The sequence below is a fragment of the Hemicordylus capensis genome, chromosome 6, assembly GCF_027244095.1.
Source record: "Hemicordylus capensis ecotype Gifberg chromosome 6, rHemCap1.1.pri, whole genome shotgun sequence".
NCBI lineage: Eukaryota > Metazoa > Chordata > Lepidosauria > Squamata > Cordylidae > Hemicordylus > Hemicordylus capensis.
The window spans coordinates 140,568,195-140,690,090 of NC_069662.1; the positions used below are offsets into that span (position 1 = coordinate 140,568,195).

Genomic DNA, 121,896 nt, shown 5'->3' on the forward strand with positions numbered 1-121,896 from the left:
ACTTCCCCTCTCGCATTTTTATGCTACCAATTCATAGGAACACAGAAAGCTGCCTTATACTGAGTCAGACCACTGGTCCACCTAGCTCAGTATTGTCTACACACAGACTGGCAGCGGCTTCTCCAGGGTTGCAGGCAGGACTCTCCCTCAGCCATAGAGGAAGCTGGAACCGTCGGCATGCAAGCATGCAATTGATCTTCCAAGAGCAGACTCTCTTACATGCTCACACATGTAGCGCCTCCCATTCAAATGCAAACCAGGGTGGATCCTGCTTAGCAAAGGGGACAATTCATGCTTGCTACCAAAATTCCTCCCTCCTTTATATTTCAAAAATACAAGGGCCGACATCCAGCCTAGTGTTGTACTGGTGTTGATGAGAGAAGATAGATGGTGGACAAAGCTACAGAACTGCTCACTAAAGTAGATCCCTTCATGTAACTGAGAGGTCATAGAACTTTGGCCCTCCTGCAGATGTTAGCCTACAACTCCCAGCATCCCTGACTATGGGCTGCTATGGCTGCGGAAGATGGGAACTGTAGATCAAAAAAAGCTGGAGGGGATAAAGTTGTGCAGCCCTGATGCAGAACATGATTTCAAACAGCAAACGGGTTCTCTGCTAGCCCCCAAATGTGATCTCAGTGTTCTGGATTACATGGGACATATATGGGATAGTACCAGCAGTTGCTCTGCACAGAGGAGGCAGTGTCCCGTGGTGCGCTGGTGTTGCAAATTTTCTGCCAGTGCATCACTGCTCTGGAACAGAGGTGCCTTTCTTTGCCCAGCTCCACTACATCAGGGCCATATGCAACAGCATTACACTAGCCCAGGGGTTCCCAAACTGTGGGCCTCAAGATGTTGCTGAACTACAGCTCCCATCATCCCCAGCTACAATTTATTGTGGCTGGGAATGATGGGAGTTGTAGTTCAGCAACATCTGGAAGATCACAGGTTGGGAACCCCTGGGCTAGCACAACAGTAGTCTGGATGTAGGCCAGGTGGAGAGTTGGTCTTGTGTTAGAGAGCATGAATTGTCCCCTTTGCTAAGCAGGGTTTGCCTTGGTTTGCATGTGGATGGGTGACTACATGTGAGCACTCTCTGCTTTAAGATGTTCTCTTCGAGGATGGGCCCATAGCTCAGTGGTAGAGCATCTACTTGCATACAGAAGGTCTCAGGTTCAATCCCTGGGATCTCCAAAAACCTTGGAGAGCCACCTGCTAGTTAGTGTGGACACTACTACTACTACTACTACTACTACTACTACTATTTATATACCGCTCTTCAACAGAATTCTCAAAGCGGTTTACATAGACAAATAAATAATACTATAAGATGGTATATACTATAAATAATACATAAGATGGTCCCCTGTCCCCAAAGGGCTCACAATCTAAAAAGAAACATAAGGCAGACACCAGCAACAGCCACTGGAGGGATGTTGTGCTGGGGCTGGATAGGGCTAGTTGCTCTCCCTCTGCTAAGTATAAGAGAATCACCACTTTAAAAGGTGTCTCTTTGCTCAGTTAGCAAGGGTTACTGAGCTAGATGGACCAATGTTCTGACTTGGTATAAGGCAGCTTCCAATGTTCCAAGATGTTGCGGCTCTAGTAAGCAACATGCACAGCTTGCTACAATACCAGCTATGTGGAAGAATTTTTCACAGAAAATGGGTGTAGCTAAGCTAGGCAGAACTTTTTTTCACTTGGGCTTCATAAACTGGTCCTCTTGCTAATGATGTTCCCAATAAAATGGTGTTTTGCCATTAAAACTCTATGCCAATTAAAACTCTTCAGTTCCAATTTTTATCATTATGGGGCAAAAGACTTTAGCTTGTTGTGGGTACAAAATGGGAAAGGATTAAATTGCCTCTCATTTGTTCTGATTAAAACCCGATCTGCTCAGTCAGTACACGATGGAGAATTGTTTTCTACACCTCAAAGAGCAATTCAAGTAAAGGAAAGCCACAAGACATGCTCTCTGGGGAAATCAAGTAAGATTGCTTATCTGCATTAAAACAGGCTTTCTTGGACAGAGAAAAAGAAGAGATAGTCATGTAACATGTAACTTATGTCTTTAACATGTTGGCCGACATGTTAAATTGCTGCAATGCTCTGTCCTGGGGCTGCGGTGGTCTTATAAGCAGCCCTGACGTTGCTCAGAACAAGGTAGGTAGGTAGGTAGATTTTATTTCAGGCATTGACCAGTAAAGTCAGAACGAGTGGTTGGACAAGAAATGCTACCGTAGTTTTCTCCGTTGTAGCAGATGAGAAAAACTGTGATGGTGCTGCTCGAGCAGCTGGTGGTTCTTTTTGTTTGTTTTTAAATTTTAATTTAAATAAACACAGTACAAAGGAAGAAATAACAGTTTTTCCTAAAAGTCTAAACTCAATGATTAATGAAATCTCTCAGTGAGTACAAGACAATTTATAGAAAACACATCTGAAGAACATACTGAGTGGGCAATGATTTTCCATAGTTTCTTTGATGGATAAACATTATAAAATCATGCCAATTTTTTAAAAAAAGAATACGGTTTTGATTGTCCCAAGTGAGGACACACGGAATGTGCTAATTTTTCTGTTGTGGTAATAAGCCAAAGTTTATTATACTATTCATTTAGGGACAATATTTTATATTGCCAGTTTTTCACGATCACCATCATCTGGCTACAATCAGTATAAAATATCAATTATTTTGAATACATTGCTTTGTTTTCTTTACAAAATATACTCAGCTCCTCTGGTTACAAGCTTGGGCTGCTTACAACTTCATAGCTGTCCCAGACAGAGCATTAAAGCAACAAAATGTGATGCCTCATGTCAACCAGCTGCTTTTATTCACCTCCAGACCAACCATACCATAAAACAAGTGTGATCCATGGATCCTTGATGCATTTGTGCAAAGATGCAGAGAATGCCACCCTGTACGAGACAGGGTACTAATGCTCATTTGCCCAGAGCCTTTGTATGGGGTGGTAAAGGTAACAAACAAACAAACAAACAATTTGCCTTCTCTTAAAGGAATTTCTTTGGATTTATGGTAGCAGAAGAAGTTGCAGGGCAGTTGGGAACTCCCATTCTGTTTAAACTGGTAGCTAAAAAGGTGGGCGAGCACATAGCACTTCTGACTGAAGCTTCTCTCTGTGAGATAGACTGCCGGCTCAGGGTTAAAAAAAAAGTAAATTACAGTCCAACGGTGGAACCATTATTTATTTATTTATTTATTTATTTATTTATTTATTTATTACACATATATCCCGCTGCTCTTCCTCTGAGGAGCTCAGAGCAGTGTACATGGTTACCTTTATCCTCACAACAACCCTGTGAGGTAGGTTAGGCTGAGAGATACATGAGTGGCCCAGAGTCCCCAGTGAGTTCCATGGCTGAATGGGGATTTGAACTCGAGTCTTCCTGGGCCTAGTCCAACACTCTAGCCACTATGCTATGTGGGGCTGCTCACCACCAGGGACCACTCGCCTGCCCTCTCTCCTCCGCTCCCCAGCCCTGCCACCACGTCAGTCTCTGCAGCAGCTCCTAAGCCTCCAGGACTGGCTGCAGCTTTGCTAAGGTTTTCCTAGCCACTACCTAGCATGGAGATGCCATGAGATAGGCACACCGGGCCATGACATCTTTATACTGCCCAGCGGCCAGGCAAACCTTAGCAAGCTGCTGAGGCTCTTGGAGGCTTAGGAGCTGCAGCAGAGGCAGAGAAAGTGACAGTGGAACTGGAGAGGTGCAGTGGAGGTGGCTGGTGAGGAGGTGGCCACAAGTCCTGGTGGTGGTGGTGGTGGGAGAAAGGTGGCAGGCGAGTTGGTGGGCGTGCTGCAGCCGTGGTTGTGATAGCAGCAGCCACGGAATTTTGAACACAGGCCACAGCCATCCCTTATGTTTGCCCGTTCTTTGCAAAGCATCTCCTTTTTTTCTTGCTTCCTCTCTGTCTTTACCGTCCTCATGTCCCCCTTCTTTCCTTTGCGATTCTCAGGGCTGTAGCTAGGGGAGAGGGGGAAATAATGAAGACGAAAGGGAGGGGTGGTTCTGGGAGGCCCTCGGGAGCTTGTGGGCCCGGGTTCTTTGACCTCATCTGCTCAATTATAGCAACACCCCTGATTCTCCTTTTCCTGGGCCTCTCTTCCTTGTCCTCTTCATTCTCATTCTCCCTTCCTTTTATTCTTGCTTTATTCCAGTTAGAAAACTCTGGAGCAAGGGGATGCTGGTGGGTGGAGGTGGGCTGCTCCTGCCACTTGTGCCGTAAGAAGCAAAGCTTAGAATAAAGCACCCCTTTTAGAACCTTCAATGCTGCTGCTGTGTGTGTGCACATTTCTTCTGTGCAAAATTGCCTTCATGGAGGCCCCTGGACCAAGGCCAAGTGTCTATATGTGTAGGATATTCCCTTTGGGGAATGGGTCTGCTCTGGGAAGAACACACAGAAGGCCCCAAGGTCACTCTCTGGCATCTCCAGGTAGGGCTAGAGAGAGACTCCTCTGGGGCTGAAGCTATAATTGAGCGGATGGGTTCAAAGAATCTGGACCCCCAAGCTCTGTCCTGAGCGCCCCCCAGCTCTACCCCTCCCTGTTTTCTTCATTATTTCCATCACTCTGAGAGGCAGCCAGCGAGAGGGGCAAATATGGGCCCCCCTCTTGTAACCATGGAGATACTGCTGCCAGTTTGTCTAGACAATACTGAGCTAGATGGACCAGTGCTTTGACTCTGTCTAAGGCAGCTTCCTATGTTCATACAGTATATGAACATAGCATTAGAGGTGCTTAAAGGTGAGGTTTATTCTAAGCTTATGGATTAAGACCATGGTGGGGGGGGGGAGAAAGGGGGCTTAAAACCAGCAAGAGAGCCAGCATGGTGTAGTGGTTAGAGTGCCGGACTAGGACTGGGGAGACCCGAGTTCAAATCCCCATTCAGCCATGATACTTGCTGGGTGACTCTGGGCCCGTCACTTCTCTCTCAGCCTAACCTACTTCACAGGGTTGCTGTGAGGAGAAAACTTAAGTATGTAGTACACCACTCTGGGCTCCTTGGAGGAAGAGCGGGATATAAAATGTAAAAATAAAATAAAAATAAACAAATAAAACCCTTTGCCCTTGTCAGAATGAAATCTGTCCCCCCCTCCCCCCTATAAATGTACTATTTGAACTGGAAAAACCACCTTCTGTTGGCACCCCTCTCTGGCCAAAGGCCTCCGTTTTGTAGAGTAAATTGCTGGGGAGGAAGGGGCTCTATTCTATTAGGCACATGCTGGATTCAACAGAAGTCTTTCCAGTCCACTGACTAATCGTTCTGGAGCGGGGCCCTCATTTGTTGTGATAGCTGTTGTTTTGGAAGTGAGCACAAGTTGAAGCATCCGTGTGTGCACCCCCTTTTCAAGCATATCCATGACTGAAAATGCCCCTGGGTCTCTTTGGCTCAGTGTGTGCCGTGCAGATATATGGTCCAGGCGAACAATGGATCAAAGGCTTGGCTTGAGCAGAACAGAGCGATCCAAGTTTTTATATCCCAGCTGACTGACAGCAGAGGATGTATAGCTTCAGGGAGAGTGCAGCAAAAGGCACTCCTCCTTGTAAAGTTAGGCTTCCCTTATTTCATGCAGTAGATGCTCCACCACAAAATGCCATAGATAAACGTAAAGGCTTCAGCTGCATATTAGAATAAATTTGTTCAGCAAGAGGCGGGAAAGCAAGCAGTTACCATGTACTTGTTCCTTCCTGTGAAGTACTACATATCGATCTGTCTGTACATTTTTTTCCTGGTATGTTGAGTCATATCCATGGAAATCCCTTCTTTTGGATTCTAGAAGGCAGGGCTGAAATGTCGACATCACTTAGGGAGCCAAGCAGGGATGGGAGTCCAGCATCAGAACTCAATTTAGGTTTTTCTTCTTTAGCTCTCCTCTCCTTTCCCACAACTTCTTAAGGCAGGGCTTCTCGAACTTGGGTCCTCAGATGTGAGTAGACTATAATTCCCATCTCCTACTGGCACAATAGCCATTGAGGATGATGGTAGATGTAGTCCAAGCTACAACATCTGGGATGCCAAGTTTGAAAACCCCTGTGATAGGGGCTGTGGCTAAGGGAGTCAGATTCGCAGATGACACCAAACTATTCAGGATTGTAACATCTCAAGGACATCTTTGAAGAGCTCCACAAATCTCTCTCCAGACTGAGTGGCAAAGAGGAAGGCAGAAGAGAGTATCACAGGGTTGTCAAAGTAAACTTGAGCCTTACATAGTTATGCACATCACACAATGAAAATTAAGATGTGCACAGTTCCATGGTCTCTATACTGTGATTTCTTTGTTACAGCCAATTTACATCCCATCAGTGCACAGATGCTTCAGACTGGGAGTGGTGTCTGTATGTGCACTTATATTTAATCCAGAGATTCTCAAATTTGGGTCCTCAGATATCGTTGGACTCCAGCTCCCATCATCCCCTGACACAAAGGCCTTCAGCTGATGGCGGTGATGGGAGCTGGAGTCCAAAAACATCTAGGAACCCAAGTTTGAGAACTTCTGGATTAAATGCAAGTGCACACAGGGGATGCTATTTCCTGTCCGAAATATCTACATAGGAACACTGGAAGCTGCCTTATACTGAGCCAGACCATTGGTCCATCCAATTCAGTATTGTCAACAGAGATTGGCAGTGGCTCCTCCACGGTAGCAGGCAGGAGTCTCTCCCAGCCCTCTCTGGAGATGCCAGGGAGGGAATTTGGAAACTTCTGCATGCAAACATGAAGCTGCTTTTCCCAGAGCGGCCCCATTCCTTAAGGAGAATCTCTTACAGTGCTCACATGAAGTCTACCATTCAAATGTAAACCAGGGCAGAACCTGCTTAGCAAAGGGGACAATTCATGTTTGTTTCTACAAGACCAGCTCTCCTCCCTGAGTGATCATCTGTTCACTGGTGGGATGTAAACTGGCTGTAGCAAAGAGATCACACTAGAGATCACGGAACTGCACAAATCATCATCTGTAACATGTAATGGTACATAAGACTACTGCTGCTGCTGCTGATAATAATAATAATAATAATAATAATAATAATAATAATAATAATAATAGGGGAATAATTACTGGGAAAACTAATCTCATAGTGAAAGACCAAGCAAAAGGTTCAGTTCCAAGTAATTATAGACCGATAACCTGCCTGCCAACCATGTTCAAATTATTAATTGTAATAATAGCAGATGAAGTAATGCAACACTTATTAACTAATAAGCAGCTTCCAGTTGAACAGAAAGGAAATTGCCCGAACACCAGAGGCATAAAAGACCAGCTGCTGACTGACAAAATGATTTTAGAAAATTGCAAAATCTAAGTGTTGCATGGATTGACTACAAGAAGGCCTTCGACTCATTGCCTCACATATGGATACTAAAATGTTTAGAAACAACTGGTGTCAGCAAAAACATTCAGATATTTATAAAAAGAAGCAATGAGCATGTGGAGTACACAGTTAACAATCAATGGTGAGACACTTGGACAGGTTAGCATTAGAAGAGGTATTTTCCAAGGGGACTCACTATTCCCCCTGATGTTTGTAATCGCCATAACTCCACTTTCACAAATACTAAACAAAATAGGCCTCGGATACCAAACATCTAAAACACCAAGGAAAAAAACCATCTGCTGTACATGGATGATCTGAAGTTGTATGGAAAGTCCCAGTCAGAAATCGAATCACTGCTAAACACTGTCCGTATATTCAGTAGCGATATTGCAATGGAGTTTGGACTAGACAAGTGTGCTGCATTAATAATGAACAGAGAGAAAATAAGAAAAACAGAAGGAATCGAACTGCCCAATGGAAGCAACATCAAGAACCTGGAAGAGGAAGAACCTTACAAATACTTGGGCATTCTCCAGGCTGATAACATCGCACACACTGAAGTTAAAAGAAAAATTGGAAGTGTATACATCAGGAGAGTTAGAAAAATCCTCAAGTCCAAACTCAATGGCGGGAACACCATACAAGCCATAAACACCTGGGCTATACTTATTATCAGATACAGTGCAGGAATAATAGACTGGACCCAGGCAGAGCTAGAGATGCTAGATCGTAAGACCAGGAAAATCATGACCATCAATCATGCTCTGCACCCCTGCAGTGATGTAGATAGGCTATACCTCCCTCGCAGCTCAGGTGGAAGAGGAATGCTACAAGTCCATCAAACAGTAGAGGAGGAGAAAAGAGGCCTTGAAGAATATATCAAGGACAGTGAAGAAGATGCACTTCAAATGGTCAATAACGAGAAACTATTCAACACCAATGAAACAAAGCAGGCCTACAAGAAAGAACAAGTCAAGAACTGAGCAGAAACATGGAGAAATAACCCCCTGCGTGGTCAATATTTGCACAATATAAGTGGAAAATCAGACATCACCAAGACCTGGCAATGGCTTAAGAATGGCAACTTGAAGAAAGAAACAGAGGGTCTAATATTGGCTGCACAAGAACAGGCACTAAGAACAAATGCAATAGGAGCAAAAGTCGAAAAATCAACAATAAACAGCAAGTGCCACCTTTGTAAAGAAGCAGATGAAACCGTGCATCACCTAATCAGCTGTTGTAAAAAGATCGCACAGACTGACTACAAACAAAGGCATGATAAGGTAGCAGGGATGATACACTGGAACATCTGTGAAAAATACAAGCTACCAGTAGCCAAAAATTGGTGGGACCATAAAACTGAAAAAGTTGTAGAAAATGAAGATGCAAAAATATTATGGGACTTCCGACTACAAACAGACAAACATCTGCCACACAATACACCAGATAGAACTGTAGTTGAGAAGAGAGAAAAACAAGTTAAAATAATCGACATAGCAGTGCCAGCGGATAGCAGACTAGAAGAAAAAGAAATAGAAAAAAATGACAAAATACAAAGATCTACAAATTGAAATTGAAAGACTGTGGCAGAAAAAGACCAAAATAATCCCAGTGGTAATTGGCGCCCTAGATGCAATTCCAAAACAACTTGAAGAGCACCTCAACACCATAGGGGCCACAGAAATCACCATCAGCCAATTACAAAAAGCAACTTAACTGGGAACAGCCTATATTCTGCGACGATATCTATAACAACAGCAACAACATTGACAATCAAATTCAGCCATCCCAGGTCCTTGGGAAGGACTTGATGTCTGGATAAAACAAACCAGTCAATAACACCTGTCTGACTGTGTAAACAACAACAACAACAACAACAACAACAACATTCCTGTTGGATCAGACCAGGGTCCATTTGGTTCATCATCCCATTTCCCAATTTGCCCCGATGAAGGCATGCCCTCTCTCCTGCCATTTCTCCCCTGCAATTGGTGTTCAGAAATCTACATACAGTGCTGTGAGCTTTGCATCCAAGAAGGATGTGTGAGTTCACTGGCTTATTGTCACTTACCAGTCTGTGCATGCGCTTAGTGATGTGTAAGAGATGCTGTGCGCATTGCTGCAGCACCCTACTCCCATCTCTGCCAATGGGAGTAGCGCACTGCAACAATGATGCACAGAGTTGCTCATGTGGAGCCTTCTCCATTGTTGTCAGGAGCATGCACAGGCCAGTAAGTGGTATGGAACCAAAACGTCTGCATCCTCCATGCATGCATGGCTCACCATGCTGTTTGTAACACGTATGTACGTACCTTTGAACCTGGAGGTACTCTATAGCCATTAGGACTACTAATCAGTGATAGACCTGTTCTCCATGAAGTTGTCTAATCCCCCTTTAAAGCCTCCTAAGCTAGTGATCAGCACCACATCTTGAGACAGTAAATTCCATAGGCTAATAATGCACTGTGTGAAGAAGTTCTTCCTTTTGTGTCTGCTAAATTTCCTGCCAATCCATTTCATGGGATGACCACAGGTTCTGGTATTGTGAGAGAGGGTGGGGAAAAACTCTGTCCAATTTATCCACATCATGCACCATTTTATAAGCCCCTTGGTGAACTCTGAGCTTTCTCCCTGTCTCTGTTCCAAATTGCCTAGGGGAAAGGTTTCACCTTCTCTAAGTTCTGATGGCTATTTGTTTTAAAACACGTAAGAGAGAGAGATATCTCTGGTTAGGAGACTATCTCCCAAACCAGGAGTTCTCAAATTTAGAGTTCCCTGATGATGTTGGACTGCAATTCTTATTAACCCTGGCTGGGGGATGATGGGAGTTGTAGTCAAATTCTGGGCAGAAACCCCTGTCCTGCTGTAAACCAGATTAAATTTTAAAACTTGGTGGTCTAGAAATGTAATAAATACAATTGAACCATCAACTGATCACCCTGAAACATAGGAAGCTGCCTTTTACCGAGTCAGTCCATAGGTCCCTCTTGCTCAGCACTGTCTGCACAGACTGGTAGCAGCTTCTCCAAGGTTTCAGACAGGAATCTCTCTCAGCCCTATCTTGGAGATTCCAGAGACGGAACTTGGAACCTTCTGCATGCAAGCATGCAGGTGCTCTTTCCACAGAGGCCCATCTCCTAAGAGGGGAATATCTTGTAGTGCTCACATGTAGTCTCCCATTTGAATGCAAACCAGGGTGGTGGACCCTGCTTAGCAAAGGGAAGAATTCATGCTTGCTTCCACAAGACCAGCCCTGAGCTTTTACCCAGTAACCTGTGTAACAAAGGAAGCTTGGAGATGAGAAGGCTAAGGGGAGATATGATATAGCCATCTTCGAATATCTGAAGGGCTATCTTATAGAAGAAGGAGGAATCGTCCTGTTCTCTGTTGCTCCTCAAATTCCTTGTAAATTTCAACCAATGAGTTTAAAATGGGGTTAAAAGCAGACTTCGGCTAAATGTTAGGCATTATTCTTAACTGTAAGAACTATTCAACAGTAGAACAGTTGCCATGTACAGTGGTAGGTTCTCCTTCACTGGAAGTTTCGAAATAGAGGCTGGAAGCCACCTCTTAGGGATGAAGTAGCAATTTCCTGCCCTGAGCAGGGGTGGACTAGAAGACCTCCAAGGTCCCTTGCAATTCTAACATTCTGTGATTCCATGTTTTTAAGAATCCTTGGTCAGAAAGCCCTGGAATATCTATCCAAGTGCTTGAGTCAAGATGATTAATAACAGGCAGGCAGGACACATACAGAACAGTGGTGGTCCATGATCTTTTGGTGTCCTCCTCCTCTTCTGCTTTCTTTGTCCTGTTTCCATGTCATCTTTTGCAATGACCATATGAAGCTCCATTGCCTGTTAGCTGGATTGTCTAGCTTTGTGCAGTCTACTGGCAGCAGTTCTCCAAGATCTGGGATATTTCCTAGCATTGCTACCTGAAGTCCGGAGCTAGAGAGGTCAAGAATTGAACATTTGGGCATTGAACATTTTGGACATGCAAAAAGTCGCCAATAACTATGTCCCTCTCCACCACCATAGCCCTGATCTGTCTACACAGCCTATGGATCTGAGGGCTTCTGTTGAGCGGGGAGAACATGGGGCATAACAGAGACATGAGCCCTGCCTGCTAATAGGAAGAAAAACTGTCTCTCAGAAACACACAAGCAGGCAGGAACGGCAATCTGTCTGCAATTTGTTGTTGTCCTGACAGGGTCTGTTTTATGTCATATCAGCCTGTTGGAGCATCTCATTTGTGTGGCAGAAACAAATGTGTTACCAAACCAACTCTGTGTTTCATCAAGTTCAGTATCCTGCTCCTGACAATGGTAGCTCTTCCCCAGGAGGAGCTGATATTTAACCCTTCTTGGCATCTGTGATAGCCCAGCTGAAGAAATCCAGTGCACTGTTCCAGCTCTGGATCCTTTCTGTGGAATCTCTCTGTGCTTTGGATCCAGTCACATCCAATACATATTGCCAAGGTATACATGTTAAGGTCCAGAAACATGAAAGCACTTAGGGATAAGGCTTGAATCTGGGGTCGTTCTAAAGCTCGGGGGCCAGTATTTACCTATTTGCTAACTGGACAAGAGGCACCTCTCAAAATATTGATTATTTTCTAGGGATGTGCGAATCAATTCAAACTTGAATCTGGCCGATTCGAGAAACTGGAATTGGAATTGAATCACTCCTAAAAGGGGTGATTAGATTCAAAATTGAATTGAATCAGCCTGATTCAAATCGAATTAATCCAAATCAATCCAACCTGTATGGGGGGGAAGGGAGGAGGTCCAGGAGAGACTCATTTCAGCTTTTTTTTTTTTTTTTTTAAAGAAAGGTTTGTTGGGAAATTACCTTTGATGTGCAGAGCCTGAAGTGGGGGGTGGGGGCAGGGTAAGGAGGCAGCGACCCAACCTGCCGGGTGCAACCCTGCACCCGGCCAGCCACTGCTTTTAAAAACAAGAGGCATGGAGGTGCCTTTGAACCACTCTTGGGAGGGGTAACTACAGAATGGGCAGCAGCAGGGAGGCAGCTGTGAGCTGACCTGCCATCACTCCCTGCGGCCCACTGGCCACTCACATAGGGCTACCCCTTTAAAGCACCTCCACGCATGCAGGGGGAGGCCATTGGAAGGGGCAGCCCAGTTTTCTTTTCTTTAGACCACTGGTGTTTTTGTGGCAACCCAAGCTCCAAGAAGGGATGCAGTTACCACTCCCAGGAGCAGTTCAAAGGTGCCTCTGCACCTCTTGTTTTGAAAAGCAGTGGCTGTCAGGCCACAGGGGGGTGGCGGGTTGGGTCACTGCTGCCTCCACCCCCCACTGCAGGCTTTGCACATCAAGGGTAATTTCCCAGCACCTCTTCCTTGTCTTTTCCCTTCAAGAAACCCTGAAATGAGTCTCTCCTCCCCGCTGCCCCCCATACAGGTCAGGACCAAGGGTCTGGCTCAGTATAAGGCAGCTGCTTCTCTTCCTATGAGCAAATCATTTCCAGCTTCCTTTTTGCAACTAACTGGCCAGCCAGATGCAAGCAGGGCACGGAGGCAAAAGCCCTCTCATGTGCCATGTCATGAGCAGCATCGGTGTTCAGAGTTATACTGTGTATGAATATGGAGGTTTGGTTGAACTATCATGGCCAATAGCCACGAATAGACCATGAAATTGTCCAACCCTTACTATCTAATGGGCACCATTGCACCTCTTGGCAGTAAATTATGTGAACTATGTATGCATTAAATGAAATGATATTCTGTTCTGTCTGTACTGAAGCTACTCATGATCAATATCACCGGGTGACCCTAAATTATAGTATGTTGAGAGAGAATCACCTCTCGCTATTCACTCCATACCATTCCTACTTCCCCTGCTCCCATCTTCTCTTTAAATGTCAGGGTTGTGAAGAGTCCTATTATGCCCAAAAGCCACCTAATGGCACAGTGGAGAAATAACTTGCCTAGGGAGCAAGAGGTTGTTCATTCGAAACCCCACTGGTATGTTTCCCAGACTGTGGGAATCCCCAAGGGCTGGAACCCAGCTGTAAAATGACATGCTTCTGTCTTTCGCAGTTTGGTCAGTGAGTGAGTCAGTGAGTCAGTGAGTGAGTCAGTGACTGAGGCCCAAGAAGCTTTATATACATGGTGCAGTGGGTAAATGACTTGACTAACAGAGGTTGCTGGTTTGAATCCCCACTGGTCTGTTTCCCAGACTGTGGGAAACACCTATATCGGGCAGCAGAGATATAGGAAGGTGCTGAAAGGCATCATCTCACACTGTGTGGGAAGAGGCAATGGAAAACCCCTCCTGTATTCTACCAAAGAAAACCACAGGGCTCTGTGGGCACCAGGAGTTGACACCGACTCGAGGGCACAACTTTACTTTTACTTATTATGCCAATCCATTTCCCCCGGCCTCCACTCTTCTTTTCTCCAGGGTAACAACCCACTTACTTCAACCCTTCTGCATGGGGCTTGTTTTCCAGACCCCTGGTTCATTTTTATTGAATGATCCTCTGAAATCCTTAAATTGTCTACATCCTTCTTAAAGTGTAGTGTTTGGAACCGGGCACAGTACTCCAGATTATGTCTGACAGGTTGGAATAAAGTGAAATTATTAGTTCTAAGGACTTGGAAACTATAGTTCTATTAGTGCAGCCTAAAATCACATTAGCCCTTTTTGTATCTGCATCACACAGTTGGCTCTCATTCAGTTTGTGATCAATGGCAATTCTGAGATCCTTTTCACAGGGGCTACTGCCAAATTGGGTATCTCACTTCCTATAACCTGTGCATTTAATTGTTTTTGCCTACTTGCAAAACTTTGCATTTCTCTTTGTCACATTTCACGTTGTTAGTTTCAGTCCAGTTTCCCATTCTATCAAGACAATTTTGAATTTTATTTCTGTCTTGTGAGGTGTTTGCAGAGGGCACAAAACTGGGAGGGATGGCAATTTGAAGATACTCTCCACCCTTTGGTAGCTTGTATGTCCAGGATAATGATACCCTACAGACTTCTGTCATTCTACCAGGTTTCGCATATCCCCATTGTATAGCAATAGCACTTACATTTATATAATGCTCTATAGCTGGAAGCTCTCTAAGAGGTTTACAATGATTTAGCATATTGCCCCCCAACATTCTGGGTACTCATTTTACCGACCTCGGAAGGATGGAACGCTGAGTCAACCTTGAGCCCCTGGTCAGGATCGAACTTGTAACCTTCTGGTTACAGGCAGTTTTACCACTGTGCCACCAGGGGCTCTTGTATCCGTGTTCTTTTCTAATACCAGGGACTCCTGCAACCCAATCCTATGCATGTTTACTCAGAAGCAAGTCCCACTGTGTTCAATAGAGTTTATTCCCAAGTAAGTATGCATATGATTAAAGTAAAGTGTGCCGTTGAGTCAGTTTTGACTCCTGGCGACCCAAGAGCCATGTGGTTTTCTTTGGTAAAATACAGGTGGGATTTACCATTGCCATCTCCTGCACAGTTTGAGATGATGCCTTTCAGCATCTTCCTATATTGCAGCTGTCTGATATAGGTGTTTCCCATAGTCTGGGAAACATACCTGCAGGGATTCGAACTGGCATCCTCTGGCTTGATAATCAAGTCATTTCCCTGCTGCCCCATTAGGTAGCTAATAGCTATGCATATGATTGGGTTACCCATTTTAGGCGAGAGCCTTCCAGCATTAGCCTACAAATATCTGTGTATTTTTGTCTCTTTTTACAGATTTTTTTGTGCATGATTCCAGTGACTATTTGATTTTATCTGCATTGCCTCATCCTGACCTCAGTCTGAGGGCATAGAACATTCAAATCATCCTTCCTAAGGGATGAATTATCCTGAACCAGATGGCTCACAGATCACATTGGCTTCTCCCCAAAAGTCAGTTTAAGAGTTGCTCTGTGACCTTTTTGATTTCAAGTATTAGCAGTCTGGTTTTGTTTTGTCTCTGGTGGCACCCTTATGTACACATAGGATTCTCCCCAAAGGGTAAGCAAGCTAAACCTTTTCTCTGGCCATCACTCTCATCCATCTATCACAGCCACCCAGCTCCGCCTATCTAGCTTGGTTCCATAGATGAAAATGCAACCTTGGATGACCTTGGACATCAACTGAACATAAACTTGGCGTCCCAGCTCTCACTACTGGGGATGAGGCCATAGCTCTGTGGTAGTGCATCTGCTCTGCATTCCGATGGTCCCACCTTTAATCCCTGGCTTTTTCAAATAGGACTGGGAAAGGAGAGGAGAGCTGGTCTTGTGGCAGCAAGCATGACGTGTCCCCTTAGCTAAGCAGGGTCTGCCCTGGTTCCTTATGAATGGGAGACTAGAAGTGTGAGCACTGCAAGATATTCCCCTCAGGGGATGGAGCCACTCTGGGAAGAGTAGAAGGTTTCAAGTTCCCTCCCTGGCTTCTCCAAGATAGGGCTGAGAAAGATTCCTGCTTGTAACCTTGGAGTAGGGATGTGCAAACTGGTTTGAATTAGAACCGGTTCGAATTCAAACCAGGGTGGTTCAAAGGTTCGAATTCGAACCGAACCAGCCATCAGGTTCGAGCTGCAGGTTCGAATTCGAACCGAACCAGGGGGTGGTTCGATTCAAACTGGTTTGAACCGGTTCAGACATCCAAAAAAATGGTAGGATGGTAGCTGGCACCCAGGAGTACCTGCCACCCAAACCCCAAAGCAATCGAACACTCGTACGATTTTTTATGAATTTTTGAAAATTATTTTTATTTTTTTCTCATAGGGTATAATGGGACTCGAACCAGCCTATTATACCTTATTGTGGAGCACCCATGGGTGCCAACAACCACCCAAACCCTGAAGCAATCGGACAGTCCTACGATTTTCACGTCGGGGGGGAAAGGGGTGTCTAAGAGCAGAGTGTGGTGGGTGGTAGTGCCCAAGGGGGGCCAGGTAGCTATCAGAATTATTTGAAAGGAATTGGGCAAAGGGATGATTTTTAAGTGATTTTTGAAGTTTATGTGTCTTTAAGGTTAGCAATGAGAGTGGATTCATGGTTTGTCATTGAAAATCTTATATGCTACCAAAGAATCTACACTCAGAACACTTCAGAAACAACAAAACCCAGTACCCCATGGGTTAGCAACCCATGGGGGTGGTTGGCACCCTCTTTGAACTAGACCACCACTCACTCTGGGCCACCCCGGCACCCCACAAGTGGCTTTAAGGTTTTTCTCCATAGGGAAGAATGGAGGTTTCAGCAGCCCCATAACTGCACTTGGGGGGTGCTGGGGTGGCCCAGAGCAAGGGTGCCAACCACCTCCATGGGTTGCTAACCCATGGGGTACTGGGTTTTGTTGTTTCTGTTCTGAGTGTAGATTCTTTGGTAGCATATAAGATTTTCAATGACAAACCATGAATCCACTCTCATTGCTAACCTTAAAGACACATAAACTTCAAAAATCACTTAAAAATCAGCCCTTTGCCCAATTCCTTTCAAATAATTCTGATAGCTACTTGGCCCCCCTTGGGAACTACCACCCACCACACTCCATTCTAGGACACCCCTTTCTCCCCGACGTGAAGCTATACATTTGCTGCAATCCTCATTATTCTCTATGAGGAATTCCAAAATAATTTTAAAATCTACCAATAATCAGAGGAGTGTCTGATTGCCTTGGAACTTTGTGGATAGTAGGCACCCCTGTCTGTCTACTACCCACCCCACTTTTGTGCCCCTAGGTGCTCCACAATAGGGGATATGGGCTGGTTCATGTCCCATTATACCCTATGAGAAAAATAATTAGAAATATTTCAAATATTTATAAAAAATCATAGGGGTGTCTGATTGCTTCAGGGTTTGCATGGTTGTTGGCACCCATGGGTGCTCCACAATAAGGAATAATGGGCTGGTTGGAGTCCCATTATATCCTATGAGGAAAAAATAAAAATAATTTTCAAAAATTCATAAAAAATTGTATGAGTGTCCGATTGCTTTGGGGTTTTGGTGACAGGTACCCCTGGGTGCCAGCTACCATCCTACCAATTTTGGGGTGTCCAAACTGGTTCAAACTGGTTTGAATTTGAACCGAACCAGGGGGAGGTTCGAGCAAAACCAAAACCGAACCACCCCTCCTGGTTTGAACCTGGTTCGAATTCGAACCGAACTGGGCAAACCGGTTTTGTGCACATCCCTACCTTGGAGAAGCTGCTGCTAGTCTATGAAGACAATACTGAGCTAGATAGACCAATGGTCTGACTCAGTATATCAGCTTCCTATGTTCCTAAAGACTCCTGCTGAAACCTTGGCGAACCGCTGCTTGTCAGTGTAAACAACACTGACCTGGCCAGGTGACTTGTGAACAAGCATGACTTGTCCCCTTAGCTAAGCAGGGTCCACCCTGGTTGCATATGAATGAGAGACTACACATGAGCACTGTAAGATATTCCCTTTAGGGGATGGGGCCACTTTGGGAAGAGCATCTGCATGCTTGCGTGCAGAAGGTCCCAAGTTCCTTGCCTGGTATTTCCAAGACAGGTCTGAGAGACTCCAGCCTGCAATTTTGGAGAAGCCACTGCCAGTCTGTGTAGATAATACTGAGCTAGATGGACCAATGGTCTGATGTGGCAGGTTCCTATGAGCTAGATGGACCAATGGTCTGACTCAGGATAACGCAGCTTCCAATGTTCCAATGCACTGTGTCCTCCAACATCACTCAACCTGGAGCATGACTACTGACTCCCCCTTTAGCACCATCTGCCATCCTATCGAGAAAGCATTTGATGTCCATGCCTTTTGCACCAGGCATGCAAGTCACTGTGCAGTTAACACCCCATCAGAAACCAATTGTTGTAAGTTCCTAGTGATCAAGTCTCCTTCATTGATAAATCTACTCATCCCATCCCACCCAAAGCATATCCTAAGCACAACAGCATCATACTCTGAGCGGTAGGTCTCTTCTGAGGGATCACTCCCCATTTCTCCAGAACGATGGTCCTCTGCCTAAAGACATTTGCCAAAGCCGAGGAGCTGTGATGTTCATATGGCAACACATGCACATGTAAACAACATATTTCTGTATGATCGTTCATCAACTGGTTTAAGTGTTATTTAGGATCCTCCTTTCATAATGTGAAATGAAAAAAAATTCATTTTAGATCCTGTTTTATAATATAATAAAACATACAGCAGCATACATTATCCAGCAGACTGGTACGTGGAATCTCTTAGCAGTGTACAAGCAGAAGGGGAAGAGGATTGACTACTTCTGAGTTCTGGGTCTCTGGAGAGCCAATGAAGTCATTCACACAACTAAAAACTGTATAGGACAAGCATCCTACTCCTACCCAGGTTTGGGAGCTGAGGGTGCTCCCAATTTCCAGTTTCAAGCTTTCATACCCAGCATTTGACCAAGGCAGGGGAAAAGCCGTCTCATCCAGCTTTCCCTCCTACCTTGCTTCCACACAATCACTTCTCCCTCCCAGTGGTTTGCTCCCACACAACCAAAAATTGGGAGCACACACAGCTCCCAAACCTCAGTTGGATACTTATCCTACCCAGTTTTCGGTTGTGTGAATGGCCTTGACAACTGGTAAAGTGGGATGGCTGCTGGTAGATTAGACAAGGCAAGGCATCAAACACTGACTTTGATTTACCCAGCGATTTACCTAGCGATGGTAAACCAGTCACAGGGCTGGAGAAAATAGTGCAAGCAGAAAAGCAGTCAAAGCAGCCCAGAGTCACAGAAATCCACACAAGGGTGGGGCTGGGAGGAGAAAGAAACTACATATAGAGTAGGTATTGAAGGGGGCATATCGGAATTTAATATACCCGAAGTTATTTTTCCCCTTCCCTGCTGCAATGAGCTAATGCTAGTTTTAACTGATGCTCATACAGCAAAATTACTTGCAGGTGTTTCCTGGATTTGTCTGGCACCTGGCTGGAAGTCAAGAAAAATGTAACCATTGATGTCTCTAGTTCTGATCTCATCTACATGGAACAGAAGGAAAGACACAGCTCTTCCTGCTATTAAATCCGGGACTCCTCTCTTCCTATTACATGTGTGCAAAGTCTAGGAGACACCACAGTCAGCAAGGGTGTCAATGCAATTGAACCAGGGGCGGGGGGAGGGATATCCCTGGACCCCTGAAGTGGCTGGCTGGGCTATAGCATTTTCTTTGCTCTCTCTCTCCCCTCTATGATGATGATGAAGGGGTGGGTGGGACCTTCAGTTCTAGTTCCAGGGCCCACTCCAACCTTGCTACGCCCCTGACAATCAGTGAAAGTAAGCAATGTGGGGGTGGGGAGGGGAAGCAATGGATTACACGTGACAGGAGGGTTGTGGGGAGGAAAAAGGATGAATCACTTGAGAAATATTACCCCCCCTCCTTTTCTCCCCCAAATGTGTTGCTTACTTGTGTAGTGATTGCTAGAGTGGAATGGGGGACTAAAGTCAAGGCAAATTCTGATATGTCACTGTTCTGATCAGTTCACTTGTGGTAGTAAGCATGAATTGCCCCCTTTGCTAGGTAGGGTCCACCTTGGTTTACATTTGAATGGGAGACTGCGTGTGTGAGCACTGTAAGATATCCGTCTTAGGGGATGGGAAGAGCATCTGCATTCTTGCAAGTTCCCTTCCTGGTGTCTTCAAGCTAGGGCTGAGAGAGATTCCTGCCTGCAACCTTGGAGAAGCCACTGCCAGTCTGTGTAGACAACACTGAACTAGATGGACCAATGGTGTGACTTGGTATAAGGCAGCTTCCTAGGTTCCTATAAAGGCAGAGTAAGAACTAGCAGGTGCTAAGGTCCATTTTACTGCTGTGTGAAAGCAGGCAGGCATATTTTGGAAAGGCCCAACATTAATATGGATAATATGCTGTCACCTTTATACAGAAGCAGTGCTACATGAAGTCAGCATGCTGTGCTAGAAGAGAACTGCCACACAGAAGGCACACCTGGATGCTGATCTTCCTAGTTTTGTGCTCCACACTCCCAATTTCACACATTTTTACTTATTGTAATATGCAATAGTGCACAGAAAGTATTTCCCCAAAACGTATTTTCCTAGATGCAAAGTGCAGTTTTCTGTTACTGAAAAAACTTTTCCCGCCTTGTAACTAGCTGCTCAGTAAAATTTAGCAGCAAAGTGGTTCAAGCAGCAGCAGCAGCAGCAGCAGAGCCATGCTTTTAAATCTGGATCTGCCCAGAGAAAGCAAAAGGAGGTGGGATTTAAAGAGCAAAATGGGCACCTGCTGCAAGTCTGGTTCCCAGGCAGTTCATGCTCCCAGTGGGCAAGTTGCCTAAACCCACCCAAGTCCAGTTCCTGAGTCAGATTGCTGACATTCACCCATTCTCCACCCAGCTTCAAAAGTCAGCATGGTTGGCTAGATTTAAAGAGCAAAATGGGCACCTGGGTGCCAAACCCCACCAATCTGAGGCGACTCTCTCGCGGTCAGGCTCAGACCCCACATCAGAGCCCGGCTAGGGGAAGAATCCCTTCAACACCCTGACTGAAGCTAGGTAAGCTGCTGGCAGTGGGAGGGCTCCACACTCTTGTGCCTTAATATCAGACAGCCTAACCCTTTTTGCTTTCTGGGGGCAGGTTCACAAAACCCACTGAAAGTCAAGTGAACCAGAGGTTCCCACAAGTGCATGCTCCCTGCGCAAGGAGCACGTTTGGTGCAGGGCTGGAGTAAGCTAGTGCAGGGCCTGTAGCCTATGTTATAAAGGGGCCCTAAATTTTTAAAAAATGGACATACATATTAAAACATAAATTATTTACGTGCATAGTAAAGTAATTCATTCCCCCCCCCCCATTTGCTATACAGCCAGAAAATACAACAAATGTCTGAGACTTCAGTAATACTGTTACTTACACCACTGTCTCACTTTCCTGGGATCCTGGGTTGGCTTTTACCATTTCAAACCGTCCCGTGTTGGATGGGTTGCGGCAGTGTGATGCTGTGCGGACTGGCAGCTACGCCTGATCAATGGGAAAGGCTGGCACGGCGTTACTTAGTGTTTGAGGGACAGGGCGGTGGGGAAGAGACCGGATTCAAGCCATCAGAAACGCAGGAGCCCTTATGCGGCTATTGGTCATGACTGTGACCATCATTAGGGGGAGAAACATTGTTTTAAAAAGATAATTTCCTTGCCACTTTTTAGCTCTTGGGCAGGCTGTTGCGGTGGCAGGGACGAAAAGGCACAATGAATGAGCAAAGGTTGGTGTGGTGAGGAAATGGGTGCAAGAGTGCTCATGCGGTCCCCATGAAAGCAGCAGCTGTCTATTGGCCCTGAAGTGGAATAGGTGGGCGCAGGGCAAAGAAGGGCTCCCTCCTCAGGTTGCAATGTTGTGAATTTGTAGGGTACGTCGCGCTGCATGGAAGTGGCGAGCTTTGCCAATACATACTGAGGAGCTTAGGAGTTCTGGGCTGAACTGGGGCGCGGGGGATGGAGGATCGCTACACTATTGAGTGCGGCCTGGGCGGAGAAAGGGAGCTTCTTTAATTGCCCTTTGATCGCCAAGCTGCTAATAGCAGTTAGGCTTGGGGTCATGGCAAAGCTTTTAATATGACAAAAACTGCAAGCCCAGCTGCTCTGTAGCCCAGTCCTGTGCTCACTTACTCAAAGGTGCATCTCATTTGTATCCAATGAGGTTCACTCCCTTCCTCTCAGGTAAGCGTGGAGTGGAGTGGACTACACTTTTGCCCGAGTTTTGATCTCCTCTGGCCTCCCGACACATGTGCACCACGGCAATGCTCACGACTCTAAATCAGCTCCAACTAAGAGGGTCCCTACACAGCACCGAGAAACAGAAGCGCAAAGCAACTTCTCCCCAACCCATGCTCCACTTCTGCGCGAAAGCAGAGCACAGCCTAGCTGCTGTCTCGAAGTGGCCAAGAGCGCCTCCCGCCCAGAAACAAAGGAAAGGAACTGCAATGGGTGGCCTGCTGGCCACGCCACATGCGTTGAGCGCACACTGTTCCCCATGGATTATATGGCAGCCTCCGCCATTGCTTAGCATTTTAAAAAACCCACCCAAAAAATGAGCAGAGGGAGGGGGGAAAGTGGCATCAAGGAAATCCACACTTTTAACACTTTCACCAGACAGCTTGCAAACATTTAGCGCGGGGCCCTCAAAAATGTGGGGCCTGTTGCATATGCTGCTTTTGCTACTAAGTCAATCCGGCACTGGTTTGGTGGATTTTGTGATGTGTGAACCTGTCGATGTCCAATTGCTGAGCTGGATTTCCCTCTGCCACCTGACATTCATGCTGATTTTTTAAGTGGGGTGGAGAAGGGGTGAATGTCAGCAATCTGACATTCTGAGTCAGACTTGATGTGCGAGCACTGTAAGATATTCCTCTCAGGGGATGGAGCCACTCTGGGAAGAGCAGAAGGTTCCAAGTTCCCTCTCTGGCTTCTCCAAGATAGGGCTGATGAGAGAGATTCCTTCCTGCAACCTTTGCGAGGCCGCTGCCAGTCTGTGTAGACAATACTGAGCTAGATGGACCAATGGTCTGACTCGGTATATGGCAGCTTTCTATGTTCCTAACTGGACTTGTGTGGATTTAGACAACATGCCCACTGGGAGCATGTGCTGCCCGGGAACCAGACTTGCAGCAGTTCCTGTGAACCTGCCTTAGGTGACTGGTGCAGACCTAGGTTTAGCCAGCCTAATATGCAGCCATCAGCCCAGGTTTGGGTCACAGATACCTACTGGATACCATGTGCCATCAATAGCAACCAGTGAAGTCACCCACCCCACCACACCACACACATTTTCCTTGGCGTTGTCTTGCAGACTTCAAACATCATAAACATATTCAAAATAAAATATAACCTGAACATTCAGCCACGGTGTACTCACTTAAACCTTTTCTTCTTCTTTGCACCATAACTCAAGGGACGGCAACTTTGGTTTTTCTGCTGTTGTTGGAATTACAACTTTCATCCTCCCCAGCCACAATCTACTGTGACTAAGGATGATGGCAGTTGGGGTTCAACAGCTGGAGAGCCAAGGTAGCCTACCCCTGCATAGCAGACCTTCCCTGTCGTTGCAGAAACACTCCACCATGTTTGCAGATCTTTTGATCTTTTTTTGGGGGGGAGGGTAGTAAAGATTTAATTATTTGAATGCTGTGTTCTCCCATCCGGCCAGTACGGCAGAAGCATCTTTGTAAATCCAAGTGTAGAATGCTCTGCATTGAATGCAGACTCCCAATCGGAGCAGCGAGCGGGCGTATATCCAGCACCCAACATTTTCTGCTTGCACCCACAGTAAAACACAAAAAGGGACAAAGGATGTTCCTAGCAAGTCAAAGTGCTTTATTTTATAAAGCCTCACTTGTGTCTGGAGTGTGTTTTTAGAACTAGGTGATACAATGCAGGTCTTTCTCATCCTCTCTAAACAGTTTATCAACCGTAATGAGTGACAAAGACTGTTACAGACAAAAAAGAAAGGCTTTGTTGTTAGCTCATAAAAAAGCATATGCTAATTGGCCACGATGGAATATTTACTCTTAACGCAACGTGTACCTCTTTGCTTCCCAGTGGTATCCTTGCAGTCTCATCCTACCTAAGAAGCCACTATGAATTTGTAAGAAAGATAACATTCACATGGTGCCAGAGACAAAGGTGTGCGTGTATGGGGAAAGGAACAAAACAATAAAAATCAAGCCACAGTTAACTTAAATACATAAAAATACAGAATTTTACACATACATTACAGTACTGTTAACATCACTAGAAGGGTAACATAACCATGTTAAAAAAAGAAGAAGAACCATACAGAGTAAGAAGGATGGTATTGCCTTTGGCTGAAGAAGATAGCGACATCAGCTGCTATTTTATCTCTGAAGTCAACACTACATACATGATGCACAGCTGCAGCCTTAACAGCACTGGCATTTAAGTCATTGGAGAAGGCAACCTGGCACTCCTTGGATAAGTTAGAAGTTGCAGTGGGAAAGTGTGATTTATTTTTTCTGAGTTGCCTATCAATGTCTGTGTCAAATATTATTTTGTTTTAAAGGCACAATTGTAGCACAGTGTATAAGTACTGAATATATAGTTTTAAACATACCTAATTCTGTCCTTTCTTAAGCTTGCAACCTTTTGCCTGCAACACAGACTTAATTTTTTTTTAATGGTTAAAGGTGACAACACCTTTTAGGCAATTTATTGCACAACATAATTTGGAGAAACATAAAGCAAATAGAAAAGCCCACCTAAAATACCTCAAAACAACCTGATTGTTGTTAAAAAAAAAATTCTGTCATGGAGGTGAATGAAACATCCACTTGGGTACATTACTGCATGGTACACCTCAAGAAATTACTTCATCTGTACTGCAAAATAACTTTACATGTAAACTTTAGATTCACATACTGTGCACAAACTCAAAAGCATCCCTGTTTTCCTAGTAATGTAAACAGTAAAATTTAGGGCTTAAAAAAAGAGGAATAATTTTAATAAAATATTAAAAACAGCACAACAAGCATTTAAATGTCTTGTTTTTGATCAGTTAAAGATGAATAGGCTTTCCTATTCCTTTGTTCATGTGCTGGAAAATCCTACCACTGCCCAAAGACTATGCATTATTTTTTTAAGGGTACTTGAATTTTTTGGTAGCATAATCAATTCCTGTATGATAAACACAGTGTGTAAAATCTTCATGTAATCAGACAAGTAGTCCATTCCTGTGACCTCCCCACCAGTGTACCCTGTAACAGGGATTTCCTGATGTGGTTGACTACAACACCCAGCATCCCCAGCTGCCACAGTCTTTGGCTGGGGATTATGGGTGTTGTAGTCAACCACATCTGGGAATCCCTGTTAAAGGGATTTAAAGACACTGCTCCCTCCACCCCTAGAAATACAAGTTTACCCTTGGCAAACACACACACAGCATGATTATGGTGTTAGATCTTGGTAAAACAAGAGACAAATCTCCAAATTGCTGGAAGCAAATTTCCTGTTGTGACACGTCAATTGAAAAAGAGAGAGAGGGAGTGAAAATAAGATGCCAACAGGAAAGCTTCCAGCACATGGAACTTATTATGTTACCATTATTCTTAAGGAGTGCCAACATGCAGGGGCGTTACATGTAACATTCGCAATAAGGTCACAGTCGTCATCACCACCAATACTGTCTTGCACCTTTCAGTTCAAAATATAAACTGGTCTACAGTTTACAGTTTGATGCCAGTATGAAATTAACATGCATATACTCCTTCCTTCTCCCCCCCCACCCACCGCCCCACTTCCTTTTGCCCATTCATTCCACCTTCAGCTAGAATCCACGGAGTGTTGCTGCAATGCACGCCGAGTAAAAAGCTGATCTATTTTAATTGGTGAATTTATATTTGTAATTTTGTTTTGCATACTCACACGCACACACACACACACGCGCGCACGCACACATCAGAAATAGCTAGAACTATGCTGGGCATAATCAGGCAGCTGTTAAAGCGAGAATTTCACCCCAGTTGGTCATCTTTGCCAGCAGATGTAAACAAGGGGGCTGCCGCCTTCTGCGAGAGAGCACTTGAGTTTTCCTTTTAAGAAGAAGCTTTTATCCCTTACACACTTGTAGCCATCGCTGCTATTCCAAGACCTTGTATCTGTCCAATAAACATGAGAGGTTACGTCAAGATGTTGGCAATAAAGTCCAAGAACCGCTTTGAATACTGTTCGGGGTTAACTGTTGAAATCTCTGCACCAGCCTGAAAGGCGAGAGGAGAAAGAGAAGCAGGTTAGATTCAAGCCTACAGAAAGTCTGTGATCACTTAGAGGAGGGGCACGCAACCCTTGGAAGTCCAGCTGTCGCTGCTGCCTACAACTCCTATCATTCCCAATCACAATTTATTTTGGCTGGGGATGGTGGGAGTTTTGGTTCAACAACAGCTGGCGTGCCAAAGTTGCCTACTCCTGCCTTAGAGTCTAATTGGCTTAAGCTCTCAAGCCAAGTTGTATGTCCACTGGATGCATGAAGTGGGCTGAGAATTTGTACTATATGTGTGTGTGTGTCAATGTAAATATTAACACAGTCAACAAGGTGGGGAGGAGAGCTGGTCTTGTGACAGTGAGCATAAATTGTGCCCTTTGCTAAGCAGGGTCTGCCTTGGTTTGCATTTGGATGGATGACTACAAGTGAGCACTGTAAGATATTCCCCTTAGGGAATAGAGCCATAATTCAGTGGAAGAGCATTTGCATGCTTGCATGCAGAAGGTCTCAGGTTCACCTTCTGGTATCTCCAGGTAGGGCTGGGGGAGACTCCTGCCCGAAACCTTGCAAAGCCACTGCTAATCAGTGTAGACAATAATCTAGAATAGTGATTTATCATAGCAATAGCAATAGCAATAGCAATAGCACTTACATTTATATACCGCTCTATAGCCGGAGCTCTCTAAGCGGTTTACAATGATTTAGCATATTGCCCCCAACATTCTGGGTACTCATTTTACCGACCTCGGAAGGATGGAAGGCTGAGTCAACCTTGAGCCCCTGGTCAGGATTGAACTTGTAACCTTCTGGTTACAGGGCGGCAGTTTTACCACTGCGCCACCAGGGGCTCTCTGAGGGGGAGGGCTTGAATGATGTATGCACAGAACTTCTGGCAACCAATTCTAACTTATTAGCACAGACAATGCATGTCCCATCTGATCTGGTCAAATTCCTACCTATGGACAATTGTCCCTCCCACAATGGATCCACATCTATACTCGAGGGTGATGACTTGAGCTCTGATTTGGGCAGAAATTCTGTTATGCAAGCTACAGTGGCCAATTATAGCCCTGAGGATCTTGCTTCGAATGCCTCTTACAATCCAAAAATGATGGCTGAACCATTACAGGCACTTTTACATCCTCCAGTAACAAATATGGGTACGTTTCAGAGCAAGGCATTATCCCTATAGTTGGATATTCCCAGTGAACTGCCTATTCAATCAGCCGACCCAACGGTTCTATCTGCGGGGGTAATACAGGATTATTTTTAAGGTGATCCATCAAATTGTTTCTATGGCAACTTTAAAGGCTGACTCTTCACTTGATATGGTCTCTGTAGTGGTCTGGGAGCTGGATTCAAGAGCCCACCACAGATCTTGTATGACTTGTGGAACTCTATACCTGTTAAGTCAATGGCCCAGGAGTTATATGAAGCTCACTTTATTGATGTTGCTAGTCCATTCTTTGGGAATCTAACAGGAGGCCGACTTATCAAATCATTACTCTTTTGAACATCTTAGACACATTTCTCATTCAATCCTGTCTGCAGAGATGGAGCTTGAGGCATCTTTATCCCACCCAACTGCTAATCAGGAAGACGGTGTTGGTGGTGCATTGCCCCACGATCCTGAGGCATGACATTATAATCATTATTTTAGTGTCACCCAAATTGACATGGAATATTGCAGGATGGTCTGACAAGAAGAATTCTTGTACCTTTACTACATATTTATCTGGGTTCGCTATTATATTGATCCAGGAGACTTGGATGGTAACTGATATTGAACTAGAAGGTTTTGGTTATTACAGGTTGAAGGCTAACCCCACAGAAACCAAGGACAGAGCTAAAGACGGCTTGGGTTTGCTTATCTTTACGAAACTGTGGAGGGAAGTGTTAGAACTTGAATATTACTTTTCTTCTTCTAAAAGCTATTAAGTTTGCTGGTTGTAATTCATTGATCATTAATGTTTATTCCCCCCACTGACCCCCCCCCCCACTGCAATCTGGAACCAAAGCTATATGGAGAGGTTTTGAGGCTGATGTTCATAATCTTCTTATGATGTTTCAAAATTCTTATGAATTCAAAGCTGGCAATTTGAATGCTAGACTCGGTCCGAATGATGTTACTTTATATATAATCTATCAGAGATATCCTCCAGAAAGGGACTGCCCCACCACCACTGCATGCCCTTCAAACATGTCAGTCCAAAGAGCAAGTTAGTAATCTTGAAGTCCTTTGTCTGACCAACCTAATGAGCTCTTTGGGTTCTTTGTGATGAGTGGGCAATGGAAGATTCAAGAGAGGGGGAGTTTACTCAGTGGGCAAGGACAAGGGCGAATGTTAGAGATTATATTATTGTTTCACATAATTTACTGAATTTGTTGCACCAATTTAAGACAGACAGTCAAGTAGATGGTGACCATCTTCCCTTGGTCCTTTCCTTGAAACCCTTTGGAGGATATATATCAGATTACCCTCAGAGACAGTGACAGGTTTACTAGAATGAAATGACCCAGCTAGACGAACAGTTTAGGGCGGAGTTGTTCTCAGATAATTTATTATAGCATCAATCTACCCTAACTGAGCACACTAGTGACAGAGTATTTGACCAGTTTTAGACCCTTATTCAGTCAATTCAACAGCCCCTTGCCCAATGTGCTATGAATAGGCCCAGTGGGTGTGGGTACAGTACCAATGGGTAGTTTGAACAAGATTGCCTTAACACAAAGAAGGCCTTTAAAAAGGTCTTATTATAGAACAACATATACTTGATCAGACAAAAACAATACAAAGTATTAATAAAAACAAGAGAGAGAGTTGCACTTAGGAAACCTGGGAGGGATTATGAGTCACCTCTAGGATTAATTACACAACTACCTTTTGGAATATAGTATCTTCTCATTCCTCTAGCAGGGGCCCTGGAATGGGATGTCACATCCCTGCAGAGGTGTGGGTAACCCACTTGAGGGCTTTGTATATGGCATCTGTTTTTGACAAAATGCCCTTATTGCCTCATCTGGAACCTCTACCAATTTGGCCTCCAGTTTCCATCAAGGTGGTCACTAATTTAGTAACCCAACTTAAATTGAGTATGACCCCAGATCTGGATCAGATCCCTCCTGAGAATACTGAATAGAATATTGAATGGTGGGCCCCTGTACTTGCAAGCCTTTTAACTCATATTGATCAATCTGCCTGTATCCCGGAGGAGTGGGGTACAACCATGATGGTTCCCATTTATAAGAAAGGCCAGTGTTCCAACCCTTCTGATTATCGACCAATCCATTTCCTGAGCATTATCAGCAAATTATATTCTAGACCCCTATATGGTAAACTTATGGATTAAGTTTAGAGAACATACTTAGGGAGCAATAGGCGGGGTTCAGGACCGGTCAGTTGACTCTTGATCAGGCTTTGGTATTACAAAATCTGGCCGAAAAGTATTCAGCCTTTATTGATTTTAAGGCAGCATTAGTTTCCATTCCTAGGGAGCGTCTGTGGAGTAAATTTGCTAACCCCTCTATTGATCATCGGTTGCTTCTTCTTATTCAATGCTGCATGAGAACACCTCGCTTAGAGTGAGAAGTAGCGCTCAAGGCACTTGACCGAGTCTTTACCCACACAGAAGGGAGTCAAGCAAGGATGCATTCTCCACATGGCTTTTCAATTTGTATATAAACTCCCTTACTGAATGTATGGTCTGTCCTGATTTCTATCCTCTCAAACTAGCCAGTAAATCTATTTTGATACTACTTTATGCCGATGTGCAGTTATTTTATCTAGAACACCTGTTGGTGTGAGAAGAGCTTTACACAGGCTAGCTCAATATGGTGAAGTAGAGCACCTATCCATAAATGTTCAAAAGTCTAAGATTATGGTCTTTGCGGGGGGGGACCCCTCAGCAGCATGTTTGGTAGATTAATGGGGTGGTAATTGATCAAGGAAGGACTTATAAATATTGGGGAGTGGTCTTCTATGAAAACAGTTCTTGGGGGGCTCATTGTGAGCATGTTGCAACTAATGCCCAGGAGAGTGCCTCTGCTATATTAAAGGTCCCCTCCCCCCACCCACAGAGGTGGTATACTGGCTATAATCAAGGTTTACAAGGCAAAAGTGCTTTCTCATCAGCTGTATGGTACTGCTATCCGTGCTGTTCGTAATTTTAAACAGATGAAGTCCAATCCAAATTTCTGCATGCTATGTTCTTGGTCCCTAGATGAGTGCCCAATACCATTTTACAGCTGGAGGCTGGCCTAACAAGAGTGGAGGGCCAAGGCTTGGCTGTCTGTATTTAACCTTTGGCTTAAAATTAGCTTTTGCCACAAAGGCCTAGCTCCTCTTGTTTTGGAAGATGGTTTCCAATCTAGCATTTATGATATGCTGGCCAAGCACAGGTTTTCATTCCAATTTTTATTGCCATTGGGATGTGGTGCTGCTAAAGGACTTATAAAACAACGCACAGTGGACATTGAAAAGCAGAGTGGTTTGGGACTGATCTCTGCAATACATTTTCCTGGTAGCTTCCCAAATTATCCTGCACCAGCTCATTATGTAATGAGACTAACTATTCCATCTCAAAGAAGGGTCTTTTCCCTTGCATGATTTAATGCACTTACATCTGAGGTGTTGGAGGCCAGGTATCAAAAAATTCTCTTTATATTTATAGCCAAATATTCCCTTGTGGGCAGGCTATTGAGTCTGTGACCCATGTTCTTTTATATTAGTCACTTTATAGACACATTTGTATTTCTCTTCTTTCCCCTCTCTTATTAAATATGCCTTATAGAACAGATGATGAATACACCTCTTTCTTTTGATTGCTTTAATAACATATGAATAGTCCTGCTGGATCAGGCCCAAGACCCATCTAGTCCAGCGCCCTGTTTCACACAGTGGCCCACTAGGTGCTGTTGGGAAGCCCACAGGCAAATGCTGAGAGCATGCCCTCTCTCCTGCAATTACTCTCTGCAAATGGCATTCAGAGGCATCCCGCCTGAGGCTGGAGGTGGCCTATAGCCCTCCAACTAATAGCCATTGATAGACCTCTCCTCCACGACCCCTGCTAACCTGGCAAAGAGGCACCTTTTAAACGTGGTGATTCTCTTTATTTAGCAGGGGGAGAGTAACTGGCCCTCTCCACCCCCAGCACAGTACTTTCGGTGACTGTTGCTGGTGTCTATCTTGTGTTTCTTTTTAGATTGTGAGCCCTTTGGGGACAGGGATCCATCTTATTTATTGATTATTTATCTGTGTAAACTGCCCTGAGCCATTTTTGGAAGGGCGGTATAGAAATCGAATGAATGAATGAAGTAATCCAAAGCCCTCTTAAAACCATCCAGGTAGTTGGCTGCCACCACATCCTGTGGCAGAGAATTCCACAAGTTGATTATGCATTGTGTGGAAAAGTACTTCCTTTTGTCAGTCCTAAATTTCTTGGCAATTAGTTTCATGGGATGACTCCTGGTTTTAGCGTTATGCAAGAAGGAGAAAAATTTCTATCCACTTTCTCCACACCATACATTATTTTATAGACCTCTGTCATGTCTCCCCTCAGTCTTTTTTCTACACTAAAAAGCACCAGATGCTGTAGCCTTGCCTTGTAAGGAAGGTGCTCTAGCCCCTGATCACCTTGGTTGCCCTCCTCTGCACCTTTTCTAGTTCTGCAATGTCCTCCTTAAGGTATGGTGACTAGAACTGTGTGCAGTACTCCAAGTGTAGCCACACAATAGTTTTGTATGAGGGCATTATAATATTAGCAGTTTTGTTTTCAATCCCCTTCCTAATGATCCCTAGAATGCAACTGGCCTTTTTCACAGCTGCCGCACATTGAATTGATGCTTTCAATGAACTGTCCACCAGTCAGTCACCAACAGTTCAGATCCCATCAGCATATATGTGAAGTTTTGCCCCAATATGAATCACTTTACACTTGCTAACACTGAACCACATTTGCCATTTTATTGCCCACGCCCCCAGTTTGGAGAGACCGTTTTGGAGCCCCTCACAATCTCTTTTGGATTTCACTACCCTAAATAGTTTGGTGTTATCTGCAAATGTGGCTACCTCGCTGCTTACCCCAACTTCTAGGTCATGTATAAATAAATTTAAAAAGCACTGGTCCCAGTAGAGATCCCTGGGGGATCCCTTTCTACCTATAACACAGTGTGTGGCCAAATTCTGTGCAGCTCCATGTAAGGTTAGGTCTGAGCTGATTTGAGTTGTACTTAGTAGTACTATGTAGACTCTCATAGAACTATTTGTACTACTTATACTATGCTCTGTTCTGTTTTTGTGTTGTTGAGTCTAAAACCATAATAACATATTCATTCCTTGACTGAGCTAGAATGCCATGGTCTGACTCAGTATAAGGCAGCTTCCTATGTTCCATAAATTGGGCTGAGAAGTAGTACTAGATGTATGTGCCAATATAAATCACACACAAGGTACACTGAAGGAATAGTACTGTTATCAAGATGAAAACGGAAAAAAGTGACACATATCCAGATCTACTGATTAAAGTTTCATATGCCAATTCAATCCAAGCCCCTCTTTACTTGCCCCCATCCTTCTGGCTTCTTCCATACTGTTTTACATCAAAGGGAGGGGCAGGTATGTACACACACACACACACACACACACACACACACTCCTCCCTTTGTTGTAAAACATTATGAAAGCAGCTGGAAGGATGGGGGCAGCTAAGAAGGCCTTTGATTAGACTGGCATGTGAAACTTTAATCAGTCGATCTGGATACGTATCCTATTTATTCTTTATTTATTACATTTATATCCCACTCCATGCAGACACCTCTGGACAGTGTACAGCAGCAAAAATAAAACCTGCGAGTCAGTCCTTTAGAAACCATCATTACAGAACATTTTAAACACAATTTAAAACCATTAACAATTTAAAACATTTAACAGAGTTTAAAAACCCTGGAAGGCCAGGCCAAACATATGGATTTTAAGGGCTCTCCTGAAGGCCAGCAATGAACTCAAGCTACGGATTTCTGTCGGGAGTGCATTCCACAGCCCAGCAGCTGTAAAGCTCCGGAGCCCACAGAAGGCCCACCTCTGAGGCACCGCCAGACATTTATTTGCTACATTTTTATACCACCTTTCTATCTTGACAGGGGCACCCAAAGCAGTTTACAATATTAAAATAAGTAAAATACAAAAGATCAATAAAACGTCTCAGGCTGTCGGTCTTTTCAGGGGCTGAGGACAAGAGCTCCCTGGCCTGGGCGCCTCGTTTCTTGCCTTCCTCTCAGGGCACAGTTCCGGTGGTAACTGGAAACAGACCTCCTCAGATGACCTTAAGGTACGGTGTGGATCATGCAGAAGGCAGTGCTCTCTAAGGTAACCTGGATCTAAGCTGTTGATGGCTTCAAAGGTAAAAACCAGCACTTTGTGTTTTGCCTGGAAACATATTGGCAGCCAGTGCAACTGTTTTAAAACAGGTATAATATGGTCTCTCTGGGTTACCCCAGAGACCAGTCTGGCTGCCGCATATTGAACTAACTGAAGTTTCTGAACTATGTACAATGGCAGCCCCATGTAGAGTGCATTGCAATAGACAGGCCTTGAGGGTATCAGCTGATGTACCACTGTTTGAGGTCATCCTCTCCAATAATGGATGCAGCTGTCAAATCAGCCAGAGCTGGTAAAACACACTTCTGGCCATAGCCTCCTCCTGAGATACCTGGGTCCAAGAGTACTCCCACGCTGTGTGCCTGTTCTTTCTGGGGGAGTGTAACCCCATCCAGTACAGGAAGCTCCAACTCATCCCTCAGATTCCGATCTCTCATGATGAGCACCTCTGTCTTGCTTGGGTTCAGTTTCAATTTGTTATCCCTCATCCAGTCCATTACTGCCTATAGGCAGGTATTTACGGAATGAATGCCATTTCCTGATGATGAAGATGACAAGGAGAAGTAGATTTGGGTGTCATCAGCATACTGATAACATCCTTCACCAAATCTCCTGATGACCTCACCCAGTGGTTTCATGTAGATATTAAAAAGAGTTGGTGACAGAATGGAAGCCTGAGGGACTCCATATAACAGCTCCTGTTTTGAGGAGCAACTGTCACCAAGCTCCACAATCTGGAATCTACCCAAGAGATAGGAGCAGAACCACTGCAAAGAAGTGCCCCCTATCCCCAACTCCCCCAGGCAAACTGGAAGGATGCCATGGTCAATAGTACTGAACTGCCACCGAGAGATCCAAAAGAACCAGCAGAGTCATACTCCCTTTGTTGATTCCCTGGTAAAGGTCATCCATCAGGCCGACTAAGGCTGTCTCAACCCCATAGCCAGCTCTAAAGCCAGTTTGAAATGGGTCTAGATCAGTCCTGCTCAACTTAGCCCCCCCAGCTGTTTTTGAACTACAACCCATGATCCCCAGCCACAGTTGCCAATAGCCAGGGATTAAGGAAATTGTAGGCCAACATCTGCAGGAGGGCCAAAATTGAGCAATCCTGGTCTAAATAATCAGGTTTCCTCCAAAACTGCCTGGAGGTGGTGGGCCACCACCCTCTCAATCACATTGCCCAACCAAGGGAGATTGGAGACTGGCCTATAACTATCCATCACTAAGGAATCCAGGGAAGGCTTCTTAAGAAGTTTCCATCTTGATAGCAGTACTAATCCTTCAGCATATCATAAGGGGAAAAAATGAAAAATATTTATATACCACTTTTCAACAAACGTTTCCCAAAGTGGTTTACATAGCTAGCTAGCTAGGCTCCCTGTCTCCAAAGGGCTCACAATCTAAAAAAGAAACATAAGATAGACACCAGCAACAGCCACTGGAAGGATGCTGTGCTGGGCCTGGATAGAGTCAGTTACTCTCCCCCTGCTCAATGAAGAGAATCACCACTAAAAAAGTTCCTCTTTGGCTCAGTTAGCAGGGGGACTGCTAACTCTTTGCTCAGTTACCATAACCCTTATGTGTGATATTTATATTGACACATATATAGTCAAATGAAAATATCTGTATCTAGTATGGCCCCGAGAGAAGCTTTGCAGTCTGGGGACTTGTATGGCTATCCTCTCTATTCCTTCACTAAAATGTAGTTGAGTATGCTTTTGTAATGATAAGTTCGTCAACCGTTTTTATATTTTTACACAAAATAGCTCTGATGGTAAAGCCTCTTGCTTTAACAAAGCATTCTTACAAAACAAACAAATATAATACATATATTAAATATAAACAAACTGCTGGGAAATGCAGTCACAGATCTTCTGCATGTTTTGACCCTGGAATCTGGGAAAAGGGAGAATGGAGGCCAATTTCTAAAGCAAGGGTAGACAACCATGGTGCTGCCGCTGTTGATGAATTACAACTCCCAACATCCCCAGCAACAGCACTAAGGTTGCCTATCCCTGTTCTAAAGGCTGATACTTGGACAATGATGGAATTGAACCATGCACATCAGTGATACTCACGCCATGTTTGACTGTTTTTGCAGCATGGGCAGCCTTCTTTTTTGCATCATAATGGGTAAGAATATCAATAATGGCCATAAAGTATACCTCCTTCCTAGGTGCATCTGCACAAAGAGAGAATTTGTATGAGTAAGCCACATATGTATTGATAGGAAGGAGATTAACATATCACTAGAAGGAAGTCGAATACAACTGAACAATTATGACTCTTAACTGGCCAAGAGAAACCTATTAACACAACTCCTCATGTCTATAGTGGCAAGAAGAGGTTCCCACAGGTAGTAAGAAAAATGCTTTAGAATTCTAACACTCCTCCTCATTGCTCAAGCACCAACTCCCATAATCTCTCGCAATGCAAGAAAGTGATCTCTTGGCAATGGCTTTGTGAGTACATCTGATAACATCTTCTCCGTTGGGCAGTGTTTCAACTCCAGGAGACCCTTTTCTCATACATAATAGTATTTTATCTCAATATACTTTGTTCTGGATTTTGTCTTCTCCATTTGTGAAATTAAAATAAAACTTTGTCCTCAAACAATTCAGTTGGTTTTGGTCCATCAGCTCCAAAGTCTTGCAACGATTTGTGTATCCATGCCATTTCCTGGCAAGCCTGATTGGCTGATACATATTCCACTTCTGTAGAGGAAAGAGCAATAGTGTTTTGCTTTTGACTGCACCAACTAGTCACTCTACCTCTACAAGAGAACAGGTATCCACTTATGGGTTTACGATCTGTTCTATTTTCTGCCCGGTCTGCATCCACATAACACTCTAGTCTAGGATTACTACTTGCTGGCAATTTACGTTTTAAGTGAGTTGTATCTTTAAGGTGCCTATCCAGTCTTAACTGCAATCCAGTCATTTTTGGCAGATCACTTTCCTGCTTAAAATTTGCATAGCCCCAGCAATGTTACTCTGGCAATATATAGAAGTTTCCAAATTGCTTCCCTATATTGCCCACTGTCTGAAAAAAGCTCATTGTTTGCATCTTGCCTGAAGAAGTTAGCTTCCATTGGAGTGCTGACTTCCTTAGCATCTGTAAGACCCAGATGTTCTAAAAGATCTTTTATCTTTTGTTTCTGATTAAGGAGATAACCTCCATCATGTTCTCTTTCTATTTCCTCCTCACACCCCTCAACAGGAATAAGCTAAGGAAACAAAACCAGTAGCAGAAGGTGGCCTTTGACCCTACTAGATCGGTCTGAAAACCCCCTAACCTAAAAGGACACAGAGGCAAGGTGGGACCAGACACATGGGCCAACATCCTGACTAAAAGCTTTGTGTGGATGCACACTTGCAGCTGCAGCATCCCTGCTTCTGAAGTATTGATGATTGGGCCGGGGACAATTTTTAGCCTACCTTCCAGTAGGCTTATGAGATCACCCAGAATTTTGTGTGTCTGTGTGTCCCACTCCCCCACCCCCATCAACTTTGCAATGCCTGGACCAATATGAACCAAATCAGGTACAGTTGTAGGGACACATAGACACACCTCAATGGCAGTTTGTGATGATGTCATTCACTCCAATTCAAGATGGCAGCTACATGAACATTTGAGGCGCACATAGGCTAACTTGTGAGCCACCTAACCAATATGAACCAAATTTGCTACAGATGTAGGGATATGTAGGGATGCCCCAATGATGTAGTTTGTGATGATGTCATCCCCCTTATCCAAGATGGTGGGCACATGAACATTTGAGGCACAACTTGTTGACTTCAATCTGAACCACTGTCCACTTGTAGGGACAGTGAAAGTAGGCAGATTAGTTCTTCCTAGAGCAACTTATTCATTTACTGTATTTACCTGAATCCAAAACCAGGTTTCCCCCAAGTTTTTTTGATATTAGAAATCAGGAGGTTGTCTTGAATTCAGAGTCCTGTTCCTTTTGAATAAATGCAGATATAACCTATATTTAATTTCTACTTTTAAAGGGTGTTTTAAATTCAGAGTCACCTTAGATTTCAGTAAATACCATATTTTTTTCTACCAGAAGCTCTCCAACCAATGTGCAATTATGCCCCTAAGAATCACGCATCCCTCAGGGACATAACAGCGTGTTTTTTAAAAGCACCTCTGGGGAAGACGAAATCAGCGGAAACTGCCTCCACTCTGCACACAAGCTTCAGAAGCAGGAATGCTACCGCTGCAGTCCTGAATCTTTTGGTTAGACACATGCAACTTTAGTCAGGATGTAGGCCATAGAACATTGTCCACTTGTTTTCACACACAGCTGCACTGGTTCCCAGTCTGTTTCTGGATCCAAGTGAAAGCGCTGGTTCTGATGTGAAAACCCTACCTGCAATAGGGCCTTATTTGTTGTGGAGCCTCCTTTGAGCTGCTGTCTTCAGAAAGGCCTGCCTGGTTCTCAGCTTTTGCTCCCAGGTATTTATGCACCTAGGCTTTTCAGTGAAACAGGACTGAGGTTCTATTCTGGCTGTGGTTGTTGGCTACTACTATTGTTTTATTGATGTTTGTTTAAAATTGTTTTCATGTACATTGTTTTGTGAAGTAGGTACCTGAAAAGAGGTTTAAAAACTTCTAATACACAAAAGTGCTTGTGCTCGTGCCTGCAGTGCAAATGGCAATGATAACTTATTTTACAAATACTTTTAATACTCAAAATAGATCTGCTTTTCTCCACTCCTTATTTTGCATACCTCAAGCTTGGTTCATCTAGCCATATACACAGTGTAGTTTCTCATATTAATTTGTCCTTGGAAAGGAAATCTGGAACTGAGTTTTGAGTTGCCAAATGTTTTAAAGCCTTTAAAATATGTGTCAAAGCAATGATAGTTTCTTTTGGTAAGCTGTGCTGGGAGTATTGGTTTATTCAGCAGCATAAACAAAAACAGTGGCTGACATCCTGACTAAATTTACTCAAGGAAGTCCCCCAAAATTAAAAAAGACAAGTTAGGCATACCGAACTTGTTATCCTTTTCATTTCAATGGGACTTCCTTGAATAAATTTAGTCAGGATGTCAGCCGGAGAACTAAACAGATTTTTCAGGTCAAAAGCAAAAACCATTTGTAATACAGTATTTGATTGTTTTACTCTTGGACTACCTTTACAGATCGACTATTCAACTTTAGGTGTGCCAAATAAATAAATCCAAAAATTCCTATTCCAATGAGCAATTGATATTTTATAATTTACTTCTTGCCTTTATGTGGTTTCTCTTTTAAAACCACATTTTCTTTTAAAGTCTTGGCATTTCTGATGCAAGAATCAAGATGTCTACTATTTATAGCAAAACCACTTACTTTCATGGCATTTTATTCCATAAACATCAATGGTTGGATCAAATTCTCCTGGAGCCAAAGGCTGAGAGCTGTTCAGCGTATTTCCTGGACTATCTGGAGGTGTACCAACTGGGGGAGCCCCGTCACTTTCCCCTTCATCTTCATCGTTTTCTTCACATTCTACTTCCTCCTGTTCTGCTCTCTCCACATCATGAATCCCAACTAGCAGACTGTAATCCATGAGTTTTAACTGAGCAAGGAACTAGAGGGCAAGAACATACAGAGTTATAAGGGAAGGAGCAGAGATTCCAAAATCTGGTTAGGAAGAGTAGGGAAACACTTGCTCAGGTGAAAACCAAATGGGTTTTAATGGAGGCCAGGGAGAGGACCCTTCTAGAATGCCACACACAGCTTGATGCAAGAGAAGAGAGAGCCAGCAGTTGGGGTGTGCACAAAATGGATTTTGTCTTTCGGTTTGAGCTCGAAACGGAACACAAAATGCTCAAAATGTTTCATTAAAATAGCAGCCAAGCCGGTTTTTTCAACTAAACAACCTCAAAACGTTTTGAGTGTTTCGAGTGCCATTTTGGAGGGCTGTTTTTCCAGGGAGAGCTGGTCTACCAACTGGGGTTGGTGGGTAGACCAGACCTCTGCTCCAGACTTGGTGCGTCAGTTTGCTTCAGAGGTTCGGTCTACCTGCTGACCCCAATTGGTAGACCAGCTCTCCCCAGAAAAACAGCCCTCCAAATAGGCACTCAAAATGTTTCGAGTAGAAGAGGGGTTGTTTTTTGTCCGAAACCAGCCCATTATTTGAAGGGAATTTTGTTTCTAGCCGAAACGGCCTGTTTCAGTTTGAAACATTTAAAGCTTGAAACATTTTGCACATCCCTGGTGGTTAGAGTGTTGTACTAGGAGCAGGGAGACTCAAGTTCAAATCCCACTTCATACACAAAAAACTCATGGGGTGACTCTGGGCCAGTTACTTCTCTCTCAGTCTAACCCACTTCACCAGGTTGTTGTGAGGATAAACAGCATGTACACCATTCTGGGCTCCTCAGAGGAAGTGCAGGATACAAATGTAAAGAAATTAAATAAAAGTGGGGCAGATTCTCTCAGTATAACAATAAAAAAATTTAGGCATAGTGTGGAATAAAGTGGAAAGAGGGAGGCTCCTCCCTCTCCCTCATAACAGAACTTAGGGTCACCTAATAGTACACTGAGGACTGAAAAGAGGATATATTTCATGCAATACACAATTTATAGGATTCACTAAGACATGGTAAAGTGATGGCTACTAGCTTAGATTGCTTTAAGGGGGAACTAGACAAAGTCATAGAAGAACAAAGAACGGCCCTGCTGGATCAGGCCCAAGGCCTATCTAGTTCAGCATCTTGTTTCACACAGTGGCCCACCAGCTGCCTCTGGGAGCCCATAGGCAAGAGGTATGTGCATGCCCTGCTGTTGCTCCCCTGCAATTGGTATTGAGAGTGCCTCTGAGGATGAAGGTGGCCCACAGCCACCAGACTAGTAGCCATTGATAGATCAGTCCACCATGAATTTGTCTAAGCCCCTTTTAAAGCCACCCAAGCTGGTGGCCATCACTACAGATACTATATCTGTATGGCTATATCAATGGCTACTAGTCGTAACAATGGTATGGAACTTCCATTTTCAGAGGCTGTATGCCCCTAAAGACCAGTTGCTGGGGAGGCAGTAGAGGGGAACAGCTATTGCCTTCATGCTCTGCTTGTAGGCTTCCAAACGACACTGCCGTTATTCAGCTGTGTGCGCACGCTTATACGCAGTGGGGAGGCCGGCAAGGAAGAGGTGAATTAAGATGGTACATCTTGGCTTAGGTTCCAACCTGTGCACACTCACTGTAACTTCTGCACAAGGACATACACCAGTACAGCCCAAGTTGTGTACAGCTCTGAATGCATGGTCTGTACTATGCAAAAAATGGGAACATAGGAACATAGAAAGCTGCAACCTACAGAGTCAGACCATTGGTCTATCTAGCTCAGTATTGCCTTCACAGACTGGCAGCAGCTTCTCCAAGGTTGCAGGCAGGAATCTCTCTCAGCTCTACCTTGGAGGTGCTGCCAGGGAGGGAATTTGAAAACTTCTGCTCTTCCCAGAGCTGCTCCATCCCAAATGACACCGCTGTTAATGATGCTACTGTACAAATTTTAACGTTCTAGCAATGCCATAGAAGCCACTGAAAACAATTACTCGACTGATCTTCTAGGAGTCCATTGTCATACTTCCAACAGCCAAAACATAATTTGACCCATATTTCACAGAGACAGATCACAACGTGCTTGCCATGCATTTTAGCAATGCAAAACAAAGCATCATGAACATTCAAGAATTTAAGAACAGAAGCAGTGACAGCACATTGGGGCTTCTCCTCTCCTCCATCCTCACCAAGCGTAGAAACCAGTTTTGTATTAAAACCAAACTGATCAGGCTCGATATACATCAGAATGGACACAGTTCCAAACACACACAGATCTGCAAACAGGAGCTGCTGAGTGATGTGGGAAAATGGGATGTGGTGATGGCTTGGTTGGCTTTAAGCAGGGCTTAGACCAATTCCCAGAAAAAGGAAACGAAAGGGCTGTGCCGTTGAGTAGCTGTTGACTCCTGGTGACCACAGAGCCATGTGGGTTTTGTGTTTTTTTTAAGAATACAGGAGGGGTTTACCATTGCCATCTCCCGTGCAGTATGAGATGATGCCTTTCAGCACCTTCCTATATCACTGCTGCCTGATATAGGAGTTCCCCATATTCTGGGAAACACACCAGCAGGGATTTGAACCAACAGCCTCCTGCTCTCTTAGACAGGTTGCTTCCCCACTGTGCCATTAGGTGATTAATTCATGGAGAGCAGGTCCATGAATTTATTTATTCATGGTTCAATTTATATACCATCTTTCAGAAAACTTATCCCAAGGCAGTTTATGCAAGTTAATACAATAACATCCCATAAAAACAACATTAAAATATTAAAATCAGTTAAGACCATAAACACACCAAAAAGCAACAGACTTAAAAACAAAGAAAGAGCAGCCAGAGAGGAGAGACTGGGACCCCCTAAGGGATAAAAGCTGGAACAAATAAAAGAGGCTTATCAGTGCCTACTAGTCCTCACGCCTATAGGCTATCTTCACATCCAGTGGCAGGGTGCCTCCAAATACCAGTGGCAGAGGAGCAGCGGCAGGAGAGGGGTAGGGATGTGCAAACAGGTTGGACCCCGAACCAGTTCGATGTCGAACTGGTTTTGTTTGATGGTTTTGTGGGGTCGAACTGACCCCCCCCCGGTTCGGTCTAACCTCGGACCGACCCCCCCCAATGGTTCGGGGGGGTGTTGTGATTTTTTTAAAGTGAAATTTTTTCAAACCTTTCTCCCCTTTGAGGGAGTTCCTTGGGGTGGACGGGGGTGGTGGTCCGTGGAGGTTCCCCCTTCCCCCACAGGCCTCCGTTATCACCCCTCTGGCCCATTCGGGCCTCCGTAGTTTGGTGCAGCAGCCAAAATGGCAGCTGCCACGCATGCACAAATGGCCTCTGTGGGGCCAGGCATGGCCCAGGGCCTCGCAGAGACCATTTGCGCATGCACAGCGGCCACCATTTTGGCCGCCGTGCTGAACTACAGAGGCCCGTAGGGGGTGATAATGGAGGCCAGTGGGAGGAGGGGGAACCTCTGTGGACACCACCACCCCCATCGCTGCCCCAAGGAACTCCCCCAAAGGGGAGAAGTTGCATGTCTTCTCTGGGAAAGATGTTTTGTTTTTCTCTTCCCATGAAAATTTAGGATAGATCAAGACAGGGGTATATACATCTTCCTCTTCTAAAAGGAATAGCCTTGGCTTTCCGCCTCCTAACGATAGCTTATTGTGCAAAGCAACAGCATTTCTCTGTTTCTCTTTAAGGCTAGTATTCCTAACCCCCCCCCCAATATAATTAAATGGTAATACTCAAGAAGTATGCAGCTCTTCTGTTATTAGAGTACTTTTTTTTAATTTTTACATTTATATACCGCTCTTCCTCCAAGGAGTCCAGAGCGATGTACTACATGCTTAAGTTTTTCCTCACAACAACCCTGTGAAGTAGGTTAGGCTAGGAGAGAAGTGACTGGCCCAGAGTCACCCAGTAAGTATCATAGCTGAATGGGGATTTGAACTCGGGTCTCCCCGGTCCTAGTCCAGCACTCTAACCACTACACCACGCTGGCTCTATTAGCAAGAAGCTGTCCATTACAGAAGTTGGAGTTGTTTATCAGGGCAATTGGTCTGGTGGTTTATCAATCTGCAACCTTTAAACACATTTGTGAGGTATAAACTATACAGTAGATGTTATGATCTGGAAAATGTTTACCCACTTCCTGCTCAAGTATAGTATACTTAGGAATTATTTATTATTTATTTATTTATTTATTTAATGTATATACCAACTGACTCCGAAGGCTCTAGGCAATTCACAAAAGTAAATACAACAAAGACAAACTAAAACCACCATTAAAACAATTTAACACAATTTAAAATATTCACTGATTACTAAAAGCCAGACTAAAAAGATGTGTCTTAAGGGCTCTCTTAAAGGTGGGTAAAGATGTCCATTCTGCATTCTTACCTCAACATCCTTTTTAAGCTTTTCCATGAACATCTTTTTGTTGGTTTCATCAATGTAAATCTTTTGACCATCATTAATGAAGTCGTTGTCTTTGAATGTTGGAAGTTCTTTGGCCTAGGACAGACAAAAGCTGGCACCTAAGAACCATTCCAAAACAATACAAGTAACGAAACACACATGCTCAGTGAGACCGACTGATAATAGCAGAACTGATTATTCAGAGCTATCAAAAATGCAAACGAACACCCACAAGAGGGCATTAATGAGCTACAGCAGTGGTGTGCCAGCAACGGTAAGGGATACAATTTTCACTCCGCATTCACACACAGCTGCATCATATTTTCCTCTTTTGCCAAGAGCCTTCGTTTGCTTTTTTGTGATTGGATTTGCTTCCATTACAACCAGTTAGGAAATTCAAAATGAGGAAATGAGTTGCTTGAGCTGTATAAAACAGCAAGACCAACATTTACCGCATTGCCAACGTCCATTCCAAGATACAAGCTCTTATTTGTCCACAGACTGGCAAAAGGTAGTCTTGACTGCATTTACACGGTCTCTGTACCCTGGACATGGTTATCTACAGAACCAGGTGCATATATTAGGTGGCCTCTAGCTTCAATAAAGCATGCTAATACAAAACAGATGGTGCAAAGTTTCACAAATCGTTAACGAAGGGAAATCATTTTCATGCAAGATTGTAGACAGCACTTCCTAAAGTGATTGGCAACATAGGTAAGGGTACAGGACAGAGTGTGTGTGTGTTTTTTTAAAATGTAATAGGGAAGTCTGCAGTGGTGGGAGGAGAGCGTGGGGAGGTGGAGGTGGGGAAGACTCAGGTCATCAGCAGGGAAGAAGGAGGGAAAGGCAGCTGAGCTTGAAAAGTGAGAGGCTTACAGTCTTGATGAAAGGGAGGCAAACAGGAAAATGCACATGCGCGCGCACACACACATAGAGCCAGGCCCTTATCAAGGGAGCTCATAATTCTAAGGCCAGCCTAGGAAGGCTAGAAGGAACTAGGGATCGGCAGGAGCCAGTTCAGCGCTTCCTTTTTCAAGCACTGAACAGGCTCGAACCCTGGCGTTCGATGGGTGGGGAGGTGTACCTTTAAGATGCAGATAGGAGCTCCTGACCTGCTCACCCCCACCCGCTGGTGCTCGTTTTAGAAGCAGCAGGCAGGGCTGCGGCACTGCTTCCTGCAGCCCCACGTGGCAAAGGCATGCATGTGTGCGCTGATGCCACGTGGGGCTGCAGGAAGCAGTGCCACAGCCCCACATAGCTGCTACTAAAATGAGCACAGGAGGGGCGGGGGGAAGGGGCAGGGTAAGGAGCTCCTTTCCTGCATCTTAAAGGTATCCCTGCCCGCCCCGCCCCACAAGGTAGTGCAAGAATAGTTCGTACACATCCCTAGTAAGAATCTGTCATGTACAGAGTCAGACCACCGGTCCATCTAGCTCAGTATGGTCAACACCGACTGGCAGCAGCAGCCTTTAAAGCCCCCCACAGCATAAGATTAGCACTTAATTCCCCAACTTTTACATTTTTAATTAAAATGTAACTCGGCTTGTTGCCTAGTACTGAAGTTTGCATGTATTTAAAATTAACAAAAGCAAATCAGTCATGGCTCCCCCCCACCCCCAGCAGTGGTTGCAAATTTAAGGTCAGGGATTGGTGGCTGTGGTGGGCTTCAGACTGGCACCAGAAGCAGTCGATTGTATCATTCCCTTGTGGGCTAGAAGGCTGAAGAGGCCTCGGAATGGGAGACAGGGGCAGGGCAAACTGTTGCCATTTGCCTCTATTGGCAAGTGGCAACCAGCCAGCACTGGTTGGAAGTGTCCCACACAACTGCCATTCACCAAATCTTCTACTTGAAAGCACCCTTAATAGTGCAAATCAATCATGCATATCTTCATTTTCTTTTCAATCAGGGCTAAAACAGATGACCGGGAAGCTCTAATATCCTTTCTCTTTTCTTGGACATCTATTATCTCATAATTTGGCCATCCGTGTCATAGGACAGCCTCGCCATCTCCTTCAAAAAAGCGTTGGACTGGAACACCATCTTACCAAGTGCTATTATGAAAGAGAGGCATCTAGAACATGAAAAATACTTTCTGTGCCCATGAAATTAAAGTGATACAAGTTTCTTATTCACCTTATTAAGAATCTACCTTGTTCACTTTAATATAGTGCATATTTTAATTGAAAGCTCCTTTTTTAAAATTAAAGACAACCGATAATGAATTTTACAGCACGGCCTTTGAGCAAGAGCCAGTGGTTGGATAACACTCAGCTTGGGAATCCTAGGCAATAAATATGCAAGACCACTTGCAATGCTCACTCATGGGCATCAGGCTCAGATATCAGCAGTAAAGCATATTACAAAGAGCTACAATCTCTCCATTTATGTCACAGTGAAAACTGTAATGTGAAAGCTGCTATGAGGGACAAGTGACTGGTGTGTTCTAGGTTATTCTTGTCCAGTTCACACAGGACAAAATCATCCAACGAGCAAGCAGTGAGTCAACGTATAAATCAAGCAAAGGCGAGGCAAAGCACAAGCTGTAAGAATCTGATGAAGCCTACTATTTTTTTTTAAATACAAGACATCCATAAGTATATTCTGATAGCTGTTCCCATTAAAATAATTTTGTTATCGTTGAAGTGCCAAAAGGCAACAAATAAGAACTCTACGTTGGAGCCACAGAATAATGAGTAGAAAGAAAGAGATGCTAGTGTCGCCCTGCAACTGTTGTTCTGCAATTGCTTATGCAAGGATTTGCACAGCGTTCCATTTTCTTCTTCCTGTTCCTTGTAAGAACACAGGAAGCTGCTTTTTATTAAATCAGACTATTGGTCCATCTAGCTCAGTATTGTCTGCACTGACTGGCAGTGGCTCTCCAGAGTTTCAGGCAAGAGTCTCTCCCAGCCTTGCCTGGAGATGCTGCCAGGGATTGAAGCTGGGGCCTTCTGCATGCAAAGCAGATGCTCTGCCACTGAGCCCCATCCATGCAGAATTAGAACAGGAAGGCTCTGTAGTTGCTTGCAGGCTTCTGCTCTCATCTTTGCAACAATTTCATTTCCCTTGTGCAACACTCTAGCTGAGGTATAAAACAGCTCTGCCACAGCTGAAGAAGTCTTCTGCACCCAGCTTATCTATCAGGGCGATTTTGCTGCTTCATTCTTAGGAATGGAAACTGTCTTCATATAGCTGAAGAATATTTTAATGATGATAGCAGCCTCTGAGTTTTCCCATCAACCTAACAGGATCACAAGTTTGCTTTCCCAAAAGGCAAGGGAAAGCTAATGACCGGAGGAATGTATCAACGATCAAGCATAAAGATAGTTTTTCCTCTGCAAAGAGACAACTTTCATGTGGTTATTCTCTTGTTTAGCAGGGGTACAGCAACGGTCCCTGTTCATTCCAGCATAGCATGTGTCCCAGTGTCTGTTAATATTCCTTGTGTCTTTCTCTTTTTAAAAAAAGATTATTAAGCCCTTTGGGAAAGGAAATCATTTTTTCCCCTTTGCCTGCTATGCTGAGAAGTGGTATATAAAATATTCTAAACTAAACTAGTAATAAATAAACCCACAACATGCACAATCCACCACAGCTGGTAAGGTGAGCTCCCAGGCATATCTGGGTCTTGGCTTTGCAGCCAAGGCCATCTTAAAAGAATGGGGACGAGGCTGTAGCTCAGTAGCTGAGCATCCGCTTTGCGTGCAGAAAATCCTAGGTTCAATCCCTGGCATCTCCAGGTAGGGCTGGGGAAGACTCCAGCCTGAAACCTTGCTAGTCAGCGTAGACAATACTGAGTTAGATGGACCAATGCCCCAACTTGGTAGAAGGCAGCTTCCCAAGTTCCTATAAGGAAGGAGAAGAAAGGAGGGCCAAGCCACATATTATGTGAGTGTGACTGAGACAGTTATTTTAAAGCAGAGAGGGCAGGGGATCCAGACTGAGACCACAGTGTGTGAGGATTTAACCATTTCCCTTTGCACCATGGACAGGAAGAAAGATGCTCCCCCAGCTCCAGTTTGCCTCAGGAGGCAAGTTTCCATGGGTGCCAAGGAAAGTTTCCCTCTCAGGACAAATAGCAGCACTGGGGTGTGTGCATGCATATGTGCAATTTTTGTCAGGCTGCGGTGCAAGGGGAACGGGCTAGATGACACCTACACCCCGCTGAACACTGCAGTCCCAATCATGATTCTCCATTCTATCCCAAAACATTCCAGCAGCTACTTAATTTTACAAAAGAACTGCAGGGCCAAACAACAGGTTTTAAAGCAACAAGCAGTTTGGGCCTTATTTACAGGTTGCGCAAATAAGGTATCCATCATTCTGCAATCTCTTTCTCTCTCTTTTTAAAAAAGCTGAAGTATCAAGTAAATATAATCTTGCCATACCTTTTCCTTGTCACTGGCTTCTCTTGCTACTGTAGAGCCCTGAAAGAGAAAGATCGTATCTAAAAATCTGTTCCGCTACTAGAAACAAACATGGAAGAGAAAAAGGTATCCGACGCTGGATTGCTTCATTAAACTCATAGTAGGTTCTTTTTCATTTAAACCTACAAAATTATGCAAACTCATCCAGATTCTTATATTATGATTCCAACAGAATTCAAACATTCTACTATAGTGTGGAGGTGTGCACGGAATGTATTTTGCGTTCTGTTCTAAGCCCAGAACAGAACGCAAAGCACTGGAATAGCCCGTCAGAACAACCGGCCGAGCTAGTTCTGGTGGAACAACCCCATTCCAACCTGGAACATTCTGGGTGGCTGGTGGGGGGGCCGGAGGGCAGTGCGGGGTGGGGGAGGTGCCTTTAACAGTTGTTACCGGTGCATGCACAGCAGCCCTTTGCATGCTGTAGGCAGCGGCTCCTCCGCACAGGGTTTCGGCGTGACACTGCTTCTCACCACATCTTGGAGTATTTGCCGGTAACGACAACTCTTAAAAAGGTACCTCCCGTGCCCCCCATCGCACTGTGCTCAGGCCCCTCACTGGCCGCCTAGAACGGCAGAATGTGCTGGGACAGAATGGGGCTGTTCCGTTCCAAGTCCAGAACAGGCCCTTGATTTAAAGGGCGTTCTGTTCCAGGCTTGGAACAGCCCATTCCACGTTGGAATATTGTACCCTAGGAACATTCTGTACATCTCTATTATAGTGCTAAGTATAATAATCATTTTATTCTAAAGAAGGTCAGTTAAAACATCTCAGCAGTGCTATGAAGGTAAAGTCACAGAAGGCCTTTAACATTACAGAAATTTGGATTCTCCTTATTCTATTGCTATTAGCTTTAGTTTGCTTATGGGTGAGTTTACACGTCATGGTGAACTGGTGGTTTTTCCTGAGTCTCTGGTTTCCGAGCCCAACTTCTGGTGTCAACAAGGCTACGCCAATATTGGGTGTGTCATATGAACCCACCAATGTTGGAGATTCTACTGTGGTACAGAATCTGACATCTGTCCCTCACTTCAAATCTTGGTTACAAATCTTGGGTTCCATACTGCAAGAAAGGTAGAATATGCAGACATGCAAACATTGGTGGATTTGCATGTCATGCCCAGTTTTGACATATCCTATCCAACACCAGACATTGGGCTTGCACACCCTTGGGGAACCAGCAGCTCACTGTGATATGTGAATGCACCCCTATATCTCTGGGGACATTTCAAGAGCAGTGTAGTTCTATAGGCAATCTCTAAAGGGAAACTGTGATCAGAGCCTACTATAGCTCTTTTTATTAGAAGCATAGAATTCTAGGGATAATTAAGAGCATGCTAAGCAATGTGAATTTATTATTTACATTGGCCAGAACCAAAAGAACTCTTTGACTCAGCTGCACAAGCCCAGTGGAATGCATGCCTTTTTCTGATTTCCATGCAAGTCACACACTGCTTTTTAAAGTCTCCTCAGTTGCAAAAGCTGTTTGCTTTGTGGCATGGAGAGTTACTAGCCAAATCTAAAGCCCCCGGGTGCTCATATTTTTTGTGTACATTAGTGCTTGCATGGTAGCTAGCAAAACTCTGTCAATCTTTGCTCCAGCAGCAAATTTGCATCTTCAGAGACGGAGGCACTCAGGAGGATGACAACTTGGAGAAACATCCGGAAAGCATTTCAAAAGCAGACTGCAGAGTGCAATGGGAAAACCAGTCTCGATGTTATCTGTGTTTTTATCACATGAGCAGTTGACCACTGTCAAGCTGAGAAAAATACCAGCTTTTATTTATCAGTACTAGGATGCAGCTAGTGAATTGGGTTTATGATTGAAACTAAATAATACCAATAATCCAATTTCTAGGCAGAAGGTGTCTCCCAATAGCATATCTGAGAGTAATGTCAGCTGCATGGTCATCTAAGCAGGAGAAAAAACTGACAGGTAGTTTTGTTTTTGTTTTGTTTTTGTTGATTTCAGAAAAACTACTTAGACAAAAATAGGATGAGGCAAAAACTATGCTCCAACTAATGGTGTGAAAGAGAACCAGAGTTATTCAAAGTAATGAGCTAGGCCGACACATATACATTGTGTCATTACACAATACATTATAATGTATTGTGTCATTACACAATACATTATATGTACACATATACATTCCTTTTAAAATGTCAGTAAATAAACTGTAGATTATTTTTTGTTGGTATTCTGGTTGTTGAGGTTTTAGGTCACATAATATAGCTATGTTTCAGTTCTTAGCAAACTTTTTAAAAAAAAGGTTAAAGGTAAGGTAGACATGTGTTTTGCTGACAGAACACGCACCACCTGGTTAAGACAAGGTGCACTGAAAGTCATCTGCCTTTGAAAACTGTCCATTTGAAAGAGGCCAGCTACAGTGCAAACCTAAGCATGTTGACTCAGAAGCAAGTTTCTGAGGCCGACATCCTCACTAACGGTGCACATGCAGCTCTAAAAAAGCATGTGCACTGTATTGGCATCTGTGCTTCTCAAGCACAGATGCAGGGCAATTTTCACCAATCCCCCTCCACGCAGAAATACTCTGTGTGACCCAGAAGTAGGTCCCTAAGGGACCAATGTCTGGATTACACAAAACATTTCCGGGGATGGGGTAGGTCAGTGGAAAATTGCCTTTGTGCTCCAGAAACACAGATGGTATAGGTGTGCACATGCTTATTGGGCTGCAGCTCTGGACTGTTAGTGAGGATGTTGGCCACCCTGTTCAACAAAGCTTATTCGCAGGACTGTGTACACAGGACTCAAGCCCTAGTTTCCAACACAGATGCATTGTTTGGTGGCAGTGGAACTCACCACTGTCTTCCTTGCTAAACAGATACTGCAGGTCACATTGGGAGACTGAAAGGCCACAGCAAGCAACTACTTTTGCATGTTACTAAAATACATATTTGGCTGAGGTATTTCAAAACTGATGAACAAATTGGCATAGAGTGGCTTATCTGTGTCCTACAGTATTTCCTCAGCAAGGGGACTGAGGCAAGTTAGCTAAGTTTTAACAATGTAAAAAAACTTAAATGTTAGAGAAAACACCTTAAAGCAAAAAGATATGGGGGCTTGCCTTAAATCATTAAAGTGGTTCAACGTACTACCAAAAATTTGACATGCAAAGTAAGTTGTAGCAACTGACAAAATACATTAAAGGCATGAGAGTCTTTTCAACTATTTTTTCTTTTAAATGACTGTAACTGCAACCATTAGCAGTTATCTACTTTTAGCGAGCATACTTCTGCTAAGCCACTTCCTTTACAACACATAACACAGCTCAAATCATCTTGTTTCCATAAAAGGTTTTTTTTGGGGGGGGCAGATAAGCCACAGCCTATTTTAATAATCATAGCTTAACTGAATTGCTTGCTAGTTTTTTGTTTCGTTTCATTTGGTTTTATGTACTGCAATAGCTGGTCTCCAAGTATCCAAATGAATGTGTACCATTTAAAAAAACAACAACAATTAACACAGCTTACTGGAATACCCATAAATAACTGATCTCACCTTTAAATCATATTTTCTATAAACAGACAAACGATGGCTGAATACATTTCTTGTAACAATCATATATACTTCAACTCCATCCACTGTAAGCCGGTACATGCCCAAAAATTGAGGAAGAAGTGTATTTCCATGACACTCCACTATAAACTAGAGCAAAAATTGAGAAGGAGCGAGTATTAGAACTTTCATACATAATCTGATACTTGTATGCAGTAGGAAGATTTAGACACATTAAAGTCATTGTGGACAGTTAGACTGGAAGCAGACAACACTTAGAAGAAGCTGTTAGAACACCCATATCCCTCAGCTATGACAGAGCCATCCGGCCATGCAATATGGTGATAGCACCATTTGAGAAGATCCTTCAACACATGAATGAAATGTGAGAACACCAAACGTTCCATTTGATTTGAAATCTCTTCAGGTTGTTTTGCCAGTGCTGGTTTCTTGCAAAGAATTAGAGTCCACATAATCTACCAATTCTCTTCTCTGCTAGTTCTCACCTCAAATCTGTACCTCATGATTATACAGTTCACTTCCAGCAGGTAACTATGTACTTTCACTTCTAAGATCTCAGCATTCCCTCACAAAAAAGGATGTCCACCTTGGAGCCTGCCACCTGCAGATATATGGGAGCTATCAGAATTTGATTTTTATTATGGTCATTGACTAGTACATCAGAATTAAACCCATCACCACCATAAATCTGAAAAATGGGAACTATCTAAATAGATAGCATGTCCTTTTCAGCTAGCAGATAAAACACAATGCACCGTATGTATCAAGAGTAGTATTTGGCTTGTGTGCTCCAAAGAACAGTGTGCTCAAGAAAATTAATCCAACCATTCTTAATGTTTTTCTCATTTCAGATGATGGCAGGAAGAATTATACCAGAACTTTTATGAGCAGAGGAACTAGATCTAAAGCACTGTATGTGGTGTTCCACGTATGCACAGGGGCTTCTGGCTCCTCCTGCTGGAGGCAGCAACGTCAAGTCCTCCCAAATGACTGGGGTCCTCTGGAGCAGTTCCCCATGAGGCGCAAGGGTCTGCTACTAGAAGGAGACAGGTCTGTCATGACTCCCTGCTCATCCAGGCATGCTTATTATGATCTAGCAGGTACTTTAGTTGCATGCCCACCACTGAAGTCACAGAACTGACCTGTGAAATTCTGTATGCAGAGCCATCTTGTGAACTGGTTTTTTTTTAAAAAAAAAATAATTAATTAAAGGATTTAATATGCCACCCAATCCACAGACTCAGGGCAATGTACAAAAAAGCATCTGAGAATTTAAAAAAAGGATTTAAAGGGCAAACGCCTGGCAGAAAAGAAATGTCTTCAATAAGGTTTAAAGACTGAAAGGGAGGAAGCAGACCGAATCTGGTGGGTGGGGGAGATTTCCAGAGCATGCATATAATCTTTTATAAAAATCATCTGTTGCTAATGAAGGCATAAGCTGAAACTTCCAACTAAAATTTGGTTTCCTCTTGTCTTTGCCGTCAGTCATCTTTTTGTTATATACATAAATGTATATAACATATATGTATCAGTGTTAAGGTATAGCTGTATATTGCTATCTTCAGAAGTTAACATCCTGACTAAGCATGGGCCTACACACTGGGAAGAAGCAACCTTGCTGCACAGAGCATCCTGAACTCTACAGCACCTACTGTGAGGAGGGAAGGTGCAGTTTTTGCCAATTTCTCCTTCCCCCAGAAGTTCCCTGTGCCACCCCAAAATATGTCCCTAACAACTACACAACTCAGGGACATATTTTTGGATGGCACTTCTGCAGGAAGGAAAGATCAGCAAAAATCATCTCACCACCCCATGTGATAGCACTGAAGAGCTCAGGAAGTTCTTCACAGTGGAGACATTTCTTCCTAGTGCATGGGTGCATGCTTAGGATGCTGTCCAGAATATTTTTATTTTGTTTTAAGGATAGCTACTTTACAGCAGAAAGAAGGCACTACATGCTAAACATAAGGATAACACCCAGTTCCATAATCTTCTGAAACTTTGCAGCAAATAGTACATAGTTAGTGATTTTGATATTATATGAGTGATCATGTTCAGAAGGATGACCATGGACAGCCACCACAAGATCTGGAAGTACTCTAGTATTGCAGTCAAGCTTTTGGGATAGTAGGTACAAGGTAAAGTGTGTTGTCAAGTCGATTATGACTCCTGGCACCCACAGAGCCCTGTAGTTTTCTTTTGGTAGAATACAGGAGGGGTTTACCATTGCCTCCTCCCGTACAGTATGAGATGATGCTTTCTAGCATCTTCCTATATCGCTGCTGCCCGATATAGTACCAGCGGGGATTCAAACCAGCAACCTTCTGTTTGTTAGTCAAGCATTTTCCCGCACTTATAGTAAGAATAGCAGCTATATAAAAGAGAGAGTGTATGGAAATATATTTCATGAGAACAGTCTCACAGGGCATACAAAATATCAAAAAGAATATGAATGCTTTTATGGTTGTAAAGTGTTTGATAAAATTTAATGCAAAGCTTTTAAATTTTTGTTTTATCCCACCCCCCAAAAGTTTAAACTTTCATTAAGATTCTTGCTTACAGAAGACAGACTCAGATTAACCCATAACCACACTTATACCACTGAGTAACTTGCTTTGATAATTCTCTTACTTTCTGCAGAAAAAACCATCTAAAGTGCACTTTAATAACCATTCAAGAATCTACAACCACCACCAATGTAGTAACGAAGCTTGAAAGCTTTAACTTATATTCATGAGATCAACCAAACTATCAGCATCAAATCAATTTGCCTTCCTAACTGGAGCGGCCAAATTAAATTGTGCCAGATTCAACTGAAATCAGAACTACCCCTTCTTTCATGCCCAAAGCAAGCAGTTATTTTGCATTTCAATCAATATACCTCTTCTTGCAAGAACCTCCATAGGCAAAGTAAAACAGTATTTTACAGTGTACAGCTTAAAATCAATTTATTTTAAAAGCATTAGAATTTTTCAAAATTGATGACATTTCACACTGTTCATTTTTGGAACCATCTTGACTCTAGTGTACACAGGAATAATTACACATACTTCTCAAAATGGTGGGAAAGGAATTTGAGCTGGATACAGTTTCTCATAATGGCTGGTAACTTTTTTTTTTAGGATTTAAGTTCTCATATTTGATTATGCCCTTCCTTCAAGACCTTGAAGTAAAAACTTATATTGGAGATTTGGAAAAGTACAAAGGTTACACAAATTTAAAATGCTGTATAGGTTGACAGTCCTAAACGTAGCTGGTAACCATTTGCTTAGAAAATGGCTTACAACAGTCTACCTCATATTTTTATTCAAGCCAGAAATCATCATACACATATGCCTACCCAAAAAAATTTAGAAAAAAATCCAGCTGATTAAATTTTGACTTAAGCCAATAAATGCCTTTCAAATTGGGGTGGGTGGCTCAAAAAACAAGAGGAACAGTGGGTTTGGTAGCCATTTCTGATCAGTGTCATTTTACACATTTTGTTCTCTAGAACAGACATCTGGCTACAATACACACATTCATTAAATTAATAGTGAAAATACATCAGGGTCATAGAAACTGCTTTAAATTCAAATTGAATTTATTTCAGTCTACTCACCATACAACAATATGGTGACTGGACATCAAACCCAAGAATTAAAAAACTAAACTAAAAATCATTAATCCAATCAAATTGTACAACAAATTCCAGAAAATACATACAATATCAACTTGGCCTTGTCCAATATCTCTAACCTTGTTTTAATAGCTGCCCCAGGAAGTGTAGCTATGTTTTCAGTTACTGTTTTATTAGAATTCACAATGCGTATGTATACTGCATACTCATTAAATAAATATTGAAATCATCAGAATTTCCTAACTTTCTTAAAATAAATGGAAGTGGTGCCAAGTGGTATATAAATATTTGTTGTTTTGGATTACTGTTGCAAGCAAGATAGGTCGGTGTGTGTGTGTGTGTGTGTGTGTGTGTCTTGCCAATATTACTGCATCACAAAGGTAGCAAGCCAAGCCACCTGTCTGAAAAAGTGATTGGCAGTTTCTGTTTCTCCCAACTGATATAAATGAAATATAAATCATGGCACCTGAGGTTGTTTATTTATTATTATTATTATTATTATTATTATTATTATTATTATTATTATTAATTTGATTTCTATACCGCCCTTCCAAAAATGGCTCAGGGAGGTTTACACAGAGAAATAATATATAAAGAAGATGTATCTTGGTCCCCAAGGGGCTTCACAATCTAAAAAGAAACATAAGATAGACACCAGCAACAGTCACTGGAGGTACTGTGCTGGGGGTGGATAGGGCCAGTTACTCTCCCCTTGCTCAATAAAGAGAATCACCACATTAAAAGGTGACTCTTTGCCAAGTTAGCAGGAGGTGTTTATAATGTCCCAATTGATATTCTAATTCCTAAGAATTCCGTGTTTCAGAGAATCTACTCCTAAATTTTATTAATTAAATCACAAATCATCCAGGCATCTTTATAGGTCTTTTCGATAAAGTAAACCAAACCTTTATTGGAAGGGGAAATAGAATGAGAAGATTTTTCTGGACACATTCAGAGACTGCTTTGCACTTTAGATAGCATTTGAACATGTTTATGTCAAAGTCTCACATAATGCTAGATTTCAGATGCCAGACTATTGCATTATTTATTTATCATATTTCTAGACCACCTGATATTTGCATCTCTATGGAACTCTATACCCCTCCTCCATTTGACACAGTAATTAGTCAACTAATTTTGTCCTAGGACAGTTAAAAGAAAAGCATGCATTAGCCCTTGCTCACTACGGTATTTCTCTTCCACTAGAAGGAAAATATCTGTCCTTTGCAAGTTAGTATTACTGATCCAACTCATTTCTGCCAAGTGAATTCTATTGGGTGCAGTTGTTGCCCAACATTTTAGAGCAACTGCTTTATCAAACCTTTGCACAGAAGACTTGATTTCACAGATTATTTAACAGAGAACTATTTAGCTAGCCACATTGCCCACCTGATGAAAAGATTAAACTGTGTTGCAAGATAGTCACACAGAGCAATACATTATAAGGCAATCATCTTGTATTCTTGTTGTGTAGTTCTTAAAAAAAAAAGATATTCATCACAGTTTCAAAAAAAGGAAACTAAAATGCAGTTTTAAAGTAAGCATACCATGATTTGAAGAAGTTGCTTTCAAGGCAATGTATATCCTAATGGCAGGTGCAGCAAAAATAATCAACAGCTCCAGTTGGGTAACCAGGCAGTTACCATGTTTGTGGTGCACTAGTTTTTTTAGCCTTATGTGAAGTTATTATTAAGATTAATTAATTAATTAATTAATTATATTTGTATACTGCCCCAAACTTATGTCTCTGGGTGGTTTACAACATAAATTAAGACAAAAATCAAAACATTAAAATATTAGGTGAACAAATGCATCTTTAAAGACCCTGAAAAAGCTGTCAGAGATGTGGAGGCTCTTATTCCAGTCGGGGGTGCATTCCAAAGTCTTGGGGCAGCAACAGAAAAGACCCATCCCTGAGTAGCCACGAGACAGGCCAGTGGCAACTGCAGACAGACCTCTCTGGAGGATTTCAGTGGGCAATGGGGCTCATAGTGAAGAAGACATTTTCTTAAATACCCTGGGCCCAGTGTTCCCGCTAAGGCATGCGCACACGCACACACTTTTTGATGTCCACTCAATTAATTTTAGATCCCACTCAGGTTGAATCAGGAAGGCCCCACTCTGAATGCATGTGTGCACACACTGCCTTGATACTGCCACCCAGAACAAAACTCATTCCGCGCACAGATGAAAAAAAAATTAGAGAACACACTTCCTGGGTCTAAGCTGTTTAAGGCTTTATAGCACCTCTGGGTGAATGGCACTTGACAGAACAGGCAAGCAAGTTATACAACCGAAAATGCATAGAACTAACTAGTATAAACTAAGCATTTAAAGACATATCATATAGAATATAGATGTTATGCAAAATCATACATCACTCCAATGCATACACATTTACATGATGGAAAGGAGGAAACTGCATTCTTATATGCAGAACACAATCCTGGTACCACAAACAGTAATTCTTCAGAGCAAGGGCTTCCAGCCTTGGATCTACAGATGTTGCTGGACTACAACTCCCATCTTCCCCAGCAACAATGGCATTTGGCCCTTGGAGCCATCCACCCATGAACCTAAGGCTGGGAACCTTAGCCTCAGAATAAGACTGAGTTTGCTTGTGCCAAGGCAGAGGTCCTTAGATTCATACATTAATGGTGAGTTTTGCTTTATTCTTCAGCTCTCCATACAAATCAGTGTGAAGATTATCGCACTATTCTTAGGGGAAATGTCAAGATGTTCCTAATGCTAGTTAGGGTTTTGTGGGCTAGAGCACAAAAACATGATGCTGCTGCTATTGAAACGTTTTGCCAAGGTTCACAGGAGGAAGCAGGCAGGCTCCAAACTGGGGCTACCTTGGTAAAAGCCACCCTGATGTATACCCAGTGAATAGAACAGGCCTGCTCAAATTAGCCCCCCCCCCAGCTGTTTCTGGAGTACGACTCCCATAATCCCCAGCCACAGTGGCCAATAGCCAGGGACTACAGGAGTTGTGGGCCAACACCTGCAGGAGGGCCAAAGTTGAGCAGCCCTGGGGTAGAGTGAGGAATAGAGGCATTCCCTGGTACCAGTAGTGTTAAGTGGTGAGCTCTACTCCAAGGGTCTTCCAAGGTCAGCAGGTTACGTCTAATTCGCAAGCCTGCTTTACTCAATACTGCAGCTAACAGAGAAGAGTGCATTTGTGCCCGTTATCAGTAACCAAAACTTATTCCACAGAAGTGAAATCCATCATTATCATCCGATGTTATACGGGTTGCCCTTGGGAACCTTCCTGCAATAAAAGAGCCAAGTCTTATCTGTGTCAGATATTTATAATTCAAACCTTCATCTTTTTACATTGATCTCTTGTGCAGAGAAATGTCTATCAAGAGTTCTGCGGTTGTCACTGCTGCTCAAACTCTTGTTTCATTTCAGTGATCATCTCGACACACTTTATTCTTTGTGTTGCCCTGTGCTTTGATCACCTCAGTGTATTTCATAATTTCTCCAGAGCATTTCAGCATACATTCTGACAAAAGAAGTACATTTTCCTTTGAGATTTAAGGTGCTCACCCGCCCCATATATATTTCAAAAGTTGCACTGGTTCAATTATGAACAAAAACACAAGTCTACATAATCTAATGCAAAACCTTAATGTAAGTCTGAATTATTCTTTAGACCAATATCCTGCCCTAAGGGGCTCAAGGTGAGCATTTGAATAGCAGGGCTTAATATATATAACAGAGACAGACAAAAATAACTTCTCTAACCCTGGCAACTGAATGCCAGCCAAAACAGAATAGTTTTGCACTGTTACACAATAAGCTCAGCTTTTGCCAAACATCTGGGAGAAGAGTGCTCCACAGCTGTGAGGCAGACACAGAGCTCCTTCCTAGGCACCCTTGTCATTTAAGCTTGGTGCATGGAAGGGTTCATTAAGAGGGTGATTTGTCAGATGCAAAGGATCCATTATAGGTAACCATCAGGGGTATAGAAATCTGCATGGTCTTAGCTACAGCACTGCATCAGTGATGAAAGTTAGCTAGCTGTTCTATCATCTTATCTTGGTCATTGGACAGAGCAGAGATCAAGAACAGCATGTGCACTGCAATACTTCGGCAAACATAACAGAGAATTTTGTGGCACTTAAAAAACCAAGTTTACTGTAGTATTAGTTTTTGTGAGCTACAGCCCTCTTTAGATACATGAGGTGTTATTTATTTAGAGAAATGACTGGTCCAGAGTCACCCAGCAAGTATCATGGGTGAATGGAGATTTGAACTCGGGTCTCCCCGGTCCTAGTCCAGCACTCTAACCACCACACCACACTGGCTCTTATCTTCCATTGGTTAGATTTTTAAAGTTCTAACATACAGACAGGGAAGGAGGGAGGAGAGAGAATGTCAGCGGTGGAGCCTAATGCCATAAAATGCAAGAGGTACAGAATGTAAGTATACAGCTTCAAGGCTATCAGAAAAGCACAGTGACATTTACAACAGCAGTAACAGGCAATAGTTAAATTGTGTTAATTAAGACTTGTAGTAAGGGACAAAACTATTACCACACTTCAAGCCTAAACAGATAACATCAAGCTCCTAGATATCTTCTGATTCACTGCTTCTGGAAATTAGGCATTTGAGGTAACTATCCACCAGGAATGTATTTTTCCACATGTTCCACTGAAATATAAGAGCTGCACAACAGGCTAATGTTTGGTCCTACACAATGTTCAGTTCAGTCTTGCCAATAAGATTTGACTGGGAAAGTTACTCAACATCATCTCCATTTCAGAGTATATTAATATTGTGCTCCCTGCAAGAGTCCAGAACAGAGTTATTTTGCTTTTACACAGTGTTATAGTAAACACAGTAGTGTGTTGCAACCAACACTACAACTGGTTGAAACTGTAGCTTTAGAGCTCACTTCACTTTGGTCTTAGCCATTCAAAAATATCTTCTCTTGCAGTTCACTATTCCATTAACTCTCCCTAGTTTCATCAATTGCTAAGATACTAAGCCCCACCCACACTTAGTAGGGAGTAGTCCTCACTGAACATAGTGGGACTTCTGAGTTACATTCAAAGGCTCAACACAGGAAGAGCGCTGCTAGATCAGGTCTAAGGCCTATCTAGTCCAGCACCCTGTTTCACATGATGCTTGTGAAGCCACACAATCAGGAAATGAAGGCATGCCCTTTCTCATGTTGTTGCTCTCCGGCAACTAGTATTCAGAGACATCCTGCCTCTGAACCTGGAGATAGCCTACAGTCATCATGACTTGTAGCCTCTGATAGACCTGTCCTCTTTGAATCTGTCCAAGTCCTTTATAAAGCCACCCAAGCTGGTGGCCATCACCACATCCCATGGCAGAGAATTCCACAGATAGATTAATTATGCTCTGTGTGAAAAATTACCTTCCCTTTTCATGCTGGATCCATTCATACAGTTATTTCTATCATTATCATTGCAGCTATTCCCCATATTTTATATGACATCCAACTTAAAGCTCCATAAATTTGCTTTCCCAGACATCAATACTTATTAAAAAGCCACAGAGTTTAAAAGTCTGTAATTCGGGAACAAAAGCCAGGTTTAAAAAGGGCTTTCTACAAATGAAATTAAAAACCCGCTATAGTAGTATATACAAAGGTTATCTGGAGAGTTATTGATGTCACAATCAAATTTTTGAGCACATTTATAAAAACAGAGTTACAGTCAGCCCTTGCCAACCACGGTTTCATCAAACGCAGTTTTGAGCATATGTGAATAGAAATTGTGACCGGTCTTGCCAACTGTGACCTGAGTATCTGTGGGTGAAGAGGTTTCTTAGTGATTTGGGAGGGCGTTCAGCGATGTTGTGGGGTTCAGAAGTTCAATCTGCTCATTCCTCTTGGTGACCCTTGCTGACTTTGCTGTCCCTTGCCAATTTAAAATGCTTTTGAGTGACTTTTTTGGGGGGGGCGGGGAGGTTTCAAATTTTTTTTACAGAGGTTCGATTTGCTCATTCTTCTTGGTGACTCTTGGCAATATTACAGGATTTATTTTGCACACACCCCCTTTATTTTTAGGTCTTTTTGCGGTAGTGGTTCACCTAATCCCGTTTCCCATTGGCTTTTAACGCCTTGCCAACCACGAATTTGCCAAGGGCGAGGTTTTGTCAGAACAGAACCCTAGCAGTTGGTGAGGGACAACTGTACACACATATTGCAATAGTAGCTTAGAGTTAATCATTCTAAAAAATTTAGCTCTGCCACCCTTAACATAAACGGAGTAGTACTTTGCTCTAGTCACAAAGGGAATTGGGTCACATAAGCACGATATTAAAATGGAACTGGCAGAACCTGTTCAAATATAACTGCAAACAACTCAAAGTGTTCTACTGTCCAAAGAACAGAGAGTATCAGCACACTCCCTGAAAGATACAAGGGTAAACTTGTACCTGTTTAAACCCACCAAGGCCTGAAGTTCTTCCTCACAAGCTGTTATATCCATATTTTTATTGGCATGGTAATAATGCATGTGTTATCAAAAAGGATGGAGTACTGGAATGGAGGAAGACACCCCACATTCCACACAAACTTTGCCTTGTTAAGTAGACAAGACTATGCCTTGTTTTACAAAAGTCAGCCCCCTGACATAGGAAGCTGCCATATACTATGTCAGACCATTGGCCCATCTAGTTCAGTAATGTCTACACCAGGGCTGCACAACTTTGGCCCTCCTGCAGAAGCTGGACTACAATTCCATCATCCCTGACTATTGGTCACTGAGGCTGGGGGATTATGGGCGCTGTAGTTCAAAACTGCAGGGAGGACTGAAGTTGTGCAGTCCTGGTCTACACAGACTGGCAGAGGCTTCTCCAAGGTTGCAGGCAGGAATCTCTCTCAGCCCTATCTTGGAGATGCTGCCAGGGAGGGAACTTGGAACCTTCTACATGCAGATGCTCTTCCCAGAGCAGCCCCATCCTCTAAGGGGAATTATCTTCCAGTGTTCACACATCTAGTCTCCCATTCATATGCAACCAGGACAGACCCTGCTTAGCAAAGGGGACGCATCATTCTTGCTACCTCAAGACCAACAATCCTCCCTGTAAAACGTAAAATGCCTTAGCCAAATAAATAGAGAGATAGAATTTAAAAAATAAAGGTGGGGGAGGAGATGCAGTGGAGGCGGGGGGAAGGGAGGAGTCTGCTAAAGGGATGCCTCAGCAGCTACTCAGGAAGGCTCTAAAGGAAGAAGACAAGAAAGCACAGAGTTCAGTTAGCTGTTCTAGCCAAGAGAGTTGAATTATAATTTGGCTTTGGATCTGTCCTTTTATTTTGCAGCTAACTGCTCAGCTTCAAGTAACTTCAACTGAAGCTGAATGCTTGGATTTTTATGAAAGAGGAGGTTTTTCGGGTTTTTGTTTTTTTAATATTCACACAAATATCAGTTCTCCCAGGGCTATTAAATCCACAAAACAAGAACAGTGCCTTTTACCACCACCAGCCCAGTACCTCCAGCAGGCCCGGCCCATGAACGCGCCTCCGGGGGGAGGGGGGCGGCTTCTTTAAGTGTAAACGGAGCCGGTGCTCCATGCCACCCAGCAGCCCCCACGGCGGAGAATCACCTCCACCACTCACCTGGCTCCCACGGAGGCGAGTCCCCGCCAGCGGCCAGGTGAGTGGCGGAGGAGATTCCCCACCGCGGGGGCTGCTGGGAGGCACAGAGCACCGGCTCCGTTTACACTTAAAGAAGCCGCCCCCCTCCCCCCGGAAGCACGTTCACAGGCTGCATCTGACCTCCAGTGACTGTTGCTTGTGTCTATCTTATGTTTCTTTTTAGACTGTGAGCCCTTTGGGGAGAGGGAGCCATTTAATTATTTCTCTGTGTAAACGGCTTTGGAAACTTTTGTTGAAAAGCAGTATATACATATTTGCTTTTATTGCTTCAGTCCATCTTCTAGCAAGCCTTCTTGCATGCCCAGCACAGAGCTAAACACAGCGTGTAATCGATACAACCTTGAGAGTTATTTGGACAACTCCAATGTGGACATCATTGCGCAACCGAAGAGGAGAGCAGGACATGAGTAAGTCAAGGTCAAGCAAGGATTCATGGTGGTCAGGCCCTCACCTAGGTTATGGTCAGGCTCTTTTGCATTATTATTCAGTGCCCTTTACCACTGACTTACCAGATGGAGCTGGTCTTGTGGTAGCAAGAATGAACTGACCCCTTTGCTAAGTAGGGTCCACCCTGGTTTGCATTTGAATGGGAGCATACATACTGTAGGAGCACTGTAAGAGATTCCCCCCTAGGGGATGGAGCCACTCTGGGAAGAGCATCTGCATGCAGAATGTTCCAAGTTCCCTCCCTGGCATCTCCAAGATAAGACAGAGAGATTCAAGTTGGCTGTCTTATGAAATATGGAGGAGCAGCTGCAATGGTAATGTGACAGAAATATGGGGGACCTGCCGAAGGTTCTGAGCTCCCTCTCTGGCACCTCTAAGATACGGCTGAGAAAGACTGCTGCCTACAACCTTGGAGAAGCTGCTGCCAGTCTAGGTAGACAATACTGTAGATGGACTAATGGTCTGACTCAGTATAAGGCAGCTTCCTATATTCCTAACCTTCCTGGCAATTACTTCTATAAATAATTTAATATAGCACGTCTGTTCAGTACCAATTAGTACGAGCTGGGGTGTACAAGCTTAATGTCTGGTGGCTATAGGCCACCTCCAGCCTCAGAGGCAAGATGTATCTAAATACCTGTTGCAGGGGCAACAGGAAGAAAGGGCATGCCATCACCTCTTGCCTGTGGGTTTCTCAGAGGCATCTGGAAGGCCACTGTGTTAAACAGAATGCTGGACTGGATAGGTCTTGGACCTGTTCCAGTACGGCTGATCTTATGATTCAACCACTGTATTTACAAGAGAGGCATGGAAGCCATGCTGTCTTACCTAAAACTTGTTTTGCCCTGGTTGTAACTGTGATAATGTAAAGCTGCTCGACAGGCTATTGATCAAGAAACATGTGCTAACACGTATTACACATTTCAGAGAGCCACAGCCAACTCATTTGCCTGACATGTGTTCCTCAGAATGGAGCAGCACATAGTTGTAAATGTATGCCCAATGTGTACAGGATAAAAGTTTTTCTTTTAAAACAGGAATATAAAAATTTTAACATTTTACAAAATTGGTAATGTTTGAGTTCATAGTAAAGAAATCCCCTTTGTACATGCTTAGAAGCACTTCCGTCTGCATCAGGACTTCACATGTTCCACCACTGCCTGCTTATGCCCAATACTGATATCACCCATCACACCTACACTAACATTTCAAGGCAGAATCAGCATTTGCAAGCAATAACTATATTATTAATAAGACATTCCTTAAACAACAAGAGACAAGGTGTTGTACAAACACGGAACAAAACGACACAGATGCAGGCTAACAATCTAAACCCCTGCTAACTTGGCAAAGAGGCACCTTTTAACGTGGTTATTCTCTTTATTGAGCAGGAGGAGAGTAACTGGCCCTATCCACCCCCAGCACAGTACCTCCAGTGACTGTTGCTGGTGTCTAACATGTTTCTTTTTAGATTGTGAGCCCTTTGGGTACAGGGATCCATCTTCCTTCCTTCCTTCCTCCCTTCCTATCTATCTATCTATGTAAACTGCCCTGAGCCATTTATGGAAGGGTAGTATAGAATTTGAATGAATGACTAATAAACAGACATGTGGGGAAAGGAAGAGGGGACAAGGGGACAATGGGCCACCACCAGCACATACATGGTGCTTTATAGAGCAATGTAAGTTCTCATCATATTATGGCCCTATTGAGGACCAACATGTCGTGCAGCCTGCACACACCATGGCCATACCTTCCCCAGCTCTCCGTGCATTCAAGCACATCCACAGAGGCAAGCATTGAATTCAAAGAGTTTTCCTCATGTTCAGGGAGGAGAGCTGGTTGTGAGATAGCAAGCATGAGTTGACCCCCTTGCTAAGTAGGGTCCACCCTGGTTTGCATTTTACTGGGGGATTTTACTGGTTTGCATTTTACTGGGACATATGAGTGTTGAAAGATTAATTGTAAACTGCCCTGAGCCAGCTCAGAAGGGCGGTATAAAAAAAAAATCGAATAAATAAATAAATAATTCCCCTTAAGGAATGGGGCTGCTCTGGGAAGAGCACCCGCATAAGGTTCCAAGTTCCCTCCCTGGCATCTCCAGGTAGGGCTGAGAGAGACCTTGAAGAAGCTGCTGCCAGTCTTTGTAGACAATACTGAGCTAGTTGGACAATGATCTGACTCAGTATAGGGCAGCTTCCTATGTTCCTAGAACCAAAGTTCTAGAATGCAGGAAAAGAGGCAGGAACATGGCCATGGAGTATATCTGCACAGCTGGCATAGTTTGACGGTGCACTCCCATTCGCCTCCACTCTGTTGTTGGCCTGCTATGGAGTCATAGCTCAGTATTAAAGCATCTGTTTTGCAAACAAAAGGCCCCAGTTTCAGACCCTGGCATCTCCAGGTAGGGCTGGGAAGGACTCCTATCTGAAACTCTGGAGAGCCAGTGCCAGTCAGAATGGACAATAGTAGGCCACACAGACCAATGGTCTGATAAGGCAACTTCCTATGCACTCACTATGTATGAAGAGGACTATATTCAAGACACATCCTTATCCCAAAGAGTATACATTAAATCTAGATTACACTAAACTGCCCTGAGCCATTGATTTTGGTGAGGGGAAGAGAAGACAACAAACAAGAGTAACAAGGCACCGACGTGAGCAATTAACCCGGGCTTAGGTTATGTTTCAGTTGGCGACCCAGACTAAATGTTTGCAAAGACGTGTCAAATGCATAGGATAGAACAATATAACGAATCTAAACTTCTGCCTATTTCTTTGTAAAAGTTTATTCATTACCAAGCATTTAAAAACTTGTGTACCAAGGTGTCGGTTCAATTGAATATTTGCGGGAAACAACTTCCAGTTTAAATTCCCAAATTCTCCTTCCCTGTCCACCCCCTTAAAACAAGCAATAAATTACCTGATGGTATTTCTTCAGTATATTGTGCATTTCTGCCACATCTTCACTCGTTATAGTTTTGATGACGTATCTTTTGTCATACGAGGTGTGAAATCGGGCACCGCTGCGAGCTTGAGAATCATTAGCAAGTGGACAACTTCTTGTCAGAGAATTCTGTCACATTAATTAAGAGGAAAATAATGTCAGAACACAAAGTTAATAGTGCCATTAAGACAAAGTACCAGGAAGTGCTCTATAGTTTTAGAACAATTGACATCTGGATTATATGACTGTCAAAACACAACAGTTATTTCAATGATAATATAAAACCCTTTATAAACATGTTGGCTGAGGATCATTTTAGCGGCATCATGATATTCTGTAAATAAAGTTATAAATGCTCCTAGAGAAACCAAAGCTATTGTGGTACAATAGACACTGGGAAGGCATTACACTAAGTTTAAAGTTAGGGCTGTGCTGAATATTTGTGGTGAACATTTTAAGCATGAAGAGGCTTCTGGGGGACAGAAACGCTTCCTGAAAGACCTCCTAAAGCTTTTGTGCCAGTTTGCTGCATTTTCAGTCTTGAAATTCGCACCATGAGGTGCGGGTTGGCTGCATGACGACATCAGTTTCGGACGACATCAATTGGAGCTATTTTTCAATCAGGTTTGGCTACACAAGAGCTGTCTTTGCTATTTAATAGAAAGGGCTATTTAAAAGTTTTAAAAAAACAACCACCAAGAAGTTGCACCCAAGCTGCAGCTGAGTGGGTCTGCAATCAGTACATGCTGGAGCACCCTCACCTGAATGCTACATACCAGGTGAGTGGGGCGCTCTATGGGGGCACCTGATTACACAGCAAAGGGGATGATTTCCTAATACACGAACACTTTTGCCCCCTTTCATGTTCTCCCCTTATCATTAAAATGTTCTGAAACGGGAAATAGTTCAAGCAGTATGTTCCTGTCCATTTCAGCTCAAGCTTAGTCTAAATCTTCTGATTTATGCCATGACCTGTACACTACCCAAGAGTCAAGTGTACCACAATGTTTTCTGTTCTAAAGATGCCACAATGCAACTGGAATTGAAGTTTTTCCTGAATCCTATTGTACTACTACAACAGAGATTTGTTAATTCCTATAAATTGAATGAATGAATGAATGAATGAATGAATGGATAAAATATATACAAGTGCTCCTCAAATACAGGCATCCACAAATCCCCTTGCTACCTTGCCAGTGGCATGGGGTCCCCACGAGCAAGATACACAGCACCACACAGATCTCATCCCCAGAGGTCTGCCATTTTTGAAAAGCTAAGAAACAGCAGGAATCCTTTCTGAGCAGTAGGAGACAGAACCCACTGGTTTTTGCCATCCTCATATTCCAGTGCAAATGAGAGAAGACCTGCTTCTCTCCTAAGCCCTCTGCCTGTGTACGGGAAAGGATAAGGGGGAAGAGAGGAGACTGGTGCCCACCACAAATAATGGCTGGCTAGTGAGCTAAACCTACATTTATGGACCCCTGCTCAAATAGAAAAATTAGCACTTCTGAATTGACAGTCTGACACCTAACCACTGTATGATGATGCTGACAGCAAACAGACGTCTACCCCCATCATATATAATGCAAGCTGAAAGTTAATCTATGCTTTTTTTTAAAAGCATCAAAGCAAGCTTTAGATTAAGACATGTGCTGGCTTTCTGTAAGCTAGCTATTTCTATATAAATATAATACAGATTTATGTTTTGAAATTTAATACTGTACATCTCTGAATAGTGCTAGTTTCAGCATGTGTCTCATCTAGTATATTTTAAGGAAGAGGATTACAGAAGCAGAGAAGCACAACACATTTAAGTTTTTACATACATACAGCATTTTGTCCAAGATAGTGTCACTCTGAAAGAATGAGGGCATAATCGATAAGAGGTTTCTTCCAAGACAATATAGTGCTAAGAATGCAGGTTTCCTTTTAACTGAATCTGCCTTTGCAAGCAGGACCCCTCATTAAAATATACAGTAACCTGCATTCCAGTAATAAGTTAGAGTGGCTCAAGCAGACAAACGCTAAAACATACAAACATTTGGTGGATCTGCTGTCAAAGTGTACAGCCTTGATATGCTAGTCCCAATCAAGGAGTAATTTACCAAGGAATAACCAAAAAAACACACATATTTTACACAAAAAGGAAAATGAATCCAAAATATAACACCACCATTGCCCGACAAATGATCAGTGCAAGTTAGACAACATGTAAAAAATGTGCACACCGCCTCTTCCTACCGGCCATATGTAAAATTACCTCCGGTGAAGAGTTCTACAATCACAATAACCTTAAATCTGCCAGTAGAAAGTTCTGTTAAATGGAAAAATCATTCTTACACGGAGCAATTTTATCTAAGGACACAAGAGAATATGTGGGAGCATTCAATAAGTTTCCCTTTCTATTTAAAAAGTATTATATGAAGCTTCAGCATCCAGGTCAGATTCTCTAAGCGTGTTGGAAGATGGTGTGGAAGGAGATAACACGGGTTGCACTTCCAATTGTAATGTGTCCCTCTGGATGTAAGTGCAGTTAAACATGTGAGAGGTGAATTTATGTGAGATTGTGCCATCAGGATTGATGGCACACTCTCTTAATTGGACTATTCAGAATGGTGAACTTGGAAATTCATCCTCAATGAGCCCATCACAAGCAAAGTTCAACTCCTAACTTTAAACATGGAATAAGAACTGAAGGACTTATTGCTGCACTCCCATGAACAGCTTCTAGGAGGTCATGGCTATATTTCTAGAAAGGCTGAGCGGCAGTGTTCCCTTTAAGCGTGCGCACGTACATGCGTGCACTCACAAGTTTTTATGTCCACTCCGTTCGTTTTAGATCTCACTCAGATTGAATCAGGATGACCCCACTCTAATTGCACAGGAGAGCTGGTCTTGTGGTAGCAAGCATGACTTGTCTAGCTAAGCAGGATCTACCCTGGTTGCATCTGAATGGGAGTCAAAATGTGAGCACTGTAAGATATTCCCCTCAGGGGATGGAGCCACTCTGGGAAGAGCAGAAGGTTCTAAGTTCCCTCCCTGGCTTCTCCAAGATAGGGCTGAGAGAGATTCCTGCCTGCAACCTTGGAGAAGCCGCTTCCAGTCTGTGTAGACAATACTGAGCTAGATAGTCCAATGGTCTGACTCAGTATATGGCAGCTTCCTATGTTCCACACACACTGGCTTGATACTGCCACCCAGAACAAAACTCATTTTGTACAGAGATGAAAAGAATTAGAGGGACCACTGCTGAACTGCATATTAGGTCTTTCCTGTGAAATGATCCATGGGAATAAGTAGGATGGCTCACACTGAGAAACCTGTAAATGCCTGAACTATTCCCAACAGAAACCAGAAGGTTGTTGGGAGGCAAGTGTCTTGCCTTTAATCTACCCTGTCTTACCTTGTATGCCTTATCAAGCTCAAAATGGAACAGGGAACAACAGATATAGATCGTTCCTTTTGCTTTGAATTACTGTGACAAACAGCTGCCTGAATTCCACATCAAACTAATGCCCATTGGTTTTTGGTCTCCAGGGAACAGTTTTGGTTCATAAACTGACCACTTTTATGGAGTAGTATAGTTTTAGGAAAGAAATGAACTACTTATACAATATGCAACATGAATAGAAACACCAATATGCGGTTATCTTCCAGTTTCTTTTCACACATACTATCACCCGGACCACCTTGCCCTCACAATTTCTAACCCATTCGGCAGTTACCTTCTGAGCAACCTTTGGTTGAAAATGTCAAGACGTCCTTGTGCAGGTCAATAAAGAGATTGTCTATATGTGCTTTGAGCAGCCAGCAAGAGCATTTGTTGAAGGTCAAGAAATTTAATCTGACCTTTAGCACTTACAACTTTAATCAAACCAAGCATATGTCCCATACCAGAGGGATACAGGCACTTGCTACTGTGTTGTATAGCTCAATGGAGGCAAAAGAGCCCTGTATGTTTTGCGGTAATTTCTAAATAATTTTCAAATATGTCTTTCATACAAAATCATCATTATTTTCTCACCTAGATTAGAAAAAGGACTCCTATGACATTTATTGTCGTTTTCTTTCGCTGATATTCACTTTTAAGCTATCAGTGCAACATCGATTTGATCACTATGACTGCTTCCAAAATAAAAGGAAAGGTTGTGCCATCGAGCCAGTGTCGACTCCTGGAGACCACAGAACCCTGTGGTTATCTTTGGTAGAATACAGGAGGGGTTTACCATTGCCTTCTCCTGCACAGTATGAGATGATGCCTTTCAGCACCTTCCTATATCGCTGCTGCCCGATATAGGTGTTTCCCATATTTTAGGAAACACACCAGCAGGGATTCGAACCAACAGCCTCCTGCTCTCTAGGTAGGTTGTTTCCCCACTGCGCCATTAGGTAGCTGCTTCCAAAATAAGGGGATGTTATATTCCTGTCTCACTTTGCCTCCATGTTGCTCAGAGCAGCTTACACAAGGTCCCCAAATAGTTTCTTAACCAGGTACTGGCCAGGCCCAGATCTGCTTAACCTGTTGAATACATCAGGCATCTTCAGACCGCTGTGATAACCACGCTGCAGTTATCTGCACACCAAGGCTGCAGACAATCAAGTGCATCATTTGACAGCATGGTGTAGTGGTGTTAGAGTGCTGGACTAGGAATGGGGAGATTCCCATTTAGCTATGCAACTCACTCCTGGTCATTTATCTCTCCGCTTAGACTATCTCACAGGATTGTTGCGAGGATAAGCATAACCACGTACATTGCTCTGGCCTCCTTGGAGGAAAAGTAGGATATAAATGTAAAAACAAAAACAAATTATTTCCTTGCTTACATGCAAAAGTAGCCAATTCAGCTACTGACCTCTGCTTACAAATCTATATGATTCCAAGCGAATGCATCTTACAGCGTGAACAAACTAGCACTGGCAGAAGGTAATCAGGAAGTTATTTCCTCACAAATACGTTTTAGACATTTGTCTGACCTAGAAGACTCCAAGAGTAAGGACATGCCCTGTGTGATCCAAGCCGTTGCTGAACTAAACTACAAATTATGCAGTCGGGTTTCCCGCATTTGGGGAAGTCGCAGGAGTCGGCACATGTGGAGGACAATGGATGAGCCTCACCCCTGGGGAAAGCACCTTCATGATCGTGGTGTCTCCTCTGCCAGGGATGGAGCAACAGCAGCAGCTGGAAGGGCACTGATGAGGCAGGAATGCAGGGGAGGGTAAGAAGAAGTGAGGGGAAGGAAGTGGGGCAGGTGATTAAGGGCACGCATCCAAATGTAGTTGCCAGCTCACCAATGCCCTAAGAAAGTGCCCTAAGCTTTCTGGTGAGCAGGACACCCAGCACCGCACAGCTCTCCTCCCCAGAGGTCTCACTTTCACGGCGATTTGAGAAGCTGGGAAACAGCAGGAGTCCGTTCTGAGCAATAGGAGAGGGTCCCCACTCTTCCTTACCACCTCTGCTTCCTAGTGCAAATGACAGAAGAGCCACGGCTCTCTGAAGATCTCTGCCAGGGTAACAGAAAAGGATGTCTGGTGGGGGTGGGGGGAGGAAGAGGGGATTGGTGGCGAGCACAAATGAAGGCCGGCTAGTGGGCCAAATCTAAATTTGTGGATCCCTGAAGGGCAATAGGTGAGGATAGTGAGCCAGGCAGCAGCAAAGATGAAGACAAGGCCTGAAGGGTATATGGAGAAGCAGATGGGTGAAGTCTCAGCACCAAGAACATAAAAGGGCGGAACACATGGAAGGAAAACGGATGGTCCTCATGTTCTCAGTCTTCCAAAAATTCAAGCGGCGAAATAGCAATATCAACCAGAAGCTGTACAAAAATGAGCTCATGATATTTTAACAGCCTTCCTAAAATACCCTTTACTTCACGAGTCCCACAGCTGAAGCCAGCCTTGGTGCTTCCCTGCACATGCTGGTTATTCAAAGAGGTATTATAAAAATTATCCCAACCTGGTAAATGAGTAACCAGAAAATTTCTGCCTTAAATTTTTCTCAATGAAATTTTTAAAGGGGCAGGAGGATGGAGAGCGAGCAACAGCAGCATCCTTTCCCTTTGAAGTTTATTGGCACAACGGGTGTTTAGGGATTAGCCTCAGACTCCAGGAGGGGAGGAAGGATTTAAAGGTCAAATTGATTAGCCTGTTCTAATCTGCAATCTTTTATAACTCTCATTGGCATATTAATATCATTAAATTATAATTGCTAGTTTCAAAAGGCTAAATATAAAATGCATTGTGTGATAGCATAAATAATCCATACATACCGAGTATGCCAGTAGCTGATCCTAAAAAAGGTTTTAGACAACACACACACAGAGAGATGCTTTTTCTACAGAGACCACAACATTCTCTTTGATATGATAAAACATGAAGATTTAAAAAGAAGATTTAGTAGAAATTATCAAACTGAGTAATGCCAGTGATTTAAATATTTGCCATTTGAAGAGAATGACTTAAATTCAACCAGAGAAAAGGTGCACAGAGGTACATAGGAACACAGGAAGCTGACATATACTGAGTCAGACCATTGGTCTATCTAGCTCAGTATTGTCTTCACAGACTAGCAGCAGCTTCTCCAAGGTTGCAGGCAGGAATCTCTCTCAGCCCTATCTTGGTGATGCCACCAGGGAGGGAACTTGGAACCTTCTGCTTTTCCCAGAGCGGCTCCATCCCCTGAGCGAAATATCTTACAGTGCTCACACTTCTAGTCTCCCATGCATATGCAACCAGGGTGGACCCTGCTTAGCTAAGGGGACAAGTCATGTTTGCTACCACAAGACCAATTGCCTTTCTCTTCTCTTGAAAGATAAGCTAAAGTTGCAGCAACTTCTTTGTGGCCACTGTGTTCCTATAATACCTCACAACGTTGTCTTCCAAGAACTTCCTTGCACATCTCCAAACAATATCACCAAACAATATGCAAGGCCTCACAGTTTAAGACAGGTATGCACAACTTCAGCCCTCCTGCAGATATTGAACTACAACTCCCATAATTCCTGACTACTGGCCACTAGGGATAATGGGAGTTGTAGTCAAAATTAAACCAGCTGGAGGGCCAAAGTTGTGCAGCCCTGATGTAAAGTTTCCTCCCTCAATGACAGACAACAAGATGAAGGTAATCAAGTCCGATAATGAAACCACACCCATGACAGAGCCCTGGGTATCTTGTTGGATGGAGACCTGGGCTCAGAAAGAGCAAGTGCACCTGTTCATTCAAACTGGAACACATCTGTGAACAGGGAAGTCCTAAATCAGGGGTCTTTCCTAAAGTCATGCAAGCCCTAGAAAGGACAGAACAGTACAAGGTGCATGAAGGTGTGGAGAGCCTGGTGAGCGGAATAGAAGATCTTTTGGAAGACAGAGTTGCAGCACTGGGAGATCCACATGCAGGTTATCTTTAAAAGATAACTTTTTAAAGAGCTGGTCTGGAAAGGAGAGCTGGTCATGTGGTAGCAAGCATGACTTGCCCCCTTAGCTAAGCAGGGTCCACGCTGGTTGCATATGAATGGGAGACTTGATGTGTGAGCACTGTAAGATATTCCCCTTAGGGGATGGAGCCGCTCTGGGAAGAGCATCTAGGTTCCAAGTTCCCTCCCTGGCATCTCCCAGATAGGGCTGAGAGAGATTCCTGCCAGCAACCTTGGAGAAGCTGCTGCCAGTTTGTGTAGTCAAAACTGAGCTAGATGGACCAAGGGTCTGACTCAGTATATGGCAGCTTCCTGTGTTCCTAGAAATCTAAACTGTAAATCTTGCTTGCACGTCAGGCATTTTTTCTAACCTAAGGCACTCTGTGCATTTAAACTGCTACAGAAAGGATTAAATGTGAAGCCACTAAGGAAGCAATAGTGTATAAAAACAATCAACCAAAAGACTATTTACCATCTTCATGAGATTCTCCCTACTTCAGTATTTGTGACTAAAATAATTAAGTTAAGATATTGATAGCCTTCTCTTTAAGTCAGGAATATATAACAGATAGCAAGGCATCAAGCACCACCTCAGAATAAAATTGTACAAAATCCACACATTGTCATTGATTAGCAGGCATACAACAGATAATCATCTCTGGCCATTTGGCATTCAACGCAGGAAATTTCTGTTCTTAAGCAGGGAAATGGATTATTTCTTCGTAATGTATTAAGACTGGGGAAGTGGCCGTGTATATTCTCAATATGAGAAGTAATGCTAGAAGACAGCAGACAGAGGGGCCTGTTTGCCTTCATAGCAGCACAATTAAGATGCAGAAGTAAAAGCAGTTTCCCACTTCTCTTTCCAAATATGTAGAGAATGTGGCCTTTTTAGCTTCCTCCTCCCATGAACATATTTTTGAATTTGCTTATCAAGACTGCAATAGTAGGACTGAAGCCTTGGTTTTAAAATATTAACATAAATAAATGTTGTTCTGGGTGAAATTAAAAAAAGACAGAACTAAGACAACCACCCTCTGCACTATGACAAACTTTTACTGTTAACTACACCTTAGTTATGAGACAGGAAATTGAGTTGCTTTACAAAGCACACTGATTTCAAAAACAATTTCTTTGTAAGCATACCGATTAAACCCAGTAAGCCTTTTCCCTGATAAAGGTCAAAGTCATCTGCTAATGACTGTCCTACTTTTATGACAGTGGTCTGACAGCTATTGATTGGTTCTCTCAGTGGAGTGAGATACATTAACAGGCACATTCCTAATCAAGCCCATTTAGCCTTTTCAGTTAATGCAAACTTTTCAGTAATTAATGCTCAGCAACAACTTCCAAATCATCTGGGCAGCAACCCTATGCACTTGCTTGGGAAACTGTATGATGGAAACAAAACCCTTTGATTTCAAAGTGAGCAGGCTTAAGTTTGGGCTACTCCTGCACTGAGATCAAGCTATTTAGGGTAACTGGAGCCAGATGCCACTCTAGCCTTCTGTAGACACTTTTTAAAAAGGGAGGGGGGGATACAGTATTCATGTACAGCATCCAGAGAGTACAACCAGAAGCCCTGGTCTGGCACTGATGTGCTCAAAATACCTCACTCCGTGCTCTCTCCATGCTTACATTATTTGTCTGAAGAGGCAAGCGTCACGTTTCCATGATAGGAAGGCTGGGATGCATGCCTGTCTGAAACATGGGGCAGGGGAAAAAAAGGGAAGGATGGGGCCACTCTTGGAAGAGTATCCACATGCTTGCATGTAGAAGATTCCAAGTTCCCTCCCTGGCATCTCCAGGTAGGGCTGGAGTGACTCCTACCTGTAACCTTGGAGAAGCCATTGCCAGCCTAGGTAGACAGAATTGAGCTAGATGGACCAATGGACTGACGCAGTATAAGGCACCTTCCTATGACAAGGTAGAGTCCTTCTTCACAATGTACATAATCCATTTATGTAATTTGCTGCACCAGATGTGGCGATGACCACTAGCCTCAACGGCTTTGAAAAGGGAATTAGAAAAATTCATGGAACGACTCCTCGTCATGATAGTGAAATGCTACCACCAGGTTCAGAGGCAGTATTGCCGCATAGGGACATAGAAAGCTGGCTTATATCGAGCCAGATCATTGGTCCATCTAGCTATGGCTCTCCAAGGTTTCAGGCAGGAATCTTTCCCAGCCCTACTGGGAGATGCCAGGGATTTAACCTTGGTCCTTCTGCATGCAAAGCAGATGCTCTACCACTGGGCTACGCCCCCATTCCCCAAGGGGAATATTTAATAGCAGACAGTGCTCATGTGTAGTCACCCATCCCAATGCAAACTGGACAAGCCCTGCTTAGCTTATCAAAAGGGACAATACATGCTCACGATCAAAAGGCCAGCTTGATCCCATTAGAAAGCCACAAAACAGTTACATAGGAACACAAGAAGCTGCCTTATTTAGAGTCAGACCATTGGTCCATCTAGTTCAGTGTTGTTTACATAGACTGGCAGTGGCTTTTCCAAGGTTATAGGCAGGAGTCTCTCCCAGCCCGATCTTGGAGATGCCAGGGAGGGAACTTGGAACCTTTTGCACACAAGCATGCAGGTGCTCTTCCCAGAGTGGCTCGATCCCCTGAGGGGAATCTCTTACTGTGCCCACACATGTATTTTAATTTATTGTTAAATTTATATACCGCCTTTCATTAAAAACAATCCCAAGGCAGTAGTCTCCCATTCAAATGCAAACCAGGCCAGATCCTGCTTAGCAAAAGAAACAATTCATGTTTGCTACCACAAGACCACCTCTCCTCCCTCTCTGTTGCTGGAAAACAATGCAAGAGGGCTGTTGGTCCATATGCCCCACTTCCCGGGGCACCTGGGTGGGAACTGCAAGAAAAAGGATGCTGGACTAGATAACCTTTTGGTTTAATCTAGCAGAGCTCCCATTGTATTCTTATGTTCCACTAAATCAGCATTCACAATGCATTTGACAAATGTAAGGACAGCAAATTAGAGCAAGGCTTGAACTTCAGATGGTGGGGGAAGTGTATATGCATCCTAATTGTAATGCCATAAGCATATCCTCCAGTTTCTAGAGCTTATGTGAAAGGTTGTCAAAACAGCAGTGGTTACCAGAGCACTTCAGCTGTACATGTTGTGCAACAAAAATAGCAGCCGCCGCCACTAGGACTATTTATAAGGAGGGGGTGGGGTGGGAACCAGGCAGAAGTGAGTTATCTTGTGGTCCGAATCTCTCTCAATGGCAAAAAATTCTGAAAGTGAAAGATCTCCCCTTTAAGCTACATTTCTTAAAATTTAGTTTGAAATTTTCAGACTAGTTGTGAGAAACGGGTCTCCTACATATGTGCAGTATTATAACACGTCATCCCATTTTAATGAAAAGGCAGTTTCTAACTCCAGTGGCAATCTCTATGAAAAATAAAAGCCAAGTCAGAAGCTTAGCATTGGCCAGACCTAATTTCTAAACCGGTTGCAGAATGAATGCAACATGTCCACCAGCGTGATTTGGTATAGACCAAGTTCATTACAATGCTTGCTACTTCCACGTTTTAGATACAATTAGCTGGCACTCCTGTGCCATCAATGCAGACTAATATTAATCCCCAGCACCATCATGGGCAAACGTCACATGCAATGACACTTGCCATGTGTCCGGGAGCGCTACCTGGACAAGGGTATTTGCCAACAGCAAACGTGGCTAAGAGAAAACAGGCCAATAAGGAAGTGGTTGCCCTGCAAGACCAAAGCCAGGAGACCAGAAAGGCACAGTGCTGGAGCAACAGGTCTCCCCAAAGGGCAAGGACATCCTGGTCTTTAAACTACCACATGGCAGGCTAGGCAGCAAGAGAAAGTTAAGATGGACCTGCTGGGCATGCTCTTGGTTGAGGCGAGATGCAAGGAGGAGGAGTTGGACAAAGTAAAGCCCCTCCTTGAAGTAAAGACCCGGGACGATGCCAAAAGCCCCTGTTCGCAAGACTTGCGTGGCCTGGGGGGAGATATATAAGGAAGCCCTGGCCAATCAGTGATGAGGACCAGTTCTCCGGGGAAGACCTTCCTCATGCTGGCCTTGCTTCCAGAGGTCCCCCAGTCTGTGGGGATGTTGCCTTCTCGCCAATCCCTGCTGTGCGGAGAAAGGCCAGAACTCAAGGAGCACGCAAGCGGCAGCCTGTGATTGGCCCTCTGGCAGCTCCCGCTCTACAGGGGAGGTTGTGTTCGTATCACCCTGACAGGAGAAAGGCCAGCACTGACTGAGGAGAAACCACCTCAGTGGGGAGAGAGGCCGGCATTGGATGTCACATCCGCAGGGATCAAAGCCAGCGCTTCTTTCCTTCTTTCTCCCCTCTCCACCAAAACCCACGGATACGCGTACCCCTGAACCGCGGTGAATGAGGCTTGTCCTCTGTTTTTCTGTTGCGGATATGCAAAACCACAATGGAACTGCGGATAAGGAGATCCTCCTGTTTACTCCATTTTAGATTTTTTGGACGGGCAAAGAACAATCCTTATTAATCAACCCTCCATTTTAATTAATATTTCTAGTTTTTCATTAGAAATGCTCAAGTTTGAGCAAGTTGAACAAAATATTAGCATATACCGCACCCTTCAACCAATTCAGTTATTTCCTTCTATCTTTAGGAAGCATGGCTAAGTCTTGCCATTCGTAGACAGGATAGTAATAATGGCTTACATGCCGCGCAGCATAACAGAGGTGGCTCAGAGCTGCCCACAACATTATTGTTAACTTTAAAAAAAAAATGAACACACACACACATACTCACACTCCCATGGTGCTGTGCAAGAGGGCTGCTGTGCTAATACTTACACAATTGCACATTTTGAATCTACTTGCACTGGGATTAATGCAGTAGTGGCGGGACATGCGATTGCACAAGGCTAAGTACTAGCAGAACAGCTCTGTTGCACAGCACCACAGGTGTTGTTGTTTTTAAGTCATCTGTGTTATGCTGTACAGCCTTAAGCAAACAACAACAAATAATGCAGAGAAAATCTGATTCCACTAAAACATGTTATAAAACCTGACCAGTGATGTTGGCAAGAGAGCTGGTCTTGTGGTAGCAAGCATGACTCGTCCCTATAGCTAAGCAAGGTCTGCCCTGGTTGCATATGAAAGGGAGACGAGAAGTGTGAGCACTGTAAGATATTCCCCTTAGGGGATGGACCCGCTCTGAGAAGAGAAGCTAGGTTCCAAGTTCCTTCCGTGGCATCTCCAAGATAGGGCTGAGAGAGATTTCTTGCCTGCAGCCTTAGAGAAGCCACTGCCAGTCTGTGTAGACAATACTGAGCTAGATGGACCGTTGGTCTGACTCAGTATATGGCAGCTTCCTATGTTCTTGAAGCTGTATATGAATAATAGTAATAGTAGTAGTAGCAGCACTACTACTATTACTAGTAGCTTATTCTACTATTACTACTAGTAGTAATAGTACTACTATACTAATACTAGTAATACTAATACTAGTAATACTAATACTAGTAATACTAATACTATACTAATACTAGTAGTAATAGTAGAATAAACTTAAACAAACCTTTCCACCTCCATCTCCCCAAGGAAATGCTTAAGGAATTTCCAGTACCATACCTACATTCAGTGTTGCCTCTAAGGCGTGCGTGCCTACAAGTTTTTTGATGTCTGCTCAGTTAATTTTAGATCTCGCTCAGGTTGAATCAGAAAGACACCACTCTGAACGCACTGCCGTGATACTGCCACCCAGAACAAAACTCATTCCACACACAGATGTAGAAGAATTAGAGGGAACTTTGCCTACCATGAAGCTTCACTTTCTTTAAAAGATATTCTTAATGTAAAACAGACTGAAGAAAGATGCAAGGTCTTACTGGACATTATTTTAAAAGTGCATAACTGCTGACAATATGCAACAAAGCCTCCCTGCCAGGCTTGTACTAATTTGTTCTATATGCAATGTACAGAGGCTTGGATCCAAAAATCCCACAGAGTGATTGGAAGGTACTTTTGCTTGCATACGGTGGCCACACTAATTTCCTTCCCGGCTTGTATCCCATGAGCCCTCTGAAAGGCTGGCTCCACAGGGTAGAACCCTCCAGACCAGCTTTGGGGAGAAAGGGATGCATTTGGCAAAGAAAGCAGTAGCTTCTGCTTTTGCAGTGGGATCTTTGATTGAAGTCGCTACCTCTGCCCATACATACATTGTTAGTCTAGACACCAACAGTTTTTCCAAGGGAGATATAGCAGGGTGTAATCTGAGTATGCTTCACATCTGTCACATTCTAGATGTCTAATTAGGGGGGAATTAACCTTTTAAATCAAGGTGTCCATACACCGTATTTACTGGAATAGAAGGCGACTATAAATTTAAGATGACCCCTTTAAATATACAGGTTAAATACAGGGTTTATTTACCCCAAAAGGAAGAAGACTCTGAATTTAAAGTGACACCCCAGTTTCTAACATGAAAGGACTTGTGGGGGGAGGACTAGTACTGGAGTCAGGTTAGTATAGTATTACTGGATAACAGCTAGAGTTTCAAAAACCTACAAGGGGACCCAAAACCTTTAGTTTGCTGAATTTAGCCAATTTCAAACCACAGGTATCTTGTGTTCATACTTGGAAATGAACACTGTGCTATTCTCCAGATTTCCAATATAGCTTTTCAGTAGAGTTTAACTAGGGTTGTGTCAAGGCTCTCAAGTATCTACCCGTTCATTATTCTATCTAGCAGCTGCTGTTCACAGTCCTCTCAACTCCTGCTGTGTGGCAAAATTAGAGTCCTGTTGATCACAACAGGCAGGAGAAGGTGAGCAAGAGGTCTGCTGAAAGAATGGGAGGAGCAGCAGACTATAGCCCTGTGCAGAGCGTTTAATGGTATCGGCAGGAAAGAAGTATCTGGCAATCCTGACCAAAAGCAGCGGAAAGAGCACATTCCCTCCCTGGATGAAACATGAACACTTAAACTATAAATCAAATAGTGATCCCCAGCCAGACTTCCATCTAGACTTTTTCCTTCTTGTAATCTGAAGAGTCGCACTCATCAATACTCATTTACCAAGAAAGCAAAGCCTACCTGAAAGTCTTGATCATCAATTCCAAACCTTTCCCGCAGATTGCGAAAAACCACTGGACAATATTCCTTGAATTTGAAATGGCTTGGCATGTTCTCTCTGAAAAAGATTTGACAAAACAAGATCAATTAGCCATTATCATAACTTCTACAGAAATGAGCCTGCAACAAGCTCTCTCCTACTGGACCAGGTCCTCCCCCATCACAATAATGTTTGTGCACTCCCGATACTCTAAAACTGCTACAACCAGAAGACATTAATAATAATTTTAATGCATTTTTTGCATTGTGACTCTGAGCATATTTCATTCAATAGTTCCCAGGAGCTCAAACTTAAATGAATTAAGATAAAGACCATTTCATCTGTGACACAAGGTAGCAGAAACACAACCTTTTCAGAAAACCTTGGTCCAAAGCAAGGTAATTTTTCTCACTGCACAGAACCACAGAGTAACCAGAGCTGTCACCTTTGTTAGTATCATTTGCCCAGACACAGAAGGGAGTACGTGAAGCCAGTGTCTAGTCACTGGTCCCTCTAGCCCAGAATTGTCTGCTCTGACTGGCAGGGACTGTAAAGGACCTCCAGCAGACATCTTGTCCAATATCTGCACCAGAGATCCTTTAAAAGATCCTGTGCATTGAACCTGAACCCATCTCCATGCCAAGCTATGGCTCACGTCTCAGAGCATGGTCGAAGGGCATGTGATACAGTCACCTTGCTAAAGCTAAGCAGTTCATGGTGTGGTCAATGCCTGGATGGGAGACCCATGTATGCCACCTCTGGGGATGGGGCCATAGCTCAGTGGAAGAGCATCTGCATGCAGAAGGTTCCAGGTTCACTGGACTGGGAGAGACTCCTGCCTGAAACCTTAGAGAGGCACTGCCAATCAGGGTAGACAGTACTGAAATAGATGGACCAATGGTCTGACTCAGTATAAGGTAGCTTCCTATATTCCTACTACACATACTGGCAGACTTTGACCCATTAAGTTTTTTGGCAGCCAACAGTCAACTGAATATAAGATGGTGATGAACCTGTTGCATACCTGCAAAACTTGAATGGACAGAGCGGAGATTCTGTTGGATTAATGCCCACCCTGCTGCCTCATTGCCTGAGCTCACGGAGGTTGTCTCGAATTTGGTGTTGAGGACTCCCAGAATAATTGTTCTGGGTGACTTCAACATGCATGTTGTTGGCCCAGTACATGAATTGGGACACACTCTGGATCTGATTTTTTTTGACTGGGCAGGAGGCTGCTGACCTGAAAGTGAGGGGATGTGCCATCTTTCATGCTGAGATCACTTCCTTCTGCGGTTTAGAGTCTCAGCACTTACACCACTTTGTGAGGGTGGGGGACTATAAAAATGATCCACCCTCGGAGACCAATGGATTCCTGAAGGCTCTGGGTGATTTCCCAGCTGGTAGGGCAGGCGCTCCTGTCGAAGCTCTAGTTGCTCTCTGAAATGGAGTGATGGCTCGAGCAGTTGACACAATCGCTCCCAAGTGCCCTCTCTGACACAGCAGAGCCTGTGCAGTGCCCTAGTATACGCCGGAGCTGAGGGCAATGAAGCAAGCCGGGAGATGGCTAGAACACAAGTGGAGGAAAACTCAAGTCTGAGCTTGATCTAGATCAGGCCTGCTCAACTTCAGCCCTCCTGCAGATGTTGGCCTACAACTGCCCTGGGCCATCTTTGGAAGGGTGGTATATAAATCAAATAAATAAATAAACTCCCATAATCCCTGGTTATTTACCACTGTGGCTGGGCCCAAAAACAGCTGGGGAGCCTAAGCTGGGCAGGCCTGGTTTAGGTCCATTTCAATCAGGCTTCAGGCCTGGCTTTGGCCACCCTATGGCAGGCCTGCTCAACTTAGGCCCCCCAGCTGTTTTTGGACTACAACTCCCATAATTCTCAGCCACAGCAGCCAATAGCCAGGGATTATAGGAATTGTAGGCCAACATCTGCAGGAGGGCCAAAGTTGAGCAAGCCTGCCCTATGGGATGATCTACGGAGAGATAGAGAGAGAGAGAGAGAGAGAGAGAGAGAGACAACACGAGGGGAGAGTTCACCCCTGTTGATTCTCTTGGACCTCTTAGCAGCTTTTGATACCATTGACCATGGTATCCTTTTGAATTGCCTGGCCAAGTTGTGTGTGGATAGCACTGCTTGGAGGTGGTTCCGCTCCTACCAGGCAGCAGTTCCCATAAGAAGCAGGTAAGCAGGTCCTGACCTGCTCCACGGCCACTCCAGCACTTTTCTGGGCGTGGCACTCGCTCTAGCAAAGGCTGCAGTGCTGTTCCCTGCGATCTGCACACACAGTGTCGGCATGTGCGGTGATGACATGCACACAGGCTGCAGGGACCACACTGCAGCCTTTGCTAGAGCAAGCACCGCACCTGGAAAAGCACCAGTGTAGTAGCAGGGCAGGTAAAGACCTGCTTCTTAAGGGAATTACTTCACGCTCTGCTCATGCCTTCACCAGCCATATCCCGAGTAATGGACTGGGGGTAAGGGTAAACAAGTTGAGACTCAATCCAGACAAGACAGAAGTACTGCTGGTCGGTGGTTCCTCTGCCCAGGTGGATGATGTTCAGCCTGTTGCACTCCTCCTGAAGGACCAGGTCTGTAGTCGGGGTTGCTCATTGATTCAGCACTGTAGCTAGAGGCTCAAGTGGCGTCTGTGGCTCGGAGTGCCTTCTATCAGTTTCGACTGATACGCCAACTGCGACTTCACCTGGACAGAGATTGCTTGGCCACAGTGACTCACACTCTGGTAACCTCTCTTGGATTACTGCAATGCATTGTATGTGGGGCTGCCTTTGAAAATGGCCCAGAAACTGCAGCTGGTACAAAATACGGCTGCAAGATTATTAACTGAGACTGGGCGTTCTGATCATATTACACCAGTGCTTCATTAGGTGCACTGGCTCCCAGTGCGTTTCCGGGCCCAGTTCAAAGTTCTGGTGTTAACCTTTAAAGCCCTAAATGGCTTGGGACTGGTTTACCTGAGAGCGTGTCTCACCCCATATGTCCTGACTCGGACCTTAAGACCTTCTTTAGAGACCCTGCTCCAAGGGCCCCTGCCAAAGGAGGTGAGGCGGGTGGCTAATAGGAACACAGGAAGTTGCCATATACTGAGTCAGACCATTGGTCCAGCTCGTTCAGTATTATCTTCACAGACTGGCAGCAGCTTCTCCAAGGATGCAGGCAGGAATCTCTCTCAGCCCTATCTTGGAGATGCCAGGGAAGGAACTTGGAACCTAGGTGCTCTTCCCAGAGCGGCTCCATCCCCTAAGGGAAATATCTTACAGTGCTCACACATCAAGTCTCCCATTCATATGCAACTGGGGCAGACCCTGCTTAGCTAAGGGGACAAGTCATGCTTGCTACCACAAGACCAGCTCTCCTCTCCCACTAGGGAGAGGGCCTTTTCAGTGGTTGCACCCCATTTATGGAATAGTCTCCCCAGTCAGATTTGCCTGGCAACATCATTTTGTTCTTCTAGTTCTCAGGTAAACACCTTCCTGTTCACTCATTTTTAAAACCAACTTAAAAAAAACTTTTTAAAAGTTTTAAAATTATTTTGTACTGTAGAGTAGGTGAATGAATTTACTTCATTGTCATGCTAACAAAGATTTACTATCAACTGAAACATAGGAAGCTTTACAAATTTAGTTAAGCACAAATTACTCCAATTTACTTACTTGTTGAAAAGGTGATTGTCCACTTTTATCTTTGAATATGCTTTGAAGTCATCTGGCATCAACATAACAGGGATTTGAACATGGCTCAGTTCATTGATCTACAGGGAAAACAGCAGAAGTTCAGAAATTTTTTAATTAAGCGTAGAAACAGGATCCTCTGGGCCAACCAATTACAGAGAAAAAAAGAGAAAGAAAATAGTTTCAGGGTGTGGGGTACTGATGTGTTAAGAAGTACTTTAAAATAGAGTTTCACTCACTTTGGAGAAAGCAAATGCTGGGAAGTTTGCTGCATAGCGAGTCAATACCCAAGACAACATCTGCCCAAGACAATGAACCAGTGGGCTTTCTGGTCCACTGCTGACATACTAAGCCACTTCACTACACCAGCTCTACAGGGACAAACTAAGTGAGCCCTTTAGGGTTGAACTAGAGCACTGGTGATGGGGCAGTAACTTTGAAAAAGCACATGAGCAACTGAACGTGAGACTTTCTGCATGCAAACCATCTCCTAATAAGGCTGGAAAGGAGTCCTGTCTGAAACCCTGGACAACCACTACCAGTCACCGTAGACCAGGGATGCACAACTTTGGCCCTCCAGCTGTGGCTAGACTATAACTTCCATCATCCCCAGTGACCAACAGTCAAGGATGTGGTAGCCCAACATCTGCAAGAGGGCTGAAGTTGTGCAACCCTGGTGTAGACTATACTGAAATAGGCAGACTATGGGTCCAATTTGGTACAATTCAATGAAACACATCAGATCAAGTACAGTATATGGGTAATTCCAAGGGTAACAGGAATCACCTATATTGCTTCTAATGCAATAACTGTAGCCACAGATCAATTCTTGTTGATATTACACCATCCACAGGCAAGACAGCATCTGATACCATAAGACCATTAGAAGAAGAAAAAATCTAACATAGACAATCTGAAACTTTAAAATACTTTACAGAATTATCTTTGCCATCCCTTTATTAGTATTATTGATTTTCAAACAATCCACAATAGTTGTCAATGAGGGATATGCGCACCCCAGCAGTACTTACAAATGTCAAGGGAGTACACACAGATGCGAGGATGAGGGGGACCCACTCACATGAGAGCAACCCCACCTCCCCGAGATGCTGCCTACAAAATCTGAGATGGGTGCTGCTCTGTGTGTCCTGGCAGAGGACACACTTGGCTGGTGCTTGGGCTATCTTCACAGTGGTGCTTGAGACGAGTAGTATTTTATTTATTTATCATATATATATACCGCTTGTGATCTCTCTCTCAGCAATGTACATAATCCAAATTGCAATATAAAATAAAATAAAAACCAACACCACCTGCTAACTTGGCAAAGAGGCACCTTTTAACATGGTGATTCTCTTTATTTAGCAGGGGGAGAATAACTAGCCCTACCCACCCCCAGCACAGTGACTGTTGCTGGTGTCTATCTTATGTTTCTTTTTAGATTGTGAGCCCTTTGGGGACAGGGATCCATCTTATTTCTTTGTTATTTCTCTATGTAAACCGCCCTGAGCCATTTTTGGAAGGGTGGTATAGAAATTGAATAAATATATAAATACATACATAAATAAATGCACACTTTCACAGAACAAAAGTGATGACAAAAAATTCACAGAAAATAACTATTTCACAGAGTAAAGTATTGTGGGGCAGACTGAGGTAGCAGATGGGAGGGCCCAGAGCAGACCCGTGCTCCCTCTAAGGCATGTATATGTACTCACACATTTTTTGGTGCCTGCTCAGCTAATTTTAGATCCCGCTCAGGTTGAATCAGGGAGGCCCCACCCTGAACGCATGTGTGCACACAGTGCCTTGATACTGCCACGCAGAACAAATCTAATTCTGCACACAAATGAAAAAAAGAACACTGGAGCAGACCACAGAAATGCTTGACTAACAAGCAGAAGGTTACCGGTTTGAATCCCCACTGGTAAAATATCAGGCAGCAGCGATATAGGAAGATGCTGAAAGGCATTATCTCAGACTGTGCGGGAGGAGGCAATGATAAACCCCTCCTGTATTCTACCAAAGAGAACCACAGGGCTCTGTGGGCACCAGGAGTCAAAATCTACTTGATGGAACACTTTACTTCAAAGCTGTTATACCTGCGGCCGGGCAGGGAGGGGGCCATGATTTGTTCCCAGTCACAATACAGCCACTGTGTGCCACAACCAGGTACTCACCCTTTCACCAATTCCCCCTGCCCCATGAATATGACTTGTTTTCTGCCACTGCTGTTTTTATACTGCCTTACTGTGTTTTGTGATTGCTTTTGTACTGGTTTATTGTTTTTAATTTAATAATATCTCCTGATATTATTATTCTACCTTTCACTTTAATTAATACTACCATGAATATATATATACTGCTTTTCAACCAAGTGCTCAAAACGGTTTACATAGAAAAACGAAAGAAGATTACCCGCAGAGGGCTCACAATCCAAAACAAATCATAAGCTAGACACGGGCAGCAACCACTCGAGAAATGCTGTGCTGGGGATAGATAGGGCCAATTGCTCTCCCCCTGCTAAAAATAAGGGAACCACAACTTTAAAGGGTGCCTCTTTGCTCAATTGGCAGAGGTACTGTACTAATAACTCTCTCTAGAAATGGCAGCTTTATTTACAGATTAAAAAACTCAAATATTCTAACTGATCAAGCATGACTTATCCCCTTAGCTAAGCAGGATTGACCCTGGTTGCACATGAATGGGAGACTCAAAGTGTGAGCACTGTGAGATATTCCCCTCAGAAGATGAAGCCTCTCTGGGAAGAGCATCTAGGTTCCAATTTCCCTCCCTGACTTCTCCAAGATAGGGCTGAGAGAGATTCCTGCCTGCAACCTTGGAGAAGCCGCTGCCAGTCTGTGAAGACAATACTGAGCTAGATGGACTAATTGTCTGATTCTGTATGAGGCAGCTTCCTATGTTCCTATGCCTTTACTAAATTTTTAATCTTCAGTTTTAATGAGTAAAGGGCAGGATTGGGATGAAGCTGCAGGACCTAGGCATGTACCTGGAGAGCTAAGTATAGGTGCAGTGCAGTGGGCGTTATCCTAGTGCCAGCTGCCACTGTGCACCTAACATACATCTTAATCTCTCAAATGAAGAATATCCAACATGTTCCAACATGAACGAACAGTGGCCGACATCCTGACCAATGCTATGCTCGTGCAAGGGTACTGTGGCAGCTACTTGTGCCACATCTGGAGCTTGCACTCAGGACTAAGGTTGCATTAGCACAGGCACACTTGGACTTGCAGAACAGGTGTGCAAGCTGTGGCACACCTCACATGTTTTAAAGGGAACTTTTGTGCCATAGTGCAAAGTCAAACATTCCCAAGCCTTCGCTTAGCAACGGCCATCTTTTTGCACTAGCACAACTTTGCTCATTGCACAGACACAGCATCAAAAAAAGAAAAAGACATACTTTGGATTCCTAACACATCTATGCCTTCAAGCAAGATGATGGGGTTGGGGCCAGGGCCCACATCTTTTAGTCAACAACCAAAGTTTTCCCAAGGGGGAAACCCCATCTTCTGCCTTGTGCTTGCCACCCCAGAGATCCTCTATACCAGAGGTTCTCAACCTTGGGTCCCCAGATGTTGTTGGACTTCAACTCCCATAATCCCCAACCAAAGGCCACTGGGGCTGGGGATTATGGGAGTTGAAGTCCAACAACATCTGGGGACCCAAGGTTGAGAATCCCTGCTCTATACAAACATTCATGATAAGAGTTCTTCTCAACTTTGCAAGTGACAGAATTTGCAGTTTCCACAAACATGGTATATTTTAACTACAGAATAGCTCCTGCAGTTCTGTAATTCAACAGTGCATCGAAGACCAAGCATTTTGCACCCTAGAAAAACCAGCTATTTGTTCCTCCCTAGATGAATACATTTTTCATCCATCTGTGCTGTTTACCTACATCTAACCTTTCCTGGAAGTTACTACAGTGACATTTCCATCATACATGTAACTCAGATTGAAGGAGGTAGAATACTAAGAACATAAGAACAGCTCTGCTGGAACAGGCGAAGGGGCCTGTCTAGTCCAGCATCCTGTTTCACATAGTGGCTCACCAGATGCCTCTGGGCAGCCCACAGGCAAGAGGTGAGGGCATACCCTCTCTGCCCTCTCTCCCCTGCAACTCCCCCTTATTACTCCCCTGCAACTGGTATTTAGAGGCATCTTGCTTGAGAGGCTGGAGATGACCAGTATGCTTTAGCCAAGGATACTGCAGATGCTTGACTAAATACAGAGAGAGAGCACGCTTGGCATTAAACACAATAGAGACAGGCACAGCAAGGCAAGCGCAGAGTAGTGTTTGTTCTCCGGCCCTGCTCAGATCACAGCATCTTTGAAGATGGTCAGTAGAAACAGAAAGAGAAGTAATTGTTTCAAGACCTTCGGTGCTGGGCTTTAAGGCTTGGGAGGGAACAGTCACTACTGAACCTTTCTGTCACAGGGCAGAATAGTGGCTTTGTCTTAGCTGGCAATCAGAGATGCGTGAAAAACAATGGTCAAGTTGTACTGCATTGCTACAAATCAGGAAGATTTGTGGGACAAGATCAACATTTTTTTGCAAAGAAAACAAGTTTGATTGTGACATTAAAAGGGACAACATTCAGATCTTTAAAAATTGAGTTCAAGCTACAGGAGAAGCCATAATTTAAAGCAAGCACATTTTTATTACACATCTATCCTGATCTTTTCCTAAAGAATTCAGGGTGCTGTATTGTGTTCCCCCCCCCCACACACACACACCACAGGCCACTTTATCCTCACAACAACCCTCTAAGACAGGTCAGGCTGAGAGAAACTGGCTGGACCAAGGTCACTTGGCAGTGAATTTAATGCCTGAGTGGGGATTTGAAACTGAGACTTCCAAGTCCTAGATCGACACTAGCCACTACACCATGCTGACTCTTACTTGTTTTACATGCAGAAGGAAGAGATTCAACCTGGGATCTCCAACCAAAATGGGTCTCAGGTATCAGGGTCAGGAAAGACCTCTGTCCAAAATCTCGAAGAGCCACTACTAGTCAGAGAGGGCAATATTATGCTAGGTGGACCAGTACTCCAAAGAAAGGAACTTCATATGTTCAAATGCCTTATCCCAATTTCTACTATATGTTATTAATAGGGTAAACCAATTAAAGACATTTTAGACAACTCATGTCCCTACAATGAAGTCTGTATGAGACTAAAACCACAGGGTCACAAGGTTGTTCCTCCTTGGAGCAAGGAGTCCACAGGATACAACCCATAGTTCGGGGGCAGGAAGGACAGAAGTACTATTTTTTTGAAGAGTTGTAGCATGTGGCATATCATCCTGTGCAAGAGAAGGAAGATTCCAAGAGTATAAGTACTAACTGAGCAAAGAAGCACCTTTTTAAAGTGGTGACTGTCTTGTTTAAGACAGTCACCCTCTGTTGTCAGAGTAGAGCTGCCATCTTGCAATCACCAGAATTTTATTTCAAACTTGCATACCTTTATTTTTATTTTTATTTTACTTCGAGGCCCCAAAGCAACAAAACAAAATACAAAGCCCAAAACCCCAACATCCACCAAGAGGTTTACAGGGCACATACAAAAGGTCCACCTTTCTCAGATAAGCAGCTACCCTACTCGATTAAAATGGCAAGGATGTCTGAATGTGCTGTCTGAAGGCAGCACAAGTGCAGCTAGCAAGGGGTTGCTGCTGCTGCCGCCTCCCCCCCCCCCCCGCTCATGCCTGACCTGGCCCAGACATCTCAGCAGCCTTCTTCAGTTGCAGGTACACAGACACCTCACTGCAGTCTGAGTGATACAGCCGGGCTGTGGGGAGGTCAGCAATAACAGGATGCAAGGCTGAGAGGTGGGCAGGCGTGGTGGACGAGACAAGGGAAGGGCCCAGTAGCAACTAATTTTCAGCCTCAGCATCTTTCCATATCAAGGAACTGGTTAAGGATACACAGCTAAACTAGTCCTTGCTTTCCCAGACTTTAGCTTGGACGTTAAGTTAAGCAAAAGCCTAGCTGGAGCTTCTTCATACAGGGCTTTTAGTTCGCATCTCCTCCGAGGGCCAGGTTTACCCCAAAGTCCCTGTGAGCTATCGGGGAGCACTTCACACATGATTCACAATTTTCATTGCTTGTTAAAGAGTGTAGCCTGATCTATATCCTTTTAAAAAAATAAATCTACTGTGTGTGTCAGTTTTGGGGGGCAACTTCGAACTCCCAGTAAAGCCTCGCAGTAAACCCTCAGTAAAGCCTGCTGTCTGAAAATGTTCCTGGAGAACTCGGTAGAAGAGGCAGAGCAGCAGAGCGAAGTACGCTGGGTCCTTTCAGCAGCATTTGTGGCAGCTCTGTTGCAATGAGAGTTGCGGGTGGCAGAAGTGTTGGAAGGGCTATGACTGGGCTTCTTGCGCTCACAAGAGTTGGGGAAGAAGAAGAGTAGCAACTGCTGCTGGACTGAAAATGCTGCCATGATGAGAAAAGATGAGAGCTGGTCTTGGGGCCGTGAGCATAAATGGTCCCCCGCTTTGCTGTGTAAGTTCTACCCTGGTTTGCATTTGGATAGGTGAGTACATGTGAGCACTGTCTGCTGTAAGATATTCCCCTTAGGCAGAGGTCAAGAAATGCTGCACCAGTCCAAATACTGCACTCATCAAATTGTTCCTTGATCTATAGTGATACATTACTCGTCAGGAATTTTCTCACTTGTCAGGCATCATTTTTCACTCATCGTAGGCTAGTGGATTTCCTGAGCCCTGCCCTCAGGAATGGGGCTGTAGCTCAGTGGTAGAGCATCTGCTTTGCATGCAGAAGGTTCACTCCCTGGCATCTCCAGGTAGGACTGAGAAAGACTCCTGTCTGAAACCTTGGAAAGCCACTCCTGTTTTCCTACAATGACCTCCCTGCCCTCAAGTCCTTATTGACCTGGTGATCATGGACACAGAGTTGTAGCTTCGTGTGTGTGTACACACGCACACAGACACAGAAAGGACAGGTGAGAATGAAAGCATGTAGGGACTGGTGTCTGCCTAACCTCAAGAACCACTCTCCGCAATTTGTGGAGGGGATCTTTGTGCTGGTCATCCAGGGCAGGGGAATGCTAGTCGAACTGAAGCTGTGGAATCCTGTTATAAGTGACTTAGAATGTTAAACAAAAAAAGAAAAGCCCTGCTAGGTATTTCAAAGTCTCTACCATTAGCCCACTTCATGATAGGTTTGGCACTAACAAGCACACTTAAAAAGGATAAGACACCAGCTCAATGTCAAACACACACACACACTGTTAGCTAACTTGTTACTTAGTGGATAAGAGAAAAAAAATACTAAGGATTGAACCTACTATGTATACTAAAGTTCTTGTGGTAAGATCTTGGATCGACTCTTTTTAAAAATGTTTCTGGAATTCTTTTAAGTGCACCTTTGAAATGTTAATCCTGTGTTATTTCATTTTAAAAACTTCCAAGACATTCAGCTGCAGGCAGCCCTCAGCTGTCTAAGGATCTAATTTGAACTTCCTGCCCAGAGTTCTTGCATTTTTTAGAGCGATAACAATTGTCCAGATGTCAAGCAAACCAGATATTGTAAAATCTTAGCTTAATATAATGCAGCTTTGAGCCATTGTCATGTGGTTGACAAATAACCAAGAAGAATAGCATTTGCTACATCCCTCAAAGACATCCCTCAAGTGAATGAGCTCTTTGCACGAAATATGTGAACTTTAGCAGGTTCCAAGTATCACTCTGGGCAGATGCATAAACCACAGGCACCATCTTTTTACCAGCTTGCTGTGTAAAATTACACTAGTAAAAAACACAAGACTTGCCTGTGAGCTCTTATAGAATAATATAAGCTTGAGTTCTTTAATGTAGTATTCTATGCTCTACTCTCAGAATCAGGAATTTCCAAATTTCTATGAGCAAATTCACATTTTCCAGACACCACCCTATCTTATGCTTATGTTTCATTTCCCAGGTACCAGCATCTAAGTTTTAGAAGCTGAGGTGCCAGGTACCTGGAGTTTTTCCAGATTAGACTTTAACAATCCAAATTAAAGTTGACAGAAAGGATAGTTCAACTGAACTATTGTAAAGACTTGGATAATTACAAGATCCATATCTTGGAAATAAAAGTTGTGTAGCCTGTAGTTCTATTTCTTCCCCTTAGAAAGTAGGTAGCAATTTAACTATACATTTTAGGATGTATACCTGAAGGGGAAAGGGGACAGGACAATACTATAAACATATATGTAGGAGAAGTAATAGTTGATGTTGCATTAAGAAACACATCCCTATTGTTTCTTCCAAGTTAGAGATTCACATTTGTTCTTGAAAAATATTTGTATAATTATTGTATTATAAGTCATGATACATTGATAGATAGCTGCATGTACCGAATGTGAGCTGCATGTACGAAATGTGAGTTATCTTCAGTTGGTACATCTAGCAGAACATTCACCTGAAATAATTGTATTGCACAATTCTACTATAACAAGAGCATATTAAGTAGTCAAGTTTTACAAGGAGTCTGCTCTAAACTGAGCCATTTTGGATGGGCGGTATATAAATCAAATCAAACCAATAAATGCTAAAGAAAATGCAAGGAGTTTTTGAGAAGCTACTACCCCTACTGTGTGGTTGCCTCCACTTTGTTTTTTATAGTTGCAAAGAAAATGCTATTTTATTGGGTCTACTGCACTTATAGAAGCAAAATGAGTGCTGGTGCAACTTTTTCTCCCCCACAGGTAAATATAAGAACCAGACTTCTTGGTCTGTGCTGCTGCTCAATCTGTCTTGAGAGTGCATGCCAACATCAACATTTCATTGAGCTCCAACACACACACCCCCCACCTCAAACACAAGACATCTACTATAAATTTGGAAGAGCAAGTGTTACAATACTTTCAGAGGAAATATACGACACTAAAATTCACCAGCTTTAAAGGGATTATAAAGCTGAAGTATTGCTGTTCACTCTGAAAGATACACACACACACACACCCCAAACTAAGCAACATACGATTCACAAGCAAGGTCTTCATTAATTAGGTCCCTAATTAAAAGCAAGTAGGGCTTGATTTTTTGTTTTTAAATTAAAAATGCTAGTTGGGTTTAGAAGTAGACCAAGTCTGAGTATCAACAGCAATACAGAAACAACTCTCTGGCCCTCTAGATGCAGTACTGACTGCGACCATGCAAACTGGAAACAAACAAAGTATAAAAGACCTTAGAGCAGGCCTGCACAACATAAGGCCCAGGGGCCAAATTCGGCCCGCAGGGGCTATTTTACTGGCCCCTAGGTATCCTGCAGCAACGCAGGCTCTGAAAACTGTCTTACAGCACCATACTATGCATGTTTTCTCATAAATATGTTCCATGGTGTTCCCAGCAAGGCTTACTCCCATGTATTAATGCCTAGGATTGCAGACTGAAAGCAATGTCCGTTTATTATTATTATTTCTTGTTTACACAGTGAGACAGGTGTTATTGACTGGTTTGTTTTATCCAGACATCGAGTCCTTCCCAAGGACCTGGGATGGCTGAATTTTATCAATACTGTTGGTTATTATAGATGTCGTCGCAAAATATAGGCTGTTCCCAGTAAAGTTGCTTTTTGTAATTGGCTGATGGTGATTTCTGTGGCCCCTATGGTGTTGAGGTGCTCTTCAAGTTGTTTTGGAATTGTACCTAGGGTGCCAATTACCACTGGGATTATTTGGGTCTTTTTCTGCCACAGCCTTTCAATTTCAATTTGTAGATCTTTGTATTTTGTCATTTTTTTCTATTTCTTTTTCTTCTATTCTGCTATCCCCTGGTATAACAGGGGATAGCAGAATATATTATTATTATTATTATTATTATTATTATTATTATTATTATTATTATTTCGATTTCTATACTGCTCTTCCAAAAATAGCTCAAGGCGGTTTACAAAGAGAAACAACAAATAAATAAGATGGCTCCCTGTCCCCAAAGGGCTCACATTCTAAAACAAAACATAAGATAGACACCAGCAACAGTCACTGGAGGTACTGTGCTGGCCAGTTACTCTCCCCCTGCTAAATAAAGAGAATCACCACAGTAAAAGGTGCCTCTTTGCCCAGTTAGCAGGGGGAGAAGAGAGGACTTGGCATTTGTTTGGGGCTGCCATGCACTCCAGGAACCTCACTGATTGAGCAGGGACAGGACCTATTTTCTGGTCACTATCCTTGTTTGAAACTATGGGTCCATTGACAGAGGGAATAGATCCACAAGTAACTAATAATATTTTTAATTTTAATGTAATGTGCTAAAATTGACTTTGGTCCCTTCACACCAAGTTGTGGATGGTTCCGGCCCACTAGGGCATTTGAGTTGTGCAGCCCTGCCTTAGAGACAGCATGCCTATCACACTAAGAGGTGAGTCTCGTGATCAGTGAGACCCGCTGGAGGGGGTTCAGCGGGGAGAGCGGGCTTAGCCCGCTCTCGCCACAGATGATCAAGGCAGCAGCCCAGGTGGCTGGATTGGCCACTCACACAACTGCTGGCTCTGTCATGGAGCCGGCTAGGGCTGCAGGGATCAGGGGCCACGCGACCCCCCGAAGTTCCAGGATGCCCCATGCGAGCACGTGGGGCATCCTGGAGAGACTCCCGAGCCCGGGAGGCTGCTTGCAGCCTCCCAGCCGGGGGTGTCCTCATGTGTTGCCATGGTGCGGAGCTGCGCCAATACACAGTCAGGAAGCACAGGTTAGAGGAGTGAGCACTCCGCTAACCTGGGCTAAGTGGAGGGCTAGTTTGGCGGGCTAGCTGCCAGGGAGCCACCGGGCTCGCCTGCAAGCCCGCTGGTTCTCACAATAACTGGAAAGTGAGCTAAATTCCCTTAGCCCGCTTTCCAGTTATCGTGAGAATACCCTCCAAGACTGAGCCGCACCTAAACACATTTTAGGGACTTGCAGAGCTCTGTAGTCGCCATGTGCTGACACCGACTGGGGGACACACTTTACTTTTACTTTCTCCCTTTGAAAACCCAGCTTATCAGGGTTCTTAAATGAATTCAGGAGCACACATGGCATCAAATTAAACCAGTGATAAGTCACACATTACGCCCAACACCAGGCTGAAGGCACCGAGAATTAGAAGGAGAAAGCAAATATCATGTACCCTAACCCTGTTTCAGTGTTAAATCAGATAGAACAGAGTACACACTCATTTCACACTTGCCAGTTAGCAGCTTCATTCCACTCACACCGGTGAGATGGGTGAATGTGTTTTGTAATAGGCTATTCTACAAGTAGCTTATCTGGCCCAATTAGGAAGAGAGAATGTTTTCAAGAACAAGATTAATGCAACTCAATGGCCAGCACCCATTTATTTCAACACTGACAAATACTACAATGCACTTTTCTCCAGCATTGTTTCCACTAGCGGTTATTGCTAGAAGTCTATATTAGAAATACCATATTTACCTGAACAGAAGAGGTCTCTGAATTTTAAGACAACTCCCTTAAAAAACACATTAAATACAAGCCATGCCTGTATTTACCCAAAAAGAAAGACTGTACCCCCACACCCAGATTTCTAAAGTTAAAGAACTTGGGGGGATGGGACTAATCAGAGTCAGGTAAATAGAGTAATACTTATATTACATTATTTATTTTGACTAAACCTGCTGAATTTCTCATTCATGTTGGATTTTCTTCATTTTTTTCACACTTTTTTAGATTTTAACACATTTTAATATACACATTTTATATAATATTTTAAATTTACACATTTCCTAGTAATACAGTGACTATTCAGATACTGAACTTAGAAGAGTTATTGGCACAACCAAGTTATCTTCTCTTGCATAATTGCATCAATCTCCATTACATCAATTTAGTATAGTCTACTGGAACTAGTCCTGTGCCTTCAAACTCTTCCAGGTTTACACCACCTAGATTCTAAATGATCATAACCTGAAAGAGTACTTCTGAATTTCAGAGCATTGCAGAGCTTTATGGTAGGTCACAAGTTGTCAGCTCAGTTATTGAGGCTGCAAACCCATGAGCACTTACTGAAAGTAGGCCCACTGATCTCAGTGGGATTTACTTCTGAGTAAAATATACACAGAACTGCATTGAGAGTCTAGTAGACAAAAGTTTTCCTATTGTTAAGAAGTGCCACACAAATAGAATCTGAAACTGCTGCTAAATCCTCAACATCGGCTTACTACCACTTTCATCCTTCTGACTTTCTCCTCTTGGTTTCTCTTTTTTCTTTTTCTTCTTCTTCACTTCTGGTAAATTTGGGAAGCTTAGCATACATGTACCAATATTTTTGCTAACCACAGCTGGGACCAATCCACATTTGAAGCTACGATCACAAGCATGTTTGGTCTGGACTAACTATAGTTAATACATGCAAACAAGAATGCCAGCCACAGAGATCTCTCCCTCTTTTTAAAAAAAAGGGTGGAGAGAAGAAAAGAGGAAGGCTTGAATGAGAAAAAGAGAAGCAGCAGCATACAAGTGCACAGGCTGCTCTGTTCAAGTGCACCAAACCATGATCTGACAACCGAGCAGTATCATATCTGCACTTCGCTTCAGTGTAGCCAAACATACAGGTTCTTTTTGCAGTATTTGATTATGATGCAGATACATTAGAAGGGACTACTACCGGTATTTGAAGATTTAAAATGTAGGTGTTTTTTTTTTTAAAGTAGTGTCACTTGATTAAATTGCTTTACATTTAAAAACTCAATTATTCCCGAGAAAGAATAGGGTGGTGCATGAACAGCATGAGAACCAAGGATGTAGAAGGCAAAAAATGTCAAGTTAGCCCCATGTTGCAGGTTGAGGTTAAATGAGACTTCGGTCTGAAAGGTTCAGAAAGTACTACCAGAGCACATCTATTCTGTACACATTAGAATTCTACCAGCATTTCCTTTGCTTAGCAGTTTATTCCGCACAGTATGGGTTGAGTCACATGACTTCCTGTCACTAAGAACAACTTCATGTTAGAAAGTAGAAAAGTTGCAAACGTCCGGCAATACATCTCTCTTCAAAACATTTAAGTACGTCATTTTTAGTGCACACCAAAGTTATCTTGTGCTGTGAAACTCTTATGTACTGCCGTATGTTTCTATATGGTAATACTGTGGCTACAAAGGTGTGAGTTTAGCTTTGGCATCAAGTCACATTATATTTAGATGTTTTAGTGTTCTGCTTTCATTCAAGCCAATCTTAAAGGGTAATGGAGGAATTTTAAAATATGCAGGTCAAAAAGAAGTCGCCTGAGGCTCACTTTTTCCTTATTTCACAACTATGGCAGGTTTTCTAAATGTAGCATTAAGGTAAAAGTAAAGTGTGCTGTCGAGTCGGTGTCGACTCCTGGCGACCACAGAGCCCTGTGGTTGTCTTTGGTAGAATACAGGAGGGGTTTGCCATTGGCTCCTCCCACACAATGTGAGATGATGCCTTTCAGCATCTTCCTATATCGCTACTGCCCAATATAGGCGTTTTCCATAATCTAGGAAACATACCAGTGGGGATTTGAACCAGCAACCTCTGGCTTGCTAATCAAGTCATTAGTTAACACATTTTTAAAGACTTGATTTGGGCAAGCTGACTTATCAAAACACAGCTTGTGTGCTATCCCAACTCATCCTGACGATCAAATCAGACAGTCTCTGAAAGTCTGCTTATTCCAACACCTGAATATTCTAACCTACACCAGCTCCAAGTGACTCTTCCAGTTAAAAAAACAATGTATATCCTTCAAGTGAGCTATTGACATGCCTCAGGCACTGGGGGAAGGGAGTGTATTAACATCCTCATGTAATATAAGGAGAAGGCTACATACCTAAAGTCTATCTGCTTGAATGAAAATTCCAACAATATCAGGAAATAGAACTTGCTTCTCATTAGGCATTTAGGATTGAGAGATGAAAGATGTGTGGGGGAAATTCTAGTCTGCAAGCAAGCTTAACACCTCCACTCTGCTGCTTCTTCGCCTTCTAGCATCTGAACAAGTGAGCTCTGTCTCCGTCTTCCCTAGTGACACATTCTTTGCTACTGCTTCCATTACAGTTAGTGAGGACCACAACAATCTGGTGCAGCTCCCACTCAGATCCACTTCGTATGCTGGAAGACAGTTTCTTGAACTGGAATGTTGGGTGTGGGCGGAAGCATATTTGGAAGAAGCCCTCCTGATCATGGGGGCAAAGTACAAACAAACTCTGGCTTTGAGACCTCCCAGAGTAGCACCTCCAGAGAGCTTTGGTCAAATTAGTAATTGTTAGGCACACAACTTAAACCACCTGAGATTCCACTGCTTGCTGAGAACAGGGTGAGAAGCTATGTGGCTTCTTCCAACCCTAATTTTAGATTGTGTTTTGCTTTGTAGTTTATTTAATTCTTAAGTAGTATTCTTCTTCCCCTCCCAGAAATAAATGCTTCAAAAACTAGTTTTCAACAAGATATTACTCAAATCAACAGGTTCCCTGGGAAGTCCCATTGGTCAAGAATTTCCCCCAAATTATCAAATGCATCAGGTCTGGTACCATTCCATTTTTAAAAATATTTATGTTATTCAAATCCAATAAGTTAAAATCCAGGACTGACCATGCACACTTTAAAACCAAGAGTTTGAACATGCAATGCCTTCAAGAGTATCTAGTAAACATTTCCTGCTTTGATGTTTATTAATACTCCAGAGATCAGCTTAGCAGTTCCACTGGGGCTCTGTCATAGCATGCAAGAGTGAAAACACAAAAGCTGTTTATTTAAGTGTTGCAGAGATTACATGGTGTCCATCTCTAACCACAAATGTCAATATCCTTATTTCAGTTAAACCTTTCATTCTTTCTATCAGGTCTTGAAGTGGGCCGAGAAATTTTTACTCACTGGCAAACTGAGGGAAACACACTATAAACAAGGACTTAATAGCCGGACAATTTATCCTCCACTAAAAGCTCAAGAGCAGAAAAAAGAATTAGACTGCAATCCATTCTTTTGTGAATGTTCAAGCCACCGCAAGCAGCAAATGGAAACAGATGTAATCATTCCCTAGAGAATGGAATGAGACAACCACTCATTTTCAAAGAAGTCCCACAACTTCAGTGGGACTAATTTGAACTACGTGGCTTCAGTATCCTTATAGACATTGGAGAATATGGACATAGTGCAGGAATAAGAACTACACAGTCAAGAGGCACAAGAATCTTCAGAACAAAAAACACAGAAACATCAACAAAAATCTGACTTTGTTGAATTAATGTATGATTCTTCATACCAGCTAAGTAATCATGATGCAGAACTGAAAGTTGAAGATTGGCAAGGAGTGGAACAACTTAACCTACACAACATGTTTAATTTGATTATCAGATCACTCAGCATTATCAAGACAACCCTTTGTCTCACCGTTATGATCAGAGAACTCTGCTTACTAGCTAGTCACAGAACTGATCCAAAATACTACCCCTACGGAATACTTTGAAAGTATTTTTTCAAAATACTTTCTGAAAAAGGTAACTTTTTCAGAAGTTGGATACTATGCACTTTTGGAAGTCAGCTTACTTTTAAAGGAGATTATGATGTTTCTGCTTCACTGCCTGTGGGCATGGTCCAGGGTAGCCATGAGACACAGAAGTATATACAAATACACTTGCCAGCTTGCCACTGGCAAGAGCAGGACACCCAGCACTGCACAGAGCTCCTCCCCAGAGGTCTCATTCTCACTGCAACTTTTGTGGTGGTAAGAAATGGCAGGAATGCTTTCTGAGCAGTAGGAGGGCCCCCACTCTCTTATCCCCATACCCCTGTGTGCATGACAGAAGATCCATCTCTCTCCTAAGCCCTCCAAAGGCTCTAGGCAGTTCTCAAAAAACAAACACAATAGGAACAGAATAAAAACCAACTATTTAACAACAATTTTAAAATATTCAAAGATGACTAAAAGCCTGGCCAAAGAGTGTGTCTTAAGGGCTATTTTAAAGGCTGGTAAAGCCACCTAATGGCACTGTGGGGAAATGACTTGATTAGTAAGCCAGAGATTGCTGGTTCGAATCCCTGCTGGTAACATATATTGGGCAGCAACAATAAAGGAAGATGCTGAAAGGCATCAACTCATACTGCATGGGAGATGGCAATGGTAAACCACTCCTGTATTCTACCAAAGACAACCACAGGGCTCTGTGGTCGCCAGGAGTCGACACCGACTCAACAGCACACTTTACCTGAAAGATGTTACGCCACAAATGTCTATAGGTAGCGTATTCCACAGCCCAGGAGCAACGATAGAGAAGGTTCGCTCCCAAGTCACCGCCAGACAAGCTGGCAGTATATGGAGACAGACGTCTCTTGATGATCTTATTGTGCAGTGGAAATCATGCAGAAGGAGAACAAGCTGCCTTATGCAGAGCCGCCTTATGCAGAGCCAGACCACTGCTCCATCTAGTTCAGTACTGTCTGACTGAGAGTGGCTCTTTCCAAGTCCTACTCTGGAGATTCCGGAGACTGAACATGGAACTTCCTGCATGCAACTCATGAGCTCTACCACTGAACTCTGACCCTGCCCTCCAATAAGCCTCCAATAACTGAAGAGAAGGAAGTCCTTAAGCAGTTGCATGGCCAAAAAAATAGCAGCTGATAGGTCACTGAATCGATTGGTGGGTGATGCGGGCTTGCTGTAGGATGCGAATGCATATGCGTTCCAGCCAATATATACACACGTCCATGTTGCATGCCGTTAAAAGTTACATTTGAGAATCATCATGGGTGTGCAATACTACCCAATCCTAAACATGGCAATGCCCAGTGCTTACACACAGCCTGACACCAAAAAGAAGGTCTTAGTAAGCTTCAGAACACAATACTTCAAGTGCTGTATAAACACATGAATACACTTTGAAAGCAGAATTTAAGACCAAGAGTGGTACAAGGTATAAACATCACCCACTACTGTATAGGTCTAGCACCTTATATAACAGACACTCATGGCCATAATTAAGGTTCTACACATGCACTGTATATCATGCACCAAGTGGAGTTGGTCTTCCAATTCCTGGATATACTGGGGGTGGTCTTCATATAGTGAATTGCCAAACTATGTTTTAAAATCAGGGGTGGGTAGAGAAAGAAAGTAAAAGGGTGATTGGTTAATCGCTCCTTTGTGGCCTGTGCGGCACGGGGAAAATGATTTCCATGAAACCTGCTTCAGGACTTCTCCAACCTTTGGGCTGCGCGGTCCGGGGTGGACGAATGCCTAGAAGTATCCAGATCCTCTCTTACAGAAGGGGGGGTTGGCTTTGAAGGAATTGAGTGGGGCGTACCTGCCCATTCCCAAGCCAGGCTGTGTCGCCCAGTAGGGTGATGGGTAGGACTTCAGAGTTCTGACCTATATAAATCAATCAATCAATCAATCAATCAATCAATGATAGAGAGTTTGTACTTCTATTCACTGTAAATGTATTATATGAACAGTTCTGTAAAGACATATGTCATCCAAGCCAATAATTCTAAGACAATATATTCTCACTATTTGAAGGGGGCAATTCACTGTGTACAATAGAATTTCTAAACTTCAGATATGCCATAAATTAGGGATGTGCATGGTCCGGAGCAGTCCGGACCAGCACCGAAGGGGGGCCTGCATTTTAGGGCGGGGAGGGCTTGTTTCCCCCTCCCACCTCTTTGCCCCCGCCAGTGGCCGTAATCTATGGTAAAATTGGGGCGCTGGAAACCAGCCGCCCCAGCTGCCGCCGCTTCCGCCACGCCCCCCCGTGAGCAGATTAGAGAAGGAAAGGCTACTGCCGCCCTCCCGCCCCGCCACCCGCCACCCCCCCACGAGTGCTCACCAAGTTTAAAGAAATTAGAGAGGAGCTCGCGAACAGAGCTCCTCTCTTATCGAAGCCTCCGACCCAACTGGGGCTTTGGGCGCGCGCGCACGCATGCTAGAGCTCTTTATCCGCTAGAGCTTTTGCCGGAGGCCCGGTCTACCCGCTGGGAAGAAGCCGGGTAGACCGGGCCTCCGGCGATCGGAGGCCCGGTCTACCCGGCTTCTTCCCGGCGGGTAGACCGGGCCTCCGGCAAAAGCTCTAGCGGATAAAGAGCTCTAGCGCGTGCACACACGCGCGCGCCCAAAGCCCCAGTTGGGCCGGAGGCTTCGATAAGAGAGGAGCTCTGTTCGCGAGCTCCTCTCTAATTTCTTTAAACTTGGTGAGCACTCGTGGGGGGGTGGCGGGGCGGGAGGGCGGCAGTAGCCTTTCCTTCTCTAATCTGCTCACGGGGGGGGGGGCGGAAGCGGCGGCGGCTGGGGCGGCTGGTTTCCAGCGCCCCAATTTTACCATAGATTACGGCCTCTGACGGGGGCAAAGAGGCGGGAGGGGTAAGCAAGCCCTCCCGCCCTTAAAGCGAGACCCCTCCACCTGGACCCAGACCGGCCCAGTCCGAACCGGTCCGGCAGTTCGGAGGCCATTAGAATGGCCTCCAGACCGGTTCAGACACACCCCTACCATAAATCACAATGTTGTACAAGAACCAGTACTGTAAAGAGCTTTGAGCATCTTTTCCTGTGGTGACACACTCAATTCCCACTTTCAAGGCAGCAGACCTCTGTTGCTATTCTTAGCAAGAGATTCAGGAAATCCCCACTAAAGTCATCAAAAAAGGTGTCTACAAGTTTAGCCTTAAACAATACTTATTCCTTTCTAGTGTACTCACTATTGCTAGAACTTGCCTACAGTGCTTGTGCCAATAAATAATTGAACACACAAGACCTTTTCTTTTTCTGTCAGTACTCAAGGGATCCTCAAGATAGGAAGCAGAGAGGGAGGGGGGAAATCCACACAGCAATTTGTGTTTGCAGTGAAGGCCTTGCCTATTATTATTGCTAAAGTCTGTAGATCAGGCTGCTCAACTTAGGCCCCCCAGCTGTTTTTTAACTACAACTTCCATAATGCCCAGCCAGAGCGGCAAATAGCCTGGGATTATGAGACTTGTAGGCCAACATCTGCAAGCAGGCCAAAGTTGAGGACCTCTGCTGTAGATGAAAACACAAGTTTGCAGTTGTGTGAAATCAGCCCATGTCTGGGTAGTTTTAACTACCCAGAGGACCTCTGCTGTAGATGAAAACACAAGTTTGCAGTTGTGTGAAATCAGCCCATGTCTGGGTAGTTTTAACACTGCAAAACTCATTACTGAGGAAGATGGCAGAGTAAACATGTGGACTTCAACATGTCTAGGGTAATGACAAAAGAAAAAGTTCTCACAATCAACAGAATATACAATTCATAGTTCTCAAGGTTATATAAACAGAATGACAGAATCAATGTACTTTTCAGCAAGAAGTGAATTGACAAGAATACAAAAACCAAAGTTTCTAAACTAAGATTATGCAATGACAAGAACAAGATATTGGTTTGCATCCAAACTAACGAGTTGTGCATGAGGAATTCTTCCACATGCACATAGAGGGGAAGGGCAATTTTAGTGATCCCCTTCCCTCTGCAGTCACCTGTATCTTTAAAAATATACCATATCAATGGCTACTAGTGTCGGTAGCTACATACTCCCTCCCTCCAGGATCCCTCTGAATACTACTGTTGCTTCCTTGCATCTAGGAGAGGGGATATGCCTTTATCTCCTCCTTGTGGGCTTCCTAAAGGTATCTTTGGAAAGATGCCCCAAGGATCCTACAACCCACAGGGTTTGCAGCAGAGCAAAGGGGGGAAATCTCTAAAGACTGCTCCTCTCCTGGTGCACAGAGGTATTCCCCATTCACAACGATTAGTTTGGATGTAGAACACTGAGAACAAGATTCAAGGAAGTATCCCCCCGCCCGGCCACTGTGTGATGAGAATGTACAGTTGTGTATGAAGGCAACTGCCAAGTTTACCTCCTTGAGATAAGCTGTGTAAAGCCTACCCATATCCAGACCCTTAAAACAGAAGGGAGAACTTGCATCTCCCAAGGCAGTATCCAGATTAAGAACGGTCATTACTTTACAAAACATCTATATATTTAATTCTCCTGGGTGTGCCTTGGAATGTGTGTCCCAGTGCCCAGCTGATTGGCTGGGCGGCAGAGGCGCCTGATTGGCTGAGGTGCACCCAGGAGGACTGGTCGCCACGGCAGGCCCGGCTGGCCGCAGAGGCAAGGTCCAGGAGGGGGGGAAGAAAGGGGGGGGCAGAAGTGGTGGTGGCGAGGAGAGGCAGCTGGGCCCAGCATGGGCCAGACATGGTCAGGAAGTGGAGACTGGGGCAGAAGGTGGGGGGGGGGAAGAAGAGGTAATTGCCAGCCCCAAAGAGTGCACAGATACTCTGTGCGGGGTGGCTAGTGTTTTAGAAACTCAGTGCGGTGAAATGGCTAGAGAACTGGCTGGATTGAAAAGCAACCTCTTAATTCAACAAGGAACTATGGCGAGCCAGCTCTTCACATTAAAACTTCTCCAAGAACAGTGACCTCACCACACTGTTGTAAAAAAGTGGTGCTGCTACTTGAAACAAGACAAGTTTCTAGCCTTCAAGTGTGCAGGAGGCAGCTTGAAAAGGCAAGTTCCAGTGCTCCGTGTGTCCCTGCATGTCACAAGTACACAATTTAGTGCTGAACTTGAAATTCAGCATTTTGAGGATCTTGGCTTTTCATTACAGAAACAAATGTTTCTAACTTCTAGGGAAGAAAAAGTATTCCAGCATTCAAGGTATTGGTCAAATAATTTGTCTATTTATCATATTTCTATACTGCCCTATATAGAACTCTCCAGGTGGTGTACAGTTATAATATAAATACAATTAAAATTCATAAATGTGTAATTGCCGACCTCCTTGCTAAAATATATAGTTTATCCCTGCAATCAGGCTCTGTACCGGAGGACTGGAAAGTAGCAAATGTAACACCAATTTTCAAAAAGGGATCCAAGGGTGATCTGGGAAATTACAGGCCGGTTAGCTTAACATCCGTTCCAGAAAAATTGATGGAAAACATCCTCAAGGGTAAAATTGTAAAGCACATAGAAGAACAGGCCCTGCTGGGAGAGAACCAGAATGGCTTCTACAAAGGGAAATCTTGCCTCACAAACCTTTTGGAGTTCTTTGAGAATGTCAACAAGTGTGTGGATCAAGGTGATCCAGTTGACATAGTATACCTGGACTTCCAAAAAGTTTTTGACAAAGTTCTTCATGAAAGACTCCTTTCTCTGACATTTGTCCCCAGCATTTGGTACATGGACAAGTACATGTGTGGATTGCTAACTGGTTTAAAGATAGGAAACAGAGGGTGGGGATAAATGGAGAGTTTTCACAATGGAGGGAAGTAAGAAGTGGGGTCCCCCAGGGACCGGTGCTTTTTAATGTATTCATAAATGATCTAGAAGCAGGGGTAAGCAGCAAGGTTGCCAAATTTGCAGCTGATACCAAACTCTTTTGGGTATTGAAATCCAAAATGGATTGTGAGGAGCTCCAAAAGGATCTCTCTCAACTGAGTGAGTGGGCGACAAAATGGCAAATGCAGTTAAATGTTGGCAAGTGTAAGTGATGCAAATTGCGACGAAAAGCCCCAACTTCAAGTATACGCTGATGGGATCTGAGTCGTTGGTGACTTACCAGGAGAGGGATCTTGGGGTCGCGGTGGACAGCTCCTTGAAAGTATCAACTCAACATGTGGCAGCTGTGATAAAGGCCAATTCCATGTTAGGAATCATTAGGATGGGGATTGAAAACAAAACTGCTAATATTATAATGCCCTTATACAAAACCATGGTGCGGCCACACCTGAAGTACTGCGTACAATTCTGGTCACCACATCTAAAAAAGGACATTGTAGAACTGGAAAAGGTGCAGAAGAGGGCAACCAGGATGTGCAGGGACCTAGAGCATCCGTTTCTTATGAGGCAAGGCTACAACACCTGGGGCTTTTTAGTTTAGAAAAAAGATGACTGCAGGGAGTCATGATAGAGGTCTATAAAATTATGTGGAGAAAGTGAATAGAGAGAAATTATTCTCCCTCTCACATAACACTAGAACCAGGGGTCATCCCATGAAATTGATTGCCAGGAAATCTAGGACCAACAAACTGAACTACTTTTTCACACAATGCAGAATCCACTTGTGGAATTCTCTGCCACAAGATGTGGTGACAGCCAACAACCTGGATGGCTTTAAGAGGGGTTTGGATAACTTCATGGAGGAGAGGTCTATCATTGGCTACTAGTCTGAGGGCTATAGGTCACCTGCAGCCTCCAAGGCAGGATGCCTCTGAGTACCAGTTGCAGGGGAGTAACGGCAGGAGAGAGGGCATGCCCTCAACTCCTGCCTGTAGGCTTCCAGTGGCAAATAGGATGCTGGACTAGATGGGCCTTATCCAGCAGGGCTGTTCTTATGTTATAAAACAAATTAAAATATCAATTAATAAAAACATTAAAATATCAATTAAAAGCCTGGGAGAACAGGTATGCCTTCAGAGTCCTCCTAAAAGGAAACAGAGAAGAAGCTGCTCTTATTTCAGCAGGGAGAGCATTCCAAAGCCCGGGGCAGCCACAGAGAAGGCCCAGTCCTTAGTCATCACCAAGTGAGTCGGCATCAGTCATAACCAGACCGCTCCAGATGATCTTAATAGACAAGGTTCACTGTCTTAAGAGAAGGTGATCTCTTAAGTACCCTGGACCCAAGCCATTGAGGGTTTTATAGGTAATAACCAGCACTTTATATTTCATTCGGAAAAAACATATAGGCAGCCAATGCTGTTCTTTCAAAACTAGTGTTATATGGTCCCTTTGGGTAAACCCAGCATTCTGTCCCAACTGTAAACTCTGGACTACATACAAAGGCAGCCCCACGTAGAGTGCATTACAGTAGTCAAGCCTAGAGGTTACCAGCATATGTACCACTGTTTTAAGGTCATTTGTCTCCAGAAATTGATGTATCTGGCATAACAGCCGAAGCCTGCCCAGGTGTGTCTATTCAGGAGCTAAGACAGGAAGGAACAGGGAAGTGCACCTGGGCATGCTGGGAGAAGGGGACGGATCATCACCTATCTAATCACCTGAGACTTCCTGTCTATCTGGAGCAAGGAGCGGAAGTTTACCCCATTGTGAGCCGTGACCTCCTATTTCGAGGGAGAAAGCACTCCTGGTCACTGCCCCAACCTGAGAAACCAGGCAGAGTTTGGGATCCAGGAACACTCCCAGACTACATACCTGATCTTTCAGGGGGAGTGAAACCCTCATCCAGAACAGGCAGATCTAAACCATCTCTTGGGTCCCAACCCCCTACAGACAGTTCTAACGATTTTGTCTTTTATTAGTAGTCTGCATCAATTGCTCTTTTGTTTAAGACTTGGACTCTCTTCATAATACACATAGAAGATTTGGTTTGTGGTTAGAACTGCAGTTTTTGACTTGAAGTAATCAAGTTCTCTGGTCATAACAAGAATTCTTGTACAAATGGGAAAAGGAAGACAGGGGGATGATATGCTTCATTAGCAGTTCTATAAACTCATGGCACATCCAGATTCATCAACCATTTGGACCTTGCTAAAATGAAAGCATTAATCACCATGCATGATTTTATCCTTGGCAAGCTGGTGATACTATTCAGTCTCAGTTGATGCAACATTCTTGCCTAGGTTTATTACAGATTATTGTTCCTGTCATTTTTTCTAGCACAGGACACATTTTAGCACTATGCACCGCTAAATTTTCGAGCACAGGACACTTTTTAGCACTATGTAGTGGCCACTATACATGGTTCTTGAAATTAAGAAGTTAGTTTCAGCAAATGCTGGCAAGCTGTGAACTAATTAGTGAGTAAAGCACAAACCTCTAAGAATCTACCCCTCAGAAAAAAAGACAGATCCAAGTGACAGAATAGGGTTATCAGACAGATATGAATTAAGCACAAGTAGTTTTGCCAGCCGTTCCATTGTCTAGAGAGACTCTGCAGAATACCAAAAACAGAACAGTCACTAGCACTGGAATTCGGAGAAACAGAAGTTTTGCATATGCTTATATCTCATGTATTTGTGGCAAGTAGATAATTATGACAAATAGGTGTTTTACAAGATATATAGGCAGAAGGGAAGACACACCAAGACACACATGCCACGATGCTGCATAAGACTCTGATCAATAAAACAGGAGCCATCCTCCCCCCCCCATAAAAATACAGAAGAAAGCACAATACCATCTGTGCTTTCATTTCTGTGTCTCTCCTCTAAATTTAGATACTCAAAAGTGTATTAGGTATCAAATTTAACTTGTTGTTTTATACTGTGGCAGAAAGAATTGCCTATGATACAAATTTACTAATATTTCCATTGAGTTTTCTTTGCCTTAAGACTGTCCCTAATCAGATTCATTCAAATGTTATGCATTTTCTATACAAAAAGCACTTCCATGTAGGAATGAGTGGGATATCTCTTACAGACTGTCAGAATGTGATAAGTGCTTATACTTTTTCCCACCCCACAATTGCCCTACATAGAAGATGCTCTCCACATAAAAATTCACATCATTTGAAGCAGGACCTATATAACATACGATAAAAAGTTGGGAACTAATCAAATAGGGAACAACAGCAACTTGCTTGTTCATCGAATGCCCGCATATGCATTAAACATAAACATACTGGATCACATGTTCCACAGCAATATGAGTGTGGAAGGAGGTTTGTTCCCTGGAACACGGATTCCCAGATGTGGTTGACTACAACTCCCACAATCCTCACAAAAAGGCCATTGCAGCTGGGAATGCTGGGAGCTGAAGACAACGACTTCTGGGAATCCATTACAGGGAACACTGGTCTGCACTCTAGTAGAGAAGTTGAAGTGTAGCTGTGGGAAAGGCATCTTCTGCTGCTGAGTGTGCAGAAATGAGGAACTGACTTTCAGTTCTTTCCCCTCCCTCCAAAAGCCCTTTTTGCTTCGAGAAATACATCCCTGAGGGCCATGCAGCCTTCAGGGAAGAAGTGGTATATTTAGTGCATGCGTATGCACTAGCTAAACACGCTTTTAGGACTTAACCTCTGCATGCTTGACATCTGTGTCCACTGTGTTGTGTTCAATTTCTACTTAAGCATCATACTGCTAATTGAGTTATATATTGCCAACAAATTTCAACTCTCATTTGGACAGCCAGACTTACGTGATGTTTGCATTTGCAATATTTTTAAAAAATTCAGACAATCAAATCCTGGAGTTTTACAAATCAGATTCTTATTGGTAACTGGTTGAAGGACAGGAAACTGGGTAGGAATAAATGGACAGTTTTCACAATGGAGGGAAGTTAGAAATAAAGTCCCAGAGGAATCTGTTCGTGGACCAGTCCTTTTTAAACTCACAAATGATATAGAAGCTGAAGCAAACAGCAAGATGGCCAAATCTGCAGATGACACTAAATTATTTAGGGTAGTGAAATCCAAAACAGATTGAAGAGGTACAAGAGTGTCTCTCCAAACTGGGTGAGTGGGTATCAAAATGGCAAATGCAGTTTAATGTCAGTAAATGTTAAGGCAATGCACCGTAGGGGAAAACATCCCAACTTCACATATACACTGATGGGTTTTGAGCTCTCAGTGACAGGCCAGAAGAGAGATCTTAGGGCTGAGGTAGGCAGCTAACTGAAAGTGTCAAGTCAGTGTGTGTCCACTGTAAGAAGAAGTGGGGGGGGGGGGAAAGGCAAATTCCATGTTAGGGATCATTAGGAAGGGGATTGAAAATAAAAATGCTAATATTTTAATGCCTTTATACACATCTACAGCATGGCCATATATAGAGTGCTATGTACAGTTCTGGTCACTGTATCTCAAGAGAAACATTGTAGAACTGGAAAAGATAGCAACCAGGATGATCAGGGACCTAGAACACCTTCCTTCTGAGGCAAGGCTACAGCACCTGGGACTTTTTATGTTAGGAAAAAAGATGACTGCGGGGAGACATGACAGAGGTCTATAAAATTATGCATGGTGTGGAGAGATGATAGAGGGAAATTTCTCCCTCTCTCACAACACTAGAACCAGGGTTCATCCCACAAAACAGATTTCCAGGATACAGAAGGAAGTATGCTCTCATACTACACATAATCAATCTATTGGTATTCTCTGCCACAGGATGTGGTGATGGCCACCAGCTTGGGTGGCCTTTAAAAAAAGAGGCTTAGACAAATTCATGGAGGACAACCATATCAATGGCTACTAGTCTTGATGGCTATAGGCTGCTTGTAGGCTCAGAGGCAGAATAACTCTGAATACCAGTTGCAGTGGGAAATCAAGGAAAGGGGACACGCCTTCATCTCTTGCCAGATCCCAAAGGCATCTGGTGAGCCACTGCAGGAAACAGGCCTGATCCAGACTCCTCAAATCTAACTAACAGTGCAGAATGAGAGATGAGTTGATCTTCCTACAGTTTGGCCCAAATGAAGATATTCTTGCCAATTTACTCTCATTCAATTAAGTCAGAGTTTTTGAAATGCATACAAATATTTGAAAGGAGCATAACAAAAATTAAGTCAACTAGGTTGCCCAAGGATATGATGGCACTGTGGCAGGCCATACTAGATGTTGTACGGTAGAAGACCATTTGGAAACATAATTTATTAAACACTTAAAATGTAGCAGTCACTAGAAGTGGAAGGAGGACCTGGCCCAACATTTCTACAATGCTGCTAACCTGGAGGCATACCACCATCATACCAAAGCAAAAGAGGAGAAAGCCAAGACATAGGTGTCTCTCTGCAACGCTACAAGCAGACTCAGAAGAGTAGCAAGGTTACAGCGGGCGCTGGGACAAAAGGTGAGGATAGGTCACTGCACCCTCACCTCCTTCAGAGGGATGCTGGGGGAGAGCAGAATACAAAATGTCACTCAGCCAGCAAAGCCCAGGGACACCCCCTCCCCTATGTTAAACTGTAGTAACTGCAGAATATTTTTGCACCAAGCAATCCATTTGGCCTGGCATTTTCAAGTTCAATAGAGCCAGGCAAGCCTCAAGGGGATGCAGATGTGTTCTTTAACACAGGTACAAGTGGTAGTAAAAATATAATAATAATCCAAAATCATGGTCTCATGAGCATGTCACCTTTCCTTGTACTACACTTCCCACAAGGCAGTACAAATATGTCCATTAGGGCCAATGCTGATGTAAATCAGAGACCTCCTAAATGTAGTTAAACCAGAAGTAGCATGTAGTAGTTTTTACCACCAAATCTGAAAGGTTTAACAAAAATGCAGGATTTTTTAAAGTATCAACTTGTCAAAATATGGATAGTAAAGAGAAATAAAAACTACATCACACACATTTAGTCACTTTATTGTAACTGAAGGCTTTATTTTCAGGAAGATAGCAAGTTTTTAAAATATGAATAAAGAGAGGCAAGTGCTATGTACACTATATCATAAATGATTAATGGTGATTCTGCTAAACTTTATATGGTAAGTACCTAAAGGTTTTTAGCCTACTTTCCTTAAGGAAAGTAAGCTTATGAGAGGGATGTGTACTCCCCAGGGATCTGTACGGGGATCAGTGCTTTTTAATTTATTCATAAATGATCTAGAAGTTGTGGTAAGCAGCAAGGTGGCCAAATTTGCAGATGACACCAAACTATTTAGGGTCATGAAATCCAAAACAGATTGTGAGGAACCCCAAAAGTATCTCTCCCAACTGGGTGAGTGGGCGACAAAATGGCAAATGCGATTCAATGTTGGCAAGTGTAAAGTGATGCACATTGGGATGAAATACCCCAACTTCAAATATATGCTGATGGGATCTGATCTGACAGTGACTGACCAGGAGAGGGATCTTGGGGTCATGGTGGACAGCTCATTGAAAGTGTCGACTCAATGTGCGGCAGCTGTGAAAAAGGCCAATTCCATGTTAGGGATCATTAGGATGGGTATTGAAAACGAATCTGCTAATATTATAATGCCTTTATAAAAATCTACAGCATGGCCATATATAGAGCACTGTTACAGTTCTGGTCACCACATCTAAAAAAGGACTTTGTAGAACTGGAAAAGATACAGAAGAAGGCAACCAAGATGATCATGGGCCTAGAGCACCTTCCTTATGAGGCAAGACTACAACACCTGGGGCTTTTTAGTTTAGAAAAAAAGAGACTGCAGGGAGACATGATAGAGGTCTATAAAATCATGCATGGTGTGGAGAAAGTGGATAGAAAGAAATTATTCTCCCTCTCACATAACACTAGAACCAGGGGTCATCCCATGAAATTGATTGCCAGGAAATCTAGGACCAACAAACGGAGGTACTTTTTCACACAATGCATAATCAACTTGTGGAATTCTCTGCCATGAGATGTGGTGACAGCTAACAACCTGGATGGCTTTAAGAGGGGTTTGGATAACTTCATGGAGGAGAGGTCTATCATTGGCTACTAGTCTGAGGGCTATAGGCCACCTGCAGCCTCCAAGGCAGGATGCCTCTGAGTACCAGTTGCAGGGAAGTAACAGCAGGAGAGAGGGCATGCCCTCAACTCCTGCCTGTAGGCTTCCAGTGGCAAATAGGATGCTGGACTAGATGGGCCTTATCCAGCAGGGCTGTTCTTATGTTATAAAACAGATTAAAATATCAATTAATAAAAACATTAAAATATCAATTAAAAGCCTGGGAGAACAGGTATGCCTTCAGAGTCCTCCTTAAGGAAACAGAGAAGAAGCTGCTCTTATTTCAGCAGGGAGAGCATTCCAAAGCCCGGGGCAGCCACAGAGAAGGCCCAGTCCTTAGTCATCACCAAGTGAGTCGGCATCAGTCATAACCAGACCGCTCCAGATGATCTTAATAGACAAGGTTCACTGTCTTAAGAGAAGGTGATCTCTTAAGTACCCTGGACCCAAGCCATTGAGGGTTTTATAGGTAATAACCAGCACTTTATATTTCATTCGGAAAAAACATATAGGCAGCCAATGCTGTTCTTTCAAAACTAGTGTTATATGGTCCCTTTGGGTAAACGGACGCATGCGATGGACGCATGCGTAGTGCCAACTTCTACTTGTTACCAAGGATGCAGACAACGATGGGGGCAGGGGCGGCAGGGAGGAACTCTGCCGCCCCAAAAACTTTGCAGCAAAGTCAAGCGCCGGAGGGGGAAGAGCGGTGGGAGGGGTAAGTACTACCCACCCGCCCTTAAAGCCACACTCCCCCCAGTGCCGGACCACGCCTCCGTGATTCCGTGCACATCCCTACTTGGTTGCCCGGGTCAGGGGAGGTGCCAAGCACTCTTCCCTCTAAGGTGTGCACACATGCGCACACTCACAAGTTTTCTGATGTCCACTCAATTCATTTTAGTTCCCGCTCAGGTTGAATTAGGAAGGCCCCACATTGAATGCATGTGCGCACACAGTGCCTTGATATTGCCCCCCAGAACCAAACTCATTCTGCACAGAGATGAAAAAAAGTTAGAGGGACCACTGGTGCCAAGTCACTGAACCCCACTGCTCCCATGCCCAGCAAATTTGGCGGCTGGGAGAGCAAGGCACACTCCTCTCCTTCACAGCCAGCATTTCATTCAAATGCTGGCTTGGGGCTACCCCCGCCCAAAAGCAAGGCAGAGATGGCAAAAGTGAGCCAGCCAGCATTTCAATGAAACACTGGCTGGGAAGGATCCCTAGTGGCCACTCCCCACGCATCCACACTGGAAGCAGGGGACATGGTCAGGGACTGGATGGGGCCATTCAGACCCATTGCTGAGTTTCCACAGCCCAGTTAGTTCAATGAACAGCCCAGTTAATTCAATGAACTGCAGACTGAGAAAGGGAAACTTTGCAACAGAGCTGAATAGCCCCATCCTGCCACAGACCACGCCTCCTGTGTCTGATGTGGATGCAGGGGGCGTGGCTTTGGCAAGTGCATGATAATGGACATACAGAAATCAGTAAAGGGAGCTGCCAGCAGGACCTTGTCACACAGCCCCTGGCAAGCTCCTTACCCACCTGGAAACACACGCACACACAAAGATTCATTATGATATTCCAACTGACTGGTCTTTGTTTATTCTGGCCAACATTTGTAAAATAAACCTCCAATCATGGATTCAGATCTAGGTTTATTTTAGAGAAGTTAGTCAGGGTAAACCATGATCAGTCAGCCTGGATGTCACAATCGATCTTAGTTTTTAAACTGAAGGAGGATACATCAGAGGCTCATGCAGATGAGGGAGTGAGGAGAACATGTGTTCTTGAGATTTGGGGATGTCACACAGAACTGAGATTTAACCTTGGTTCTGTGTGATGTCTGAACCAGCCCACTGCAATATCTTGGCAGGAAGACCAGCAACTGGCTAAGTAGTTTGACATTACTCAAGTTCTTTCCATGTCCAAGCCAGATATGCAAATTTATTTTCTTCAGATGTACAACACAAGATGAATACTATTTCCTTTCCCACTTGTAGAAGATCAGTGCTGAGTGGAAGGACAGGAAGTGGTTCAGAAATCTCCGGATCCCATTACTGGTTTCAGAAAGAGACCATTTTTCAGCACCCCATCATATAATATACATCAATTGCACTGGCACACACCAATTTTCTAAAATGTAATATCTCAGCATTAATGTTAAAAAGTAGATTATACACTTCAGGACCTTTCCCATTTTTCTTTCCATTAATGACTTTAGCCTGAGGGCAAAGCAACATTACAATAAGATTCTGTTATTGCACAAGGCAATTCCATTACCTCTTAGTTTCTCTGAATATTTTAGTTTAATCTAAAGAAAGGCAGAGTGCAAAGCTTTGTACACTGTGTAGTTTATAGAAAAATAGTCACCTACCCAAGACCATGCACTGGGCTGAATTTGGATATAATTCTACAAGTGCAAAAGGGGGTGTCTAAAAATGAGGATTCAACTATTTAAATATTTTCAGTATTTCTGGTAGTATTCTATCGAAAGTTTTTGTTTTTTAAGATGGCCTTATAGTAGAAGTTCTCTTGCCTGCAAGCACCTAATATATCTGGATTCATTCATGCTCCAAAGCTCGTACTTCCTTTCAACTTCCAGGACACTGAAGAGTTTAGGAAATTCAGAGCTGATGTCCATTCAAACAGAAAACCAGCAATTAGATGACCCTTTAAAAGGGCCATTGGCTTCTATACTGTGCAGTGCTCTGCCAAGCCAAGAGCCAGACAGCTACAGCAGTTCCATCCTTCTCTAAATCTGTCCAGCAAACACAGGAGGGCTCTGTGGTGCCTAGAGGATGCATCTGCACTGCAACTATAAGGGACACAGTCCTTAGGCATCAGAGTCCCTTTGCATTCAGTAGCTGTGTGGACAGGCTTTGAAGGACAGAACCAGCAGGCATACCCTGCTCTTGGATCAGCAGGGCACTCTGCAGCATGTAAGCCACAGTTTCTAATGGGGCAACAGCTAAGAAAAAAAGAACAGCCCTGCTGGATTGGGCCCAAGGCCCATCCAGTCCAGCATCCTGTTTCACACAGTGGCCCACCAGATGCCACTGGAAGCCACAGGCAGGAGTTGAGGGCATGTCCTTCTCCTGCTGTTACTCCCCTGCAACTGGTACCCAGAGGCATCCTGCCTTGGAGGCTGGAGGTGGCCTATAGCCCTCGGATAAGTAGCTGTTGACAGACCTCTCCTCCACGAAGTTAATAAGAACATAAGCTCTCAGAAGGTTCACATGGTAAGTGTCCCCTCTTTGAACAGGAGGGAAAGCACCTGCAGAAAGGAAGCGATGAGGGCTAAGCAGCAATACGGGGAAAGAGGAAGGGAGATGGAAGAGTGGAGCACTGGGATGGAGAATGAGACAAAGGGAATCCAGAAAAGAAGTGCTGAGCATGGAAGTGGGTGAAAAAGAATGAAAAGAAAGAGTAGAATGCAGAATTGTAAGGTAAAAGGGGCTGGTGAGAAGGAGGAGAGGGAAGCAGAAGGGCTGGAGAGAAAGAAGGGAGCAGCAGGGAGATAATCTGAAGAAAGGGAAGATGAATGAGGAGGAGATAATTTCTTTAGGCAGGAAGGAAGAGGTAGAAAGGACACTAATGTAAGTGAGGGGAGGCAATACACAACCAAATACTCATTTTAAATACATTTTTGGCTAGTATACAATATCAGCTAAAAAGTAGTGTCCTGGATGATTCTGTTACCCTCAGGGTAACAGGATAGGCAAAAGCACTTCTTCTCTAGTCTTTACCCTAGAGGTTTCAATAATGCTCTGTGCACAAAACCCAGTTGTAGGACTGTACAGATATCTGATAGAAGAATGGAAACAGCAGTCCACGCTCAGCCCAGATCTCCTAACTTCAAGGCTTCAAGGAGCATGTCTGCTGACCTCTACTTCAGTTTACTCGCGGCCTAGAGATGGAAAAAAGTGCCACCTATCTAGCCATCCAGATACTACTACTACATAGAAAGTTCAGGGACAATAAATCAGCTTTGTCCAAGGCTGGTTCTTAGGAATTTGAAATATTTGTCCAGCCTATAACTTTTCTGGTTAACAGAAATGTTCCTCTACCATATATGTTAGATTTGGATAACATTCAAATACAGGACAGAGATGTACAAAATACAGCAAACAATATTTTTACTCCATTTATTTATTTGTACAGCATGAGTTTGCAATTTCTTGAATTTTACACTTTTTTGGTTTTACTGTTTTCAGCTTAAAATTTTTTTTAAAAAGGCTTTACATAGGCAGCTTTTATGAGATAGTATAGGTGAGGTTAAGAGAAAGGTTTTAATGCCATTATATACAGTCTTTAGTTTAAAGCAAGCCATTCAATTTCTCTTTCCCCCACCCCACATACTTACAGTGCAATCCTATGCATTTCCCTTCAGAAACAAAGTCCAGTTAGTTCAACTGGGCTTGCTCCCAAGTAAGCATGCAGAGGACTGCAGCTTTAGACTATCTTTAGGCATCTACCCTCCTGGACACTTTGTTAAAAGCTTAGCAAGAATAATCTAATGCATTCAAGCTCTAATTCTTTTCTGAGCATGCAATTTGTGTTGACACTGTTCTGGTTAACAGGTTCTCCTTTTCAACTCAAAGGACTTTACAGTGGGGGTGGGAGTGGGGGTGGATTGTTATTTCACTACAAGGCCTGAATATAAGAAACTTGATAGAACACCCTTAATAAAGTGGCAGTCCATGAAACCTGTACCATAAGAACTTCCAGTCTGCAAGACAAAGGCTGTCATGTTAGAAGTGAATGATTTTGACACCAATGTTAATAAAGAGATAATTAGTAACTCAAGACATTTCCTACTGCAATCAAGTCTGCTTACATGATAATTGCCCCCAAGATAACCTTGGAACTCTCCATCTCTTGCCAATGTAAACAAATCAGAGGATAAAGTGAACTGAATGAGTCAACAACTCATTTTCCATAAGGCAGGCAGTTGCATCCCATGTACAGCATCCACCGTTCCACAGAAAAGAATGAATCTAGTTGACCAATATAGGTGCAGGGCTCAAAAGTTTGAAATTCCAGTTATTTGTGTAGAAAAGAGCCTTAGGATAAAAACCCTAGGCCAGTGACCTGCGATAGCCACTTTTTGGTAAGCAAACCCATATGCAACACCCTTTCAGACACTGTGCTCAGATTTCAGACTTGAAAGGAAGCCAGATTTCACATGGAATCCTTTTCTTCCAGCAAAACTGCATTTTAAAGCTTGGGTAGCATTTCAGAAGCAGAGACACACTGACATGACATTTGAGCAAGTACAAAAATTGAGGGCTCTGCTTTACAGTAAAGGTAAAGTGTAACATCGAGTCGATTTCAACCCCTGGCGCCCACAGAGCCCTGTGGTTTTCTTTTGGTAGAATACAGGAGGGATTTTACCATTGCCACCTCCCGTGCAGTTTGGGATGATGCCTTTCAGCACCTTCCTATATCACTGCTGCCTAATACAGTACCAGTGGGGATTCGAACCGGCAACCTTCTGCTTGTTAGTCAAGCATTTCCCCACTACGCCACTTAAAGTGGCACTTTACATAGTAGTGATTGTTAATACACAAGTCCTTATCTTATGCTTTTAACATAACATCCAATATATCTAGATTCTAAGAACAATCCTTTTGAGAAGTCCAGACAAGTAACCTTAAGCTAAAAACAATGACTGGGTTACTGAAGAGTTTTCCCTTAAAAGAAATTTAAAAAAATAAAATCATCCCGAAACATTGTGCTGCTACTAAGTGAAGAGAAAAGTTAGCCAAACCCATCACAGATACAATATAGCATCAACCTAGTCTAGATCTTCTGGAGTGATAGGAGCAACTGTGAGAGTTACAATGCTGAAGCTTTCACACCGATGTTCAAATGACTACATATTAAGTATGTATTCAAATCAGTGTGTGTGTATATGTGTAAAAACTACTGCCTGAATAGAGATTGATATTATTTTACTATTATTATTTTTACATTTATATCCCGCTCTTCCTCCAAGGAGCCCAGAGTGGTGTACTACATACTTGAGGTTCTCTTTCACAACAACCCTGTGAAGTAGGCTAGGCTGAGAGAGAAGTGACTGACCCAGAGTCACTCAGCTAGTTTCATGGCTGAACGGGGATTTGAACTCGGGTCTCCCCAGTCCTAGTCCAGCACTCTAACCACTACACCACGCTGGCTCTCATGGGCCATGAGATATGCCCCCATTTATACACCCTTAATGCCAAATTTGCACAACTACACATACAATGCATTTGACAATTTGCCAAGGGAAGATTGGGACACAGCGAGGTTTAAAGTTGATAAAATAGCCAAATGGAGCTTCTGCCCAAAGTTAGCACACGAGCCACAAGAGCAACAGCAGTGCAAGCCCACTGTTAAAACCTTGCAAAAAAGGAAGGAAAGAAAGCAACACAAGGTTTCCACCCAAGCCAATTGTACAACAGCATACAATTGCTCCGTAACAAGGTAGAAGCTTCTGTGCAAGAGGCAGGAAGCAGAGTGCAAACACCAGAAGTTCACAGAATGTGGAACCCACGGTGCCCCACCTCATGCAGTTTTGAACAGCACCCCACACAGTCTGGCCAGGCCCCATTCTCACATACATAGCATATCAATTCTGCAATCAGGTGAATGCAACTAATATATTATGCATTTCCCCCCTTTACAAATACCACCCCTCCCCATCCCCTTTGAAGGGTCCAAGTCAGACAACCCAATCCCAAACACTAGCATCTCAAACACATTACTGCACAACATAATCACCGACAAGGAAACTGATATGATGTGCACCATGTCAGAAGACAGGTAGGGGTGACAATACTCATACACCCCATTTGGCTAAAGACTTCAGGTCCGACCATGGTCAGTAGTAGCCAAGCTTCACAGTTCCTTTCTCCCTGGACCAATCAGATCAACACCACACAGTTCAGTGAACCGCTAGTGCCCATTTGCAGGCAGGACACTGCAGCATTGCACAGAAGCAGCAGCAGCAGCATGCCTCCAGCCTCAGTCAAGGTAAAGTGCGCCGTGGAGTCGGTGTCGACTCCTGGTGACCACAGAGCCCTGTGGTTGTCTTTGGAGGAATCTACCATTGCCATCTCCCGCGCAGTATGAGATGATGCCTTTCAGCATCTTCCTATATCGCTGCTGCCCGATATAGGTGTTTCCCATAGTCTGGGAAACATACCAGCGGGGATTATTCTGGTTTGCTAGTCTAGCAGTATTTTAATTCAGACATTCACTCTACCTTTCAGTTACACGGTGCACATTATGCTTTGGGGGCCGAGTGGGAGGTGTGCATGGTGTGGATGTGCAGAGAATATCCCAGCTCCTCTGAAGCCTGACATTTTGCCACTGCTCAGCAAAATGCACCCATCCTGGACAGCAGCAAAGCTTTTAGCCCAGTGGCCAGACACACACAGCACCCACCATCAACCTAGTGCCGCTCCACCACCAGCCATGCCCAAGGCATATTTGTTACAGTTCCTCGCCACTCTGCAGGGGAGAAGAATCACCCATCGCATGAAGTTAAAGACTGTCTTGCTGTATCTGATCACAATCCTACTAGCCCAGCATTGTGTTTCCAACAGCAGCAGTCGGAGGCCTCCAAGATATAAAGAAGAGAGCCACCCTCTGTTAAGTGTCCAGCATCTAGGAGCCCAAGATATACCACCTCTGCCCATGGAGGTTGAATTTAGCCACCATGGCCAATAGCCATGGCTCATCAGTTACCAGGCACTGGGGTGTTCCTAACCGTATGGGCACAGTGCAAGCCCGTGTCCACTTGCACACACAACTTGAGTGCAATGCATGCACAATTCCACAGGCAGAACGCTGCATGCCCACTGCTTCTGCCACCCAAGGGCAATATGCCTCTGAACTCATCTGTCCAAGGGCACATAGGTGGCCATGGAGAGGCCCACCCCTCTGCCTTTCAGGTAAGAATAGGTCACCCTCTCTTCACCTACACTGGCCAGTAACCTTCCTTACCAGGGTTGTGTCAAGTCCAAGCTTCCCACTGCAAGGCTGGACCTCAACATGAAAAAAAGATTGTGGGGGGTGGGAAGAGAGAAAAAGACACACCAGTTGGGAATGCCAAGGCTCCCTTTCAGGGCTGGAAGGGCAGAGCCAAGATCCAGAAAGAGCTACTTCGGAGCAAGCAGGAGGAGGTGGGGGCTGCAAAAAAGAGCCCCCGCATTGACAGGGGGGGGTCCTGCGCGGCAGAACAAGGTAGTCGTGCCCGGGGAGGAGGCAGCAGCCTCTGGAGGGCCAACCCGGCAACCCTCCCCTCCCCACCGAGGAAGCTGGAGGCTGCGGCTCTTACCGAGTGGTTCACCCCCCACATGAGGACGCTGAGGAGCGGGTCACTGGCCCGGAAGAGCTTGACTTTCTGGGCCACGAAATGCTTCTTCTTGGTCTTGGTCTTGCTCGCCATAACGGACACGATGTTGCCCGGGGCCGCCATGGAAGCCCAAGAGGAAGAGCCGCCGCCGCCGCCGCCGCGAAGGAGAAAGAAGCGAGGACCGAAGGGAGGGAACCGCGAGGCTCAGCAGCAGCCCGGACCCTCTGCGGGCGAGAGAGGAGGGGCCGGCGGCAGAGCCAGGCAGGCGGCGAGACGGAGCGCGGCGGTGGGATGAGCGGCGGGCGCTAGCGCGGCTGCGGCAGGAGCGAGGAGGAGGAGGCGGGCTGGTCCCTGGCGCTGCTGCGATTGCCGCCTGTCCTGCTGGTGCCGCAGCTGCTGCCGCCGCAGGACGATGCCAAGCACATCCTGGCCTGGCCGCCGTCGCTGCTGCTGCTGCTGCTGCCGCCGCCGACTGAAAAGGGCCCCCTCCCTCCTCCTCCTCCTCCCTGCACAGGCCCCGCCTCCCCCCTGCTCCCTTCGCCCCGCCCATCCTGGCACACTCGGAGCGCTCCGCCTCCCCCAAGCAGCAGCATCGGGCCCAGCAGGGAGCTGCTGCCAGGCAAGAAGAACAAGCAAAGCGGAGCGCTTTGCTTTTATGAGCGTGCGCGCCACTTCTGGGCATGCGCTTTGGAGGAAGTGAAGGGTTCCTGGTTTCCCTGCTGCCCTGCTTTTGCTGGGGGTCATGTCTTAATTCTCCTCCCTCCCCAACTCGAGACAGATAGAATCGTAGATGAAATGATAACTCCCCCCCGCCCACAATCTATTCAGCTATCAGCTGATTAAAAACATGTTCAATAATCTGTGTGTTTAAAAAAAATCTAATTCTTCTGTCAAGTAACAGATTAAATGTTAGCAAAGGAACGCCTTTAGATATCCGTTCTGTGCTGTGTAAAGTGACAGCCACGTTGGGAGGAAAAGGAAGGAGAAGGAAGAAGATCATATAATAAAGTTCAA

The 121,896-nt window shown here is 43.9% G+C and overlaps 1 protein-coding gene and 1 non-coding gene across 2 annotated transcripts; both read right to left on the minus strand.

Annotated features, from left to right (window-relative positions):
- Nucleotides 1-23,603: 23,603 nt before the first annotated feature.
- On the minus strand, nucleotides 23,604-121,395 carry PIP4K2A (phosphatidylinositol-5-phosphate 4-kinase type 2 alpha). Its single transcript, XM_053265229.1, has 10 exons — nucleotides 120,865-121,395; nucleotides 84,178-84,275; nucleotides 80,477-80,573; nucleotides 65,965-66,117; nucleotides 51,317-51,463; nucleotides 47,758-47,796; nucleotides 43,354-43,467; nucleotides 38,744-38,984; nucleotides 35,479-35,582; nucleotides 23,604-26,023 (listed from the first exon to the last, which is right to left on the minus strand). Exons 1-10 carry the CDS (start codon nucleotides 121,003-121,005, stop codon nucleotides 25,943-25,945), a joined length of 1,215 nt encoding a protein of 404 aa, XP_053121204.1. The 5' UTR covers nucleotides 121,006-121,395; the 3' UTR covers nucleotides 23,604-25,942.
- LOC128332219 (U1 spliceosomal RNA) lies at nucleotides 70,998-71,155 on the minus strand. Its single transcript, XR_008310627.1, has one exon. It is a non-coding gene; the product is annotated as a U1 spliceosomal RNA (small nuclear RNA).
- Nucleotides 121,396-121,896: the final 501 nt, after the last annotated feature.

What these genes read in the sequence shown, in the direction of transcription:
- PIP4K2A (XM_053265229.1), bottom strand. Translation starts at nt 121,005, where the DNA reads ATGGCGGCCCCGGGCAACATCGTGTCCGTTATGGCGAGCAAGACCAAG. An exon ending in TACTGAAGAAATACCATCAG is followed by an intron (nt 51,464 to 65,964) that starts GTAATTTATTGC and finishes TTTTTGCTCTAG; the next exon opens with TTTATAGTGGAGTGTCATGG. An exon ending in TGGAATAAAATGCCATGAAA is followed by an intron (nt 35,583 to 38,743) that starts GTAAGTGGTTTT and finishes CTCTTTGTGCAG; the next exon opens with ATGCACCTAGGAAGGAGGTA.